At 43.0% G+C, this 144,179-nt stretch overlaps 1 protein-coding gene across 1 annotated transcript; it reads left to right on the top strand.

Moving 5' to 3' along the window:
- Positions 1-41,354: 41,354 nt before the first annotated feature.
- Positions 41,355-131,162, top strand: LOC120933099 (zinc metalloproteinase-disintegrin-like VLAIP-B). The gene is made up of 24 exons (XM_040346098.1): positions 41,355-41,509; positions 63,159-63,241; positions 66,954-67,030; positions 76,756-76,834; positions 85,372-85,448; positions 87,654-87,828; positions 89,358-89,420; positions 90,492-90,563; positions 91,472-91,641; positions 95,663-95,747; positions 99,849-99,979; positions 101,558-101,735; positions 103,230-103,319; positions 104,774-104,969; positions 106,550-106,652; positions 108,767-108,911; positions 111,247-111,327; positions 115,978-116,053; positions 119,621-119,723; positions 121,281-121,371; positions 125,028-125,069; positions 125,504-125,536; positions 125,633-125,929; positions 129,708-131,162. The coding sequence occupies exons 1-24, from the start codon at positions 41,401-41,403 to the stop codon at positions 129,732-129,734; spliced, it is 2,583 nt and encodes an 860-aa protein (XP_040202032.1). The 5' UTR covers positions 41,355-41,400; the 3' UTR covers positions 129,735-131,162.
- Positions 131,163-144,179: the final 13,017 nt, after the last annotated feature.

Below are 144,179 nucleotides of genomic sequence, written 5' to 3'. Positions count from 1 at the left end.
TGCCGATCTCCCTACCTGATCTGTCGGGTCGCCATATCTGATGAAACACCGGCGATGTGTCCATCTACAGCCTTATGATCTCCGGCGCTGTGACATGCAGTCAGTCTAGTCGGCGGCTGTGTAGTGTAACAAAGTCCCGCCTGCTCCTCTACCGTGACGGAACACCGATTCAGTTTCCCAGCAGTGAGTCAATGTTCCGCCTATCATGGACGAGGAGGAGGCGGGGCTTTGTTACACGGCCGTCGGCCGCCAACTAGACTGACTTTACAGCGACGGGAGATCAGGCGCACAAAGCTGCAGATGGACAGCATTTTCAGCACACAAAAATATACTCAAGTATATACGGTAGTTGTTTGACTTTTTTTATAAAAGTTTTACAAATACTAATACAAATATAATGCTGGTGAGAGATATTTTTACCAGCATTATATTTGTATTTGTAAGCTACTTGCTGGGGGGGGGGGGGGGGCAAGGAACAGGAGGGAGGGGCCAGGATCACAGAAGAGGGACCCGAGAGGAGGAGGATCCAGGCTGCTCTGTGCAAATCTACTGCAACAGAGCAGGTAAGTATGACATGTTTGTTATTTTTATAGGGAAAAAAAAAAAAAGCCTTTACAAATCACTTTAACTACTAAGGCCCAAAAAAACAACAGCAGAGCAGAAAAACCATGTGAAAAGAAGCTTGAAACTCCACCTACTTGCTAAAAAAAGGAAAGTTCCAAAATGTCATGCTCAATATTTACTTAGTTAGCCAGACTATAATTTTCTGGTTGAGCAGGAACTGGCCCGAGATTCAAACCATGTTTGGGCAGGCTAAATGTACCAAGTTGATTAATCGATCAACTTGGGAACAACCAGCCTGCCGGATATACTTGCGATTATCGCTAGCGGCTGCTATAGCTGCTAGCAATAATCAATGTTTTCTTCCAGCAGGGACGGCTTCCTGCTGAGACAATTGCCCGGTAGGAGGGATTCCCCTGTCAGCACTGTCTATGTTGATGAGGGAATTGTGCAAACCTGCAAATCCTGCAACATGTGGTGGCAGGAAAGAAATTTAAACTGTCTTTGGCCTGCCTTAAGCTTAGTGCACATGGGCCAAATGTCAGGGTTGCCTCAGCCAGTTCAGTAGAAACTGGCCGACAATCGACCTGTGTGTATGGCAGCCGGCCCAACAGAAATCGGCTGTTGAAGGGTCATGACCGAAAACAGTTTGCTCAGCCAACGGCTGAGAGCACTGAACAGAGTGATCTGGCAGGGGGGTTGTTCCCCTTTCAGAACACAATAGCACAGCTAAGGAGATCATTGTACTAACATCAGATTGTTAGTACAGCAACTCCAACCTGAGCTGTGAGGCCCTGTACACACGACCGAGTTTCTCGGCAAAATTCAGCCAGAAACTCGATCGGAGCTGGATTCTGCCGAGAAACTTGGTCGCGTGTACACTTTTCAGCGAGGAAGCCGACGAGGAACTCGTCGGGCCGAATAGAGAACATGTTCTCTATTTCCTCGTTGTTCAATGAGGAAAGTCGGCCCGCCGAGATCCTCTGCGAATTCAACACTGAACTCGACGAGGAACTCGATGTGTTTGGCACGTCGAGTTCCTCGGACGTGTGTACGGGGCCTGAGGTTTTTTTTTTTTTTACCCACTGGGTTGAATGGAAAAAAAATACTAGGACTGTGTACTAGGCTTTAGACCCCGAGGGGTTAATTTGTGTATAAATTGCATCTTGAGCCATTAAGCCCTGTATGTTACATATTTTCCTAACACTGAACTGCCTCTCCGCCAATCAGGTGCTCGGGTCTGTTACCTATCACCTGATTGGCTGAAACGACAGGCTCTGTAATTGGACGTCTATCAGGCGTCCAATCATAGCAGAGGGTGGGAACAGAGGACGGGAGAAGACATCGAGGAGCATGGAGGACACCGCCGCCATGACCCGCTGCCCCACCGAGACAAGGTAAGTGCCGGGCGAGCGGGTGATGCACACTGGCAGCATTTGATGGGCACAGTGGCGGAAATTGATGGGCACACTGGCAGCAATTGATGAGTACAGTAGCTGCATTTGATGGCACAGTGGCCGCAATTTATGGGTACAGTGGCTGCGTTTGATGGGTACAGTGGCTGCGTTTGATGGCACAGTGGCTGCGTTTCATGGCACAGTGGCGGCAATTGATGGCACAGTGGCTGCGTTTCATGGCACAGTGGCATCAATTGATGGGCACAGTAGCTGCGTTTGATGGGCACAGTGGCTGCAATTGATGTTTTTTTTTTCAGTTTGTTTGCGCCCCCCAAAAGGGGGGCGCAAACAGCACCAGCTGTTCTAACAATAAGCCACTGGTTCTAACTGGTTCTAACATTAAAAATCTTTTAGGTAGATTCACATACATTGGCCTAAATTTAGGGCGGCCTAGCCTAGCCTTTTTAGGCTACACCGCCGTAAATTAGTTATGCTAGTAGTGATTCACAATCTACTTACCTGCTAATCTATGGCGGTGTAGCCTAAAACGAGCGGGCGTAAGGGCGCCTAATTCAAATGACTTGGAGGGGGGCGTGTTGTATGGAAATGAGGCTTGACCTCACGTTTTTTGAAGTTTTTTGACACTGCGCATGCGCCGGGGCGACTACATTTCCCAGTGCGCATTGCGGCTAAGTAGGCCGTACGGGCCTATTGATTTCGACGCGGACGTAAACGACGTAACTCCCGATTCGCGGAAGACTTACGCAAACGACGTAAAAAATTCAAACCTCGCGGCGGGAACGGCGGCCATACTTTAACATTGTTATTCCACCTCATAGGTGGAATAACTTTAGGCCGCCTAAGGCCTTACGGAAACAACGTTAATCGACTGCGGCGGGCTCGCATTCGTTCGGGAATCGTCGTAAAAGCTCATTTACATAATCTACGCCAGCCGCAATGGAAGCGCCACCTAGCGGTCAGCCAAAACATTGCAATCTAAGATAGGACGGCGCAAGCCGTCCTATCTTAGATATGTTTAAGTGTATCTCTGTTAGAGAATACACTTAAACAAACGCCGGCGTAGATTCAGAGTTAGGTCGGCTTATCTACTGATAAGCCGGCCTAACTCTTTGTGAATCTACCTATTTATCTATAAATTTGCATTTTCATGGTACATTAGAATTTCCTCCTCAAAGTCCTGTACAGAATGTCCCCCGAATTGCAACAATCCCCTGTGATAAACATTCAGAATATGGGACCACATGATACACCGTTTATTTACATGAGGGTAAGACATTGGGAATGCAGCAATAACAGTTCCTAATAAAACATCTGAACTAGAAGTTCTTTTCCTTCTAGTGTGGTTAGCTTTTTGACAAAGGAAAAACACCCACACATTTTATATTGTTTATTTTTATATATATTGTGAGGCACTGGCTATCAGAATTGTGGGCGCTGTTTATGTGTCACCTAGGTTTCCCATATGCACATGGTGAGCCACTCCAGAGTTTATGGCTGGTGTAGAGAAAACAAACTTTTTTCTTTTCTCAGAGTCTTAACACCTTGGCGTTGGCCTCATGCAAATATGCGGCCTCTCGGTAGGGCGTACCTTGGCGCCGAGCAGTCGCATATTTGTGTGCATTGGTGCAAATAGCCCTGCACGCTCCTACCATAGTTACCAGCAGCTGACAGAAAGATGTGACCACCAATCACTGCGGTCACATGACCTTAAGCACTGCCCGGCATTCCAAACCCTTTAAAGCCTCGTACACACGATCAGTCCATCCGATGAGAACAGACCGATGGACCATTTTCATCGGTTAACCGATGAAGCTGACTGATGGTCCGTCGCACCTACACACCATCAGTTAAAAAAACGATTGTGTCAGAACGCGGTGACGTAAAACACAACGACGTGCTGAAAAAAAACAAAATTCAATGCTTCCAAGCATGCGTCGACTTGATTCTGAGCATGCGTGGATTTTTAACCAATGGTTGTGCCTACTAACGATCGGTTTTGACCTATCGGTTAGGAATCCATCGGTTAAATTTAAAGCAAGTTGGCTTTTTTTTAACCGATGGTTAAATAACCTATGGGGCCCACACACGATCGGTTTTGACCGATGAAAGCGGTCCATCAGACCGTTGTCCTCTGGTTAACCTATCGTGTGTACGAGGCCTAAGAGGCCAACAGGTGCCAGCTTCAAAGGGTTTATAGGTTCTTTTCTGGGGTCCAAAAATAATGTAGAGCTTTTGGCAGGATAAAGCCTACAATCCTAGGGACACATCTTACATGGTAGTCAGAACTAATTATTGGACCTTTTTATGGGTGGTCTGACTGAGACTCAGGGTCTGTCTTTCTCTCCTTCTATCTGTTATCAGAGTTAGATGCTGTGTGACTGACCAAGTGCTGACAGAACACTGACAAATACAAGCATCACCTGTTATTTTATTAGGGGCACCCATTAGGTGTACACCTTGTTAGACGGGAACTGAGTTTATTTAGTAGCTCTGAAAAGTAGATGCTTTGTTTGTCTTTTGCTATCATGGCATCAGGGAGTGTGGACTTGCCATCACTGGAGGACTACATTCTGGCATATTTGTACATTATGGCAAGTGCTCTTAGGGTTCCAAGGTCCCCACGGCAAATAGGCTGTTCAATTTTGTAATGGAAGTTGCACTTCGCAAGAGAATTTGCGCTAGAGCTTAGTAAAGATGGTGAAGTTTTATTTTGCACAGAATACCCAATCATCTGCAAGGAAAATAAAAAAAAATAGCATTTTGTTTACAAAAGTTAATATATTGTATAAAAAAACAGCTACATATTTAGCCAATATTCAAAACGTGCAGCATAAGGACAATAGAAAATGCTGAACATAGGCAGATATAGGCCAGTACTTGTAACTGAAAGGCAACAAAGATTATTTTACAATACAAACATACCGTATATACTCGAGTATAAGCTGAGCCGAATGTAAGCCGAGCCACCTAATTTTACTACAAAAAAATGGGAAAACGTATTGACTCGAGTATAAGCTTATGGGGCCAAATCCTCAAAAGGGATACGCAGGCGGATCTGCTGTTCCGCCTGCGTATCCCTGTGCCTATCTTTGGAACTGATCCTCAGAAGCAGTTTTCCAAAGATAGGCAGAAGATCCGACATCTGTAAGAGACTTACACTGTCGGATCTTAGGATGCAGTACCGCATCCGCCGCTGGGGGCATTTCGCGCCGAAATGCCGCTTCGCGTATGCAAATGAGGACTTACGGAGATCCACAAAGCTTTTCAGCTTTGTTTTTTCTCCGTAAGTTTACGTTTGCATGCGTAAAATTAGGGCTGCTTTTACAAGGTGTAAACTAGTAACACCTTGTAAAAACAGACCTTTTTTTCTATCGCCGCGATTTTTTTCTTTTAAATTTGATTTTTTTTTTCGCTGTATCTTTTTTTTAACCCGTCGCAACTTTATTGTCCCGTCGCAATCCACAAAGCCCGGCGTAACGTAATTTCGCGCGATGCACGTCGGGAAAATGACGTCACGAGCATGCGCAGTACGGCCGGCGCGGTAGCGCGCCTCATTTAAATTGTCATCGCCCCCTGGATAACAGGACCGCCTTGCGCCGGGAAAATTTAGGTTACACTGCGTGAAATTTCTAGGTAAGTGCTTTGTGGATCGGGCACTTAGGTAGAAATTTCCCGCCAGTGTAACTTAAATGGGAAAAATTAAGTTAGGCTACGATTTTGAGGATTTGGCCCACGGTGTCCATCTGCATGCCTCACTGTGTCCATGTGCATGCCTCACTGTGTCCATGCCTAACTGTGCCCATGCCTCACTGTGCCCATGATTAGACTGTCGTTTAAGGGAGTCTATGGGAGGGGTGCCCGGTTTGAAAAATTGGTGCCCCCCAGACAACAAACTTTGCACACTTGTAGAGGAGAAATAGGGCTACGTGTATGAAAAGAACTGGATCCAGATGATCTACGACCGGCCAGTACCGGGTCCCCAAAAATCACCAGAGAAATTACCATATAACATGGGAGTCTATGGAAGGGCTGTCCGGCTTTGAAAAATCGGTGCTGCACGGCCGCAGGTCCCCCAGACAACAAACTTTGTACACTTGTAAAGACCTATGGCTGTCCGGTACCGGGTCCCCCAAAGTCCAGGAGATCAGGCGCAAAAAGGTGACTCGATTATAAGCCGAGGGGGGCATTTTCAGCACAAAAAATTTGCTGAAAAACTCAGCTTATAGTCAAGTATATATACGGTATATAGAAAAAGAATATAAGTATGGGCACATTTAATGTCATACATGAAGATCATAATAGAGAAACAAACAAGAGTATCTTACATAGCAAATATAGATATCAATACCTAAAATGGCTATAGTTCTTAGTTTGGAGCTGGAAACTAATATAGAAACCAAGGGTCCCATTTAGCATCAGATTTTGCTTCAGAGTCATGTAAAGAATAGAACATTTTCTCCATCAACAGAATACCATCCATTTTACTAACCGACTGGGCAAAGGGAATATCTGGAGACTTCCAGTGGTTGGCAATGACCCAATGCATCGCAACACAATCAGTTGTTCCATTGGTTTAGGAAGACCAGGGATATGAGAGAATAACAAATAATTGAAGGGACATGGACACTAATGTGGAGTGAAAAATGGCTGCTCACCCCGACACTAGCTGCCTAATAACCCCACCTGGGAAAATCCGTTCATCAACAAATAATTTGTTTTACTTGAAGTGATCCGTTTCCCAGCCAGTTGAGAGCATAAGTGAAAAAGAACTTGCAACAATGACAAGGCTATTTTATTTTGCTTTCCCCCAAAAAAATGCAAATAGGAGCCAGATTGGGGCAGCCACAGAAACAGCGGGGTGAGGCCCAAGGATAAATTTTATGAATGGTGCATAATACTTTCTAGTAAACAGCTTAACGTCCATATCTATAATCTTAACCACTTCCTTACTGGGCACTTAAACCCCTTCCTGACCAGAGGACTTTTTGCGATTCGGCACTGCGTCGCTTTAACTGACAATTGCGCGGTCGTGCGACGTGGCTCCCAAACAAAATTAACGTCCTTTTTTCCCCACAAATAGAGCTTTCTTTTGGTGGTATTTGATCACCTCTGCGGTTTTTATTTTTTGTGCTATAAACAAAAATAGAGCGACAATTTTGAAAAAAAAAATACATTTTTTTACTTGTTGCTATAATAAATAGCTCAATTTTTTTTTTACGTTTTTTTTTTTATCCTCAGTCTAGGCCGATACGTATTCTACATATTTTTAGTAAAAAAAAAAAAAAAAAATCGCAATAAGCAACTGGTTTGCGCAAAAGTTATAGCGCCTACAAAATAAGGGACAGAATTATTATTATTATTTTTTTTTTTACTAGTAATCTGTGATTTTTATTGGGACTGCGACGTTATGGCGGACACATCGGACACTTTTGACACATTTTTGGCGCCATTCACATTTATACTGCAATCAGTGCTATAAATATGCACTAATTACTGTATAAATGTGACTGGCAGGGAAGGGGTTAACACTAGGGGGTGAGGAAGGGGTTAAATGTGTACCCTAATTAGTGTTCTAACTGTGGGGGAAGGGGGGTGACTGGGGGGGTGACCGATCTGTGTCTCTATGTACAAGAGACACAGATCCGTCTCCTCTCTCCCCTGACAGCACCGCTGTCTGCGAGAGCCGGGAATGAGAGATGATCTCATATGTAAACATATGAGATCATCTCTCATTGGCCGCACAGATCGCCTAGGAAACGGCCGCTCCGATTGGCCGTTCACGGCGATCTGTGACTGGCGATCTGTGACACAGCCAGCACAGCAGTTCCCCGCTGCGTGCTCGGGAGCGCGCGCGGAGAACGTGCAAAGGGGCGGCCGTAAAAAGACGGCCTGTTAGAGATTGGGAGCCGCGCTGAGGCCGTACAAAGTCGTACGGCCGTCAGCAAGTGGTTAAAAGATTTGGTGCATTTCTTTAGGGTCCGCAAACTGACATTCCAGTCTTGTTCTGGGGACCGTTCCCCAAGATCAGAGTCCCAGTTCATCATATACGAAAGTTTAGTAGGAGCTATCGCATGGGAAAGGCAGGTGTAGATGAATTAAGTTAAATGCTTTCCCCAAGGACATCTCTGACAGATGTCCTCAAAAAAGTATAAGATCTCGTCGGAGAGAGATAGACAGCATTTTTGCATGCACATGATTGGATAATGGAAGTCGGCAGAGCTCCATCTCATTCATTAAGCTCTGTTACAAAGTGCACAGCTTATTTGCCTTTAGAAAATGAAACCCATTGCGTCAAGAAATATCCCTATGTGTAATTCAGAGTTAGTACCAAGTGAAGAAACATGTCAATTTATTATGTATTTGGTGTTGAAAATGTAAACACATGAAGTAGGCTGGGTAACAGTCATTTATTATTAGAGATGAGTGGATTGGATTGTCCAAGCTGGCATTCATTCAGCCCAGATTGGTGAACAGTGTATACCCGGGAATCTGTACCAATCTACCAGATGCACCCTTGAACTGAACTTGTAAAGTGGTCTTCCGGGAGCACAGCTTACCATTCATCACATTGTAAACAGCAAGGACCCATAAATATAGAGTGCTGATGAGTTGGAACCCATGTAAAGTTGTTTGTTGTTATCTGTGTCCCCACTGGGGAATTTACCCTATTTGTCAAGGTAACCATTAAGGGGCAGACTCAATTGACCACTTGGGCTTTTCATGCCATCGCTCTTTTTTCTATGTTACTAGGCATATTTCATTTAGAGTACCTGGCATTCTGAGAACTGGGGTGCTTACACTGAAATAGGGCCTAACATACTGTAGTGTTTGCCATTTGCTGGTACTTTCGACTCAATTTTAAACCCAACAGATGACTTTGCCAACAAGAACATGTTTGATTTTCTAGAACCCTATAGAGTTAGCACTGAGTGGAACAATTTAGACTACAATTTAGTGGTCACACTTAGGTACACAGTAATGTTTCAAGTTTCACATGATGTAATACATGTGGACAAATGGTAAGATGATTGATGAGTGAAGAGCATTTTCCTTTACATCACTAGTTTCTTCATTAAGATACCTTTACTATCTAAGTGGTGTATTGTATGAAAAACACTTGAAACTAAAACATTAATACTTGTCTGCTGTTGTAATGCTATGTATGCACATAGTAACACACAACATATTGATGGGAAATCATTAGGGGACATTCACTCTATTTTCTTTGGCATTGCTACACTTGTTTACTCAGCTGACCGCTGAGATCGTGAATAAAAATAGTTATATTAAAGTGGTATTAAAGGTTTGGCTTTTAAAAAAAAAACATGTGATACTTACCTGGTTACCTTACCTAGTTTTGCACAGAGTAGCCCCGATCCTCCTCACCCTTGACCAGTTCCCCCCAACTGCAAGCTGCTTGCTATGGGGGCAATGGTGCGTGTGCGCTCCCGAGCCCTGCTCTATGTGTGCATAAGACACCTAGAGCCCTCCCACTCTCTCCTCATTGGCTCACTGGCTGTGATTGACAGCAGTGGAAGATGATGGCTCCTGCTCCTGTATTAGCCAATGATGAGAAGGAGTCCCAGGACAGGCTTTCGTACACTTCGCTGAATTGAGAGCGAGCTCAGGTAAGTATTAGGGGGGCTGTGGGGGAGGAGCAGCACGCAAAAGGAAAAAAAAAACGTTATGCCCTGTACACACGATCGGATATCTGATGGAATCTAATCCGATGGATTTTTTCATCGGATATCCGATGAAGCTGACTTTCATTAGTCTTGCCTACACACCATCGGTTAAAAATCCGATCGTGTCCAACGCGGTGACGTAAAACACTACGACATGCTGAGAAAAATTAAGTTCAATGCTTCCGAGCATGCGTCAACTTGATTCTGAGCATGCGTGGATTTTTGACCGAAGGATTTCCCCACAGACGATCGTTTTTTTTTAACCATAAATTTTTTTTAAAACAGGTTCTATTTTTTTTTCACCGATGGATAAAAAAAAACGATGGGGTCCACACACGATCGGTTCGTCCGATGAAAACGGTCCATCGGTCCGTTTTCATCAGACGAACCGATCGTGTGTACAGGGCTTTAGTCTTTACAACCACTTTAAAAAACACAGCACTTACATTAGAATATACACTTTTACAAAATATAAGGTCCCCTAATATTTACTGAAATATCTAACATTTTTGCTCCAGAAAAACAAAGTAATACTTGGTCAAAGCTTCATCAAGGAATGGTCTGAGGTGTTTGTGCTAACCTCCAACAGTTTTGTGATAGCCATAGAAACCCTGGCGATAGCCATTCGAGCCCATCCTGATATACAAGGTGTTACCTGCGGCCCACAGACACATAAATGTGCTCTGTTTGTGGACGATCTATTGTTATTTAACACATCACCTACAACTTCTCTCCCAAACATCTGCAAACTGCTGGATAACTTCACTAGGGCTTCGGGATTACAAGTTAATCTTACTAAATCCCACATTTTGAATGTGACTGCCCCATCCTCGATAGCAGAGAATCTTAAAAACTCCTCCCAATTTGGGTGGAGTGACTCTACGGCCCCGTACACACGACCGAACATGTCTGCTGAAACTGGTCCGCGGACCAGTTTCAGCAGACATGTTTGGCCGTGTGTAGGCACGAGCGGACCATTTTCGGGCAGATCGGACAGGTTTCCAGCGGATAACTGTTTCCTGGACTTGCTTTAAAACAGTCCGCTGGAAACCTGTCCGCCCGGACATGTACGGTCGTCTGTACAGACCTACCGCACATGTCCGGCCGCCCGCCATCCCTCGCATGCTTCGAATGACTTTGACGCATGCGTGGAAGCATTTAAAAGGCAGGCCCGCCCACGTCGCCGCGTCATCACCACATCATCGACGCGGCGACGGCGCGTACACGCCCCGCGTATTGTTTACGCGCGGACTTCTGTTCGATGGTGTGTACAGCCATCGAACAGAAGTCCCCGGGCAGACATGTCCGATGAAAACGGTCCGCGGACCGGTTTCATCGGACATGTCTGCTCGTGAGTACAAAGCCTACCATTCGATATGTAGGAGTTGAACTCCCCCAGAAGGTCGAATAACTCGGTTAATTTCCCCCCAATTTTTTTAAAAAACTTAAAGCGGATCTTAAAGGATGGGCACTTCATGAATTATCTTGACTAGGGAGGTTAAACATGGTTAAAATTACATTACTGCCCAAAGTACTCTTTTTCGCTCCCTTACGATTCCTCTAAGAAAAGACTATCTGCAAACCTTTCAAAGCAAAATAATAAAATTCATTTGGGGTTCCTCAGGACACCGCCTATTGACAAGAGTACTTTACAGACCAAGGAAGCAGGGAGGGTTAGGGGTCCCAAATCTCCTATGGTATTTCCAAGCGGCTAGACTGGCACAATTATCGTCTACACACGTCTGGAAAAACCTGATTGGGTGCAAATAGAGAGGCAAGCGGTTCCGACCTACACATTGAATTTCCTACTCTGGTGCCCTACAAAAGATCGGCCTCCGATTCTGTCTCCCGTGTTATCTACCTCTATCTCTCTTTGGGATGGCCTTAAAGGCTTCCCATCCTTAACCTCAGACATGCAGCCATAAGCGCATATTTTTCATAACCCCAAATTTCTCCTGGGAATGAATATTAAAGTGGTTGTAAATCCTATTTTACAACCTTATGCTACAGGTAAGCCTATATTAAGGCTTACCTGTAGCTAACAAGGATATCTCCTAAATCTGCACAGTTTAGGAGATATTCCCTGTTACCTGCATGTGCCGATGTCATCGGCACATGCACACTGGAGAAAACTGAAGCAATGGCACCTTTGTGCCGTTGCTGCAGTCTCCGTGGCGTTACTGGCGGCTCCTGCGCGCATGCGCGGGAATGACATCATCGCGGCTTCAGCCAATCACAGTGCCGGAGCCGTGATACCCGGAAGTAACTCCGGGATGACATGTTGGTGGCCGGAGAGGGAGACGTGGACCGCTGCAGGGGCTTCATTCTGAGGAAAGTAATACATAATGAGCTAGTATGCTATGCATATTTCATATATCATTATGCCTTTGTCTTGCAGGTTTTTTATTTATTTTTTTAAGAGGCTTTACTTCCTCTTTAAAGCCTTTAGCTGGTGGTTGGATAAATGGTTATACCATTGGACACTACCTGACTACCCTGGGCCCGCTCTCGCTCAGTTATTGTAAAAGCAAGTTGGAGATGCCCGAATCTGAACGGTTTAGATACTTGCAAATTTTCAATTTTTTGAAGAATAGGCCAACACCCCAATATTAACAGTCTATGAACAGTGGTGCAGTCAGGCCACAGAGCAGAAGGGGGGCATCACTAGCCCCTAAGCTACCTTATATTCTGGCCTGGGAAAGTGATACCCAGATCAGCTTCCAAACTTCTTTCGGTCCTACAGAGGCATGTGTAACACAGCCCTTCTTGAAGCAGACCTCAACATGCTAAGCAGATGGTATCTAGTTCCAACAAAGCTGGCATAAATGTCCCCTTTTTCCTCGCTCCTTTGCTTTAGAGCAGGGGTCTTCATACTTTTCAAGCAAAGGGCCAGTTTACGGTCTTTCAGACTTTAGGGGGGCCGGATTATGACCAGTCATGGTAGAAAATGCCCAAGGGCCGAGCATCAGTGAGAATAAACATGGCTCCAGTGTTGGTGGGCAGTAGGAGGAGGAATAGTGCTCCATCATTGCTATTAGTCTAAGAAATGTTGTCCCATTGTTGGTGCCATTGGGAGGAATAGTGTCTCATATTGTTGGGAGCAATACTGCCCCAAGGGCCGGATGAAGGCTAGCAAAGGGCCGCATCTGGCCCTCGGGCCGCAGTTTGGAGACCCCTGCTTTAGAGCATAGGTCTTCAAACTACGGCCCTCCAGTTGTTCAGGAACTGTTCAATTCCCATCATGCCTAGTCATGTCTGTGAATGTCAGTGTGTTACAATGCCTCATGGGATGTGTAGTTCTACAACAGCTGGAGGGCCATAGTTTGAGGATCCCTGCTTTAGAGGTTGTAAAATCCTAGGATCCATGATGCACATTTGGTGGGACAGCCCGAGAATTAGGGGATTCTGGAATAGAATATTTTATATAATATGCAAAGTCACGGGATGTCAAATCCCAAAGGACGCCTCCATAGCATTGCTCAATGCCCAGATAACTGAAACTACTAAAGCCATCCAGTCATTAATTTTCTTTATCCTATTGGGAGCTAAATTGACCATAGCAAGAGTGTGGAAACAATACAATGTTTCCTTTACTGCACCCAGGCGCCTGCAGAGGTGGGGGCGCCGAAGTGCCAGAGTTCTCCCCTCCTTCTGGCAGTGCTCAATCTCTATAGTTTTAGAGGTACTTTTAACCCCCTCTAGCGGCCAACTGAAGGGTTTAAAGCGCCACTGCCAAGGCTCTTTGCAGGCATTGACCATCGATTTCAATGAGCAGGGGCGCATTAGGAGCAATGTATACACACACTAAAGCGCCTCAAAGAAGCTACTTGCAGGAAATGTTTTGACGTCTTGCCAGCGCACCGCTCCAGTGTGAAAGCACTCGGGCTCTCACAGATTGCAGATGAGGCTTTTTTCAGGCACTATTTTTAACGCTAAAGCGCCTGAAAAATGCCTCCAGTGTGGAAGGGGTTTAATGGACAATCTCCTTTACTATTGTCTGCAGTCTCTGACCATCTCCTGTACTATGTCTGCAGTCTCTGACCATCTCCTATATCATGTCTGCAGTCTCTGACCATCTCATTTATCATGTCTGCAGTCCCTGACCATCTCCTATATCATGTATGCAGTCTCTGATCATCTCCTGTACCATGTCTGCAGTCTCTGACCGTCTCCTGTATCATATCTGCAGTCTCTGACCATCTCCTGTATCATGTCTGCAGTCTCTGACCATCTCCTGTATCATGTCTGTAGTATGTCTTGGGGTCTTTCTAACAGACTCTCTAACAGAATCCCTCTCTGTGTCCATCAGAGAGGCCCCCCTCCAGGTCCCAATAAAGTACTTCTCTTCCTGTATTTTGTTTATTATTAAGAGATCATGCAAGGATCCCAGGGTAATGAACACTTCATGGGAATAAAGAAGGGGGCACATGGGGGTAGGGAAAGTGCTGCTCACCCCTAAAACATGTTGTATATGGAAAGACTCCCCAATGGGGTTTTTAGGCAGCAAAAGAAAATAAAGAATGCAACAATTTATGTAAAAAAGTAGAATTTTTTTTAATTAGTAGGGAAATATAAAACAATAAGCTCTGGTATGGTTTACACTAAAATCGTATACACATGGAGTGTTGCACCAACATACATGACATCAATTAACATAAATGGTTAATATTCAAGTCAAATGATTCAGGAATCATTTGACTTGAATATTAACCATTTTTGTTAATTGATGTCATGAACACTTCGTGGGGGAGCATTTCTGTGGTTGAGTCATTGCCATAGAAACATTGGTAAAGGGGAGGAGTTAGTAAAATGACCACGCCCATGTGGGGGGCGCCATAAGTATTTCTGCACCCAGGCGCCTGTGACCCTAGGATCGGCCCTGCGGTAGCCAAAAGAACAATTTTCTGGATAATGTCTCAAGAAAAAATGGTTAGCTCCTTCAAGGACACAGCGGCAAAGTTTGAGTCTATTTGGAAACCTTGGGCGACCTATGTTGTTATCACATGGTAATTCTGCGCAATACTATGGGATAGGGGAGATTCCTGAAGGCTGGCAAACCCTAATGCTGCGTACACACGACCATTTTTAATGGTCTAGAAAAAACAACGTTTTTTTTTAACCCGATTATTGTTAAGCCTGCCTTGCCTACACACGATCGTGAAAAAAAAATGCTAGAGCAAAGCGTGGTGACGTACAAAACACATACGACGGTACTATAAAGGGGAAGTACCATTCAGATGGCGTCACCCTTGGGGCTGCTTTTGCTGATTTCGTGTTAGTAAAAGTTTGGTGAGAGACGATTCGTGCTTTTCAGTCTGTTACAGCGTGATGAATGTACTATCTCCATTACGAACACTAGTTTTACCAGAACGAGCTCTCCCGTCTCATAACTTGCTTCTGAGCATGCGCATTTTTTTCACGTCGTTAAAGCCTGCACACAACCATTTGTTGTGTCAGTCGAGGCAGTGCGTCATCCTGACTTCCAAGTCTGGATCCGCCGGCTGCCCTGATTGATGGCAGTTTCAGCGTCTCAGCGAGCCGCTGAGACAGCCTCTCCCAACCCCTCCACCGCTCAGCACTCCAGTGAGTATAAAGGATCAGAGAGGGGTGATGCTGACTGGCAGTCAGCAGCTTTTCTCCCGAGGATCTGGAAGATCCGAGCCATCGGCGGTGTTCGGTGGCTCGGTTCTCAGTGCAGAGATGTAGCATCGGTCTGATGCTCCATCCACCTAGGGAAGTAACCCATACTTCTCTTTTAACATGTTTGTACAACATTTTATATGCAACATAGATTTCTGTATGTTTCTAACAATAAAAAAAACTTATTGAAAGAGAAATAGAGGACACAGCCCCATAGTAAGTCTATGGATGATGTCACTCCCCATTCATTTCACAGCCATTGATGGCTGTGCACTCTGCAGAGCTTCAGCCGCTGGAGACCGGATAGGATCAAATAAAAAAAAGTAATGTACAATGATTTCCTCTTTACAGGGCTAGATAGGCTAGTGTTAGATTGTTCATGTCTGTAGAGATGCGGGGATTTTATTGTCAGGGTGGATTTCCACTTTAACATTAAAGTCATTGCTCATCTGAGATTTATATATTGAACTCCTGTTCCCAGATTTGCTTATATTTGTTTGGTAAATAATTACATGGTTGTGAAAACCAGTTGTACGCCATTGAAGTGGCTTTGCGTACAGGGTTTTGTTTATAGCAAATGTTTTCAACGTTTTTAAGTGGTCTAGCCCAGGGGCTCTCAACCTCAGTCCTCAAGTACACCCAACAGGCCATGTTTGCAGGTTTTCCTTTATCTTGCACAGGTGCTTGAAATCAGAGTCAATGGCTTGGTATTTTGGACCAGCCATTTTATCCAAGAGACATTCCTAAAACATGGCATGTTGGAAGAATGTGAAAACTGAGGTTTAGAACCACTGGTCTAGTCGTCAAAGCTTTTTTGCTTATTATTTTTAAGAAAGTCGTTAAGTTGTTCAAACAAGTAGTTAAAAGGTGATTTATTATATTCTGTTTTTAAAGTTTCAAAGGACTTTAGTTTCTCTATTGTAAAGGCAAGGTACAGTACGCCAAAAAAAATGTGTTTTGTCATCAATATAAGGGCCCTTTTACGGCTGTCCGTGTGCGGGCTCCGCTTTAGCTCAGCGAGGATCGTTCCATCGTTCCTCGCTGAGCAGGCAGATGGCAGGTCTGTCTCTGCACACTGTGCAGGGACCGACCTGTCAAAGCGCTGCTCTCCCCTATGGGGGATGATGACGGACCGTAGAGCGGGTCGGATGTCAGCGGGCATGTCACTGCTGACATCCGTGGCTCCATAGAGGCGCACGGAGCGCCTGTTCAAGTCCGCCTAAAAAACTGTCACCTGAACGGTCCGCCCGTGTGAAAGGGCCTTAAGGAACAGCCTTATTTTGAAGGCTGGGAGGAAAATCAGTATGGCTTGCTATTGCCGATAGCGTGGGTGTTTTTTAATTGTTATTGGGTAGTTTGAAGGGTCTGTAAATGGGAGGAACTGTAAGGGAAATTGTGTCCATGAACGTTCCGGTTTCATTTGCAAATAATTTTGCCATTCTTTGTACCAGAAACATCATTGTACTATACATTTTATTTGTGAAAAAAAAAGTATACATTTTTTTCATTTGTTAAAATCTTTTTGCCAAAAGATTACAGAGTAAATAAATAGTTATTGCAAAATTATGCTAAAAGAAAGCTTATTGTGTCCCCAAAAAGCAGCATATGTATGACTTTGTTATTTTGTGTAATGACAAAGTTATAGCCTACAGTGGAAATTAAAAAAATTGCTCTAGAGATAAGAAGTATAAAGTGGTTAAAGGATAAAAAAAACGAATACAACATTTCCATAGTATGCAATAAAAGTCCAGTTTCATCGGTCCAAACCGACCGTGTGTACGGCCCATCAGTCTGTTGTCCTTCGGACAAAAATTAGAGAACTTGCTTTAAAATCGAACCGATGGACGGCTGACCATCGGTCAAAACCGATGGTTAGTACACAAAAGCATTGGTTCAAAACCCTCGCATGCTCAGAATCAAGTCGACACATGCTTGGAAGCATTGTACTTCGTTTTTTTTTTTTAGCGCGTCGTGTGTTTTACGTCACCGCGTTCTGACCCGATCGGTTTTTGAACTGATTGGGCCAGATCCACAAAGAACTTACGGCGGCGTATCTATTGATATGCCGCGTAAGTTCTACGATGCGCCGTCGTATCTTTGTTTTGTATCCACAAAACAAGATACGACTGAATGTGGGCTAGATCCGACTGACGTACGTCTTAGTACGCCGTTGGATCTTAGGTGCATATTTACGCTGGCCGCTAGGTGGCGCTTCCGTTGATTTCCGCGTAGAGTATGCAAATTAGCTAGATACGCCAATTCTCAAACGTACGTCCGCCCGGCGCATTTTTTTACGTAGTTTATGTAAGGCTTTTTTCAGCGTAACTTTACCCCTGCCTCTATGAGGAGTACGCAATGTTAGGTATGGACGTCGGGACAGCATCGAATTTTCCGTTGTTTACGTAAATCGTTCGCGAATAGGGCTTTGCGTAAGTTACGTTCACGTCGAAAGCATTGACTATTTGCGACTACTTTGAATTACGCGGGCTTACGCCGGCAGATTTACGTTACGCCGGCCCGCATATGGGAGCAATTTCTTTGTGGATACCCTAGGAGCCACTCTGATTTACGGTGGCGTAGCGCATATGAGATGCGCTACGCCCGCCTAAATATACGCCCGTTTTTGTGAATCTGGCCCATGGTGTGTACGCACATCAGACCATCAGTCTGCTTCAGCGGTGAACCGATGAAAACGGTCCGTCGGACCATTCTCATCGGATGGACTGACCGTGTGTACGCGGCCTAATACAGTCAAAAGTGGTTCTAGTGGAAATGCTATAAGACCCTACTAGCTAATTTAAATGCACATCTTTTTTGACAGTCATATTTGGTTGTATTCTACTTATCAAATTATGTTAGTGTAAGCAATGCTAGAATGCAGATAGTGATTCTATCTTACTGTTGTGCCTTGTGTGTCTTATTGAATACTAAAATGTAAACATTTTCATTGTCCTTTTCTTTGTTCTTGTTCAATATGGATACAGACATTAACATATTGGCTATATTACCTCTGTATTCTAAATGGTGTATTTTGACACTATTTGTCTATCCTAACTGTTGATTCTTCTTGTATAAAATTGTTTCCTTGAATTTATTTTTTTTAAAAAAAAAGTTTCCAAAGCAGACCTGTATCTGATGGTAGATTGTAAAATTTCTTTTGTTCCTTTTTTGTGGGAAGGACAGCAAGGGACATGCTTTGGGTTTGTTTGAAAATTCCTCTCCTGCATTCCAAGCACTGACAAAAGGGGGATTGGTGGAATGCACGAACACTCTATAACTAATTCAGCTTAAACAAATGATACTGCTACTGTAATGTGGGTTATCAGAGATTTACTTTTGATTGGAGTTCACTTTTAAACTCTAGTTTAACCAATTGGCCTTGGGGGTAGACATGTGCACTGCCGAAAAATGAGTTTGTTTTCGTTTAATTCGTTTTGGTTATTTTAGTTTATCAGGCCATTCGTTATGATCACAATTCGTAAATAAAATAAAAAAATTGAAATTCTGAAAAAAAAGAAAATTCAAAAAAGATAACATACAAAATGTAATTCTGAAAAAAAAAAAAAAAATCGGAGATTCGGAAATGTAAAAAAAAGAAAATATGCAAATATGAAATTAACTAACTAATAACTAACTAATAATAACAACTTAACTATTACTAACTATTATAGGAATTGAAATTTCCTTTCAAATTTGGCTGTGAATGTAACGAATATGCATTTATCCGAAGTTACAAATTTTCCAAAATAACGAACGGAACAAATTAATAATAAAAATAATAATAAAACATTTTTATTATCATTATTGTAATTTATTATTTGTTATGTTCCACTCGTTTAGATACAACATTTGTTATTTCAGATAATTCGTAACTTCAGAATACATTTTTTATTCATTACGTTCACTAATGCCCTGTACACACGATTGGTTCGTCCGATGAAAACGGACCGATGGACCGTTTTCATCGGACAAACCGATCGTGTGGGGGCCCCATTATTTTTTTTCCCATCGGTGAAAAAAAATAGAACCGGTTTAAAATGTTTCTTATGGTTAAAAAAAAACGATAGAAAAAAAACGATCGTCTGAGGGGAAATCCATCGGTCAAAAATCCACGCATGCTCAGATTCAAGTCGACGCATGCTCAGAAGCATTGAACTTAATTTTTCTCAGCACGTCGTTGTGTTTTACGTCACCGCGTTGGACACGATCGGATTTTTAACCGATGGTGTGTAGGCAATACTGATGAAAGTCAGCTTCATTGAATATCTGACGAAATAATCCATCGGTCCGTTTTCATCAGACGAACCGATCGTGTGTACAGGACATAACAGTCAAATTTGAAAGGAAATTTTATTATGCTGTTATTTCCTCCATTCTTTTTATTTGGTTAATTTCAGCTACCCACTCTTGAATAGTGGGAGCAACTCTTGTATTCCAATATCTGGGTTTAATTATTTGCATGGCAGATATTAAATTAGGAAACAATTCTTTTGTGACCTCTCTCAGAGCCCCTGGATATATGGAGATTTCTTGAGATTTCTAATAAGATACATCGGTGACACAGGAGCAGATTTGGAATACAGAATCCCCAAATTATTTAATCTGAGGACATGTCCACCAAATATGGATCATTGTACCCACATCTCCTCCACATCGCCAGCATTCCCTAAAATAAATCTCTGAAATTGTATGTAGCCTCGCTGGACATCTATACCATCTAGTTAATATTTTATAATTATTTTCTTGTATAAAAGTCGAAGAGCTCGATTTAAAAGTTAACACAAAATCTTTCTTCCAATGATCTACAGGAATCGAATGGCCCAATTCTCTCTCCCAATCTCTAATGTAATATGGGCTAGTTGGGGTAGCGTATGACATAAGTATATCATATATCGTAGAGATGGTGCTAGAACAACCTGTCGCCCCATTACATAGAGACTCGAACGGTGTCAAGTCCCTATGTAATAGAGTAATTTTAGTGAGATGGCTGTAATAATGTTGAAGCTGAAGATAATGAAACCACTGACCAGCATATCTGCGTTCATTGTTCATTATCATGTTAAGTGGCTGGAGTCTTTTTGATGACAAAGCTTGTATAATCGGAGAGGGAGTCTGCCTTATCCATTTTAGAAACCTATCTGATAACAAAGCAGGTGGAAAGTCTAGGTTACCCATTATTGAGGTTAATGGACCTGGTACTGAGGAAACACCCCACCTTCTTACTGTCCTATCCCAAACTTTCAATAAGGACTGGGTCAGAGGTGGAAGTGTTTGTTCCAGATGATGCAGTTTCGGTAAAGTCCACAAAAGAGAAACCAATGGGAGCTCTATTATTTGCTGTTCTATGGCTACCCATAGTTTTGTACTCCCACAGTGGAACCACTCCAGTATTCTAGCCAGTACTGAAGCTATATAATACATTTTCATCTGCAGTAATCCTGCTCCCCCCTCGGTCTTCCGCTTTACCAAAATATCATATTGAAATCTTGCCGATGAATTCCACCAGGTAGAGGTAGAGAAGTAAACTCGATCTTATGGATCGAAAAAAAGTCAGTGGTAGAGCTATAGGCAGTGTTTGATATAGATATAGGAAGAACTGCAAAATATCCATCTTGTATATTGCCATTCTCCCTAGCCATGAGTGTTTCCTTTTAGCCAAAAGCTGCAACCTATTAATTGTAGAATTAAAGGAACACTAAAGATGTGTTTTTTATTAGATCAATTGATTGCTGTAAGCTAGAGCATTTAAATATCACTTACCTCGTTTTTCCTTTTGACCTCCAAAATACAGTAATCCAGGTTTGAAAATGCCATTTCCTGTCTCTCCTCTTCTTGCTTTCCACCAGCATCTGAGCCTTTTTGCATGGTGGAAAGCAGAATGTGCTCACCCCCTCCCTATGACTACAGCCCTGCGTGAAGATGCTCTCTTAGCCCTCACAGGCATGGAGGCTAAGCCTAATGGGAACTCTAGTTCCCATTAGGCCGTGATGTAGCAAGAATGAATGCGCACTGCAAACCAGGAAGTCAGTGAGAATAACGATTCAGGAGTGCTGGAGGTGAAAAAAACAGCTCGATTTCAACAGGTATCAAACTAGTTATAATGAAAAACATTACTTTTTACTTTATCAGCTACTGTCAGACTTTAATTTAAGAGGAAAATATTTTTGTCTTTACAACCCCTTTAAGTAAAGGGAGATAATTAATCTATTATTTAAGAGCTTGTGATTCCCACTGAAAGGGAAAGTTATTTTCTGCCTTGTTTTATCCATTACTGATAGCGTAATATTGAGACATCGAGATTTTGCGACGTTTACTCTACTATAGAGGCCAAATTGTTTCAAATCATAGAGAATATTCGAAAAGGCTATTATTGGATTAGATACGTATAAAAGTAGATTAAGTTATTGCCCACCTGAACCCTCTGAATTGAACAATTTGATCGAAGAGCAAACGCCAGATGTTCCATGGCCAGGATATACAAATATGGTGATAACTGACAACCCTGGCGAGTCCCATTAGAGATTTCAACAGGTGAGGATAATGTCCCGTTAACCTTTATTCTTGCTGACGGGGCTGTATAAAGGGCCATTATTTTCTGTATATATTCTCCTGGGAATCCTGTTTGTTCCAATGACTCTGCCATAAACTTCCTAAACGATCGAAAGCCTTCTCAGCGTCTAAGGCTAACATACAGAGCTACACTGCTCATTCGAAAGAACAATTCGAGAACACAAAATTACGAGCAGACCAAGAAACTAATTTACGAACACATGAATGAAATATGGACATACGAAATTACGAACAGACAAAGGATTGAAAATACGGAATGCAGGGGGGTGTGGCCTGCGCATGGCTGGGTGAGGGAGTGAGGTGGTGAGCTCCCGTCCTCTTCCGCAGCTCCGGGAGAAACACCTGATGTTACGGGGATGACTAGACTCCGCTGAGTGGGCTTCTTGACTCCCCGGCCCCCGTTGTATGTACTAAGGCGAAAGTATAGCCGGAGACCCTCGCAGCAGTAGCGGTGACGTGTCCAGGGAGGTGGTGTTGGAGCGGGGAGCTGCGAATTCGTAACCCGCCTGGAACGCCGGCGTGCACGTGGAGAGCTCCGGCGTGCACGTGGAGAGAGACGTGTGCGGGGAGTGAGGAGAGCGCGTCTGACTGGCGCTCTGGGGGAACAGGTTACAGGTTACAGTGGTAAACGGAGGTGCACTCTACCTCACGGGTCATTCGGACTTGCCTCTGACTAGGCTATTGTATTATCTCCGAGCCCCCTGACCTGTGTGAGTGAGCGGGGTGACGGAGAGCAGGTGAAGGTGCGTTCAGGACATTTAAAGTGCCACTTACTGTTATTGGGGTGCCGGTGTGAGCCCTGATTGTGGAGGGATAGAGGGTGAGGGATGCACCCAGGCAGACTGAGGGAGAGCTGGACATCCCGCAACGCAGCAGCAGCATCTGCAGTACAAACTCCAACGCCAACTTACATACCTAGACCCGCGGAGCAGCAGGAGATCCAGAGATATTTCCCCGCAAAACAGGGAGGGGGTCGCCTCTCTGAAGGTAAGCGTGGACTGTCGGACGGAAAGATGCAGGTGAGCGGTGGCTCCAATGTGTTATTGCCCCAACAAGGGATGATTGTTAGAACTGATACGGAAGCGTTACAGCCCGCGTTACAACCCGCACCTCAAAGTCCCCGTTTGTCTGCACCTCTGGTAGGAGCCACAGCACCCCTCCCTGTGCGGGAGACTGGAGAGCTAAAAAACGAAATGGACATTTTGAAAACCTTGATTCAGGCTCTCCCCACTAGGGCTGATATTACAGAGCTGATTTCAAAAGTAGAAGAGGCACACGCTAAGGACTTTGAGGGGGTTCGGAATGAAATTCAGAGCTTGGAGACCCGCACATTAGCAGGGGAGAGCGGGTTGAAGGCATTGGAAGAGCGGGTGGGACTACTGGAGAGGGAGAGGAGCATGCAGAGGGACATTTCGGTCTCCTTGCAATTACAGTTGGAGGAACTCCAGGACAGGAACCGCCGCAACAATATACAAATCCGGGGGGTCCCAGAACCGGCAGATCAGGAGGTTGTGCAGGACATTGTTAATCATATTCTGCATGGTCTGATGAAGGAGCCGGCCCCGGTGAACTATGTGATGGATAGAATGCATAGAGCCCTGGGTCCCAAATCAAAAGATATCAGCCGTCCTAGGGACATTATATGTCGATTACATTATTTCTCACAAAGGGAGGCAATTTTACGAAGGGCATGGGAGGTGGGGACCATGGACTTTCACGGGGCAACGGTGAAAATTTTACCTGACTTATCCAATGCTACCCTATATCGAAGGGGGTTACTTCGCCCAGTACTAAAACGGGTAAAGGCCTGGGGGGGGTCGTACAGATGGCGATTCCCCATATCAGTCCTTATTAAGAAGGGACAGTCCTCATTTTGGTTGCGCTCAAGAGATGACCTCACAGGCCTATTTGCGTTTCTGGAGACAGAACCATTTGAGGTACCTGATTGGGTACAGCTGAATCCTAGAACAACGGACCTTAGAAGGAATTAGATCCTGACTGTTTTTTTTTCTCTTCAGGAAGAGTCTGCTTCTGGGGACGTTTTTCTTATTTTTTCTCTTCTTTTTTTGTGGAAACCTTCTTTTTTTTAGGGGGGGGGGGGAGGGGGAATAATAGCGGTTGGAAGGATAGCGGCTAAAGGACAAACAGGGACAAATATGAGTATGGTTTAGAGCCTGAAGGAAGGGACTGGAGAATGTGTAACCTGGCTATGTTTATATATGTGTTGCCTAGCATGAGATTGGTATATACGTGTTTGATTTTTGGGGGGGTTCCCTTTTTTTTTTTTTTTGGGTTGTGATTGGTGTAGGGGTTAGGGAGGGAGGGGGGAGGGTAAAGGGGGTGTATAGAAGGGGGGAGGGGACTGGAATTTTGGGTTATGGGGTTAGTGGGTCCCTCCATGGCTTCTCTCTTTTTGAGGGTACAGGGATATGCTAAAAGATGGTTATGCTACGCTACCCCCGTTACTAAACTTCTTAGGATTAATATATCAGGTAGTATCGTGCGGTCTCTTCCTTTCTCCTTTTTTTTTAAGAGACTAGTGTTACGGTCCTGGTTTTAGGGGGAGGGGGGAAGGGCGGGGTAAGGGGTTAATTTATGGGGTTTTTTTGGGGGGGGTTTATTCCTCTTTTGGGGTGGGGGGGGGAGTGGGGGTTTTTCTTGGGTATTATGGAAGGCACAAGGTAGAAGAAGGGATGTCTAGCACATACACAGTACACAATATATATAGGGGGGAAGGAGAGAGAGGGTTTAGAGTTCCTTCCCTTTTTTTTTTTTCTCTCAAAATTTCCAGTTCAGCTTGTTAAACTGGTCATTAAGTAAATGCACAAGGAGAGCACAAATACTTTTGGGGTTACACTATAGGGGGGAGTAGTCGGGAGGGGTAGGGGGGGTGGGTCCAGGGTGATGACCGGGGGGGGAGGAGGGAGGGACCAGGGAGGGAAGGGAAGAATGGGGAAATGTACTGTATATATTGTATATATTTTATAAATAGATTTAACCCACCTTGAACTTTCCCTCCATAATAACAGTCTGCTTGACCCCTGATCATATTAGCAATATAGTCAGGTAGGAAATATGTTAATGTAGTGTTTACATGTCTGTTGACGACAGATCCTTAGCGTATCAGTTGAAGCTGATAGAGAATGCAGGGCCTGAGCGGGAGGGGGGTAGCAAGCCTTAGGACGGAAGAGGGAGCCAACAAGGGGGGGGGGGGGGGGGGTAGTAATAATTTTCCTTTTTTCTTTTCTTTTTTTTTGGGGGGGGGGAGGGGGTTGGGGGGGGGTTATTCGAGAGATATTGTAGGGCAAGATTGATCTGTGGATATTTTAGGTGATGGGGGGGGGGAGGGGCCGTTGGGCCACCCCTCTTTTTTTTTTGGGGGGGGGAGGGGGTTAGGGGGGGGGGGTTATTCGAGAGATATTGCAGGGCAAAGATTGATCTGTGGATATCTTAGGTGCCGGGGGGGGGGGGAAGGGGCCGTTGGGCCACCCCTCCCTTTTTTTTTTTTAGGGAAGAAAGGGAATGGGAAGGAAAGAATTTTCTTTTTTTTCTTCCCTTTTTTTTTCCCTTTCTCCTTCCTTCAGGACCGCTCCATCTACTTTTTATTTTCTTTTCCCTCCTTTTTTCCCATGGAGCAAGTTTTGATCCCTCGGGGAGCCGAGTCAATTAGTATTTTTTAGTGGTTGGAAGGAGCTGCGGGGGGGGGGGCGAGGGGAGTCCCCTTACTGGGAAATGCGCGGGTGAAGGTCCCCTACTAGGTCAACACTCATAGGGTATAGCGAGTGTAAAGCAGTGGCTTATAGATATCTCCGGAGGAAGGGGGGGGGGGGTTTATGATCTCCTCCCCACCGTTCGTTGATATCAAATAGAGTTGGGAAGGGGTGGTTTTTTTTTTTTTTTTTTTTTTTTTTTTGTTTTGGTTTTTTTTTTTTTTTTTTTTTTTTTTTGTTCGTTTACCTTTTTTTTTCTCTTTTTCCTCTCTTCCCTGTCCCCCTCGATCCCCCCGCGGACCCCTAGGTTGCAACTTGATCCGTTTCCGCGGGTATCTTACTGACTAGGAGATGGATCCCCTGGTAGTGATATCAATAAATGCTAAGGGTTTAAACATACCTGAAAAAAGGAAGATTTTGGTACAAGATTTGAAAAAAAGGAGAAGTAATATCGCTTTGATACAAGAGACCCATTTTAAAACGGGAGGGCCGTTCTGTCTTGCAAGTGGATCATTTCCATGGGTGTATCATGCGACGAATCCAGAGGCCAAAAGAGGAGGAGTTTCTATTTTGATCTCAAAAAACACCCCGTGGTCATTTACAGAATCACTGGTGGACCCAGGGGGGCAGTATTTAGCGTTGAAAGGGACTATAGCAGGCATGGTAACAACCCTGGCCACCTTTTACTCCCCCAATACACAACAAGACAGTTTCTTGAAAAAGTTTTTGGAGGAGCTGGCAGGTTTCCAGGAAGGTCAGTTGTTGTTGGGTGGAGACCTGAATATGCCATTAGACCCAAAGGTAGATACATCAACCGGTGGATCCTCAGTCGCAGGGGGCATTAGGAAAAGAATTCAACATATGTTACAACAGGCGAGATTAATAGATGTATGGAGATTGATGCACCCCGGGGAACGAGACTACTCCTACTATTCTATCCCACATAAGAGTTATTCGCGTATAGATTACTATTTTATTCCACACAACCAGCTACACTCGGTAAAAGAGGTTGGAATAGGGGAGATCACGTGGACAGATCACGCCCCAATTTCTTTGAGGTATGCGTTGGCGGACTCCCGGCCCCCGGGGCCTGGACCATGGAGACTGAATGAAAGTTTACTGCAGGTGGAGTCTATTCTAGAGGAGATACGGAGGGAAATTAAGTGGTATTTTGAGACTAATGAGACTTCGGATTGTAATCCGGGCGTGGTCTGGGAGGCCCACAAGGCGGTAATAAGGGGGGTGCTGATGAAGCATGGGGCAAGGATCAAGAGGGAAAGGGAACTAAAGGTAACCACTTTAATGTCAGAAATCGTAGATTTGGAAACAAGACATAAACAATACCCTACTCCAGAGCTAGAACGGGATCTACGGGCGGCACGTAGACAGATTTCAGAAATACTTTTATACAGAGCTAAAAGGGCAATACAAAGTGGTAGAAGGCAGAACTATGAATTTGGGAATAAGAGTGGAAAACAACTGGCAAGCTTACTAAAGGAACAACAGATTAAGACCTACATTCCAATGATTCAAGGGACAGGTGGAGAGAAAATTATGTTACCTAGGGAAATCGCAGGGAGTTTTGGAGAATATTATAGTTCCCTATACAACCTACAAACTAGTTCACAGGATCAGGTGGGAATGGATAACTACATAACTTCCTCGGGTATCCCGAGTTTAACATCAGAAATGAGCCAACAGATGGAAAAACCTATTACAGTAGAGGAATTACAGGAGGCAGTGAAGAAGGGGAAAGGGGGGAAAGCACCCGGGCCGGATGGATATACCATCCAGTATTATAGAGCCTTTTTACCAGAGCTGGGCCCATATATGATAAAAATGTTCAATGATTTAGGGGAATCAGGCTCTTTCCACCCCGACTCACTGAAAGCGGTAATAGCGGTTATTCCTAAAGAAGGAAAGGATCCCTCCCAAAGGGGGAGTTATAGACCGATCTCCTTGTTGAACGAAGATCTAAAGGTTCTCGCTAAGATCCTAGCAGGGAGGGTCCAACAGAATATACCAGGACTTGTCCATAAAGACCAGGTGGGATTTGTCCAGAAGCGGGAGGCCCGAGATAACACGATTAAGACTATGAACCTGATCCATCTGGTTGGCGTTTCCCGAACCCCATGTGTCTTTGTAGGGACGGATGCAGAAAAAGCATTCGACCGGATAAATTGGCAATTTATGTTTTCAGTGCTGAGACACATGGGGTTCGGTAGAAAGATGTTGCAATGGATTGCAAGTAGCTACACACATCCAGTGGCGCAGGTTAGAGTGAACGGAATTTTGTCGTCACCCTTTAAACTTTCTAACGGGACAAGGCAGGGATGCCCTCTTTCGCCGTTATTGTTTGCTTTGACAGTGGAGCCCCTTTTGAGTAAAATACGGTCGAATACTGGTGTTAAAGGGGTGTCTTTGAGAGGTGCAGAGTACAAATGTTCAGCATACGCAGATGACATGATGTTTAGTTTAACTAGCCCAATGGAATCCCTGCCCAATTTAATACAAGAACTGAGTGAGTATGGAGAGTGGTCAAATTTTAAGATCAACTATGATAAATCGGAGGCAATGGGAGTGGCGGTCTTAGGGAGAGATTTAAAGTTACTGAAATCAAAGTATAGATTCAGATGGTCAGACACCTCCCTTACGTATTTGGGTACATCCATCCCGGCGGATCTAACACAGGTTTTTAAACTTAATTATGTACCTCTATTGTCTAAAATACGGACCCTCCTGGATGGATGGCAGAGGGGGTTCCATTCGTGGTTTGGACGATCTAGTATCGTCAAAATGAGTGTGTTGCCCAAGTATCTGTACCTCTTCCAGACCCTCCCGATCGCAATACCGAAATTCTTTTTTAAGCAAACACAGTCCCTTATTAATAGATTTATCTGGGCGAATAAACGCCCAAGAATTAAGGCTCGGGTAATGTCACTGGCAAAACGGGATGGAGGAATAGCGGTTCCAGATATCTATAGATATTACCAGGCAGCGTTACTATGTCGACTTGTTGATTGGAGCAGACATACAGGAGACAAATTATGGTCAGGGTTGGAGCAAGATCAGTGCGACTGCATACTACAGAGGGCGGCATGGTGCTACCGGGAGCTCCCAAGTGACGTTAAGAAACATCCGTTGATAGGTCCTACTCTCCGGGTGGCTCATAAGCTATTTGCTAGAGGGATACTATCAACGGATGATTCTCCACTATTCCCAATCCTGGGAAACCCACAGTTTAAACCAGGCTGGATGAAAGGACCATTTAGTAAATTAATAGAGCAGGGGTGGTTCCAGGCTTCGCACTTCCTGAAGGAGGGGGCCTGGACTACTCGACAGGAGATGATATCAGGTGAGCTACCCTATCAACTTGATTTTTGGCGGTCTTTACAATTACAACATTATTTCAATACCTTGAAATCCCCAGTTAGTTACGCACAGACTTTGACAAGGTTTGAGAGGTACTGCAGCGGGGGAGGGACCTTACGGCACCCTTTATCGAGAATTAGAGAGTTACTGAACACCCCAACAGAGGAGTTTCAGATACCCTTCTTCCATAAATGGGAGCGTGAACTGGGGAGACCTTTTACAGATGAACAAAAGAACAAAATAATTCGGAATATTTTTGAAACATCTATGTGTGTAAAGACACAAGAGATGAATTACAAAGTCCTGTCACAGTGGTACAGGACACCGGAGGTATTGAACAAGTGCTACCCAGACATGGTAGATAGATGCTGGAGGTGTGGGAAGAAGGGAGGAACCCTAATGCATATTTTCTGGGCCTGCCCTAAGATTTTAAACTATTGGGGTAGGGTCCGGGAAATAACACAGAGATTTAGTGGGACGCAGCTACCAGACGAATGGTCTTTTTATCTGTTGCAAGATACAGAGATGTCAGCGAGACGATATAAGAGAACAATGACCTGCCATCTTTTAAATGCTGCCCGAGCATGTATACCAGGGACTTGGAAGCAGACATCCCCTCCAACTATAAGGATGTGGCTTAATAGAGTCGAAAATCTGAATAGAATGGAGGATTTGGTTTGGACCTCAAGGCAAAAACGGAAGGTATATTTAGAAATATGGGCAGAGTGGAACACATTTAGATATTCGGAGGAGGGAAAGGCCTTGATGGACGCGGATTGAGGGAGGGGTGGACGGGGGGGGACCTGATGGGGGGAGGAATTATGAGCTTTTTCTTCTTTTTGTATTTTTTGTCTCTTTTTTTTTTGTTTTGTGTTTGTTTTGTTCAGTTTGGGGGGGGTTATAGGGGAGGTAAGGCAGGAGGAACAGATTAGGTGCCCCAAGCCCGACGAGATATGGATCTCCCGTCGGACAGGTGGCAAAAGGGAAGGAGGGCAAAATGGTATTAGGGGATTAGTAGATTTGGGGTAGCAGGGAAGGAACAAGTATAGGAAGAGAGATAATGTAACATATTATGAGCCTCTTTTCTTCCCCCAAAAGAGATCCACCTCCCCTTTACTTTTTGTTTTTACTTTTATTATTTGAATTGTTATGAAGATAATACTGTTACTTATGTATCGACTGATTTAAACCAGAGGAATGCCTCCTAGGTTTCTGTATACTCTTGCTTTGCTAAAAAAAAACAATAAAAAAGAAGATTGAAAAAAAAAAAAAAAAAGAAAATACGGAATGCAATAAATTTGTTATAGATGTCATTTTCGTTCTTTTACTGTTTTGGTGTTTCGCATTTTCGTAAGTTTGTCCATTCGTAAATCCGTATTTTCGCATGTTCGCTATTTTGCTAATTCATAATTTCGTAATTTTCGTATTTTGGTTCTTTCAGCTATTCGGATGTTCGAATTGATCCGAATGTACGAATAATAACAAATTCTTCTGAAAATCCATTTTTTTATGAACCGAATCGCACATGTCTAGTAGCCAAAGCCAAAGCAGGAGGTGAGAGAATATCCCTCCAAAGTGAGGGATTCCCTGATTGTCATCAGAACAAGGAACAACCCGAAATGTGGGATTTTATTTTATATTATTTTGGTGATATTGGTAAACAGGACAAATAGAGAGGGCAAATGTCCCTAACGGGGGCACAGACAGCAGTGACACCTTTCTTTTCACTTACAGATAGCCTGCCCACAGCAAACAACTGGTGGCTGCACACAACTGTAGCATGGTCCGAGCAGTGAAATTCACTGGTTGTTTGTTGTGGGCATGCTACCTAAGTGCATCTTATGGTTTGGAATTATTATGAGGCACGTGAACTTATTGCCTCAGTTGACCTGAGCCTTGTTTCCTTCCGTTCAACACTGTGACATTAAAGGCTCTTTGTGTCCATCCAGCCCATTATCGTATATCGACATGAAGGTTTTGAATCTGTGGATTGGTGTATTATTGCTGAATGAAAGACAGTAAACATATTCTGACTGCAACCTCCTAATTTTCTTTTTCCACCACGGCAAAACACATTGGGATCTTCTATTCATCCACAAACAGCTCTCCCTGGATAATTCACACCAGAACCCCGTAGGCTGGCTACTCCTGGTACCATTGGTTATTTGCTTAATTTTACAAGTATTTTCATAAACAGTGGATGAATATTCCCAGAGGGTTTGCAATACAGTTCCACGTTTATTTGTGTTTTATATTGTTTTGAATATATTTTAATGATGTTGGGGTTCTTGGTAACCCATTTATTTATAAATTGTGTTTGGTGGCCTCAAGCTATATTGTAAATGAAGACTATTGGATAGATCCACGTACATCGGTGCATATATAGACCGGTGTAGCGCATCTCATTTCCGCTACGCCGGCTCAACTTAGAGAGGCAAGTACCGTATCCTCAGAATATTTGCGCCCGACGATGCCCCGGCCAACGTAAATTCCGAGGCGTAAGCCGGCGTAATTGAAAGTAGGAAGGAAGTGGGCGTGTTCCATTGAAATGAGCCGTGACCCTATGCAAATGAAGGGCCGAATGGATGGCGCATGCGCAATGACGCTGACTATGTTCATGACTCTCTGCGCATGCTCAGAACTCGGCCCGGCATAATCAGTGAGATACGAACTAGGCCCGACGTAATTAGTGAGATACGCCCAGGGCATAAATATGCCCAGACATGCGCCTGTCCAGTGCAAAAGTACATCCTCTTGTTTCCCCCCCTGAAGCAAGGTACTTTTGTTCTGTTTTGTAGCTTTTTGTTTTAGAGCCATGTCAGCAGCTCGGAAGAAGAGAACGCTTAATTTCTCCCCACAGGCGAGGGCAATCATTATCAGGGCCATGGCCCAGTATGATAGGTATCTCCATGGGGAAGAGAGTGCCAATACCACCCAGGCCAGGAGGATGGAGATCCTGGCGCTGATTGCTGATGATGTGAATGCATTGGGGAGTGAGACCAGGAGCCCCAATGAGATTTTAAAAAAGATCAACGATCTGCGGCGCGTGGTCAAAGGTAACCTGGCCAGGATGACCACTCATACCAGGGGCATTGGAGGGGGACCAGCAACTACAGAGACGCTCACTGCTGAGGAGCGGGCGGTTGCCCAGTGCCTCCACAGGCATCAAGTGGAGGGAGTTCCTGGCTTTGACTCCATTGAGGAGGTCTTGAGGACAGGTAAGTGTGTTTTATTTTCTATCTGGTGTGTAGCATGTGTGGGGGTGGAAGGGAACATGTGACAAGTGTGTGGATCCTCCAACATGTGAATGTTTTGTGTCATCCACAGATGTGCAGGAGGGTGCTGGGCCATCTGGCCAGTCCACACCATCCCCCGACCACCTGGCAACCCCGGAGTCCTCTGTGGAATGGAGTGGCCACACCTCTCCTAATGAGGTGGTTGAGGAGGAGGAGGTCACCAGTGGCAATGAGGTGAGGCTCCATTTGGAGGAGTCTTCCCCTGTTGCTGGCACCAGTCAACCCACCATCAGTGGTAGCCCCTCCCGCTCCTCCCGCAACAGGGCTCCCCCCCCCCAAGGGTCTCCCCTTCTCCTAGGCCCCAAGCCACATCAGGACCCAGGAAGGTGACCAGGAAGACAAGGGGGTGGCAGACGTTCTGCCAGAAAACCTCCGGAGGGACCAGGCCCGCCAGACCTGCCATCTGGGTGAGGTTGTGAGGAGTATGGGCCACATGGCCCAAAGCATGACCTCCATAAAGGAATCTGTGCAGGATGTTGGATGCAATTCCTCAGCTGTGGTCACCTGCATGGCTGATCTGCAGACCACCACAGCAGGCGTGGGTGAAGAGGTCCACGCCCTGACAGAGGCTGTCAGGGTCAACACGGCAGCCATCCAGGCGGGGGTGAGGCTGCAGGAGGACACCAATGTGGTTCTCACCCGCATCGCCCTGGCGTTGGAGGGCAGGCCGCCAGGTGTGCAGAGACCAGGGGATGCTTCTCCTCCTGATTCCCCCCCCCATGAGTCTCCCATGAGGAGCGGGGGCCGGGGCAGTGGCCGCCGCAGGCGTGGGGCACGGCAGCGCCGTTAAGTTTTTTTTTATTTTTTTTATGTTCGACTCAGGTTATGAGTGTTTTATGTTTATTTTTGTATTATACTCAGGTTATGAGTTTTTATATTTTTTTGTAGCCCAAGCACATGGTTAGTAGTGCAGGCTACATTGTGACTGATGTATGAATGTGGGGGTGACATTCCTGCCAGAAAAGGGGTGTCAACCTCGGTTGTTGGGGAGAAGTGATCCCCAGGACCAGGGAGAAGTGATCCCCAGGTCTGTGTGAATGGTGTATGAATGTACAGCAACATAATTGGAGCCTTGTCGTGGCGTTGCTGCTCCCAAGTCCTGATTGGTGGACTTGGGCTAATCCAATTTGATGAGGATGTGGGGTGTGTGCTAGGGACCACAGTGGTGTGCATGCGTGCATTCTGCTTGTGTCATGATGAATGTGTGGGTTTAATGTGCAAAGATGCCTACTGTGAGGCATCTCCTGACTGCTGTTCCCTCAGAAGACGGGGTAGCCTCGGTTGGGGGAGAATGTCTGGTTCGGGGGTCAGGTCCTCATGTAGGTCAATCTCCAGGCCCTTTCTCACGGCGAAGTTGTGCAGCATGCAACATGCCCCGATGATCCGGCACACAAAGTTTGGGGAATACAACAGGGTACCCCCAGACTTATCCAGGCATCGGAAACAGGACTTCAGGAGGCCAAAGGTGCGTTCCACCACTGCACGGGTACGTGCGTGTGCATCATTGTATCTTTGCTCTCCTGGGGTTTCAGGATTCCGGAATGGAGTCATGAGATGGGGTCCAAGTGCATATGCAGAGTCACCTGGAAGGGAAAAGACAGGAGGATGTTAGCCGTGCATGTGCCCCTCGTGATGTCTGCATCATGGAGGCGGACAGTCATGCCTGACTCCCATGTCACTCACCAACCAGCCAGCTGTCCCCATACACGTTCTGTTCGAATTCTGTTGGGATGGGGCTTTGACGGTATATGTAGCTGTCGTGGCTGGACCCTGCGTATCTCGTTTTGTGGATACGGCGCATAGATACGACTGCGCATATTTACACTTACGCCGCGCATCTCGAGATACGCCGGCATAAGTACTTTGTGGATCTGCCCCTATGTTTTAATCTAAATAAAAGTAGTAATGTTTATAAAAAGTCACGCTTTAATGGTGTTGTGGGTTTTTCCAGACTATGATGTATAGTGTCCATTGTCTAGTTTATGCCACACCTCTTGGAATCGAGCTATTTGGATATAGTATTACTTTTAACTTTTACATTACTTGACAACACAGAGATCAGGGTTGTTACCTAGTCTTAGTTTACTGAATTTCAGTGACGATTTGGAACACATGATCACTTTTGCTATGCAGTATACCCCCCAGTGCTTACTAGATTACCATCTATACACTTGACTCCGGGGATTGATAATTCTTGGTTATGAATGTTTCATCACAGCCAATTTAATTCTGTTATATTTAGACAATATTTGTTTATGCTGGAGTTCAGCTTAAAACCTGCTATCTTCAGGCCCAGTGATACCACAGGGGCATGTCTTTAAAAGCCAGGGCTTACAGAAAGTGGTTTGGATGATGTTGAATATTATCCAATCTGGAAAATAAATGGTGCTTGAAGTGGAAGGTCTATAGAGAACATTGTTGTAGATAAGGTGAGCATAGCAGCAAAAGTTGCTTTTTTCATATTACAAGAAGGAAGCTATAAAAAAAAAAAACAAGACTGCCAAGATATAGCTGTCCACCTAAACTGACAGGCCAGGCAAGGAGGCAAGGAGGGCATTAATCAGAGAAGCAGCCAAGAGGCCCAAGATAATTCTGAAGGAGCTGCAGAGGTCTACAGCTCAGGTAAGAGAATCTGGCCACAGGACAACTATTAAGCCCCGTACACACGATCGGTTTGTCTGATGAAAACAGATCGATGGACTGTTTTCATCGGACAAACCGATCGTGTGTGGGCCCCATCGGTTTGTTTTCCATCAGTGAATCAAAATAGAACATGTTTTAAAATTTTCCTATGGATAAAAAAACGATAGAAAAAAACGATCATCTGTGTGGAAGTCCATCGGTCAAAAATACACTCATGCTCAGAATCAAGTCGTCGCATGCTCGGAAGCATTAAACTTAATTTTTCTCAGCATGTCGTAGTGTTTTACGTCACCGCGTTGGCACACGGTCGGATTTTTGACCGATGGTGTGTAGGCAAGACTAATGAAAGTCAGCTTCATCGGATATCCGACGAAAAAAATCCATCGGATTAGATTCCATAAGATATCCGAACGTGTGTACAGGGCTTTAGTTGTGCACTCCACAAATCTGGCCTTTATGGAAGAGTGGCAAGTAGAAAGCAATTGTTGGAAAAAAAAGCCATAAGAAGTCTCGTTTGCAATTTGCGATATGCCATGTGGGGGACACAGCAAATGGAAGAAGATGCTCTGGTCAGATGAGACCAAAATTTTACTTTTTGGCCTAAAAGCAAAATGCTGTGTGTGGTGGAAAACTAACACTGCACATCACCCTGAACACACCACTGTGAAACATGGTGGTGGCAGCATCATGTTTTGGGGATGCTTTTCTTCAGCAGGGACAGGGAAGCTGGTCAGAGTTGATGGGAGGATAGATGGAGCCAAATACAGGGCAATCTTAGAAGAAAACCTGTTCGAGTCTGCAAAAGACTTGAGACTGGGGCGAAGGTTCACCTTCCAGCAGGACAACGACCCTAAACATACAGCCAGATTTGGATGGAATGGTTTCGATCAAAGCATATTCATGTGTTAGAATGGCCCATTCAAAGGCCAGACCTAAATCCAATAGAGAATCTGTGGCAAAACTTGAAAAGTGATGTTTACAGACGCTCTCCATACAATCTGACAGAGCTTGAGCTATTTTGCAAAGAAGAATTGGCAAAAATTTTACTCTCTAGATGTGAAAAGCTGGTAGAGACATCCCTGAAAAGACTTGTAGCTGTAATTGCAGTGAAAGGTGTTTCTACAAATTATTGACTCAGGGGGGGCTGAATACAAATGCACGCCTCACTTTTCACATATTTATTTGTAAACTATTTTGAAAATCATTTATCGTTTTCTATCCACTTCATAATTATGTGCCACTTTGTGTTGGTCTATCACATAAAATCCCAACAAAATACATTTAAGCTTTTGGTTGTAACATGACAAAATGTGAAAAATTTCAAGGGGTATGAATACCTTTTCAAGGCACTGTATTCAAAAATGTTATTGTAATGTGCAAAATGTCAGTTTCTATTGTTTTAGCAGTGGGAATGTAATATTTTCTCTAACATTTGATCCTAAGAGAAAAATAAGAATATTCCACCAGAAGCGTTAAAGTGATTTTAAGGGTAGAAGTTTTTTTTGTTTTTTTACTTTATAGCAATATATACATTAAGGCAGGGCTCGACAAATCCCGGTCGCCAGGTCGACTAGAAATAGGGTCCTGGCGACTTGGCTTAGAAGGGGGGCAAAAAAAAAAAAAATGTTTTTTATTTTTTTTAATCTTTTTTTTTTGTGAGCTGGTGCCATCTGGTGGTGAGCCGTTGGTATTACAAGTTATTACCACCAGATGTGTAAGCTGGCACTATCTGGTGGTGGCTGTTGGTATTACAAGTTAAGCATTACAAGTTAAACAGCAATTCTAATGTAATTTTTCACTATTTTCACTGCCATCTTCTTCCCTCTAATTAGAACCCCCAAACATTATATATATTTTTTATCCTAACACCCTAGAGAATAAAATGGCGATCGTTGCAATACTTTCTGCCATGCCGTATTTGCGCAGCGGTCTTACAAGCGCACCTTTTGGGAAAAAATTACACTTTTTTTAATTAAAAAATAAGACAACAGTAAAGTTATGCCCATTTTTTTTAATATTATAAAAGATAATGTTACGCCGAGTAAATTGATACCCAACATGTCACGCTTCAAAATTGCGTCCGCTCGTGGAATGCCGACAAACTTTTACCCTTTAAAATCTTCATAGGCGACGTTTAAAAAAATCTACAGGTTGCATGTTTTGAGTTACAGAGGGGGTCTAGGGCTAGAATTATTGCTCTCGCTCTACCAATCGTGGTTATACCTCACATGTGTGGTTTGAACACCGTTTACATATGCGGGCGCTGCTCACGTATGTGTTCGCTTCTGCGTGCAAGCTCGGCGGGACAGGGCGCGTTTTCTGGCTCCTAACTTTTTTAGCTGGCTCCTAGATTCCAAGCAAATTTGTCAACCCCTGCATTAAGGTAAAAAAAAATTCTACAACGCATTTCCCAACTTACACCAACCTGAGCCCAATCTCAATCCAGCAATGTGCACAAGATTAGCATCTCTTTTGGCTCCTGCTGCAGTCAAACACAACCAGTGAGGAGGGAGTGGGCTGGGCTGAGCCATGCTCTATATCAGTGGCGGTGCGTCCATAGTGGGCACAGAAGCGTCGCCCCCTCTCACCTTCGTCACTCAACAATATAGATTCATGCATTGCATGAATCTATGTATTGTCGCCGCTGCCACCAACTATTCAGGTGGCCGGCCCCCTGTTGAGCGCCGGCCATCTGAATAACAGCGGTGGGTGTGTTTTGAAAGTGTCTATCAGAGCCAGCGGGTCTGATAGGCTTCCCGATTACAGCTTGTTGGCTCTAATCGGCTTCCAAATGGTTAACCAGAGGGCGCACAGGGTGTGCATCCCCTGGTTAAAACTGACACGCGTCTCAGCCAATCAGGTTCACCGGGTCTGGATACCGGTCACCTGATTGGCTGAAGCAAAATCGAGGGTGGGAGAAGACATCGAGGCAGCGTGGAGGAGGATGGCTGACTCGAGAAAGGTAAGTTGCGAGCGGGGGGGGACTGGCGGTATTTTACGGGACAAACTGGCAACATTTGAGGGGGCAAACTGGCGCCATTTGAGGGGGAAAACTGGCGGCAATTGATGAGCACAGTGGCGACATAATTATGATGTGGAAGCCGGCTCAGAAGCAAACACAAACAAGTGTCCCTATAGCAAGCGGGCACTCAGCAGGAGGGGACCCAAGAAGAGGAATGTCGAGGCTGCTCTCTGCAAAACCATTGCACAGAGCAGGAACAGTAAGTACAACAAAAAAAAGTGATCCTTTACCACTTGCTAACCGGGACATTTTTTCATTTTCAGTTTAATTTTTTAATTTTTACACTGTTCCTTTATTTATTTTATTACTTTTATTCCTATTACAAGGAAAGTAAAAATACATTGTAATAGAAATAAGGATGACAGGGCCTCTCTATTGAGAGATCTGGGGTCAAAAAGACCCCAGATCTCTCATTTACCTTTCAAAGCAAAATAAAATAAAAAACGTTTATAGTTTTACGTAAAGAAAAAAAATAAAATTTGTTTTAACCTTGTTTCAGACGTCGCTCCGGTCCTCCAAGGGCATCTAGATGAGTGGGGGCCATCTTGTCTTCACTCAACTTCCTGCCCAGCAAACGGTTGCATCGGAATGTTCCAGGGCTTTACCAATGGGTCTGGCACCCCTCCCACTGCTTCTAAAAGTGATGCCGTGGCGAATCCACTCGCAGGACCACTTTATCTTACACAGAACTGGCCATAGCTGTTGCCATAACACCAGTATTAAACATCAAAGTAATGATGTATTTATACTATGGACTGGTCGGCAAGTGGTTAGAGAATAAAACGACAATCAATGCATGGTATTTGCGTAGCGTTTTTTAAGCACTTTTTTGGGGAAAAAAATCACTTTAATGAATAAAAAAAGACAATATGTAACCCCAATTATGTATAATATGAAAGATGATGTTACGCCGAGTAAATAGATACCTAACATGTCATGCTTGCGCATGTTTGTGGAATGGTGGCAATTTACGGTACATAAAAATCTCCATAGGCGATGCTTTAAACATTTCTACAGTTTACAGATTTGGACTGATTGAGGAAGTCTAGTGCTAGAATTACTGATCTCTCACTCTGATGTTCCCGCTGATACCTCACATGTGTGGGAAAAGGGAAAAGGAGTCACCGCTCCAGGTGGATTTTTAGCAGACAAATCAAGGAACCTCCCAGGAATCCAAGGTGCTGGCAATGCACTAGGAAAACGTGGAAAAGTGGAAATGGATGGACAGCTGCACTCCAAAGGAACTTGAAGAAGTAGTCTTTATTAATAAAAACTGGACAGTGCCATGACTAAGCACTAACTGTGTGCGAAACACGTCGGCTGTCCCCTTATGTGACTGTATATTTGGATTTGCATGTCCAGTTTTTATTAATAAAGACTACCTCACATGTGTGGTTTGAACATCCATTTACATATGTGGGTGTTACCTATGTATGCATTCACCACTGTGCGTGAGCAGCCATAACCCCGGTATTCCACTGCCAGCCGAGGATTAAGGATGAGCCGAACACCCCCCTGTTCGGTTCGCATCAGAACTTGCGAACACACCAAATGTTCGTGTGAACTTTAGAACCCTGTTAAAGTCTATGGGACTCAAACATTTGAAATCTAAAGTGTTAATTATAAAGGCTAATTTGCAAGTTATTGTCCTAAAAAGTGTTTGAGGACCTGGGTCCTGTCCCAGGGGACATGTATCAATGCAAAAAAAGTTTTAAAAACGGCTGTTTTTTCGGGAGCAGTGAATTTAATAATGCTAAAAGTGAAACAATAAAAGTGTAATATTACTTTAAATTTCGTACCTGGGGGGGTGTAAAGTTAGCATGTGAAAAAGTGCATGTTTCCCGTACATAGAACTGTCCCTGCACAAAGTGTCATTTCTGAAAGAAAAAAAGGCATTTAAAACCGGCTTTGCGGCTATAATGAATTGTCGGCTCTGGCAATTCAGAGATGATCATTCATTTAAAAAAAAAAAGGTCTGATATGGATATTAAGGGGAACCCCACAGTCAATTTAAAAAAAAATGACATGGGGTTCCCCCCAAATATCCATACCAGACCCTTCAGGTCTGGTGTGGATTTTAAGGGGAACTCCACCCCAAATTAAAAAAAAAAATGGTGTGGAGTTCCCCCAAAAATCCATAATTTTTATTTTAAATTGACGGCGGGGTTCCCCTTAATATCCATATCAGACCTGAAGGGCCTGTTAATGGAATTTGGGGGGACCCCCACGCTTTTTTATTTTTTATGAATGAATCATCTCTGAATTGCCAGAGCCGACAATTCATTAGAGCCGCAAAGCCGGTTTTAAATGCCTTTTTTTCTTTCAGAAATTATACTTTGTGCAGGGACAGTTCTATGTACTGGAAACATGTGCTTTTTCACATGCTAACTTTACACCCCCCCAGGTATGAAATTTAAAGGAATATTACACTCTTATTGTTTCACTTTTAGTATTATTAAATTCACTGCTCCTGAAAAAACAGTAGTTTTTACATGTCGCCTGGGGCAGGATCCAGGTCCCCAAACACTTTTTAGGACAATAACTTGCATATTAGCCTTTAAAATTAGCACTTTAGATTTCTCCCATAGACTTTAACAGGGTGTTTCGCGGCTTTTCGAATTTGCCGCGAACACCCCTAATTGTTCGTTGTTCGCCGAATAGGCGAACAGGCAATGTTCGAGTCGAACATGAGTTCGACTCGAACTCGAAGCTCATCCCTACCGAGGATGTTATCTGTCTATGGCCCGTTTGGCAAGTGGTTTAAGAACATTCAACCAATAAAGGAAATAACCTAAGACTATAGGCTTAAAACATTTGATCAGAAGAGATAAAGAGCATTTGACAAAAAGGGAAAATAGTCTTAACACTATAGGTTAAGAACATTTCACAAGATTTTTTTTTTTTTCCTGTACAAAGTGTATGGAGATTCCTGTAGTCATGACCAACATTGTAATGAATGCAGTTAGTGAAGTGCTATACAGAATTGATACATTGTTGCAGTGACACAATTTCCTCTTCTGGTTGAATGTTTTTAGCGCATAGTGTTATTTTCTCTGTTGGGCCGAATGTTCTTAAGGCTTTTTTTTTATTAAGATTAAATGTTAGGGAATGTTACATCTGCCCGTGAAAGTCAACACATAGAAACTGATTTTTCACACATATTATAAACATTATGGTTATAATATGTCATTTATATATATATATATATATATATATATATATATATATATATATATATAGACCCCATAGTGTGTTCTCTGTGACTTTCAATCAATTGACAATATAAACAATCCAACTGAGACATTACAGAGCATACATGTATGCCAATCAAAACAGATCATAAATAGAAGAGGACACCACAAGAGCATACACACAATGAGGAATGGATCAGGGATAAGTGTGCTGAAACTTCCGCCTCCTTGTCTGTAGACTTGTGTAACCTGTTTGCTCATGTGAGTCTCTATAAAGACAGACAGCCCCAGCATGATATACAGAACTCATTTCCTCTCTGCAAGGAGTGAACACAGGAACATAACACAGACCATGCTGGGGGCTGCACTACTCCTCTTGGCACTGCAGTGCCAGGTGCTAGGTGAGTCTGGGGCACTGCCCTATAGGAAGAAATTATTGTATAGTGGAAGCTATTGGAAATTTGTTCTGTTTGCTACTGCAAAAATAGACTGCTGGTTGGTGAAACCTAATTTGTAGTACACTGAATTAATAGTTATTAAACAATAACAATAAAGTAGTTGAATCTATCAGTAGCAAAAGATTTTGATAGCCCTAGACGTAAACTTTTTACAAAGCTTTAATGTGTGAATAGAAGATCACATGGAAATGACTTGCCGGGACATCGTAGTGTAGTCTGGGATGAATTGATATGTGTATTTCCGTGTTTGGTTTGCGTATAGGCTAATTTTAAAGTCTATCTATTGTTTGCAATGAAAGTGCATATAGACTTTGTTTCTCTAGCAGTAGATCAGATTACAGCAATCAATGAGCAGCCTCCAGGCATTGGGATTGTATGTGATAACAAGGTATGCAGGCTCCACTTTTCTGCTTGTCCTCATAACAGGATTTTATGCCTCTGACACACCCAAACCTGGAGAGCCGAGTCTGTCCCTGGAAATATTCCTTGTGCTTGAGATTTTTCAAATATGACATCCAATGTGTGACAGTAGCTATAGCAGCCCATGTGGCTGTTATGGGGCCTGGGGTAGGAGGGGGCCCCATTACAAGAAGCTGCTTCCAGTACAGAAGGGCTGAAACCAGGCGTCAGGTTGCTAGTCATAAGGCCCATACACACGATAGGACTTTTTGACAACAATTGTCCGACGGATGCGTTTGATCAGCCAATCCGGCCGTGTGTACGCTCCATCGGACAAATGTTTTTGTTTTTTTAACGGACAAATGTCCGCTGTGAATGCGCTCAAACTTTCCGGCAACAAATGTCCAATGGAGGATAATCCGATCGTGTGTACTTAAGTCCAAACACGCAGGCTCAGAAATGCTAAAGATCAGACAACAATATCAGAAGTTGCCTAAAGGGTGGTGGTAAAGAGCTGAAAAACCACGTGATTTGGTGAAAGTTGGTTGAAAAAGTCCACGGCCAACGCCCATTTGGACCAAAAGCCACGTAAAGTCAGATGGAAGTCCGATTGTGTATATGAGGCTTTAGATTCACTTCCGAGTAGGGATGAGCTCTGGCGTGTTCGCACAGTCCACGTGCAGAGCCTGCCAGGAAGTCTTACGGCGCTGCGCTAACCACAGGCAGGGAGACATTTCCCGATCTCTGCAGCTGAGCATCGGGACAATGTATCCCTGCCTGTGATTAGCGCAGCGCCGTGCAGACTTCCTGGCAGACTCTGCATGTGTGAACACGCCAGAGCTCATCCCTACTTTTGAGCAGTAAGTAGGGTTGCTACCTCATCCTTTTAAACCCAAATTAATTACACAGGTTCTGTGGCTGATTAAGGTGGTTATTAACCACTTGCCTACTGCCGTATAGTAAAATGACGGGGGCAGGCACCCTCCCTCCAGGTGGACATCATATGACGTACTTGTTTTCCCGGCATCACTGTGTACTTGATGCGTGTGCCTGGCGAGACCCATAGAACACTTCATTAAAGTTTGTTTAAAAAAAAAAAAAAAAATGAACAGTACAATCTGACAATCGCAATGGATTGGCACTGTATTTGTATCCCACCGCATAGCAGCCACCAGCCGCTGCATTGTAACACAACAGCTGGTGATAATGGACCCTTAAAGGCGTTAGGGTTTACATATTTCTGTATTAAGAGTATAGAGTAATCCCCAGACACACTATAAAGAAAATCTTTTTTTTTTTCTGAGGAACTTTCATACGATGTTCTGATAGTGTGTACACAACTTTCGAAAGCCCATTCCGACCTTCCGAATAAAAATTTCCGAAGGGACAAACGCTAAAATTGTTCTTGTACGGGAACTGAACGAACGACTTTAGTTTTAATGTATACAGTTTTCACACAAGAAATATCCGATATGAAAGACTGCGCAGAAAAGACAAAAAAGGATTCCTTTGTCATACGAAAATTTTCGTAAAAAAAAAAAACTCTATCCTCGGTTCCAACTTGCTGTGAAACATAAAACCGATTGTTCGCCCGATTTTCTCATAGTGTGGTATAATATTTTGCATAATCATGATATTAATTATTTTGTCATAAAATTTGATTATATTGATTATTGGTACTGTAATTATAACTTTATTCCAAACATTAACCCCTAATAATGTAAAGCTGTTCAGTTTCCGATGAACCAGTTGACATTTGCTCAGTAGGAGGCTCTGTTGGCCCCCCCATCACTTGACATCTTTTGATTGGGTGGCAAGTTGTCTGACAAACAGCAGCTGCAACCAATCAGACATGGGCTGATCATCAAAATAAAATGGCCGCAGTGGGAGGTTCATCCATGTGTACTATAGCATGGATGGAAGAATTTTTTCCTTTTTTTTTTTTTTTCTGTTTATCCCGCAGGCTGAATAAAAAAACAAATCTATGTGCTTGACCAGCTTTAGGCACACATAGCCTATTTTGACCGTCATCCGCGGGAAACCGCAGCAAAATTGCGCCGCTATTTTGCCACGATTTGCAGCCAGTGGTCAAAATGCTCCTATCCTGACCGAGATTCTTCCGCAATCAGGAGCACCTAAACAATCCTAAAAGCCTATGTGTACATGGACATTTAGGGTTTGATGGAGTTGAGATTAGGAACTTTGGCAAAAAATAAAATAGTAGGCCAGCTTGGCCCAAACAAACTGTTTATAAGTTCACTGAAGCTTGGAGTTCTGCTTTAAGGACTATGCTGACAACTCTTCTGCTGCCTGTCCTCGATTTAGGCACTCTTTATGGTAAGATCAACGGCATGTGTTCAGGGCCGTCTTAATAGGATCATGGGCCCCTGGGCAAAGTAATGCACTGGGGCACCTACCAGCCTGCCCCAAATTTACGCACCTACTCAAGAATTAAAGTATAAATCGTTGATAGAATTAAACATATACATATATTAGTACTTTCAATAAAATTGATTTTAAACAATATGAATTATAGCATGTTTTCTAAGACTAAATCAATACAAAGAGCACAGGGGGAGGCAGAAGGGCATCAGCAGGGCAACATAAAAGTTCTGGAATGCCACTCAGCACAAGGCCATCATCCTGGTAAAACTTAGTTAAATGCATGACTATCCTAGCAGATATAGGACAGCTGGGAAATATGAAATGCAAGACTACCATGGGGCCCCTGGGCAGTGCCCAAGTGTGCCCAGGCATCAAGACAGCCCTGCATGTGTTGTCACAGGTGACGCTGCCAGCTGCTACAGTGAACGTTAGCCTGGTTACACCTATCAAAGGTTTGCATTGGGACTCCATCGCCCCTGCACATCCAATTACATTTTCACAATTTTAATTTAAGTCCCTCTTCTAACTCACACTATGAATCGCAAAGAAATGCGCAGTGTATTCCTGTGCAATTCACATGCGATGTAGTGCAGTGCATTTTGAACTCATTCATTTTGAATAGGCTCAAATTGTATTGCATGCACTACTTTTGGAATCGCGGTGCAACTGGATAACGTGGTGCTTTTGTACTATGCAATCCTGTGCAGGCAAATGCACTGCATTTGGGGTGTCATTATAGTAACACATTGTTTTTCAACTTCAGTTCTCAAGTTCCCCCAACAGGTCAGGTTTTCAGGATTTCCCTCAGATGAAACAGCTGTGGTAATTACTAAGGCAATGAAACTGATCAAATCACCTGTGCAAAATAATGGAAAGCCTGAAAACATGACCTGTTGGGGGTACTTGAGGACTGGCGTTGAGAAACACTGCCTTAACATTGACAACCGCAGCAGATCGCACATTTTGATTACACAGGTTCTGAGGCTAATGTAATTGCCACCTTAATCAGCCACAGAACCTGTGCAATTAATATGTGTTCGGTTTTAAAGGGATGGGGTGGCAACCCTAATAGGTTTGCCTCACCGCATTCTAGGGTGAACCTAGCCTAAGGCTCAATTCAAACTGGTGCGACTTGTCATGCAACTTTGGACATCAAAGTCACAATGCAAGTTGTTCCCCATGTTTTCCAATGATAACCATTCATATATGTGCGATTTAAAGTTGCAGCGACTTCATGCACTACTTTGGTCTACTTTGGTTATGCAACTTGAGGTCTATAGACTTTAATGTTAACCCTCAAAAGTTGCATAAAAGTTATAACTGAATGTTGTACAATGCAACAGTTGTCCATGATCGAATCCAAGTTGCACCCATCCAAAGTTGTGTCCAAGTTGCACTCCAAAGTCGCCTCAGCTTTGGAGTCATACAAGTTTGAATCAAGCCTAAAAGAACAGCACTTAAATTGCAAATCATTTTTTTTAATTAAATATTATAATTGGGTATAGACACCTTCTTGTTCTATAAAATATTGTAAGGCCTCTTTCACACGGAGCGGACCGTTTTTGTGTCCGCTCCGTGTGTGTCCGTCGGCTCAGCGGGGATCCCCGCTGAGCTGTCGGCGGACAGGGCGGTCCCCGCACACAGTGCAGAGACCGCCCTGTCTCTCCTTCGCTCTCCCCTATGGGGAATCGAATGAAGACGGACCGTCTGTCCGTCTGCATTCGATCCGTTCCGCTGGACGGAAGAAAAATAGGGTTTTCTTCCGTCCGCAAAAGCGGATCCTGACGGACGCGGATGGTTGCGGACGTTAGCAGATGCTCCATCCGCTAACGGACGCAATCCCATAGGGATGCATTACAAGTCCGTAAACGGACTTGTAATAAACGGACGGACGGTCCGCTAGTGTGTAAGGGGCCTTAAGCCTTTATTTTAGTTACAGGTAAAAGCAGTCCAAGTCAGCCTCTGGCTTCTTATAAGCTCCGACAGCAGGATCTGTCTGGAATAATCTGCCTCCCTTCCTATCTACCTGGGATTTTTGTCTCTGTTTCCGCCCAGCTCTGCATGTCCCAACACCAAGTCCTGAGTGTTCTTAGGATAAAATGTATTGAAAATCCAGAAAGGAAAGGCAGACCCCCTCATAGCATTCATATCAGACAGATACTGACATTAAATTGCAGAGATCTCCCTAGAAAAAAAGTATAAAAAACTGTCAGAATCCTCCAAAATCTGAAAAGCATATTCAAGATTAGTTGGAATTGCAGTTTAAAGGATTTTTTTTTTTTCCTTTTAACTTTACTTTTTACTAAAAACATTTTATACTTAACTGCTCCTGAGTAAGGATGAGCTCCGGCGTGTTCGCATAGAACACGTGCCGAGCCCGCTAGGAAGTCGGCACCGCGCTGCGCTAATCACAGCCAGGCAGACATTTCCCGATGCTCGGCTGCAGAGGTCGGGAAATGTCTGCCTGGCTGTGATTAGCGCAGTGTGGGTGCCGACTTCCTGGCGGGCTCCGCACATGTTCAATGCGAACACGCCGGAGCTCATCCTTACTCCTGAGCAATGGTATTGCACACAACAAGGGTTGCCACCTTATCCCTTTAAAACTTAACACATATGAATTACACGGGTTCTGTGGATGATTAAGCTGGTAATTAAACTCACTTGGTGCCTAAATTAACCTGCAGAACCTGTGTAAGGCTCCATTCACACTAATGCGTTTTTTGATGTATTTTGCAGAAATGCTGGGAAATTTTTTAACATGGTTTCCTATGGAACATGTCCACATCAATGCTTTTTTGTACCTCTGCGTTTTTGGAAAGGGTCAGGGACTTTTTTCCATCCAAAACACAAGTACCATGCTTTTGCCATGATTTGCATTTTTTTTTTACCTGTTTTATAGCTGGTTGTTGAATGAAATGTCAAAAATAAATACAAAAATAAATAAAAATGAATGAAAAAAAAAAACGCATGTCGAAAAATGCAGCAAGCACCGCAAAAACGCTCAAAAGCAACATTCATAGGTGTGAATCGAGCCTAAAGCCCCATACACACAATCAGTTTTCCTGCAGGTTTTTCTCTTCAGATTTACCAAAACCATCTAATATGAGGTCAAACCTTAAGGCCGGATTCACACTTGTGCAGTGCGAATTTCAGCTCTCTTATCTCTGCAGAGAGATAAGAGAACTGTTCAGCAGATCAGCTCCGTTTTAGATGCAAATTTGGGGACCTGGGAGAGGGTGGAAGTGTATTGAGCTGAATGAGACAAATCCTGAAGAGAAATGAACACATCTGCGAATCAGATGCGTGCCTATAGAAGATAATGGGCCTGAATTCGCACCATAGCTGCACCGCAATGCCTAGAAAGGCACGTTTTTTCGGCAATGCGCATTGCGAATGCATCGCACGTATGTGAACCAGCCTCAATGTATTTTATAATGTTATGCGAATTGGATGTGGTTTAAGCCGCAACCAATTCGCATAGGTGTGAACCCGGCCTAAGAGTTTCAATTTGTATGCAATCAGGCAGGCCCTTGCACTACATGGTTTTGGTAAGCCTGAAGTGAAAAACCTGCAGGAAAATTGATAGTGTATATGGGGCTTAAGGCCTGATTCACACCTATGCATTTTTAGTGCTTTTTGCATTTTGAAGAGTTGCACTACAGCCCATTTAACATTGTTTCCTATGGAACACGTTCTGTAGAGCAAATCTGCAAAGTGCAAAAAGCAATAAAAATGCATTGGTGTGAATCCAGCCTAATTCATATGAGTTTAGGATTAAAGTGATGAGGTGGCAACTCTACACACAACGGTCCAAAACCTCCTCCTCTGGGGACTCCTACTGCTGCTGTCTGCCCCCATAGCAAGCGGTTTGCTATGGGGGCAGATGTGAGGCCTTGCTGCTGAGCTGGCACAGCACAGAGTAAATACACCACATTTATCCCCTTAATCCCCCTAGATGTTAACCCCTTTCCAGCCAGTGTCATTGGTACAGTGACAGTGCATATTTTGATCACTGTGTTAGTGATAAGTCGCTGATTACCACCACTACTAGTAAAAATAAATAAATACAAATTCCAGTAAATATATCATAGATTGTAGACACCAATCCATATATGCTTTTTTTTCCCCAAAAATATGTAGCAAAATAAAAAGTGCCCTAAATTCATGAAGAAGTGTTTTTTTTTTATTATTATTTTTTATTATTGGATATGTTTTATAGCAGAAAGTAATATATATATATATATATATATATATATATATATATATATATATATATATATATATATATATATATATATATATATATATATATATATAATCAAATTTTCTGTTTTTATTTTTTTAAGTTTTATAGCGCAAAAAAAACAAACAAACCTAATGTCATTTGTGGCTAATAGGATTGAGAAGTAAATTGTATGATAGATTTTTTGCAACTTTTGTGTTTTACAAATAGCAATTTCTATTTTTGTTGTGTATTACAATTGCCATATTTGTTCAGTTTGTCACATTACCTAGTGACATTGGAAGTATTGAAGTGTATGCCAAGCCAAATACTTTATTTTTTTTTTTTTTTATATAGTAGAAAATGATTAAAACAGCTTTCGAGTATTTTTTTTTTTTTTTTTTGCCATCTGTACCCAATGGAGAGTCTATCCTTCAAATCTGTTCTGGAGATACAACAGAAAGTGAGAAAATATGTGAGGGAAATTCCCCCTCAGAGTTGTCACAGAAACATTTGTTCCCCCTTGGAAGGTCTCCCCACTCTTCCTGTTCTGGTGACAACTCAAACATTCTGGATTTTAGGGCTTACATTTGCAGTTGGGGTGTGGTAAAAACACTTGGTTAAGCCGTTTTTACCATCCCCCCCCAACCGTTCCCCTTAGGCTGCAAATGCAACCAGATAGGTGTTGTACACATGCCATGACCATGATGCTTTGCCCTGTAGCCACAGCAAAAAATATCCTCCTGTTGGTTCAGCACACAGCAGTACCACTGAATGCAACCCATTCAAGTGAATGGGGCAATGCCGCAACTGCGTGAAATGCATTTATTATTTATTTTGGGCATTTATTTGTTGAGTGACAGATATGAGCTCATCACTGTGCCGATTCTCTCTCTGTTCATTTAGGCTGGGTTCACACTGAGAAATTGAGAGGCTCACAGCAGGGGTCCGATGCGTCTCCATTCACTGGTTCAGGTCCGATTTCCGCCTGAATTTTTGGGACCAGAAGACGCACAGGACTTCTGTGCAATTAGGAGATGTGTGAGAGTCGGTCACGATCTCCTGACATGAGAATTTGATGTGGGGAAAGCTGCACCTTTGTACTGACTCATAGGCTGGACAATCTGGGCTCAGTGGAAGTGGGTTGAATGATATTGATCATCAAACAAAAGATGTGTAGTGGCAGGAAAAGAAGTACTGCAGGGAAATTCCTGCATTAAAATGAATATTACAGCAAAATCTGGCTTTGTTATTTTATATCTAACCGCTTTCCGACCAGCGGTCGTCAATGTACTGCGGCAGGTTGGCTCTCCTACGCAAACCACCGTAGGTGTACATCAGTCTTTCCATCGGAGATAGCGACTGACCATCAATCGCGATGTACAGAGGCAGAACGGCTATCTGCCTATGTAAACAAGATGATACCCTGTTCTTCTGTTCCCAGTGATTGGGAACAGCAATCTGTGTCACCTCCCTGGTAGCCCATCCCCTCTTACAGTTAAAACACACTTAAGCCCTTAATAGCCCCATAGTGTTAACCCCTTCCCTGCCAGTGTCATTTTACATTGATCAGTGCATTTTTATTGCACTGATCATGTAATAATGTCACTGGTCTCAAAAAAGTGTAATTTGGGGTCAGATTTGTTGGCCGCAATATCACAGTCCCGCTAAAAATTACCAATAAAAAAAAATAGAAGTCCCTAAATCTATCCCATAGTTTGTAGATGCAATAACTTTTGCGCAAACCAATCAATATACGCCCATTGCAATTTATTTTACCAAAAATAAGTAGAAGAATATATATTGGCCTAAACTGATGAATAGATTTGTTTATATATATATATATATATATATATATATATATATTTATATAGTTAATTTTTTTTTTTTGGATATGTATTATAGCAGAAAGTAAATTGTCGCTTTTTTTGTTTATAGCTCCAAAAAAAAACAAAAAAAAACGCAGAGGTAATAAAAAGACCAAAAGAAAGTTCTATTTGTGGGGAAAAGGGGACGTCAATTTTGTTTGGGTACAGCGTCACAGGACCGCGCAATTGTCAGTTAAAGTGGCGCACTGCCGTATCGCAAAAAAAGGCCTGATCATTTTAAGGGGGTAAATCCTTCCAGGGCTAAAGTGGTTAAATGGGCTATTTTTTATTTTTTTTGTGTGTGTATGAAGTTTGAAATTAAGGATTATTTGTGAATGGCTGAAGCCTTGTTTACCGGGTTATGTCATATTTTTATTTTTTTATAATTTCTTGGTTGGAGTTCCTTGGTGCTTTCATAAAGATGTACATTTAGATACGTAGGGTCAGCAGCACAGTGTCCCTTAACATTACTGTTCTGAGACTTGTGAGATCCCTTGGGTTAATATAGTGGGATCTATTGAGTAAAGTAAGTTCCTTGGAAGGACATTGCTCAATCGCTGCGCAGTCTGGGCAGTTCCTAAGGAATGTGCTTGTTTTCTTCTCCTCTGGCACCTTTTACCATGTATGGAGCAATATCACCGGGATGAGTGTGCCAGCCACTAAATATGATTCATGCACAGGAATGGGTGACATGACTTGCAGTAATAAAACATTACAATGATTTTGGGTACAGAGCATTGTTACTAACTTCCTTTGTTTCTGTGGGCAGTCTTAGTTTAGAGATTTGCTCCTAGAAATGTTTTTGCATATGGGCGTTCTTTCATTACATAATTAGACAGGTCATAAATGAACTGCAATGTATCCCTAAGCATAGCCAAAAGGTAAGCAGATGTGTGTCCATGGCCGCTGATACGGGGGGACCACCAGCCCTCCTGTAGGGGCCCCCAGCACACAGAGGGGCCCAGACAGCAGGAGGGTTGGTGGAGAACAATGCCCTCCATGTCTCTCACCCAGGTTTCTTCCCTTTTCCCTCCCGCCAGCTTTTAGCAGCTGGGTGAGAAACATGGAGGGATAATGAACCTGGCCAGCTGCTGCTGAGCCTCTTCCCCTGCCCCAAAAGGGGGTTGTGCTAGGAGGAGGGATTTGTGGGAATGCATACTAGGAGAGGGATTGAAGAAAGAAGATTTGTGCTGAGAGGGGAGATGCGGGTGATTGTGTACCAGGAGCTGATGAGGGAATTCGGGGCTAATAGGAGGGATTGGGGTTATTGTGCAGGCGGGGAGATTTGTATTAGGAGGGGGAATTGGGGTGGCATTTGTGTCTATTAATAATGATTTTTCATGTATTTTTTTTGTGAAAATATTGTATAGAATACCGTCAGGTGTGTGTGTGTGTGTGTGGTGGGGGGGCCTGTCAGGTAGGCTGTATGGGGCCCCATGATTCCTAACAGTGGCCCTGTGTGTGTCTGTTTACATCCAGGTATATTCAGCATTGCTGGACTAAATGCAATACGCTTGCATCCTGGTCTACTTACCTGACTGTATGTAGAAAGATATAGGGGAAAGCAAGTCCGTTTACATCCATTCACCCATAGGGTCTGTTTTTCCTAGATTAGTAAAAAAAAAACAGAATGCACACGGATGTCACACATGCAACAATTGTTTCCATTCTGATCCACCTCGATCTAGGATCCCCAGATAGGACATAAAGGAAGGCTCCTATATGAAAGGGGCTGTAGTGATAAACCCTGATTGGTCATTATGATTCAGCTTGGTGTATAACTTTTTCTAGGCAGTTGGCTAGTTCTCGAACTGGGATTTTAAATCCAACATTTGGAGAGATATTGAACAATTTGATTCGGGTAATAGAGTATTTACCCCCTTCGTGCCTAAGGGTAAAACAAATCGAAATGCCTAAGCACAATTTTGCAACTTTGACATGTGTTAGTAAAACCATAAATATCAACTACCGGTACTTTGTGCATCCAGGTGGATTTGTTTTTTTCAGGACAAATTGGGCTTTCATTTGGTGGAAAATGGATATCTCCTGATTATTATTTATCTTTTATATTATCAAAGGGAAACTGGGCCAAAATCGTAAAAAATAAATAAAAAATAAAAATAATAATTTTTTAAAAATGTAGCTGTACATTTCTTTCAACTACCACAACATAACCTACCACCAAAGAACAACGCAAATGAAATTCTCCTGCTCCTGGCGATCGCAGCAATACCACATATGTGTACGTTAGTTGTTACGTTAATTGTTGTTTGTTTTTGGGCTGTACTACGGGAACAATGGTGCACATTTTCCTTCTTTTTTTTTTTTTTTATCCTTCCTTAAAAGAACACTAAAGGCAAACTTTTTTAAATAACAAACATGTTATACTTACCTCCACTGTGCAGCTCGTTTTGCACAGAGTGTCCCCTAACCCTGTCTTCTGGGGTCCCTCGGCGGCTGTCTCGGCTCCTCCTCACAAAAGCTTTCTACCTTCATGCGAGCGAGCTCGCATGGTGGAAAGCTTTTGTGAGCGTGCTCCCGTGATACAGCGGTGGGCATAGCCGGCGACTGTATCACTCGGCCCCGCCGCATCATCTGCTGTGATTGACAGCAGCGCCAGACAATTGCTGCACTGCTATCAATCCGTCCAGCATAGCCAATCAACGGCCAGGCTGGGAACCGAAGAGGATCACGTGGACGCGCACAGGACTTATGAGCGGTCAGGTAAGTAAAACGGGGGGGGGGGGGGGGCAGTACCGTCGGATGTTTTTTCACCTTAATGCATAGGATGTATTAAGGTGAAAAAACTTTTACCTTTACATCCCCTTTAATCACACTGACAAAAATCCTGCAAAAGAAAATAAATACTGATCCTGACCTTTGGCCCGGACCTTGACCCACGAACACTATGGATTTTTTTTTTTTTTCTGCAAGGAAAGAGAGAGAGATACTAAGTATCTCTTTCCTCCATTCACAGAGAAGGAAAACACAGGGATGGGCTTCCCAGTGACTGATCACTGCGATAGCCAATCAGATGCTATTGCAGCAATCAGGTGACCCAGAGGCGGGAGATCCAGGTCCCAATCATTTGTACGGGACTCCCGCTGAGACCCTGATCTCTGTGCTGAGAGCGCTGTATGTGTTGTGCGCTCCCAGCACAAAGAGAGATATGCAAATATACCGCCCCATGGAAAAAAGACCAGTCCAGTGGGGTTACATATTTGTTTACGGTCGGTGTCAATTGGTTAAAGAGGAACTTCAGTGTTTTGTTTTTTTATACTGTAGCTGCTGAGTTTTAAATATCAGGTACTTCCCAGTGCCTGGAGTCTAACGCTGTCTTCCCACAGCCAGTTCTTCTTGCTGCAGGTCTCTGGTACCAAACTACGTGGTTTTTCAGCTCTTTAGCGCCACCCTTTGGGCAACTTCTGCTAATGTTGAGCTATGGTTAGCATTGGTTCGGAGCATGCGTGTTTGTACTTTGGATTTTTTCCGAGGGACTTGTGTACACGCGATCGGATAATCGGATAAGACACATTTGGAAAATTTGAAAGCATGCTATAAAACATTTGTTGTCGGAAATTCCGGTTGTGCGATGGATCGTACAAATGGTCGGATTATCCAACAAAACCCTGCCATCACATTTGTTGTCGAAAAATCTGATTGTGTGCACGAGGCTTAAGTCTTCACACACAGGTGTTCAAGTGAACTACGTGGTAGAAATTAGGTAAAAAAATCTGGATTTTGTTGGACGCAAAAATTTTTTTTCACTGTGAGCATTAATCAATATAATTGCGAAATCCTATTCTACAAATGACATACAGCTTGAGGCAGCTCAAAGTGCACTAGTTATTTCCTGGATTTACATACATATTACTCAGCATTTTACTTAATATACAGAATTATTCATATCCGCCCATGCCTGTGGATGAACTTTTAGGCTGCATTCACACCTGAGCGTTTAAGGTAAAGGCTGAACTCCAGGGAAAAGGCTACATATCTAGTTGGAATACATTAAGGCTGTCCCTACATCAGTAGAATTTCATTCGAAAATGTATGTTTATGGAACGTCCATTCGCTTTTCTAATGGTTAGTGGGCTCAAATCGAAGATTGTTTTCAATTGAAGCCAGGAGAATGTTTTAAAAGAAGGATGGAAAATTTTTCTCAAAAAAAATTCTAACTGTAATGCCGCGTACACACGACCGTTTTTCATGACGAAAAAATATTTTTTTTTTAAATTGGTCGTGAAAAACGGTCGTGTGTAGGCTCCAGAACTTTTTTCTTGATGAGAAAAATGCCCAAATAGTTTTTAGAACCTTCTCTACTTTTCCTCATTTTTTTTCACGTCGTGAAAAACGGTCGTGTGTACGCTTTAACGAGGGGGAAAAAACCGTGCATGCTCAGAAGCAAGTTATGAGACAGGGAAATTAGAAAAAGCAGCCCAAAGGGTGGCGACATTCGAATGGAACTTCCCCTTTGTAGGGCCGTCGTACGTCACCGCGCTTTGCACAAGCATTTTTTTTTCACGAACGTCTGTATGCAAGGCAGGCTTGACAAGAATCACGACAAATCTTGTTGAAAAAAAAATAGTTTTTTTTTCATGACATGAATAACGGTCATGTGTATGCGGCATAAGCCTAAATTCACACTGACAGCGGGATTGAATAGACATCTGTGCAGGAACCCGCACAGATGTCTCTGAAAGTCACCAAAAGTAGTTCAGAAACTAATCGGGAATTTTTTTTTATTCTTTCCTTTTATAATCACTTCAATAACCTTACCTTTGTCAGCATTTTTTTTTTTTTTAACAGAAGTTTTAGTTCCTCTTTAAGGGAGCTGTTTTACTTGCCAAAGCATTTGAGTTTGTGGCCGCCCAGTTCCTAAATTTCAAGTGTATTTCTACTTTCGCAGTCAAATTTGAGAAAAAAACATGTTTGTTATGTTTTTCTTCAAGCATGCACAGGATGCCTAAAAAGGTTTTGTTTTTTGTTTTTATATTTCTTACCTTTTTAGATGCTCCACGGGAGGAGATGAAATGCATGACTGCAACGTTTTTTTTAAACAATGTCCCAAGTTTATCCTCAAACTCCAATGCAAGAAACCCAACTTCTACCCCCCCCCCCCAACTCTTTGTTAGCTTAGGTTCACACTTGTGCAGGTGATTGCCACTGCTGGACTGCATCTGTTAATCTTAATGGCACCTCCACATAGCGTGGTTTCCCCACTGGAAACTGCCCTGCACTTAGTTTCCATGCTGGCTGCGTTTTCAGAAAAGGTGCAGGGACCTTTTCCCTGCATTTTTAGGAGGCAAAGCAGCTCATTCAAATGAATGCCCATGTAAAACACACCCCACAGAGCTGCACAACTGTGAACCTAGCCTTAGGACAGACAGTTTTTAAATCTAGTTACAATTGAAAAAGAAGATCTGCCTGCACAGTACATACAGGTTTATATATGGCAAACGCCACTGCCCAGCCCTCTCATAAACATGGAAAACTAGTAGGATCTTTCCTTGCTGGAGGGTCCAGAATAGCGCATCTAAAAGTCAGGTAAAATCTTTAAAGCGGGGGTTCACCCTATAAACCCAAAAAAAAATTTTTTTTTTCTTCTACCATAAAATCAGGCATTGTAGCGCGAGCTACAGTATGCCTGTCCCGATTTTTTTATCCCCGTACTCACCGTGTACTCGTACATCGAAGATACCGACTCCCCTCGGGGAATGGGCGTGCCTATGGAGACGGAGGATGATTGACGGCCGGCTCTGGCGCGTCACGCTTCTCCGGAAATAGCCGAAATAGGCTTGGCTCTTCACGGCGCCTGCGCATAGCCTGTGCGCAGGCGCCGTGAAGAGCCGAGACCTACTCCGGCTGTCTTCGGGGAGAGTGACGTGCCAGAGCTGGCCGTCAATCATCCTCCCTCTCCATAGGCACGCCCATTCCCCGCGGGAGCCGAAATCTATAATGTACGAGTACACAGTGAGTACGGGGGTAAAAAAATCGGGACAGGCATACTGTAGCTCGCGCTACAATGCCTGTCTCGATGGTAAAATCGTGTCACTGAGGGTGAACCACCGCTTTAAATATTTTTTTTAAGTTTCTACTACAGTACGTGAATAGGGACTAATAGGTAACAAATATAAGATTTTTGATCATAAATAAGCTGTTAATAAACCCACAACAGTAAAATCAGTGTGTATATGTAGTATAGCATGCTTGTTACTCACTGTGGAACCTAAGAGGTTAATCCTGCACATTGTGTAAAAACGCTGTTTAACCCTGTCTTCTGTGATCCTCCTATTCTTCCATTGTCCCCAAACTATCTCCTGATTGAACAGAGCCTTTGGAATCACTCTGCACATGCTCAGTTTGGTGTGTATTGATAGAGTTTTTTTCCCCCTTGGCAGAGTGCATGTGATCAGCACAGGGCTAATCAGTACTCTCCAGACAGAGGGTCAGGGGTCATGCTGCCTCATAAGACAGTCAGAGTAGAATGAAAACTACTCCTACAAGCTTTAACCAGACACTGATAGAAGTCATAGGACTGCTATATACTGCTGATGAGAAAGGGTATTTAGCAGTTTTATATTTACTTAAATAATTACATTTCCATGTTCACATTCCCCTTAGTTATGGTATAGGATGTAAATACTTTAGGAGGATCCTATATACTTTGAACACCATCTGTTCTTTTTGCTCTATATTACTGTCTTAGCATGTGTGCATAAAGCGGGACTATACTTGCCTCTCCTCCAGCAACGCAGCATCTGCCAGCTTCCTTGCTGGCACCGGCAACTTTGCCTGATTTTCTAACAGGTTCTGGATCTTCGGCCATTTTGATTGGCATTGGCATATTTGGATAACAACATCCCCATTCTCCCCAGCCACTTTATTTACATTTAGCTTTTGGCTGGGGAATCTCACAGGAGCGGGGATACAGCACTGTGCAGGAAGTTGTCCCATTCATGACTGGTTCTCAGCACAGACATGCCCTGCTCTGAGTAACGCTGTACCTCTTTATGCCAGTTTAGAGCTGGTCCTAACTATTGCCATTTTCCAAATCCGTGAACTGGCAGGAATTCCAGGCTCCCCCAAAAAATGTAAACGTCAGCAGCTAAAATACTGTGGTTGCTGACTTTTCATATAAGGACACTGACCTGTTCAGGGATCCAGCGATGTCCTCACCCGAACTGATTCTTCAATCCGCTTTGGGTGCAAGTGCCGGCATCTCAAGTAAGGTAACAGGAAGTGAAGCCTTGCAGGTTCACAGCCAGTTTCCTACTGTACATGCACAAGCTGTACTGTGCCTTGTGAATTGTCCTGTAGTCCTCTGGGACCTGTGATGTGTCCCAGAAAACGGAAAGGAGGTGGGGCTAAAGGGAAAATGAGAACCTGCCAAAACCAAGTACCCGCTGCCTTAGGGTCACCACATTTCCAAACTGCCATTCAGGGACACCCCCCTCCTTCACAAATAATTGACAATTTTAAAGGTTTATATGCAAGTAATTGGCCATAATAGGAGTATGGGGGTCCGGGTACGGCCTTGGGGTACATGTATCAATGCAATTTTTTTTTTTTTAAATGATCCATTTTTCAGGAGCAGTGATTATAATTATGCTTAAAGTGCAACAATAAAAATGAACAATTCCTCTAAATATAGTGCCTGGGGGGTCCCCTTAGTCAGCCTGTAAAGTGGCGCATGTGTATCATGAATAGAACATGCTGCTGCAAAAAAGAAATTTATAAAGAAAAAAAGGGCAAATCACACATACATTGACTCACAGTTGCAATTGCTGGCTCCTGGCTATTGAAAAAAAAAGCAAAAAAACTTAGTGCCCCCACCCCCACAGTCCATACCAGACCCCTCAGTCTCTACCCCCCTCCCATCCCAAATCAACTTGTCCCCATCTTACCCTGACCGGTGGTTGTGGTGGCATGCAGGCGGAGTGGTTATCAGAATCTGGAAGCCCCCAATGAATCCAAAGGATCTGGAATGGAGTAGGGGAGGGGGACCCCCACACCATTTTTTATTTATTTTTTATTGGCAGCTTTTTTTTTTTATTCAGCTGTCAGCACGGAAGCCCATTGACAGCTAATGACTCATCAGTTCATAAGGACGCTGGCTTCCCAGCCCCGCTCCTTAACAATCGGCTTTTACTACGCCCTAGTTGGGCGCAGTGCGCAGTGCATTTGGCAGGGCGAACACCCTGGGCTGGGAAACAGACAGTTTCCATCGTCCGGTGACCTTGTCAGTTTAATTCCAGGACATTGTATTCTCCTTCGAATAAAGGTGCCCGGGACTCGGAACAGACCTGCAAAATGCGGGACTGTCCCGGGCAATCCAGAACACGTGTTCAGCCTACGCTGCCTCTCCCCCCAAAAGTACCTAATGTGGCAGTGGAGGGGGGTGCAAACAAACAGAATGCTCACTTTTGGGTGAAGTTCCGGTTCACCCTATCGACGGGAAAAAAAAAAAAAATTTTTTCTTTTACCATCGAGACAGGCATTGTAGCGCGAGCTACAGTATGCCTGTCCCGAATTTTTTACCCCCGTACTCACCTTGTAGTCGTCCATCGAAGATACCGGGGAATGGGCGTGCCTCTGGAGACGGAGGATGATTGACGGCCGGCTCTGGCGCGTCACGCTTCTCCGGAAATAGCCGAAATAGGCTTGGTCTTCACGACGCGTGCGCATAGCCTGTGCGCAGGCGCCGTGAAGAGCCGAGACCTACTCCGGCTGTCTTCGGGGAGAGTGACGTGCCAGGGCCGGCCGTCAATCATCCTCCCTCTCCATAGGCACGCCCATTCCCCGCGGGAGCCGAAATCTACGATGGACGACTACAAGGTGAGTACGGGGTTAAAAAAATCGGGACAGGCATACTGTAGCTCGCGCTACAATGCCTGTCTCGATGGTAACATCATGGGATTGTGGGTGAACTACCGCTTTAAGAATCTGTTACTGCCATTGTGGCAGGTTCCTAAAGTGGTGGCAGATAGCACTACTGAAATTTGTCACCCCTGTTGTTAATGTTGCCAAATATGACACAAATGGTTGTCTGAATTGGGTGCAGATAGGAAACCACTGCAGGAAAGATTGAGGGATTTCCTCTGACTTGTTCTGTCTAAGTCTAGACAGGAATTGGGGAAATTTCCCTTTACGTGTTCTGTCTGACCCTTATCAAAAAGAAAGGAAGTTCATTCGTTGTAAAGCTGAACGAGGGCTTTATCCTTCCCCATTCTATCCAAAACTGTAGTGCAATATAATATGTTTTGTCTAAGATGAACTTCAGCTTTACCTACAGTCTTGCACAGTTGTACAAGCTCCTCTCCTGTAATGAAATCACATATTCTGATTTCACTGCACACTGTGAGAAGCTGGGGAATTATTGGGATCATTTTTATTCTTATTACAAGGAATGTAAACAATCCTTGTAATAGAAAAAACGCATGATATGACCCCTTTAGGCCCCGTACACACGATAGAATCCATCCGCTGAAATTTCCCAATTCCAGCAGATAAAAATTTGTAGACATGTCTACAAATCTATCCGCTTGAATCGATCCCAACGGATTGATCCGCTGGTCTGTACAGACTCACCGGATCAATCCGTCCGAAGGGATCCCCCGCATGCGTCGTAATGATTCGACGCATGCGTGGAATTCCTTATATGACAGCGTCGTGCTCGTCGCCGCGTCATCATCGCGGCGACGGCGCGACACGTCATCACGAGGGGATTTCGGCGCGGATTTCGATCCTATGGTGAGTACACTCCATCGGATCCAAATCCGCTGAAATCCTTGAGAGGATTTATCTGCGGAAACGGTCCGCTGGACCGTATCCGCGGATAAATCCTCTCGTGTGTACTAGGCCTTAATGTGAGATCTGGAGTAAAAAATACCATAACAACAATATTTAACAACAAAGTAGCGATGTATATCCACAGTGGGCGGAATACCAAAGTCACATTCATTGTATTAAAGCGATATTAAATCAAAAATATATATATTGCAGCTTTCCAATCATTAAATATGATGTCTGCATTTTTATTTTTAGGCTTTTTTTCCCCCAGTGATCTGGTCAGTAAGGCCTCTTTCACATTTGAGCGGGAGCCGCGGTGGCGGTATAGCGGTGCTAAAAATAGCGGTGCTATACCGCCGGGATTGCCGTGGGAATCGGCCGCTAGCGGTGCGGTATCAACCCCCGCTAGCGGCCGATAAAGGGTTAATACCTTTATCGACCGCCTCTGCAGAGGCGCATTGCGGGCGGTATTGCCGCGGTTTCCCATTGTTTTAAATGGGAAGGAGCGGTATACACGCCGCTCCTCTCACCGCTCCAAAGATGCTGCTGACAGGAGATTTTTTTTTCTCTCCCGCCAGCGCATCGCCTCAGTGTGAAAGCCCTCGGGCTTTCACATTGAGTAGTCAGTGAAGGAGTTTTTCAGGCGGTATAGCAGCGCTATTTTTAGCGCTGTACCGCCTGAAAAACTCCTCAGTGTGAAAGGGGTCTTACACACCTCCTGCATTAGAGCGCTACACTCTGGATGAATGCGAACAGTAGGCACCTCTGGACAGCAGCATTGTCAGTCTGGGAGTAGGTGGGGATGTAGGGGGCGGAGTGTTAGATGGATTAGCAGATTTAGATAATTAGTTATAATAATAAGATCACTTATAATTATGACCAATTATTTTTTGTGTATTAATTCTATTATGGCCCATGTAACTGGGGGCATGGAAGAGGTGCATCCTTTGCCTTCATACTTTTCTTTTTCTCAGCTCAGAAAGTTGAGAAATATGCAAATAGGTCAAAATATCATCTCATGAGTCTGAGTATTTTTCTTCGTCTCAGTTTTAAGAGAAACAAAATGTTACTCCAGCTCCACTGCCAATATAAGAGTCCACCAACTGTGATCCGGTGCTCTAGCCAGGGCGTTCAGACCTCACAGGTGCGATACTTGAATCAGGAAGGCTGACAACTTGGATGCTCTTGAATAAAAGTACATTATTTGTTACATGGATACACGGTTAAAGGCTATATGCTAACCCATTTTGGCTATGAAGCCTTCATCAATGATTTGTTGAAGGCGTCAAAACCGAAACGTGCCAGTTTTTAGTCTGTACCCGTGTATCCATGTACAGGGCCGCTGATAGGGGGGCACCACCGGTTCTCTTACAGGGGACCCAAGCAAACAGGGAGGGGGATCAGTGATAGACATCAATTGTGTCTCTCTTCTTTCAGCAGCTGAAAGCTGGTCTCTCCCCCTCTCTCTGGTGCCAGCTTTTACCTACTAAGAAAGAGACAGTCGTCCCTCACTAATCCCCCTCCCTGTGTGCCCCCCTTTCAGCGCTGGCTCTAGAATATTGCCCTGCCATTCACAGCATGCAGCACTTTAGCTGCTGACTTTTAAATGGGTGGAACTCTACTTTAACTTTAAATTTAAAAAAAAAAAAAGTTTTTATTTTTTTCTGTAAATTTCTTTGTAAATAAGTATGTTTTCTCTTTCAATTACGGGCACTGATATGGCGGCACTGATGAGATGGCACTGATGGACATCGATGAGGTAGTACTGACGGGCACAGATAAGGTGGCACTGATTGGCGGCGCTGGTATGCGGCACTGATGGGCACACATAGGCGGCACTGATGGGCACACATAGGCGGCACTGATGGGCACATAGGCGGCACTGATGGGCACATAGGCGGCACTGATGGGCACTCATGGGCGGCACTGATGGGCACTCATAGGCAGCACAGATGGGCACTCATGGGTGGCACTTATGGGTGGCACTGATGGATACTTATGGGTGGCACAGATGGGCACTGATAGATGGTCATTGGGCATGGATGGGCACTGTGGGGTGGCACTGATGGACACTGTGGGGTGGCACTGATGGACACTGTGGGGCGGCACTTACTTTTCCTATGTTGCCAGTCTTACCATCTTTTTTTATTTTTTAATGGTTGTGTTTTTTTTTTTTTTAGACTTTTTTTTTTTTTTTTTTTGAGACTTTGTTTTTTGTTGTTGCCCTTCCCTGGTGGTCCAGGGTGGGCTTCCCTGGTGGTCCAGTGTGGCGATCTGAGGGGGGGCTGCGCTGATAAACAATCAGCGCAAACCCCCCCTGTCAGGAGAGCCGCCGATCGGCTATCCTCTACTCGCGTCTGTCAGACGCGAGTGAGGAAGAGCCGTCAACGGCTCTTCTTGTTTACATCGTGATCAGCTGTGGTTGGACACAGCTGATCACGTGGTAAAGAGTCTCCGCGAGAGACTCTTTACCGAGATCGGTGTTGCGGGGTGTCAGACTGACACCCTGCAACAACGATCGCCGCGATGCGCGCCCCCGGGGGCGCGCAGCGGCTCAGAATCCTGAGGACGTCATATGATGTCCGGTCAGGATTCTACAACCACTTTGCCGACGTCAATTTGTCATTGGCGGGCGGCAAGTGGTTAAGGGAGCCTTTTTAGGAAAAAAGTACCATCTTATGCACTCTTTCTTATAAATACCATTGGTAATATTTCCCAATTTTACTGACTTAGCCAGTAAAATTCTGGCCAGGTAGCAACCATACCTACTGAGGCTTTAGGCAACACGCACATGAATAGGACACTTGATAAACCACAAGGTACCTGCATCGGCTGGATAACTATGTACATGGGTCTTGGCTTATACTGACTAATAAAACTTATGGTCAGAAACTAATGTTGTGGGTTTTTTTTTGTTCTTCCTTAGAAATACATGGACTCCCAAGAGGGCAGAAGTATGAAGTTGTCTTTCCAGAGAAAATCCATTCTTGGCACAAGAGGGACACAGATGTAAGTGATACCTACATAATTATGCTATCTGATATCCGATCTGCACCAATCAGTTTCTAGTTACACATTTTACTCTGATCTGTCTTGTGTTAAAGTAGAAATAAATATCTAAATTGAATAGTATATCAACTATGCCACTGATAAGATCAGCTGATTTTGCTTGAAAATCTAGACACAAGATTCACTTCTGGAAACCAAGGCACTGTTACCTTGGTACAGTGGCGGCTGGTGCTCAAAATTTTTGGGGGGGGCGCAAACAAACAAAAAAAAACAATTGCAGCCTCACTGTGCCCATCAATTGTCGCCACTGTGCCCATTTGTTTTACCCTTGGGCACAAAGTGGTTAATCTCCAGCGAAGTCCTAGACTCACTCCTATTAATCTTTGGAACTGAGCTTGATAACAAAAATCAAATATTTGCATTTCATGTCTGATAAGTGATAACCAGTGCCTTGCTTTGATGCTAATGCCCTAGTACAAAAGTGGGGTATGCCTGTATAGCTTTTTAATATATCTGAATTCAATTTTACATTACATTTCAGTAAAACTTAAAGCTAAACTGCAGTTTTACCTGTGTATTCTTGCACAGTTATACAGGCACCTCTCCTGTACTGAAATTACTTATTATGATTTCATTGTACACTGTGAGCTTCTCACTGTATGTACTAGAAACTGTGGCAAGGCAGATAGACCCCACCTCATTTCTTGGATGGGGACATCCAGTATCATCCAGCCTTTTCCTCCAGCCTGACTTCCCCTGGTCTACCCATTTCATTCATTGGATTTTTAGCTCTTTCAATTATAGAGGCTCAACATTACATGTGGATGTCACCTAGGGCAGTCTACATGCAACTGCAGGCTGCCTAGAAATGCCCACTTCTTTAGACTAACATCCACTTATCAAGGCATTTTAATATTAGCATAACTTCTCTTATCCGCCACCCAACTGCTTGCATTAAGGCTAGAGGCTCTTGAAATAGAGTACTGATATAGGGTAGTGTGGTGTTTTCAGGAAGCTGTTTACCGCACCCTACCAGCCGCTCTCACCAGCCATCATTTACCTGCCTCCCTTAGGCCAGCCATACACGATTCGAATCTCAGCTGGTTCAGCAGGTCCTGGCCAAGAATCAAACCGTTAATAGATTGATTGATGAACTTGTGTACAACCAGCCTGCCAGATTTTCTTATGATTATCGCTAACGCCTGCTATAGCTAGCGATAATCACTGTCTTCTTCAAGCAGGGGCGGCTTCCCCCGCTAGCTCCTGCCCCTTTGCCAGGAGCAGACAATGGCTCAGCAGGAGGGTTTCCTCTGCCAACACTGCCTGTGTTGATAGGGGGAATCATGCAAAAAAAATTCCTGCAGCCACGGGTTGCAGGAAAGAAATTCCCACCGTATATGGCCTGCCTTAGAGAAGCACATCGATCCAGCGATGACATTACTGGTCTAATATTTGATACTGCATGTAATGAAAACAGAAAACAAGGTTTTATTTAAAAATGTCAGCAGCATGTTGGTGAGGATGGAAGGAAGGAACCAAGGATGGCAAAAAAGGAAAATATACGGTAATTAAGCTTTAATGCAAAGATTTAGCAGTCACACTGATTATTCTACTGTTGGCATAGCTCCCAACTGTCCATGAGGAACTGTCCCTGATTTGGAACAATGTCCCTCTGTCCCTCCTTACCTCCTCATTTGTCCCTCCATTTTGGTCTCATCTATATAGTTATTTAAAAAATGCACTTTTTATCTTTCAAAAATCATTCATCCAATTTCTAAATTGCTGAGTTTGGAAATATCAAAAGCCAATATAAAGCAATAATGGTGGTAAAAAAAAGCACTTGTGGGTTTAACCAGTCATCTTTTTATTAAATGTTTTTATTTTTGTATATTTCTCCTTTAAGTGTGTGTGGCGGGTGTATGTCCTATGCCTACATGCTTTTGCTAATAGGCGTCCCTCATTCCCATCTCAAAAAGTTGGGAGGTATGCTGTTGGGGAAACTCAGTAGCTGAATCACTGAAATGCAACTGTCACCTTCGTTACTGCTGTTGCTCCGTGTACTGCTCCCCCCCCCCCCCCCCCCAGCTCCTTTGCTCCTGAGACCACTTAAAAAAGAGGCAAAAAAAGGGTTTTATATTGTTTTTTATATTTATGCACATATGTTTTGCCTTTCATTTCTATTTTAAACTGTATGGCCTCGTACACAAGAGCGTTTTCCTCGGTCGTGTGTATGTTTTTCGTCGAGAAAACTGTCATGGATCTCGACGAGAAAAAATAAGAACATGTTCTCTTTTTTTCTCGTCAGGAGTCTCAATTTCCTCGTCGTGTTTCTCGTCGGGCTGGTTTACAACAAGAAACACGTTCGTGTGTATACTTAGAAACCCGCGCATGCTCAGAATAAAGTATGAGACGGGAGTGCACCTTCGGTAAAGGTAGCGTTCGTAATGGAGATGGTACATTCGTCACGCTGTAACAGACTGAAAAGCGCGAATCGTCTCTTACCAAACTTTTACTTAACACGCAGTAACATGAGATTAGCAAAAGCAGCCCCAAGGGTGGCGCCAGTGGAATCGAACTTCCCCTTTACGATCTACGTCACCGCGTTTGAGAACGACGAGATTTTGTCTTGACAGTGTGTATGCAAAGAAAGCTTGACAAGATTCTCGTCAAGCCTGACAAGAACCTCGTCGAGGAAAACGATGTTTCTTTTACGACGAGATTCTCGGTCGCGTGTACGAGGCCTAATGCCGCGTACACGCGATCATTTTTCGGCATGAAAAAAACATTGTTTTTTAAAAATGTCATTTAAAATGATTGTGTGGGCTTCACATCATTTTTTGGGTTCTGAAAAACGACAAAAAAAAAATTTGAACATGCTGCATTTTTTAACGACGTGTGTGGGCTAAAACGACGTTAAAAACCTGTGCATGGTCAGAAGCAAGTTATGAGACGGGAGCGCTCGTTCTGGTAAAACTACTGTTTGTAATGGAGTAAGCACATTCATCATGCTGTAACAGACAAAAAAGCGCGAATCGTCTTTTACTAACACGGAATCAGCTAAAGCAGCCCCAAGGGTGGCGTCATCCGCATGGAACTTCCCCTTTATAGTGCCGTTGTACGTGTTGTACGTCACCGCGCTTTGCTAGAGCATTTTTTTTAAAACGATGGTGTGTGGGCAACGTCGTTTTAATGATGAAGTTGGAAAAACTTAATTTTTTCTACATGCCGAAAAATGACGTTTTTTTTCATGCTGAAAATGATTGTGTGTACGCGGCATAAGGGTTGTCATACAAGGTGATTGTTTAAAATCACTTTAATAGCACAAGCATTGCAAAATCTTGATTGTCCAGAACTACATCTGAAAATACAAAATTAACACACTTGTTTTCTTGGCATGTTGGTAAGGGGAGGAGGAAAGAACAAGAGGAGGGATAATATACAAGTTTAAAATTTAGTTTTAAATTTGACATAAAAATCAAAGGCATGGATGACATTAAAAGCCTGAAAGAAATTCTATCCATTCTCCACACTATTCAAAACTAAAACCATGTTTTGGCTGGAGTTGGGTTTTAAGCTACAGGTGTATTGGACTGCTACTCATCCACCATGTTCTATGCTTAACATGGGCTACGGGAATACTGAGAAATAATACAATTTTATGTCTTTTTTTTTTTTTTTTTATTCATTGTCACTAAACATTTTGTGTCTCCAGAGCACGTATCCAGATCGGACCCAGTACAAGTTTTACATGGAGGGGAATCATGTACATTTACACCTCGAGAAGACAGAGTGAGTGACATCAGTCAGACACCTAAATATTTATTTATTCTTTATATGTGTTTGTATTCACTTAAAACATATTCACACAATACTAAGGATTTGTATCAAACTATTCTTTGTGCTTTGTCCTGCAGTGCACACAACTCTAAAGACCTGTACACACGATCGGTTCGTCTAAAGAAAATGGACGTTTTCATCGGACGAACCGATCGTGTGTGGGCCCCATCGTTTTTTTTCCCCATCGGTGAAAAGAAATAGAACATGTTTTACATTTTTCTTATGGTTAAAAAAACGATAGAAAAAAAAAAATCCACGCATGCTCGGAAGCATTGAACTTTTTCTCAGCACGTCGTTGTGTTTTACGTCACCGCTTTGGACACGATCGGATTTTTAACCGATGGTGTGTAGGCAAGACTGATGAAAGTCAGCTTCATCGGATATCTGATGAAAAAATCCATCGTTCTTCATCAGACGAACCGTTTGTGTGTACAGGGCATCAGTGTAATAAAACTAAGGGGCTCTTTTGTGATCTAACATTTTAACTTTAGGTCTACCCAAATCTGAAATTTTAGTTGGGTGGATGTTGTTTTATATGCTTTTAAAGAGCTATAGTGAAACGTTCTATTGTTTATGTTCCTAACTACAACTACTTGCAATGACATTTGTGGGAGGGATCCCAGATTCCCCACTAGATAGCCCAGTGTTTCTCAACTCCAGTCCTCGGGGCGCACCAACAGGTCATGTTTTCAGGATTTCCCTCAGATCAAACTGATGTGGTAATTACTAAGGCTGGGTTCACACTACTACACTACTTTCATCCTACTTTGCTCTGCTACATTGGTCCTACATTTATCCTACATTGGTCCTACATCCATCCTACTTTCATGAACAGGATACTACTTTGGTCCGACTTCAATGATATTCAATGGGCCTGAAGTAGGATCAATGTAGGACCAAAAGTAGTACAGGGAGCATTTTCAAAGTCGGACTGACTTGTGTAGGATGCTACAAGACGCTCTCATAGGGAAACATTGAACACAGAGCAAAGTAGGATGAAAGTAGTGTAGTAGTGTGAACCCAGCCTAAGGCAGTGAAACTGATAAAATCACCTGTGCACAATAATGGAAAGCCTGAAAACAAGACCTGTTGGTGCGCCCCGAGGACTGGAGTTGAGAAACACTGAGATAGCCTGTTAGATTATGAGCTCTTATGAGCAGGGCCCTCTAAACTCTCTTGTATTTTATTTTATTGTCTGCCTTTAAAGCGGTTGTAAACCCAAAAATAGATTTAAAATAAAAACCTGCAAGACAAAGCCATAATGAGCTAGTATGACTAGCATACTAGCTCATTATGCATTACTTGCCTTAGATCGAAGCCCCTGAAGCCGTCCTCATCTCCCTCTCCGGGCACAGACATCTCTCCGGAAGGTTACTACTGGGTATCGCCGCTCTGTCCCTCTGACTGGCCTGAGCGGTGATGACGTCACTCCGCGCATGCGCAGGAGCCGTGAAAGCCGGCATTATCCATTGATAAAACTGGCATTCTCAGTGCGCCTGTGCCGTTGTCTATGGCCCCCCAAGCAGCTTAGTATGTACACATTCTAAATACTCTAGTCCACTTTACATTAGACTGAGCATCACTTCTAAGTGTAGGATCAATGGTTTGTAGCAGGGTGAAAAATACCTGGGTGCCAGTCACTTTAAGAAGTTACACAGTGTATTTTAGGCAGAATAAAGTCAGGGAGGGGGCAAAAGGGTACCCGAAAACAAGCTAAATTATGCAATCTTCCAACTACATTCAATAAGAAATAAACCTTGAAATCAGGACTAATGATCTGAATTCTTCAGACTATAGATAACTTTAATATAGCACACTTGTTCCTTGGATAAGCTACCAGAACTTCTTGAAGGGCCTGCTGACAATAGATTCCACTAAGCTTACCAGGATGCACTTCTGCAGCAGTGATGCTTCAGTCCAGAAATATCTTCCTACATCTCTACAGTTAAAGAGGAAGTAAACCCTCTTAAAATAATCTGGGGAAAAAAAACACCTGCAAGAGAAAGGCATAATGAGCTAGTATGCTATGCATACTAGCTCATTATGAATTACTTACCTGAGATCGAAGCCCCCAAAGCGGTCCTCCTCCACCGCCCTAATGGGTGAAATGTAAGCAGTTCAAAGCCTTGTTGGCTTTATAGAATAAAGTTTAGCAAATTGTGACATCATTGGTATCCTGCAGTTTGTTCCTTCACAGCTTATGCTTCAGAACCTACATAAGATAAGAGACGGGGATGGAGGAGGGTTAGTCACTGACTCATAGCTTAAAAAACTAACTTGCCATAAACTTGTTTGAGGAGATTAAGGAAATGAAAAATCCAAACCCAACCACCCTGTACACACTTTCCTTTATCCCTATTCTAACGAGCACCAATCTCAGCACAATGTCCTGACTGCTTCCAATATTGTTAATACGACACATTCTTTAGCATGCTCCTGTCCCATGTAAAAAATACTGGGGTCTGGTGATTGGCTAACAGCCCCCAAGGGCTGCATTTTGGAAGCCAGGGGGTACCTCTTACTCTACCATACCTGGTAGTGTTTGTATTTTTACTAAATGGAGGAGTGGATCAAACACCTACTTTATTTGAGGTAGACCGAGACCATGTGATCTTTTCCTAGGCTTTAAGTCACTTAATTTTTCAAAAGCACAGCATTTGATAGTACTGATGTATTTAAATTTAAAAAAAGCATGCATCCCTTTTACACAAATTAAAAAAGTGAATTCTATAAATTATATCATCACAAAAAAAGAAGTTGGGGGAAAAACCTTAATATTAAACCAGCATGGAAAATCATAAAATCCAGTTCAATGTGAAAGCCTCGTACACATGATCCAATTGTTGGCCAACCGAGCGTCTAATTTTTGTCCAAAGGGTGTGTGCCTGGATCTTGTCTTGCATACTAATGGTGCACAATTGTCGGCCAACAGACACGAACATAGTGACGTACTACGAGGAATTTCAGCTCTTGAGCGGCACCCGTTGGGTTCCTTCTGCTAATTTCGTGTTTGGTGAACATTGACTCCAAGCATGTGTGTTTGTACTTTCCACTTTTGTGTGACGGATGAAAATCAGATAACACAACGTTGTCCACCGAAAATGTACTAGCCTGCAATCCCAAATTTGTTGGCCGAAAGTTAGGCCCCGTACACACGACCAGTTTTCTCGGCAGAATTCAGCAAGAAACTCGATGGGACACGTATTCTGCCGAGAAAACCGGTCGTGTGTACACTTTTCGCAGAGGAAACCGACGAGGATCTCGTCGGGCCAAAAAGAGAACATGTTCTCTATTTCCTCGTTGGGCAATGGGAAAATTTGGCTTGTCGAGATCCTCGGCGGCTTCACAAGGAACTCGAAGAGCAAAACGATGTGTTTTGCCCGTCGAGTTTCTCGGCCGTGTGTACGGGGCCTCAGACAACAATTGTCAGAAGGAGCTTACTAATGGTCAGATTTTAGGACAACAGTCTGTCAACAGACAATCCTCTGCCAACAATCAGATCGTGTGTACGAGGCTTTACATTTATGTCTATAAACCCAAGGAGATTTAATAGAAGCACGTCACGTCTCGTATGAGTCTAGCTGAAATCCTGGGTAACCTGTAACAGCTGAGCTGAGATGCAGAATATCTTTCATGGTTGGAGCTTTCTTGAAGCAAATTAGATCTCATTAATCTGAGATCCTACCCTTCTGGTAAGAGGTGTGTGTGTATGTGGAGATATCACCCTTCTAAGCACTAGTGTACACAGTGTCATCTGTTTTGAGCACAGATCAATTATTTGGACATTCGCTTTTACATTGGACTAATTACTTTGGGGCTGAATTTATAAGCTTTCTTTGCTGGTTTATTATTAAGGTTTTTTTATTTCAACTTCTTTTTTGTGATGGTATTTTTTTATAGTATTCACTTTTATTATTGGAGTAAGAGGGATGCGCACTTGCTTTTTTTTACACAAGTAACAGCACCTTTTTAGGTTAGGTATAATTAGGATAAGCGCAGGGTATTTTATAGTTCGGATACCGATGTATCCTCTTGATTTTCAAGAATAGGATTGTGGCATAGACAGCTGATTTTCCTTTTTTCATGATTTGGACATTGCAAACTGATGTAAATGGGTAATAGAAAATGATTTTAATAAAAAGAATGGCTGTGCTAAATTGGGACAATTGGTAACCCCAACAAGCACAGTGGCAGCATTGTTGTCTCTCTATAGATGTAAACCTAGTACAAAGCATTCAGTATGTCAGTGACTTGTCACCGGGAAAATGCCAAAGCTTGTATCTGCTGTGAAGGGATTATTTTAATAAATTGCACAATATACTGTACAGGATAATGACATTTCGGCTTTTTTCTTTACGTCACAGCCACCTACTCTTTCTCTGGTTGTATATTGTACTTCCTCATTCCACACTGTCTATCAAGCTATCAAATCAATATTCTAAAGAGAATTCTGTTTAAAAAAAAAATAATTACCTGCGATATAGTAAATGATGGCTGTGACAGATTATTATTATTATTATTATTATTATTATTATTATTATTATTATCCAGGATTTGTATAGCGCCAACAGTTTGCGCAGTGCTTTACAAAATGAGGGCAGACAGTACAGTTACAATACAAATCAATACAGGAGGGATAAGAGGACCCTGCTCATTAGAGCTTACAATCTAGAAGATGTTACCCGCTGAAAAATGTTCATTCTCCGCTCATGCAACTAGACCCTTAGGCTGGGTTCACACTTGTCCGACAACGGTCCTACATTGGGAGCTCATGTAGCATGACGTATGAAAATCAATGTTTCCCTATGAGAGCTGTCTTAACTGGTCCTACACAAGTTGGTTCGACTTTGAAAATGCTCCCTGTACTACTTTGGTCCTACATTGATCCTACTTCAGCCCATTGAATATCATTGAAGTCGGACCAAAGTAGGACCCTTGTCCTAACCATCTGACTTTGGACATCCGACATGTGATTACAGCAGCAGTAAAAAGAATTTATCTCACTCTGGGATTGTTTTGATTGGTCAAAGAACAAGTCAGACTATCACAAAGTCGGATCAAAGTAGTATCCTGTTCATGAAAGTAGGATGGATGTAGGACCAATGTAGGATCAATGTAGGACTAATGTAGGACCAATGTAGGATCAGTGTAGGACCAATGTAGCAGAGCAAAGTAGGATGAAAGTAGTGTAGTAGTGTGAACCCAGCCTCAGCACTGGTTGTGTGGTGTCTGACATAGGGTTCAGGAGGAGTCATCCACAGGAACACTCTGTCTGCTTTCCAAAAACCCTGTGACTGGCCTTTGAAGGGTGAAGATTTCCATCCAGGGGAAAGGGAGGGAAGAATTCCAAGCAGAGTGAGGAACGAAGATTTGTAGTGTTTAGAGGAGAAAAAGTCCCTTGTTCATCAATTAAAGCCCAAATTAACTTTAATTTTAAATCCACTAAATATTTTATAGTGCAATCTATGGTGCATCAAAACAAAATATGCACAAAAACTTTAATGAGGTATACATGGTCTGAAAATTGTCTGGTTCTCGTCTGGGACTTTCGGTCCCTGTTTACCACTGACTGTACAACAGCCATTCTGATAACCACTTCTGTCAAACGATCATGCTGGAAAACCAGCATTTGACCAGCTCTTGCATCCAATGGCTACAACCCCACCCATCCGTAAACACTAAGGCAGGACATTGATCAGGTAGGTTAGATAACCTTCTCTGATTGATTTTTTCCCTATGAGTTAAACAGAGCAAGTTTCATTTCTCAGTGCCTCTTATCTGTTCCCCTCTAGGATTCTCTTAGCTACATGTTCCTGTCCATATACTCTTCGACCAATTCCATTGCCTAGCTGAAGTGTTTCAAATTTACATCCAACTGTTCTCATAGGATCATAGACAACCTACCTCTTGCTACTCTATCATATCTGTAAATGTTTAGGTCATGAAAATCACAAAACCAATTAATTGAGGGTCAGTAGGAAAAATGCACCAAACATTGGTGGCTAACAGACAGCTAAAAAGATAATTGGTGTCATGCCACTGGCTCTGCCAAGTGGAGTTGGCTCTGGAACTATGCAGGCAACATCAAAGGTCTATTAGCCACAGGTCAAGAAGCCCATAGCAACCTCTGGAGGAAACCTAGGGTTCCACAGAACCCTTACTGAGACAACGGCTGATCCTTTATAAAGCCCAGAAGACAGGGAGCTATACAGTCAGTTTTAGCAATGACCCCTATTCTGCTAATAAATGGAGTAACAGAAAAAAGCTGTTATACTGTATTGTGATATGGCACAAAATATCTAAAAAATGTATTGATAAATCTATGAACTGAGTATGGCATTAAGATATGGATTAAATTGTTTTACAGGTCATGGGACTATTCAGATTCATGTGCTAATGATCAGGGTTGCAAAACATGACAACAGAATTGAATGATAACCACACATGCACAATAGTTATCAAGAGTAATGTTTGACAGATTGGATAAAAATGTGTTTACAAATTAATAATTTATATGTTTGGCTACCTGGAGGTATTATGGGTCTTAGGAAACAAACATTTTCTTTTTCCCCCCTGAATGACACTGTCATAAAAACTAACTACAATTATAACCGTTTACCTTGTGTTTTATACTTAGTGTTAGTGGTGCTGATTGGCATCTCACTGATCTATAAACGTCACTTTCACTCGTATCTCTTGTTAAATATTAACTCTGCTTTCAGGTTTGTCTGCATTCTTGTTAGTATAAATCATTTTTTTTTTACTGCTTATAAATGTGTTTTTGAATGATAAGTACAGCTACATATAATATGATTTTGCTAAGGACTTTGTAAAATGACTTTAAAGTAGGACTATGGCCTTGCACTAAAACATGTCTGTATTGCAGCACTATGCAATGCATGAGGCCCCGTACACACGGCCGAGGAACTCGACGTGCCAAACACATCGAGTTCCTCGGCGAGTTCAGCCCTGAAGCCGCCGAGGAGCTCGGCGGGCCGAGTTATCCCATAGAACAACGAGAAAATAGAGAACATGTTCTCTATTTTCTCGACGAGTTCCTCGGCGGCTCCATCGGGCCGAAAGTGTACACACGACATAGTTTCTCGGCAGAATCCGGCTCTGACCGAGTTTCTCGCTGAATTCTGCCGAGAAACTCTGTCGTGTATACGGGGCCTTACAGTCCGCCTGCAAGGTTCCACAAATACTTATTAGACCTGCTGGTAAAGTCCATCTAATGCATCTTCCTGTGATAATGTGGCAACAATGCTGCAATGCTCCTGAATTGACAGTAGAGTTGCCACTCATGTAGGCTGTGTCTGCTTGCACTACATTAGGATTAGAAGATGTTGCAGGTGTTGGGCATATGGTGCATTATGTGGCCTGTTGATTTGTTGACAAGCCTTGTGTACCCTTGGAATGTCTCTGCCGAGAAGCAGGAGAATATTGACATTTCTGTCAAGAGCTGGCATGCAGTCAGCTATGCCTCTCAAGTTAGAGTTATGAGAGGAAGCTGCAGGAGTAGGGATCTCCTCTGTGTTGGTTAAAATCTGCTGGCACTCGATGGGAGTGGAAAAAAGTATTTCTACACTGCCATCCAGGGGAGCTATTGGAAGACCAGTGGCTTCCCTGTCTAAAATTTCTGTAATGCCAGCATAGATGTGCAGATTATATGTAAGGCATCTCCTGTTATTTTTAACAGGTCTAAAAGTTTTGATCTTGCAAGAGACCTGTTGCAATTACCACCTAGGACAGTATACAGTCTTTTCAGGTTGACCCTTAAGGTATACATGAACTAAGCATATTTTGGCACAAAATTTGTCGGCAGTCCTTCTCCACAGACATCTGTGCATTTAGAAAAAACTGGGGCTTGAGGCAATGTTTGGGCTGTGCTCCTCCTGCCATGCTTTGCCTCGGGAGGATTACCTGTGGAATGAGTGGAACTGTCTTGAAGTAGATGAAGTGCTTGCATGTGATCATCACTGTCACATTCTATGCACTTAACAGTAGCCTTACAGTCTTTAATATGGTGTTCAGTGGAAGCTAAGCATTTGAAATGTATTTATTTTTTTAAAGCTCTTCGCCTACTTGCAACATTTTTTTTGAAGACAATACATTTCCTAAGCAGGTGGCGTTTGTTATATATGGATATTTGGTGATTTAGATGCTCAATTTTCTTGTCTTGATCAGCTTTTCAGGGACTGGAGTACGTTCAGGTAGACTGTCAGTCCTTTTCACAGACCGCTTTGGTCTCCATGTAAAATGTGTGAGCTTGCAAGCCTTGGGGAAGGTGAACCAAGAGGGTTGGACTCCCTAAAGGAGCATCTGCAAATCTCTTAATTTATTCTCAGAAGTAGGAAAGAAAACTTTGTTTTCTTTCTTGTACCTTGATTCAAGTGATGCCCATTTTTCCTGTATACCATAAGGTAACTTGGGGACTATTGGGTTGACCCCTCAAGCTGTATCTAGGTAACCGAGGCTGGGTAGGTAGGTATCAGCTTTGGCGAGTTGAAGCTACAAAAGAAGGTCACTGAGCTCTTGAAAGTTTAGACTGTCTTTGCTAGATATTTTTGGGAATTTTAGCAACCTTTTAAATAAAGCATTCTCAATGGCTTCTGGGCTGCTGAAGCCACACTCAAGTCTGTCCCAAGCAGTGCTAAGAGCTGCGGCAGGTTTGTCAATGTGAACAGCTTCAAGCCATTCGATTTCAGCAGATTGATAAGCAGATCTAGTTCTTCTGTAGTTCTGACAGCCCCCTCGCATGGACGGGAGAGGAGAGAGTGCTGGTCTGCTCATCCTTCTCCCACCCCTCTCCTCATCATTCTGCCCTGCCTACACTCCAATCCCTAGCAGTGCTGTTCCTCCGCAAAGAGGATGTGTGGGCAGTAAGTTTGTTGGCTTTGATCATTTAGCTGTTGGGCTTCAAATAATGCTTGAGCCTCCATCGTGGGTGAGTGGGCTCCCCCTTACATCAGGGTTCCCCTTTACAGTCCACAGCATCCCGCCTTACTTTAGAGCCCCCCCCTAAATCAGGGTTCCCAGAGTCCACAAAGCTCCTTATTTCCATAGGCTTAGATGGTAAGGGGGACTCTGATGTAGGGGGGGATCTACAGACACTAATGCTACAGAAGACTGTCAGACTGTAGACCTACCAGATGAAATTACCTGTGGTGTGTCTGGGGCATGGAGACTTGCTGTAGAAGACAGAGACTTGGAGGATATTACTCAAGATTGCTAGAGATCACTACTAATTTAGCCCCTTTGATATTGAGTGCTTTCACTGCTGGCTGCTGAGGTTGAGACACACAACAATTGTCAAGGAACCACAGGCTGAGCACCAGAGGTGTGGAGCCAGCACTCCTAGCTTTGTGCTAACAGCTCACAAAAGATTGATTTCAGCAAACATGGCCTTTTAACATAACACAGGGAGTGATGGCTCTGTACAGGCATGTTAATTTGCTCTGAAAGGGGACTTGTGGGTGAGAGGTCATTAGTAAAATAAGTAGTTCCTGGTCTCTAATGACCATGAACTACACCTAGGCAGCGCTTCAGAGCAAACACACAGACAACACGTCCTGTCATTAATTTATGCTTGTTCGTTATGTGCCAGTCTTATGAAATGCAAACAGTTACATGTCTATACAATTGTTAATGTTTTTCTTCTTTGCTATCATCTACAGAGGATTGTTAGCAAAAAATTACACAGAGACCACATATCTGGATAATGGGACTCGAGTGACAACCAGCCCAGAGAATCAGGTACGCAGGGAATTATATGTTCTGTATATGTGACTGTTCTATAATGAGATCTAGTGGTTTGTTCATAAATGATTAACCTTCTTGAGGATAGACGTTCACTATAAATCCAATACCCAGTGTCCTTTAAATTATCTCTTTATATATCCTGCAGCTCCCAGACACTGTCAGCATTACGCTACCTATAATAGAAAAAAAAAATGATTCCATTATTCCAGCATACAAACACCTACATTAATGTAGGTGAATGGATCCTTGTACAGTTGCTCTTACAAAATTGGAAATGTACAACAATTTGATTTTATGGATTTGTAGAAAGCTGGAGTATTAGTGGAACAGTTGACCATGGCAGATTTCCTGCTTGATTTTAAAGATAAAATACCAGTTGGTTACTCAGGTATACAGAAATAGATTATGCAAACCAGGCTCCTCCGATTACTAAAGTATCACTTTTGTATGAACCAACATTTTAAAGATGGGGCGGGGTAAATGTGTAGGAAAAACCCAATTGTTTGGTAACCTGCGCATAATGGCTCTGTAGTGTGCCCTTCTCATGCAGTGCCTGTGCTCCTCCTTGTTATTCTGTCTCCACTGTTGACCACTTCTGTTGTTCCTCTGGGTCTGGCCTCCTCTAGGTCTGCCATATCCTATTGGGCAGTCACTGATAATGTACACTTAGCTAAATGTTTGCCATCTTAGGCCCTGTACACACGACCGAACATGTCTGCTGAAACTGGTCCGCGGACCAGTTTCAGCAGACATGTTCGGTCGTGTGTACGTCCGATCGGACAGGATTCCAGCGTACATTTGCCCGCCAGACCGTTTTCGAGCGGACAAATGTTTCTAAACTTGCTTAGAAACATGCCCGCTGGAATCCTGTCCGAGCGGCCGCCATCCCTCGCATGCGTCGAATGACTTCGACGCATGGGTGGAAGCATTGACCTTTCAGCGTCGTGCACGTCGCCGCGTCATAGTCGCGGTGACGGCGCAAACACGTCACCGCGCTGTCTGTCCACGCGGATTGTCTCTCATTTCTGTATGATGGTGTGTACAGCCATCATACAGAAATCTCCGGGCGGGCATGTCCGCTGAAAACGGTACGGTGGACCGTTTTCAGCGGACATGTTTGCCCGTGTGTACAAGGCCTTACAGACTAATCTGCACATGTGTTACAGGCAGTGTATAGAAAGTAAAATGTTGCTAGATGCAAGACGATTATGTTTTTTGTCAGAATAGAAAATGTATTTATCTTCTGCCAAAAAACTACATCCAAACAATTATTTTTAATATTGGGACTTTAGTTTCAGTTGTGTATATTGCACACAAACTGTACTATTGGATTGTAATTTTTGTGGCCAACCTTAAATACAGGGCCAGATTCTCGTAGATCTCCGGCGGGGTAACGTATCTCCTTTACGTTACTCCGCCGCAAGTTTTACGGGCAGGTGGCTGATTCACAAACCACTTACCAGTAAACTTGCGGCGGCGTCGCGTAAAGTCCACCCGCGCAAGCCCTCTTAATTCAAATGATCCTGGTAGGGGGCGTGGATCATTTAAATTAGGCGCGCTCCCGCGCCGACGTGCATTGCGCTAAATGACGTCGCACAGACGTCATTTGTTTTAATGTTAACGTAAATGGCGTCCAGCGCCATTCACAGACGACTTACGCAAACGACGTAAAATTTTAAAATTGAGACGCGGGAACGACGGCCATACTTAACATTGAGTACGCCACCTAGGGGGCATGTTTATCTTTATGCCGCGTATCTCTTACGGAAACGACGTAAAATCACTACGACGGTCAAGCGTACGTTCGTGAATCCGCGTAAATAGTAATTTGCATATTCTACGCTGACCGCAATGAAAACGCCACCTAGCGGTCAGCATAGATATAGCAGCCTAAGATACAACGGCGCTGGCCGTCGTATCTTAGGCATGTTTAAGTGTATCTCAGTTTGAGAATACACTTAAACATATGACGGCCTTAGATTCGGACTTACGTCGGCGTATCTGCTGATATGCCGGCGTAATTCTTTGAGAATATGGCCCAGAGTTTAAAGTAGGCCACATATAGTGCCTGGAAAACTGTGCTACCCTACTACCCAAACCAAAGCAAAAACAAAACTTCCTTTAGAGAGTCACGATATACATTTGGCAATATTTAATTAGGATGACAATCCTTAAAACCTTGTACACATGGGCCAAATATTGGCTGAAATCAGCCATTGCAGTAGAAACGGGACGATTTTTTAGACCATGTGTACAGCTGCTTGTCCAACATAAGTCAATCTCATAACTGGCTCTTGTCAAACGAGCATTCTGGAAAACCAGCAGCTGATCAGCATCAGATCAGTGCTTGCAGCTAATGGGTGCGAGCGCTGACTGGTGTGTTCTTGCGGGAAGCCTGCTTCATTGAACGAAAAAAGGAAACTTTATGCATGTACCAGGCTGGTTCACACTGGGTACGATTTGGAACGATTTGAGATGCGATTTGACATGTCAAATCGCATCTCAAATCGGCGGCAATTGTCGGCAATGGCACTGTCCTAATCAGTGCGACGCCGCATCTGCGATTTCAAAAAGTAGTTCCTGTACTACTTTTTGCGATTTCGGGCCACGATTTACATTAAATTGCGGCCGAAATCGCGGCAAAATCGCAGCCGCGAAATCGCGGTAAAATCGCGCATTTTACCGCAATTTTGAATTCGCAGCAGTGTGAACCTAGGCTCAATCCTACCTATGCTCAGTTGTCTATTATTCTTAAAACACTGTCACCTGAGACACAATTCAGAATGTATGAAATAATATGTAGCATCAAGTCAAGAGTTTACACAAAATTAGTGATGTAGGAGCACAACCTGCCGTTTCTAGCCATTTTTTTCAACATTTTTGTAAATTTACCTGGGCATTCTCTATGTTGGTATACAATTTTTTTTTCTCTGGAAAAGTAGCAACTTTTGGTTAATGAGTTTTTGTGGGGGTAAACTGTAATCGCGTTGTGAATGTGTATATATCTGAGGAGTGAAGAGTTCACCCAACAAACCAGGAATACATATGTTGGGATCCAGGGTAGGGAGGGATGAGCCCGATGTTTGTGTGGAACGTACACTTGAACATCGGGTGTTCGCCTGTTCGCCGAATAGCGAACAATTTTGGGTGTTAGGGGCAAATTCGAAAGCAGTGGAACACCCTTTTAAAAGTCTATGGGAGAAATCAAAAGTGCTCATTTTAAAGGTTAATATGCAAGTTATTGTCATAAAAAGTGTTTGGGGACCTGAATCCTGCCCCAGGGGGGGACATGTATCAATGCAAAAAAAAAGTTTAAAAACTGAAGTTTTTTTTCGGGAGCAGTGATTTTAATAATACTTAAAGTGAAACAATAAAAGTGAAATATTTCTTTAAATATTGTACCTGGGGGGTGTCTATAGTATGCCTGTAAAGTAGCCCATTCTTCCCGTGTTTAGAACAGTCCCTGCACAAATGACATTTCTAAAGGAAAAAAAGTAATTTAAAACTACTCGTGGCTATAATGAATTGTTGGGTCCCATGGAGGCGGAATCGATCGTGGCGGCGTGTATCATCGGGTCGTGGAAGGATTACATCACTGGAATTATTATATTTTTATTAAAGGACTTGTCCCAAGCTGTGCGTGTGTGTCTTTTTTTGCCATTTTTGACACTTTTTTTAATTTATTTTTTTATTTTGTCACAGGGTTCCTCTTAGAGGTCTGGTATAGATTATGAGGGGGGCCCCTATGCCATTTTTTTTATTTTGGTTCGGGGTTCCCCTTAATATTCATACCAGACCCAAAGGGCCTGGTAATGGACTGGGGGGGGGGGACCCATACCGTTTGCTTAGTTGGTTAGTTGCTCCAGAGCTTAGTAAATAAGGTAAATACCCAATCACATGCACGTTAAATAAAAAAAAAATACATTTTAGCTTGAACTCCCTAATTTCCTATGCTCTGTAGCAACTGCACTTGCAAAAGTGCACAGTCTAGTTGCCTTTAGTAAATCAACCCCATTGTGTTAATAGTATTAAGAATATCATTCCAAAATCCGAATAATTTAGGACATCCTTATAGCATATTTATAAGGATGTCTGCATCTCACATTGTGTACATAGAGGACTACTTAATGTCCCCACTGGTGTAATCTCTAAGGAAAATAAGAAGTCCTATGTATGATAAAATGTGGAGTAAGCTTCTGAGTAAGAGAATTAACATTTAAAATAAGACCGTCACAGACCCATATACAAATTTTGTATTGCTCCTGCAGAACATGCCGTAATTGCACATATTGGTAGAATGTTTGTTTTGGTGTCACATGATATACCTCAAAAGGTTTTTTGAAATTCTGTTCCGAAAAAAACATATGATAAACCATGTTTAAATATTGTGATCCTCGCGCTGTGATATATGTGCAAATCCAGTGAATAACCTAAATGGACTGCTGCTGGATATAAGGTGTGTATTCCTATGAAGTATGTTCTATGTGTGCCCAGCGCTGTCTAAATATAGTATCTTTTTATATTAATATAATCCTCAAACAAAATACAATAGTAAATTTCCTTATACAAAGTAATTAAATAAGTTAATAAAATAAAAAAAATAAAGATCAGGGCGGAGCGAAATTGTGGGTGGATACTTCCGGCGACGTCACGTCCGCTCTTTGGAACGCAGATCGCGGCTTTGAGTTCCAGAACAGCATCTTTACATGCCTACATAGAGGAGTCCTGTAAGTGTGCAATTTGCTTTTATACTATTAAAAACTGAATTGCGCTATGGAGATCTCCTGGTTCTGTTTCCCCATACACGTGTGGGGAGCCTTTTAACCCACCTGTTTGAAATCCTAAGAAGGAAAAAAATGCAGCTATCCATTTACCACTGGAGGATTGCAAGCCCTTTTGTTAACACAGGCGCATAACCCACTACAAGTTGGTGAGTGAGGGAACATAAGGAGGGGAGCACGGCACTTTATTGATAGCATTATTACTGGAGAACACTAAGGACGTTAAAGGACTTCTTGATGCACAGAACACAAATTGATTGCATATGATATTTTTTTATTTTTTTTATTTTATTAACTGATTTATTCGATTACTTTGTATAAGGCAATTTACTATTGAATGAATGAATGAATGAAAAATTTATATAGCGCGGCACATGCGAACTGAATCGCCTCTGGGCGCTTGTTGATTAAGTCTCATGCCTTTCAAAAAAGCAGGGTTTTGATCTGCCTTCTGAAAGACAGGTGGTTTTGCTCCAACCGAATGGAGGTTGGTAAAGCATTCCAAAGCCTGGGGCCCTGGAAAGCAAACCTTCTTTCTCCTTTGGACTTGTATTTGGTTATAGGAACCTTGACCAGATTTTGGTCGGTGGAACGCAAAATGCGACTGCAATTGTGCAGTTTGATCTTGTCGCATAGATATCTAGGAGCCTTCCCATGGATGCACTTATGTGTCAGGCAGAGTGCTTTGAATGCAATTCTGTCCTTCACTGGCAGCCAGTGAAGGGATCTCAGTGAAGGTGAGATTGATTCCCAAGATTTTTTCCCAGTCACCAGTCTGGCGGCCGTATTCTGTACGACTTGGAGACGAGCGATTTGGTACTTGGGTAGCCCGAGGTAAAGGGCATTAGCATAGTCCAGTCTGGAATTCACGATTGTTCCCACCACGACTGCTACGTCTTCTTTAGGAATAAATGGAATCAGTCTGCGTAGTAGGCGCATCAAATGGTGCGCCCCGCTGACTACGGACCCTATTTGTGCGTCCATTGTCATGAAGGTGTCAAACGTGACTCCCAGACTTTTGACTTTGGAGCTAGGTGCGATGATTTGTCCCAGAATGGGAGATGGTGTCCAGTTTGTTGTCGGTGGTTTCTTCCGCCTGGCATCAAAGATAAAGAGTTCTGTTTTAGCATTATTGAGTTTGAGATAACTCTTAGACATCCAGTTTTCTATTGAAGAGAGACATTTCTCTAATCTTAGATGATGATCCTTTTTTTGGCAGATGCGAAAATACAACTGCGTGTCGTCTGCATAAGAGTGATAAAGTAGTTCATGGCTACTGATAATATCAAAGAGAGGACGAAGATAGATATTAAACAGCACTGGAGACAAGGGGGATCCTTGGGGGACCCCACATGTCACCGTGCGTTTTTCAGATGTGAAGGATCCCAGTTTCACTGTTTGTGATCGGTTTCCAAGAAACGAGGAGAACCATGGTAAGGCATCTTCTGAGACTCCGGCGACTTCTGTTAGTCGTCTCAGTAGCAATTTGTGGTCTACTGTGTCAAAAGCAGCGCTTAGGTCCAGCAGAACCAGGAGACATGATTCTCCTTCGTCTGCGGCCTCAAGCGCATCGTCCCATATTTTCAGTAAGGCCGTTTCTGTCCCGTGTCCGGGACGGAACCCGGATTGAAATGGATCGAGTAGGTTGTGGGTGTCCAGATGCTGTTGCAGCTGATTTACCACCACTTTCTCCATTATCTTGGACAGAGCATTTAGACCTGTTATGGGACGGCGGTGAGTTGGGTCCATAGGATCCAAATTAGGTTTTTTCAAGATCGGCAGGATTGTGCCCTCTTTCAGCAGGGAAGGCACTATGCCTTCCTTAAATGACTGATTTATAAGCTGCGTGATCGGAGGCGCCAGGATGTCGGCACATTCCTTCAGTAGCTTGGTGGGAATGATGTCATTCGGTGCTGTGCTGTTGCGCAGCAGGCCAATAAATTTTTTTGTTGTATCGATGGAGATGGGTTCCAAAGTGAACTTAGTTGATTGTAGAGGCGTTCGGTCGTTGTTTTGATTGAAGACGGGGCTGAGTGGAGAATTGTTTTGCCGAATACTTACCCGAATTTTCTCGATTTTGTCGATGAAGAAATCCGATAGTTCATTACAGAACTCTTGGGTGTCTGAAGTGGGGACTTCTAGACATCCCGGATTCATGGTCTGGGTGACCATCCTGAAGAGTTCGCGAGGGCGATTCATTGCGCTGTTAATCACCCTGGAGAAGTGAAGTTTTTTGGCTTTGAAAATTTCCTTGTGGTAGCGCGTAGTTACTGCTTTGTAGATGTTGAGATGGTCTTCTGACGGACTTCTTTTCCAGGAGGCTTCCGCTCTCCTGCGTTCTTGCTTCAATAGCGACAGTTGGTTATTGAACCAGCTGGACTTTTTTTCCCGGCTGCGGAGTTTGCGCTTTGGTGCTGCTAAGTCGGCTGACTGTAGCAGAGCTGCATTAATGGCATCCAAAGTATCTGAGGCTGCTAATTGAGGAGGAATAGCCCCAATTCGGTTTCCCAGGGTAGATCTGAAGAGTTCCGAGTGGAGCTTCCTCTGAGATCTAGCCCAGTGTATTGTCACCGGCTTGGGTACTTTCCTGACTAATGGAGTTCTGGGGATTATGAAGCTGATTGCATGGTGGTCTGTCCATGGCAAAGGTTCATTTCCCACAATGTTAATTTTCAGATTTTGTCTGAAAATTAGGTCGAGTGTGTGACCTGAAACATGCGTTGGTCCGTGTATAAGTTGTTGAAGTCCAAATCCTTCCAGGTGGTTGATGCAGGCACCTATTGTATTTAGCTTGAGGATTATATTAATATAAAAGATACATATATTTAGACAGCGCTGGGCACACATATAATATGGTATGAACCATGTTTTTTCCAAAATTCTAACCACTAATATAAGGATTGTTGTCCCGAATTACAGCGTACTTGTGTGTACCCATATACCTCCCTGGTGGTAATCCCGAGTGTGACTCGGGGTTAATTTTCAGTACCAAAAGCGGTAACCCCAAGCCACACTCGGGATTACACCGTAGTAACCCTGTACTGTTACTTACCTTGTCCCTACGATCCCCCAATGTCCTCCCGCTGAACAGATCTTTGTGAACCACCAAACACCATCAATGGCTGTGAATGGAGCTGGACGTCATGCTGTTGGCGTTGTCAACCCAGAACGCCTGACTAGCCATCACTTTATGGACTACATCCCACCAAACGAGAAAAAGTCAGCACATACGAAGAGGTGTGTGGTTTGTTGCTTGATGCGAGATGATAGTGGAAAGAAAATCCGAACGGAAACCATGTTCCATTGTCCCGATTGTGACATTGTTTCAAAAATTTTCATACCCGGGATGTTTACTAAACCAATATGCAGTGACTAGTAATACTGCACCCTTGTTTATACAAATGTCAGTGTTTTTGGTTTGATTACATTATTAAGTAAAATGTATTATTATTAGAATATTTTTTGAATTACTTATTATAATTTATGATTTCGTGTTTCAAACATTATCATACCCAGGATTACTTCTAGACTCTTGTTTGGACAGATTTATATGAGTTATTCCTAAGAAGTACAGGCCTACAGTATAAAACAACAAATTTCCATGCAAAACAATTGTACCGCTTTGACATAAAAAATACTGAAATAATCAGACTGCCAGGGAGGTTCATAGTTTTTGCCTGCCACATATTTATCACATTATGGTTTTCTAAAGACCTTAAATGTCTTATTAAATCTCTTGATCTCTTGCAGGATCACTGCTGCTACCAGGGATTTATAAAGCAGGATGTTGATTCTCGAGCCATTATCTGTACATGTGATGGACTTCGGTAAGATGTTAGAAAACACATAGATAATTCTATCCGGCTTTAATTGGCTTCCATGCTCTGTGCCTCTTACAATTACAAATAATTATCTTTTATTAGAGCAAACATTAGCGTCTCAAGTCTGTTTTCTGTTCTTATATTTTGTTTGGATACAACTGACCGCTGCACATTATAGCGCTTTTATGATTAGTTCCACTTTATTAATGTATTGCACAATAAGTCCAAGAAAAGCGGAAACCAATTAATTTTAAAAGAGCACTGACCTCAAGTATGTCAGGTGTAGAGGATTACAAATGATGACATAGATTAATAATGTTTCTGTGTACTTTATGAGCAAACTCAAGGTATCTACCTACTACCTTTTCTCTTACTGCCTGTGTGGGATGACAATGTTGTCATACTATTCCCCCCCCCCCCCCATAATGTAACACAAATCTATACCTCAAAACCGTACATAATCGGAAATGCCCTTGTACTTTTTTTCTATTTTCTATGTCAGCCACCAACAAATTAGGAAGAGGGAATTTTGATGACCATCATCATGTAGTACATCATCAAGCAACCATTGTAAGCAAACAGTGGGTTTGAGTATAACTGTGGACCTTCAACAGAATGTCTGATATGCCTAACATTCTTTGGGGACTGCCGTCTTAAAGTACCCAACTCTATGGGCCTGACCTCAACTTTATATGTATCGGCTTAGCTAAGTTTCTGTATGTGGATAAGTGGGGGAAAAAGCATTTAGGAGAAACCCTTGAACAGGCAGATTGGAAAACAAATTGGACAGCGACCTTGAAATGCTCACTTCATATGCTGACCCAAGAAAATGCATAATAAGTTGCTTTCTTGCTGGTATATGATACCAGATTCTATAACCAATTTGTTCCTAGCATTTCCCCAACCTGTTTACAAGGTTATAGAGAGCAAGATGCCTTTCTATACATTTGATGGCACTGTCCCAAGGCCACTCGCTTCTGGATATGTGTATACAACATTCTCAGAACTGTCTTGAACATTACTCTTGCTCGTAATCCCTGAAAATACCCTATTACACAGGTCAATCCAGATCTCCCTAAATGTGTGTGGAAGTTGATGGAGTTTGCATTCTTGGCAGTTAGGTAAACACTTGCTTAAGCATGGAAACCACCCACTATAAATTTTTCAGAAGTGAAACACAGAATGATGGGCATTATGGCATGTGATATACATACACACGCTCACCCTTACTCAAGATCTTAACTTTATGACTGGAGTACAATATCCATGTGAACCTCGATCATTCCCTCCTTTATCTGTAGCTGCACTGTACAGCTTATATTTAATTAAATGCCCAGCTGGATCCCATGGATTTCCCCTGTCAATTCCCCCTCATTATCAGCAATTCCCACCTTTTTATATATCCTTCTTTCTTCACCCTTCTTTCTAATTTTTTTTTTCTTTTCTCCTCTCTCCACTGGTATACTGTGCAGTTCTATTAGTCCAATAAAAAAATCCCCTTCCAATTAATACACATTTGTTCCGTGATCCATCCAAGAAGAATCCCTGCATGGGTGTATGTTATTTTTTTTAGTCTACCCCGATAAACTTGAATTGCAATCCTAAGCTGTAATGACCTCTGTTTTATAGTTTCTGTTTGTTTTTTATTTTCCATGCTTTGTACGTCTTAATTTCTTTCGATTTGACAAGTGCACTAAGATCTATACTTTCTTCCATTGTTTAATAATTTTAAAACCCAAAAAACTTTTGTGAAATTGCTGTGGACATTTAAGTAGTGTACATTCATAACTAGCAGTATATGACTTCTGTAGTTGCAGGTTCTGTGCAATGCGTTCACCCTGGAAGCACTGAAGTCTTTGTATGAGCCAACTCGGCTCCCCTGCTCCCTCTTCCTACAGTGACCAAGTATAATTCCACCCTTCTAATCTTTAATCTAAACACAAAGCATATTCCTCAGGAGGGTGGAGCAGGGTAAGCTTTGCTGCTGAGAAAATTAATTACTTCTGTGCTGCTGTGAACTTAGTGGATAAATTGCTACAGAGGAAGCAAATGCCTGTTTTAGAGCTCAGTTACTGCTGGCGAGGAACATAAAAATGCTTGACTACCCAAAGCCTAACCAAGGGGAATAAAACAAAAGAAGGGGGGCAGATAGAAGCATATGGACAGGAATACCTTTTAAAAATAATCAAATTTCTTTTACTATAATTTCAGTGGTGCCATTCATACTCGTAATCGCCGATTTTTAATTGAACCTCTCAATCAGACAGACGATGGAGGACATGTTATATATGAAGAAAAAGAGACCCCCAAAACCTGTGGTGTAACCAATACAACTTGGACAGAGGGACGGGTTTTTAAATCTTCCCGATCGGGTAACAATGCTGAGGTGTGGCATCCTATCATCCTGTAAAATTGAATAGTTTGTAGTAAAGAGCAAAAGCATGCAAAATTAATAAATACCGTCACATACATCTACTATGAGAAGTGACAGCTTACAGAGGAAGGGTTGAGTGAAATTGAGAATTTTTGCTTTGCTGAAATGTTAGCATAAATCTGTACAATTTGACCATTTTTGGCAAAAATGTATTGGGGTCAATTAGGTTGGTGAAATTAAGGTGGTTTTAAAAGGTACACTGGGTATTAAATGGCTCCTGAAGTTCAGGGGAGGTTCTTGCAACTATCCTGGCCATACTCTTAGACCTCGTACACACGACCGAGTTTCTCGGCAAAAACCAGCAAGAAACTTGCTGGGATTTTTTTTTTGCCGAGGAAACCGGTCGTGTGTACATTTTTCGACGAGGAAACTGTCAGGGATCCCGCCGAGCCAAAAAGAGAGCATGTCTTCTTTTTCCTCAACGGGAATGGAGAAACTTGCCTTGTCGAGTTCCTCGACAGCCTAACAAGAAACTCAACGAGGAAAACAATGTGTTTCGCCCGTCGAGTTCCTCGGTCGTGTGTACGAGGCTTTATGCCAAAAAACAGCGCCTTGTTGGCTGGAAAGGGGACATTAGATATCGAGGAGCAGAAACATAACCTTTAATCGAAATGGGTAAGTGATTTATTTTTTAATTTTAAACTAATAATTTTTTTTATTCGACCCTGACTGTTTTAGGAAACGGTTGCTTTCTAGGTGCACATCAAGTACACCTAAAAAGTAAAATTGTGGTAGGTGTAAGTCACATGGCTTCCTTTCTAAACAAAGTTAGGTTTCTGTTTATCAACAAAACCATTCGATCACAATGATCTGACTAGCAGGATCCTGATCACACATCATGTGTGGCTGTTTTTTTTTTTTTTTTCAGATTTTGTCTAAACCAGGGGTGTCCAACTTGTGGCTCACAGGCCGCATGTGCCCCAACACAAAACTGCAAGCTTACTTTAACAATGTTTATTTTTATTTTTTTTGTAAAAATGTGTTTACACTTATTGAACACATGCAGCCAAAGAAAATGTTGACAGTATCTCTTTACTGGACTTTTATACGTTTTTATCTTCCAAAAAAAATATCCCACTCTACACAATCATGCCTTAGTCCCCTTTCACACGTGCGGACCGTATGCCCGCTTTTTCATCCACTCGTTTGCAGATGAAAAAAGGGGAATACATTGGTCCCTATGAGATCGCCGATGTCAGCGGATGAACATCCGATGACACCCGATCTCGTCCGCCTCCGCAATAATCCGATTGTGCAGACGGAAGAAAACCCTATTTGCATTTTTTGTTTTTAGAGTGGAACTCTACTTATTACAAAATATAAAATGTTATTTAAAAAATTCCAGGTCAAAAGGTTGGACAGCCCTGGTCTAAACCATTCAAACTGTGAGGCCTAATGTGAGCTGCTCACATAGTTGTATAAATGTTCCCTTACATTACATTGCGCTATCCTTATATTTTATTTCCTTTCATTCTCTGCAGAAGCAAAAATTCATGAATTCTCAAAAGTATGTCAAGCTATACCTTGTGGCAGATAAAGCAATGGTAAGTATAATGTGCTCCTGCATATGATGGAGTGCCATACAAGGTCATCTACTGTACGTGTAGAACTTCTCCTTGGAGTTTTGAATCGTTTGCATGCATAACACTTATAGGTGAATCTATGAAAACACTTGGGCCCAGTTCGCACTAATGTGATTAAAGAACTTGCATGTGATTCGCACCGCATTGCTGTGTAGTTCACATGCAATGTCTGTGCGATGCAAATTCAGCCATACGAACTGCGAACGTATGGCTGAATTTGCATCACATTCGGACCCCTTTTTTTTTTTTTGGTCCGCACCAGAATCGGATCGCATGCGATCCAATTCTGCAAATTGAGCTGTGTTTTGCAAACTGATTGCTGAGTGTCATTAACATACACTCCGCAATACGTTTTCAATTTAGATGCAGTGCGGATTTGCAGCGAATTCACTGTCTGTGAATATGCACCGCATCTAGTGTGAACTGTGCCTAAAAGTGGAACTTTAGTCAGAAAATGAAGTCCTGCTAGATCACTGGCCCCTTTTTCAGGTATATCTAAAACATTAACAATAAGTGTCTATACTGTTTATACTGTTTAAAATCCAGTAATACACTGTCTATATATATATATATATATATATATATATATATATATATATATATATATATATATATATATATATATAAATAATGTGTGTGTAAAGTGGAACTTTACCCATAAGAACTTGCTAAAGAACCTAATTTTTTTTATCAAGTTGTTATGGGTAAAGAGTTCCACTTTAAATATACACAATTGTAGATGGTAACACATTAGAGAAGCTCAATGTTGGGGTTTACATACACTTTATGAAAAACTAGAGAACTAAAACGAAAAGTGTCTTAACAGTTCAGATTTTATAAATGAATATTTTGAGTAGCATACTGTAAATGCAAGAACACTATTTATTTATTTCCAGTTCAGTCTTTCGATATTTTGGAAATGTCAACGATTTTGCATAATACAGAGATGCCGATTATTCTGTATGTAGTACTTACAAAAGAACAGTAGGGGGCACTAAATGCAAATTTTTTTTGTGTCTTATTTCCCTTTAGTGTGAGAAATATAACAAAAGCAGTGAAGTCATCAAACAAAGATTTTTTCAGATGATGAATTATGTCAATGAGGTAAGTCCACGTTCCTATAGAGTTCTTACAGACTGTAGACATGTTGCAGTCTTTCAATTATAGTGTACTGTACAGAAGTCTGTACTGATGTAGTTAATGAGAACAATCATGCCAGTCAAAATTAAATGTATGTTTATTGCAGCTACAGCTAAAATCAGGGCCAGATTTACCATTAGGGACAACAGGCATGCACCTATATTTATGTGTCACCTCCTCACTGACTGTTTTGACCCCAGTAATGCTGTGCCACAGTGTAGGGTGGGTAAAGCACAGTCACATTCGTCTGAATGGGCCATGTTTGGCTACAGTACTGCCCACTGAACATGATGGAGGGGATCATTTTTGCCACATAGCTTTGCACGGATGGCAGTGTACATATGTCATGGCTGTAGCACGTATAAATGCCCACCCATTGCCTATGTAGCCTAAGATGGGCAATGGGGGGATGGTAAAAATGTAACTTACTCAACGCATGTTTTTACACACACACTTGAAGCGTAAAGGAGCCTTTTAGAGTAGAAATTTGCACACTTTGTGGGGAATACATCAAATGGACACTAATATGGTTTCGTTATTTTGTTGTATCAATTCATGTAAAATTGCACTATGTTTATTTATGTATTTATTTACAGAAATTTGCACTATGTGTTTTGATTGTTTTATGGTTTAGCGCACTTTTTAAAGTTTATTTGCGTAGCTAATCACCAATGCAAAAGAGCATCAGTGTTTACACCAATACAATGTACTTCTTTGTCTGGCACCCACCTGCGGCTGACCATGCATGGGGAAAACACTGAGAGCTGTACACTAGAGGACATTTGTGCCTCTCACTGTCCATGTGTATGAGCCCGTATTGTAAATATGAGTTTAGTACAGGTATAACAAAACTTTTACTCACTCTCTTCTAGGTGTATAAGCCAATGGGAACATTTGTGGCGCTCGTTGGGATAGAATTCTGGAATAAAGCGGATTTGTTTGAAGTCGCAACCTCAGCCTCCATCGATCTTGACCGGTTCTGTACATGGAGAAAGCAAGTTTTGCTCCCAAGACAGTATCATGACAATGCCCAGTTTGTGACGTAAGCACCCCATCATTGTGTACCATACTATAAAAAGTTTTGGATATAGAGAATATTTTAAAGTGACCAACTCGCTTCCAAAAAGTCTTTAAAACAAAGCCCTGAATGTAAAAGAACAACATTAATACTTTTTTACTTTAAAAAAAATATTATTAATTGAGGTTTCATGTGAAAAAAGGGTTACATATACAGCCTCTGGGCATACGTTAATACTTATCTGTCCTGTTGCCCAAGCCACCAACCTTCGCATTGTTGCAGAGCTACTGCAGACTGGAGAAACTCCGGCATCTGATACATCTTCTGAATCTGACATTGCATCCCCCTCTGAGCTCTGTGGTTCTTTCTTCCACCCCTAAAGCCATGCAGGACATAGTGGCCTGCAGAAGGAACCACAGTGTGCAGCAGGTGAGACGGGCATCAAACACGCCTTAAAGTGTGCCAGATGCAGAAATTTCTTTGCCAACGGTAGAAAGTAAACATCAGTGTAGCGCCCCCTTACTTTCAGTATGGGCACTACGCTAAAGTTAGTGAGGAATGGGAGAGTTAAGTTTGCTCCCATTCACGATTTACTAAATTTAGGCTGCTGTCATTCCGGAACTGTCCTATAGGTCAGTCTGCGTTCCAGGGGTGCGATCCCACCCCTGGGCGACAGTTGGCGCTAGAGAGGTTCTGGCAGAGCCACTTTTCCCCAGCAGCCAATTAGAGGAGTTTTTCCCTCGCTGGGCATGCTGGGGAGAGGTATATCTGTGGCAGATGCCATTGATTTGTGTTCTCTTCGTGGGGTCCGAGTTCCAGGTGTGGCATCCACCTTCAGGGTGCGCGCATCCATGGACCCCGCCACCATGGCCTACCTGCCCGGAATTGCGCACCATGCGGAGCTTCATCCTGATGATGAAAGGGGCCCCAGCGACTTGCTGGGTCCCAACTTTTGCTGAGAGGATCCTAAGCTGAGAGCTGTGCGGTGGGGAATCGGATCAGGGAGAACCCAGAGAGAGGTTATCCAGGAGGCCTGAACGAACCATCAGGGATCTGGTCACCATGATACTGACAGGTATATTGCAGCTGTCAACCGGTGACCTTAACTGAAATTTACTGGGAGGATTTGCTCAATCCAATTATTGCACCCTGAATCGCTAGGCCTGTGGCAGAGGTCCAGAGTCAGGCCTGTGGCAGAGGTCTGTTCCCCCCAGCGATTCACAAGTGACACTTCGGCTGCCAGGCTTGTGACAGAAGTCTGTCCGGAGGCACTTTACCCACTCTGGCTAGAGTGGCGACGAACTGATCTCATTGTTACAAAGAGCAGGGCTGCTCTTTTCATATCCAAGGCCTGATACTAAAGTTGCTCTTATGCTTCATCAACCTTTCCTATCTTGTCTTATGTTGATGTTGGCCATGTTGGGCCTTGGAATAAAGCATTGAAAAAATCCAATTGATGACTGGACCTTCGCTCATTGCCTCAACTCACTAGCATCACCCCTAGACACCCTGCAAGGTAACTCAATACGCCGATCCCACAAACAAACCAGCGGCTTCTGCGGGGGTAGCGCTACATCAGCATAGTAGGCAGAAGGACAGGAAAATACTGTTTTTATAGGACAGACTTTATTTAAAGTGGATGTAAACCCTCCATACACCCAGTGAAGTGAACAGCCTCAGGTGATACACAGAGATTAACCAAATCTCCCTACATAGGTTTTATATGTATATCTGCTGTCTTCACATTTATATACTGTTTAGAAAGTTCAGATTTTGTTAGGAGATTTTCTTTTCCTGGTTAACACAGAGTGTGATGTCTGGGCATACAGCCAAGAAAGCTAAAATTGCTGATTGGAGGAAAGGCACACACCCCCTCTCATCATAGGCAGAGACTCTCAGAGCTGTTTTGTAATAGGAGCTGCTCTCTGCTACTCTATTTTAGCAACCTCATTTGACAAAAGATTCAGGCTGCTTTTGTCTAAAAAGTCAAAAAATATGTCCGGAGTTCTCAGGCTGATAACAGAGGAACCGTTCAGAAGAGAGCTATAAGACTTAGCTCATTAAAAAGAGATAACAAAATACTGCAGGATTTATGTGCCCAGCTCAAATTTCATGAATCTGGTTTACATCCACTTTAATGCTTTTCGGAAGCAACAGGGTCCCATTAAATTGGAGCAAAGCTACATCTGACCATTAAAGGATTCACAGCTAGAAGGACGTTTTGTGATAAAGTGTACCTGTTTTGTATAGTTATCAATGCAAAATTTTTAAAAATGCCTTCGTTGTTTTGGTGGAAACAATCATAGTACATCAATTTCGGAAGAAAGTTTTAAGCAATATGTGACCAGGAGTTAGATTTTTTCTTTTACGGCATAAACAGAGCAAAAATGGAAATATAGATATGTCATGGGGAATTCTTTCATTCTTCATACTATAAAGTAACAACCAAGTACAAATGAATGACCAGCTTAAAACTGAACTCCAGGATAGGCAAATATTGTCCAAATACAAGGGCAATGGGGGAGATTTACTAAAACTGTGCATGGTAGCCAATCAGCATCTAACTTCAACTTCTTCAATTAAGCTTTGACAATAAAATCTAGAAGTTTCTATGCACAGCTGCACCAGATTTTGCACACTTCAGTTTTAGTAGATTCCCCCCAATGTGTATTCTTACTTGAATCTTGGATTGTGTATATCTTCAAGATCTGTGCAGTAATCTAGTGTGAAATTTTGTACAGGAGCTTCTTGTTATAAAGACCTTGCACTGCTGCTCTCTCCTTGTGTAGGGTGACTGGTCTTGTCTCCGCCCCTCTTTTCTGCAGGCAGTCTGTAGTGGGTGGGGCCTGCTGGGCCCCCTCCCACAGCTCTGCTGCCTGCACAGTCTATGTACAGCACAGTAATGATATCACTGCTAATTGTACAAGGCATTTTGTGCACACAAAGGGGCAGATCCACGTACCTGCGCGTAATCTTCCGCCGGGCGCAGCGTATCTTATATACACTACGCCGCCGTAACTTATTTTATTTCGAATCCTGAAAGAATTTGCGCTGTAAGTTATGGCGGCGTAGTGTATCTCTGGTGGCGTAAGGGTGCGGAATTCAAATGGATGTAATGGGGGCGTGTTTTATGTAAATACGTTGTGACCCGATGTAAACTACGCATGCGCAGTCTGTGGGGGTATCCCAGTGCGCATGCTCAAAATTAAACCGGAACCAGCCAATGCTTATGACGGTGATGTCATTCTACGCAAATTCCTATTCGCGAACGACTTACGCAAACGACGTAAAAAATTCAAAATTGTACGCGGGAACGACGGCCATACTTAACATTGAGTACGCCTCATAATAGCAGCTTTAACTATACGCCGGAAAAAGCTGAACGCAAACGACGTAAAAAAATGCGCCGGCCGGAAGTACGTTCGTGGATCGCCGTAACTAGCTAATTTGCATACTCGACGCGGACTTCGACAGAAACGCCACCTAGCGGCCGGCGGAAAAAATGCACCTAAGATCCGACGGCGTACTAAGACGTACGCCTGTCGGATCGACCCGAGATGCCGTCGGATCTTGTTTTATAGATTCAAAACAAAGATACGACGTGGGAATTTTTAAATTACGCCGGCGTATCAATAGATACGCCGGCGTAATCCTTTTGTGGATCTGCCCCAAAGTATATATTTATTCTTTGTGGCTACTGAGGAATATATCTGAATGAGTTTATGTGCCCACAGTTCAGCTTTAAAGTAAAAGTCCACTTTCCAGTAGTTCTTTGCATGTTCCACAGGAGAGTTCCTGCATTGCAGAGTGGCACACAGGCTTTCCTAAATCTCAGGCTTCCAGATGTGGATTCCCTCAGGTAGAGAGACAGGAATAGGCAACTTTCCAGAAAAAAATGGTTGGGGATTCTATGGTAGCCTGTATTCTTTGGAAAGCATCATATATAGAGTATTAGACCTTTGTTGAATAGATTAATCTGAATGTGTGAAATTTAAGTATTGTTAAATACATTTCATATTAAAAATTGGCCTGTTTGGGTTTGCAGGAGCACAGATTTTGATGGCGCCACAGTTGGTTTGGCTTTTGTGGGTACTATATGTTCTGAATCCCATTCTTGTGGTGTCATTCAGGTAAGCTGATATTTAAATTGTATTCTTTAAGCTGGATAAAAACGGAATGTGGCCAGTATTTTGGCCTTATACTGGTGGTTTGAGCTCACCACAATATACACTGAGAGCAGTATGGCTTTGATTTACTGCCACACATTAATGATGTGTACCCGGACCATGGCTGCATGTGCTAAAATTATTGGTCCTCATTCACACTGTAATGTCAAACCTGCATTTAGAGGATATTTCTAAATTCATATACTGTAAATGCATGTAATGATTCTTCATTGGTGCCATTTTACATTGTGCGTTTCGTTTAGCTGCATGAAGAGAAAATAGAATTCTGTGAGTCCAGGCTCCAATAACAAATGTGTGTACATGCAGATAAACACATGTACATGTGACTAAATGCAACTAAGCCTAGGTTCACATTGGAGCGATTTGTCATGCGATTTAAGAGATCAAATCGCATGACAAGCTGTATCCTATTGGAGGCAATGGCACTGTTCCAATCGGTGCGACACCGATTTTGCAGCGCCGCATCGATTTGCAAAAGTAGTTCCTGCACTACTTTTTCCGATTTCAGGTGCTAATTTAATAGACATCTGTGTATGAAGCCACACAGATGTCCATTAAGTAGTACCTGAAATCGCGCTGACCTTGCTACTTTGAAATTGCGTTACTTCAAGTCAAGTTCAAAGTAGCATCAATGTGAACCAGAGCTCAATCTGTTTTTAAGTAAGAACATCTAAACACAAGAAAAAGCAATCAGGCAGACATAAGGCCCTGTGCCCACTGTGCTTTTAGCCCCGATACATGGAGCCCTGGGGCCAGATTCTTAAAGGACTTAAGACGGCGTATCTCCACGTACGCCGTCGTAAGTCCGAATGCGAGCCGTCGTATCTATGCACCTGATTCTTAGAATCAGTTACGCATAGATTTGGCCAAGATACGAGCGGCGTAAGTCTCCTACGTCGTCGTATCTTGGGTGCATATTTACGCTGGCCACAAGGGGCGCTTCCCTAGATTTACGCGTTGAATATGTAAATTAGGTAGATACACCGATTCACGAACGTACTTGTGCCCGCTACACCGTTTACGTTAGGCTTACGTCCGGCGTAAAGTTACCCCTGCTATATGAGGCGCAGCTAATGCAAAGTATGGACGTCGGCAAGCGTATCTTTTTACGTTGTTTACATAAGTCGTACGTGAATGGGGCTGTGCGTAGGTTACGTTCACGTCACAGGCATTGGGTCTGGCGTATCTTAGGGCGTAAATTCAACGTGATACTGAGCACGCGCACGCATGCGCCGTACGATCGGCGCGTCATTTACGTGGGGTCACGGCTCATTTTAATAAAACACGCCCACCTCTTCCACATTTGAATTACGTGGGCTTACGCCGGCCGATTTACGCTACGCCGCCGCAACTTACGGAGCAAGTGCTTTGTGAATACTGCACTTGCCTGTCTAAGTTGCGGCGGCGTAGCGTAAATAGGATACGCTACGCCCAAATAAAGATACGCTCTCCTACGCGAATCTGGCCCCTGGTGTTTAGTTGCAGGAGGAGGGCACATGTGCATTGTCTAGCACTGGAGCTGGTAGCGTGTCAAATTCTATGAGATGCTGACAGTTGTTGGGGCTGGACAGTGCATCTAGTAATACGAACATTTAGGACAGTATGAGTTCAGGGACAAATGCCCGCAAAAGACTTCTTGAGACCTTTTGTGTTTCAGGCATTCGTGCCTGGGCACATATTGCCCTAAATGTTCATACTGCTACCTCCACCATCCAGCAACAACAGCTGTCTACCTCTCATGGAGTTTGGCAGGTTGCAGGCAGCAGGGGTGGATGGGGCACCTGCCCATTGCCTGCAGCTAAATGCCACAGCCTCATGCATCGGAGCTAGATTTGCATTTTTATATTGCCCAAGTTACTTTTCTAAACACAGGAGTGCCAGTGTAAATAAGGCCTTAAATTAAATATGTGCCATTGTGTATCGACAATATCAAAAAATATATACTTCGCTCATTCATAAAAAAACATCATGCGGCAACTAAAAATGTTATACAAACACTAAATAAGATGAGGAAAAAGGGAATCCAAAGTGCTAAATAATATCCAAAGTGCAAATTGATCATCAGCATCACTCCTTTCTGGATGCTGTGGATCAATTTGCACTTTGGAGATTATTTATCTTTTTTTTTTTCTTTACATTTATGAACTTTATGGCGGTTCACTATATCACTACATCAACTTTTCATTGACTGGTTTATATATAGCATATAGATTGATATCCATTCACTTTCATTTATACTTTTGTACTTGGGTCCTATGACCCTTATTATATATTGTCCATCGTGCTGGCTCAGCTAGCTCACCACCTATTTTCACTAGCGCAGCTTTTCCTTTTTTCCATTGTGTATTGACAGTTGTAGTCATTGAAAACAGCAGTGGGGTTGAATGACTAAAACTGGAGAGTGCAAAATCTGGTGCAGATTGGCATAGAAACCAATCAGCTTCCATTTTTTTTTTGTCAAAGCTTAATTGAACAAGCTGAAGGCTGGGTTCACACTACTACACTACTTTCATCCTACTTTGCTCTGTGTTCAATGTTCCCCTATGAGAGCGTCTTGTAGCGTCCTACACAAGTCGGTCCGACTTTGAAAATGCTCCCTGTACTACTTTTGGTCCTACATTGATCCTACTTCAGGCCCATTGAATATCATTGAAGTCGGACCAAAGTAGTATCCTGTTCATGAAAGTAGGATGGATGTAGGACCAATGTAGGATAAATGTAGGACCAATGTAGCAGAGCAAAGTAGGATCAAAGTAGTGTAGTAGTGTGAACCCAGCCAAAGTCAGAAGATGATTGGCTACCATACACAGCTGCGCCAGATTTTGCACACTCCAGTTTTAATAAATTAACCCCTATGTGTACGTGACCTAATATTTAAGTCTGCCCTGATTGGTTCAGAAAGCGAAGATAGTGATACTGTCATTCACTGTCCATTAAAGCATATGTGAAAGCAAAAAAAAAAAAAAAATGCAGTACATTTCTACAATACATTTTGTAGGCTGACAACACAGCATTGTGTCAGCTCTGCCCAGTTTTTTTTTTTTTTTTTTTAGCTAAACTATGTAACCATTGTATTCATCTTCAAAACATAGGAATTAATAGATAAGAACTGGGAGGGCTAAATCTCTTTGCAATTGCACAGGCTAGAAACCGCTCTGAATTTCTGACACGTTCAACAGAAAAAACAGATATAACAAAACTCAATCAATGGTAAAAAAAATTAACAAAACAAAAGGGAGCAAATAAAAAAAAGTTGATTATTAGAGCCGGTTCACACAGGTGTGACTCGTCAGGTGACTTAGCCGGAGCCGCCTGACAAGTCGCGCTCCGTTCTGCACAATAGAACCATTCTAATAGGAGCGACTCAAGTCGCTCCAACTTAGAAAAAAGGTTCCTGTACTATTTTGGGACGACTTCAGGGCGACTTGCATTGACTTCAATACAGAAGTCATTTTGCAAGTCGCCTCTGAAGTCGTGGGCAGATCGCCTTGCAGTGTCGCTCAGCAATTCGTGCTGCCCCAGTGTGAACCGGCTCTAAGGCCGCATACACACGGTCGGACAAAACCATGAGAATGGACTGAGGTTCAGTTTCATCGGTCCAGACCATGTGTATAGCCCATCGGTGTATTGTCCTTCGGTCCAAAATGTTAAAACTTGCTTTAAAATCGACCCGATGGACCGCTGCCCGATCGGTCCAAACCGCTGGTTAGTACAGAAAGCATCGGTTCAAAACCTGCACATGCTCAGAATCAAGTCGACGCATGCTTGGAAGCCTTGAACTTCGTTTTATTCAGCACGTCGTGTGTTTGACGTCACCGCGTTCTGACCCGATCGGTTTTTGGAACGATGGTGTGTACGCACATCAGACCATCAGGCCACTTCAGCTGTGAACCGATGGAAATGGCCCGTCGGACCATTCTCATCGGTTTGGAACGACCGTGTGTACGCGGTCTAAGGGTTTGCATAGACTTTAAGATTGTCCCAAGTTCCATCTTCTTACTCTTCTTAAATGTTTCCTGTTTTTATTCTCTCATTTGCTTCCAGGATCACAGCAACGCCGCCATATCTGTCGGTGCCACAATTGCCCATGAAATGGGACACAACCTGGGGATGAATCATGACACCCGCACCTGTGATTGTTCTGCTGATTCCTGTATCATGTCGCCCGTTCTGAGGTGGGTTCATGTACTCCATGCAGTATTTCTTACAAACTCATCAATCTCTTCCAGAAGCACAAAATCTAATTTTCATCTATCCATTTTTTTTTTCTATAACGATCAGGAAACAAATGTGCAAATTTGATTGTTTGCTAAGGATAATATTTCAACATCACTCACTGTGCCACTTAAAGGGGTTGTAAACCATCATGTTTTTTCACATTAACTTGTAAAGGCTTGTTTTTTTATTTCCTAAATTGGTTCCTTTAAGCTAGTGTATTTCTGGTTCACTTACCTTTTCCTTTGATTTCCCTTCTAAATGTTTTTTTTCTTTGTCTGAATTTCTCATTTCCTGTTCCTCAGTAAGCTTGTCCCATCATCCGAGCCGTTCTGGCTGGGGGATAGTCAGCGTGCTTGCCTCCTCCCTTTGGACTACATCCCTGTGCGGAGACGCTGTGAACCCAAGGGAGGGGGCGAGCACGCTGACTAGCCCCCAGCCAGAACGGCTCGGATGATGTGGGCAAGCTTACTGAGGAGGAACAGGATGTGAGAAATTCAGACAAAGAAAAAAACGTTTAGAATGGAAATCGAAGGAAAATGTAAGTGAACCAACAATGCACCAGCTTAAAGGAACCTATTTAGCGCGCTTCTCACAAGGGGTTTACCGATGGGAGGAGGAGCGCGGGGGACCCCAGAAGATGGGGGGTTAGGGCCATACTTTGCAAAAACGAACTGCACAGTAGAGGTAAGTATGATATGTTTGTTGTTTAAAAAAAAAAAAACATAGGTTTACGATCACTTTAAAGCTGAAACCCAAGCCAATATAAACTCCAGCGATAAAAGCACCTGTGTACTTTAAGGAAAGCAGTTAAAGTGCCTGAATACAACTTGGTGTCAGACTTTTCTAATCCACTATACAGCAAAGCTTTAATTGGTAGAGGGAGAGGAAACCAAAAGGGCCAATCCGTTGTATGCTGATTGGAGGAGAGATCACAATGACAGATAGATGAGCTCATTAGCTTCTCTTTTCATTGTCCAGTCACACACTGGGGAAAGGACAAGACCTGCAAGAGCTATTTAAAGGAGAAGTTTGGCTAAAGCTCTTCATTGTGTTGATGGGGGGAATGCCTCCCACAGCGATTTTGTGTTCTGCCAGTGGGGGGCGTCCAGGCCGGTGGAGCACAATGATTGCTTCTAACGGCTATAACCGCCGGCAGTAATCAAATGCAAGAGAATTTGACTGTCGATCAATGGATTTTAAGGCTTCTGAGGTGCATTTTGAAGTGTGGGACATCAACCACTAGTGTTAGTGTTACCTAAAGGAAGGCTTTAGAATCCCTGTTCAGAACTACCTTGTTGTATACTTCACTTAGTTGCAAGGGAGCCAGGGAATATGTTTTTTATGTTCTTGTGTAAGTACCATTGTACATTTTGGAGGACACACTCTCCTGTTTGCATGGTGGCAGAATGAGCGCTTATTTTTCTTAGTGTTGGGGGTAACACTAATTTTGGGGAATGCCCATCTTTAAATCAAGCATCACCCATGACAGCAAATTACTAAAGGGACCTGATTGTCATCATTTTCTCTCCATACAGCTATAACACCCCCTATCTCTTCAGTTCCTGCAGTCTTACAAACTTCCGGGAGTTCATTTATGACCAGATGCCTGCGTGTATGCAAACTGAGCCATTAAAAGAGTTTATTAAGTCCCCTTCTTTTTGTGGCAACAAATTCACAGAGCTGGGCGAGGACTGCGACTGCGGCAATGAAAAGGTAATTATCTGGTAGAATATCTGGTTGGTATTAAATGTGATTCTCTTTTTTTGTATATCGTAAACTTGCAAAAATACCTTTTATTGGTGAGATGTACTCAAGTTGAAAAGTAAATTCTTGTAAAAAAAGAGTTTAAAATGTGTTTTATCAAGAAATTCACTAATGGCTACAGGATACATAGTATAATACAGAATATAAAATTGTGTAAAAAGGTTCATTTACATAGTTGAGATAAGGTTTCCTTGTTAAGTATACATATGTGTATTTGTGTATGGGTCCTTCTTAATGTGTGCTGCAAAATCCTTTGTCTCCAAAAAATCCAGCTATATGCCCCTTCCTTCTAATGAACAGGCTGACTAAGGCCTCGTACAGACGAGAGGATATCCGTTGGAAACGGTCCGCCGGACCGTTTCCAGCGGACATTTCTGCTCCCGATTTTGATCTGATGGTCTGTACACACCATCAGATCAAAATCCCAGCGGAAAACATATGCGGTGACGTGCCGCGCCGTCGCCGCGACGATGACGCGGCGACGTGCGCGACCCTGGAAGGTAAATACTTCTACGCATGCGTCGAATCACTTCGACGCATGCGAGGGATGGGGATCGCTTGGACTTATCCGGTAAGTCTGTACAGACGACCGGATCAGTCCAACGGACAGGTTTCCAGCGGATAGATTTCTTAGCATGCTGGAGAAATCTCCGCCGAAAAATGTCCGCTAGGCCGTACACACGACCGGATTTGTCTGCTGGAACTGATCCGCGGATAAATCCCAACGGACAGATCCGGTCGTGTGTACGAGGCCTAAAAGAGGAACTGCAGTCTGCTCACATAATTTGTAATAAAAACATCTTTGCCATTCTGAAGCTTCCCTCCAACCACTTTGCATATTGTTTTATATATATATATATATATATATATATATATACTGTGATTCTGTACTTGCCAATTATGCTGCAGAAATCTCCCTCCACTGAGTCTGGCTGCAACTATTATAACTGTGGGTAGGAAGCTGCTGTCTGTTCACTTCCTGGATTTACACAGACACACAGAGGCACACCTCCAGCTCTGCAGCTCTAATTGGCCCTCTTATGACTCATCCCCCCTCCCTTCCTGGCAAACTATCACCAGAGTGAGAGAGAGAGAGCTGCACATGATATCATAAGCCTAGGCTAATGCCCAGAAAAGAACGAGGAAGTGGGCTGTATAAGGGATTTACTTGCAGAAAAACATTGTTTTACTATCCAAAAGGGCAGAAGATTTAATAAGATTTAAAAAAAATTACTGAAGGTAATATGATTAAAGTTACATGGCACAAAAGTAGTAGGCGTGGGTGCATCCATGATTAGGGTAGAGAGCTCCATAATTTTTGGTTAACATGGATCTGTCTGGCCTGTGTGTGACTGCCCATGGGTCTGCTAATACTTTTATAGCTAGAAGGAACAGTTGGTGTTTAGCTTTGGTCATATCTATATATTGCTGATTGTTTTGCAGGAATGTACCAATCCTTGCTGTGATGCTGCTACCTGCAAATTCAAAAATAAAGCCAAATGTGCAGATGGAGAATGTTGTGAGAATTGCAAGGTAAGTGGAATATAGAGAATAGGAAAATGTAAGCTATTACATCTTTCCATTCACATTCTAAAGTTGGCATAGAGGGAACAATCCCAGCATCTTTACTACTGCACCTCCCAGCACTAGACACTGCCCTATTCTGCCAGCAATCCTGCCAGTGCATACTTCATCCCTGCTTCCCCTTGTCACCTTTGTCAGGGATGTGGATAGGGGACAAGAGGCTGAAACCTCAATTACTGGGGTCTCTACCCACTTCCTCCTCCCTCTGATAACATTGTCTCCTCCCAGTACCGCCTGTAGGGACCAGTCCAGTATTTCCATTTTCCTGGCCTATGGGGGTGCTTTTGTTTGAGAAGCCATTTAACTTCCTATTGCAGCGCAATAAACCAAGGCAAATATTGAGAGGCAAGTTTCAGGGTGCTATAAAAGCTTCATGAATCGGATGCATCCATATTGGTATTTGGGCTGCCCAGCTCTATATTTTTCAAATAGAGCTGGGTACTTTCCAAGCTATAATGAAGTAAGAGAGGGTTACACAATGGTGAAAGTTTCTCCTTTTGAATATTTTATTCTTAAAGGGTTAGTAAAGGTAAAGGTTTTTTTTTTTCAAAAAAACATGTCATACTTGCCTTCACTGTGCAGTTCGTTTTGCACAGAGTGGCCCCGATCCTCGTCGTCTGGGGTCCCTCGGCGGCTATCTTGGCTCCTCCCCACAAGAGCTAACCCCAGTTCTAGAAAGCGCTCTTCCAAGGGGGTTAGCTTGCGTGTGCGCTCCCGTAATAGTCGGTGGCCAAATGACTCAGCCCCTCCCCCTGGTGCGCCACGTCATTGATTTGATTGACTGCAGTGGGAGCCAATGGCTGCGCTGCTATCAATCATCCAATGAATGAGCCGAGAAGCCTGGCCGAGAAGCCAGCGCGTTCACGACGCAGGACTTTTGACGGCTCAGGTAAGTAAACGGGGGGCTGGGGGGCTTGTAAGCATCGGATGTTTTTTCACCTTAATGCACAGGATGTATTAAGGTGAAAAAAACACGAAGCTTTACAACCCCTTTAAACGTGGGAAGTTAAAGTTTGTGAAACATTTGTTCAAAAATTATTAAAGGAGGCAATCGTAGTTGTCTTTACCAACACCTCTATGCCCAGCAGATCAATGATTAAAATTGTTGTCCTCTTTCTAAGGCTGGGATCATGCTATTACGAATTGGATACAGATTTCCTTCACATTCACTTGGCATGTCAGGAGATTGTGACAGTCTCTCTATGGAGCCGGTTCACACCGCTCCCGGGCGAATTGCATCTTCTGGTCCTTTTCTGGTTCAAATTCAGATAAAAATTTGGATTGAAATCGGACCTGAAACAGTGAACAGGGATGCACTGGACCCCTGCTGTGAGCTGCTCCACACAGCAATGTGAACCCAACATTAATCGGGCTTTCTACTGACATTTCTTGTCTCCTTGCAGATCAAGAAAGCAGGCACTGTGTGCCGACCTGTAAAGGATGAGTGTGACCTTGCAGATATGTGTGATGGGAAGACTCCAGATTGTCCATCTGATCGTTTCATCTTTAATGGACATCCCTGCAATGATGGCCAGGGCTTCTGTTACAATGGGACGTGTCCAAGTTTGGTAGGCCAGTGCGTGGGCCTATGGGGAGCAGGCAAGTAAACCTTAACAACTTTTTGAACTAGGATAGATTTATATAGATAAATAGATAGATAGATAGATAGATAGATAGATAGATAGATAGCTGCATAGTTAATCTGGTTGAAAAAAGACACAAGCCCATATAGTTCAACCAATAAATATGTATTTATAAAGAGAGAAAGCGCACATATTGGGTTATTGCAGTTATCGTTGACTGTATGTTGATTACAGGGCTTGTCAAATTCAGAGAGATTTTTGGGAGGAAGTATTTAGTGAACATAGATTTGTCAATTGATCAGTTGACAATGATGTATAACTTGGAGCCAGTAAATATTATTAGCCAGATTCATAGAGAGTTTCGCCGGCGTATCAGTAGATACGCTGTCGTAACTCTGAATCTGCGCTGTCGTAAATTTAAGCGTATTCTGGAAACCAGATACGATTAAATTAGGCTAAGATACGAGCGGCGTAAGTCTCCTATGCCGTCGTATCTTAGGGTGCAATTTTTCCGCGTGCCGCTAGGTGGCGCTTCCATTGAGTTCGGCGTAGAATATGTAAATGACTAGATACGCCGATTCACGAATGTACGTGCGCCCGGCGCATTTTTTTTACGTATGGCTTTTTCCGCCGTAAAGTTAGTCGAACAAATAGCTGGCCTAGTCAATGTTAAGTATGGCCGTCGTTCCCGCGTCGAAATTTGAAATTTTTACCTTGTTTGCGTAAGTTGTCCGTAAATGGGGCTGGACGTAATATACGTTCACGTCCAAACCAATACGTCCTTGCGGCGTACTTTGGAGCAATGCACACTGGGATATGTACACGGACGGCGCGTGCGTCAATCACGTTGGGTCACCACCCATTTACATAAAACACGCCCCCTCATCCTCATTTGAATTAGGCGCGCTTACGCCGGCCCCATTTACGCTACGCCGCCGTAACTTAGGAGGCAAGTGCTTTGTGAATACAGCACTTGCCTCTCTGACTTACGGCGGCGTAGCGTAAATACCATACGCTACGCTACGCCACCGCAAAGATACACACAGGTACCTGAATCTAGCTATATGTTCTTTAATGTGACAGCAGCTGTCATCAAATCTTTATCAAATGCACTTGCTATAAAAGAAAAAAATAACTCTTTGGAGTCTGTTCAGAAAATATTATTTGTATGAAGGATTGGACCAAATGTCCCCATATTTTCTGTAATAGAGTAATTTAAATTACTGTATCCTCTTCGCCATCTAGTGGCCAAAATTCAGAATAGTTTCCTACTATTTCTACTAATAGTAATCCCTACAGAGAAAATATACTGCAATTCTGCCACTAGATGGAGCTAACAATATATGAATGAATCTATTACAAAATATACAGTATAGGCAAAAGTCATCCAGGCTGCATAAATACTTCTGATGAAAACGAAGAGGTGCCTTTGTGTTGCTCAAATGAAATAATAAAAGGATGTTTCATTTTAAAGCTGGAAGGAAAACGTATTATATCAGCACTGAGTTCTTTGAGATCTGTATCTACAGCTGTTTTTCTTATGATTTAAAAGGTCTAAAAATCAGTCATTGATGAACAGTTTACTTCTTTCCACAGGTGCTTCAATAGGACAGGACTTTTGTTTTAAATACAATCAGAGAGGCACCAACTATGGATACTGCCAGAACATTGACAATAAATATGTGCCATGTGGGGAAAAGTGAGTATTCTATTGCCGCTTTCATAGCCTGTGAGAAATCTGGAGGCTCTTGTGGCTGTCTTGACCTCCTTTTGAAAATGCTAGCTGTCTGGTTGTCAAACTTTCAGAGCAACATTGCAGCAAATAAAGTCAGAATCCCGATCTACATAATTCTTCCTGTTAATGACCCAACGTTGTGAAGCTAGAGCAGGGGTGTCAAACTCAATTTCATTGTGGGGCGCATCAGCATTATGATTGCCCTCAAAAGGGCTGGTTGTATCTGTAGGATTAGATGTCCAGCGCATTCCCTCCCCATATATTAGATGTTAAGAGCCACCCCACCATCAGAAGTTGCGTCCCCCACTCTCCCTTACATCACAGTGCACCCCCCTTTCCTTATGCTGCTGCTGGGAAGAAACTGGATACATTGCTTGAAAGCAGAAAGTAAGGGTCTGGAGAAGGACCAGAGGTGGGCTGAAGCTCTCCTGCAGGAGAGGTGCAAGGGCCACATGAAATGGCCTGGAGGGCCGGATTCGGCCCACGGGCCTTGTGTTTGCCACCTATGAGCTAGAGCAGGGTTTCTCAACTCCAGTCCTCAAGGCGCCCCAACAGGTCATGTTTTCAGGCTTTCCATTATTTTGCACAGGTGATTTAATCAGTTTCACTGCCTTTTAATTACCACAGCTGTTTCATCTGAGGGAAATCCTGAAAACATGACCTGTTGGGGCGCCTTGAGGACTGGAGTTGAGAAACACTGAGCTAGAGGATCAAATTTACAGAACTTTTAGAAGCCATGAAGGTCACTCGTTTCACTCCAATTTTAAATTTTAACCCTTCAACTAATATTATGGTAATATGATGTTATATCCATCAGCCCCTACAGGGAATCAGAGCATATATATGTAAATACAAAAAACTGGTGGGGAGTGGAGGCAAGGTGTCTTAATGGCCTTCTAATGCCGCGTACACACGATCGGATTTTCCGTCTGAAAAACCTTGGATGTTTTTTCCGACGGAATTCCGCTCAAGCTTGGCTTGCATACACACGGTCACACAAGTTCTCTGAACTTTCGACCATCAAGAACAAGGTGACGTACAACACTACGACGAGCCGAGAAAATTAAGTTCAATGCTTCAAATTGTTTCCGAGCATGCATCAAATTGTTTCCGAGCATGCGTCGGAATTTTGCACATCGGAATTGCTACAGACGATCAGATATTTCGATAGGATTTTTTCCGTCTGAAAATTTGAGAACCAGCTCTCAATCTTTTGTTGGCGGAAATTCCGACAGCAAAAGTCCGATGGAGCATACACACGGTCGGAATTTCCGTTCAAAAGCTCACATCAGACTTTTGCTGTCGGAATTTCCGATCGTGTGTAGGGGGCATAACCCTTTGCAATCAACATTAGGTTCCCTCGACTTGTGTGGCCATTGGTGTCTCTCTAGTCTAGTGTGAAATGACTTGCTGACCTTCAGTAAAATTTTCTTCTGTCCCCAGTTTGCAAAATTGTATTGAATTTAGCTGACTTATTTTCTTCTGCTATTACCAATATTTCACAAGTGTGAAAACTGCAGCATGCTATAATTCTAGGGCATGCACAGACAAGTTCCTCTGTGTCTGTAGTTGGCAAGTTATTTAGGTGAACAATGCCTGCAGTCCACATTTCTGTTAGTGCCTTAGGGGTCAATTTATATATCCCCCATCTCTCCGTTATACTCTGTGTAGATGATGTTGTACTGTAAGGTAAAATGTTTTTTTTTTTCTTTTGTTTTGTTTTTTTAAGCACGTGATTAGAGCCAGAGGCACTGCGCTCCGAGCCCATCCAGTTGTGTGACAGTAGTGAATGAATATTCGCTATTGCCATACTGATCCTCCTATCGGCCAATTAGGAAGCATGTCTTAAGTCCCATCACCCGATTGGCTGAAAGGACAGGCGATCCTATTGGACGCCAAGGAAGAGGAGGGAGAGGACACAGAGCCGCTGCCCGTAGCCCGGGGGTGGTTTGCGGCCCCCACCCAAATAAAAAAAAGGAAACACCAGCCGCCACTGTGTATAACCATTCTTGCATGCAATGTTTTTTAGATCCTAATTCAAATTTTTAAATTTTTTTACATGGTTTATCTTTTTACAGAGATGTAAAGTGTGGAGTGCTGTACTGCTCCGGAGGAAGCAAAGATCCCAAAATAAATGCGGCTGTTGCTACAATTTCCACCTGTAAGGGGGTTTTACATTCGGAGGGAATGGTGAAGAATGGAGTAATGTGTGGAGAAGGAATGGTAAGAACAGAGAAAAGTTAAATATATATAATATGTGTGTGTGTGTGTGTGTGTGTATATACATACGCACACACACACACTATATTGGCAAAAGCATTGGGACACCTGCCTTTACACAGACATGAACTGTAATGGCATTTCAGTCTTAGTCCTTAGGGTTCAATATTGATTTGGCCCACAATTGCAGCTTCAACTCTTCTGGGAAGGCTGTCCACAAGGTTTAGGAGTGTGTCTATGGGAATGTTTGACCATTCTTTCAGAAGCGCATTTGTTAGATCAGGCACTGATGTGGACGAGGAGGTCTGGCTTGCAGTCTGAACTCTAGTTGATCCTAAAGGTGTTCTATCAGGTTGAGGTCAGGACTCTGTGCAGGCCATTCAAGTTCCTCCACCTCATCCATGTGTTTATGGACCTTGCTTTGTGCACTGGTGTGCAGTCATGTTGGAACAGGAAGGGGCCATCCCCAAAGTTGGGAGAATGAAATTGTCCAAAACGTCTTGGTATGCTGATGCCTTAAGAGTTCCCTTCACTGAAACTAAGGGGCCAAGCCCAACCCCTGAGAAATAACCCCACACCATAATCTCCCCGTCTCAAAATTATTTGAAGGGGTGGCCCAATACTTTTGGCAATATAGTGTGGATGAGCGAGTTTGGGGTGAAGAAGCTTGACTGGCCTGCACAGAGTTCTGACCTTAACCCGATAGAACACCTTTGCAATGAATTAGAGGAGACTGCAAGCCAGGCCTCCTTTTCCACATCAGCGCCTGACCTCACAAATGCGCTTCTGGAAGAATGGTCAAACATTCCCATAGACACACTCCTAAACCTTGTGGACAGCCTTCCCAGAAAAGTTGAAGCTGTTATAGCTGCAAAGGGTAGTTGATGATGACAGTAAATGGCTTCAAACATGCTTGGGATAAACATGGTTCTATAGTCAGACAACAAGGCTAATAAAGAGAAACAAAAAACCCCACAAAAAACAAAAACTAAATAAACAAATAAAATGGGCAGACTCGATAGACTACTCAGTCTTTTTCTGCCATAGCTTTTTCCACTTTTCTATGTTTCTAATTCAATAGCCCTACGGACTGGGACGTCATGTGTATGTAAAGGCAGGCGTCACAATACTTTTGGCAATATAGTATGTGTGTGTGTGTGTATATGTATGTGTGTATATATATATATATATATATATATATATATATATATATATATATATATATATATATATATATATACACAGTATCTCACAAAAGTGAGTACACCCCTAATTTTTTTAAATATTTTAACACTGTAAATCTGGTGTACCGTGTGTGTGTATGTGTATATATATATATATAATTATATATAAACATTTTGGTTATAAACTTTTAATACTGTATATGACAAAGGAAATCCCAGAGCACTATGGAAGAGAGAGACTTTTTTATAATACACAATGCAAGATGTCAACAGCTGTGTAGATCTTTCTTCATTGTTTGTATTCTCCGTATGCAACATTTCTGTCTATCTCTGGAAAAACATCTGAGATTTGATCATCTTGAAGTACTTGATGGTAGACTCACTGGGCCAGATCCACAGCCAGCCGCCGTAACTTAAATATTCCCATTTAAGTTACACCGCCGCAAAATTTCTACCTAAGTGCCCGATCCACAAAGCACTTACCTATACATTTTCGGCTGTGTAACTTAAATCCGTCCGGCGCAAGGTGTTCCTATTCAAATGGGGCGAGTCCCATTTAAATTAGGCACACTCCCGCCGCGCGTACTGCGCATGCTCACGACGTCATTTTCCTGACGTGCTTTGCGCGGTTTTACGTTGCGCCGGGTTTTGAGAATCGCGACGGGCGTAAAAAAAAAATACGAGTTGCGGCGGGAAAAAAAAATTTGAAAAAAAAAAGACGGCGACGCGGGATAGAAGGGTCTACTTTTACAAGGCCTAAACAGTTTAGGCCTTGTAAAAGCAGCCCTAATTTTGCGTTTGCAAACTAATACTTACGGAGAAAAAACGAAGCGTAAAAGCTTTGTGGATCTCCCCAAGTGCTAATTTGCATACTCGAAGCGGCATTTCGGCGAGAAATGCCCCCAGCTGCGGCCGAGGTACTGCATCCTAAGATCCGACAGTGTAAGTCCCTTACACATGTCGGATCTTCTGCCTATCTATTGGAAACTGATTCTGTGGATCGGTTCCAAAGATAGAAACAGGGATACGACGGCGTATCAGTAGATACGCCGTCGTATCCCTTTTGTGGATCTGGCCCACTATTACCACAACAAATAGTTCTGAAATAGTCCTGTGCCTCATAAATATAATAATTATATACACTTTTCTTGTAGGTTTGTTACAATGGGAAATGTGCCAGTGTAAACGGTGCCTTCCGCTCAACAAACTGTTCTGCCAGCTGCCCAGGACATGGGGTAAGATCTTACTATGCAGTACCACTACCATGTTGGGTGGTGTAAATCAAAAGGAAACTTGTGTTGAGATAAATATGGGCTGCCATTGTTGACCTCTGTTTCTGAAAATGCCATTTACCTGTCTATCACACTGATTCCATGGCTTCAATACATTCTGGGTCATTGATTTAAACGATGTCTATAGTTACTTTTTATTTATTACGAACTATTGGTGTACATACTTGTTCCAAATCAGTGACTAAAAAAATAATCAAGCCCAAACCCAGGAAATTGTAACAGTATCCCTGGCATTGGGGTTGGACTCACACTGCAAGAGTTAACTGCTTGTTTAGTCTGGGGTTGAGGAGAAGCACTTTAACCTACCCGATCCTCTGCTCCTCTGAGAGATGGCTCTCCCCTATGCTCCAGTGGTGAACTGCCCCTAGGTATCCTCACATCCAGTGCAGGGCTATGAACCCTGCATTGGTATTGATGATGTCAGGACCTTAGGGCCAGATCCACAAAAGAGATACTCCAACTTAACTGCTGTTCAGTCTGTGTGTAACTTTGGAAACGATCCTCAAAAGGCTTTTTCCAAAGTTAGGCAGAAGATCCGGCATGTGTAATTGAATTACACTGCCGAATCTTAGGATGCAGTACCGCATCCGCCGCTGGGGGCATTTCGAGTCGAAATGCCGTTTCTAGTATGCAAATTAGCACTTAAGGCGATCCACAAAGCTTTCCAGCTTCGTTTTTGCGCCGTAAGTGTTATTTTGCAAGTGTAAAATTAGGGCTGGTTCTACAAAGTGTAAACTAGTCACACCTTGTAAAAGCCCATTCCAGCGACGGCATTTGGTATGCATTCCCGAGGGAGAACTCCACGGCAATTTGTAAAAACAAAACCGGCATGGGTTCCCCCCCAGGAGCATACCAGGCCCTTAGGTCTGGTATGGGTTGTAAGGGGACCCCCCCTACGCCGAAAAATCGACGTAGAGGGTCCCCCTACAATCCATACCAGACCCGTATCCAAAGCACGCTACCCGGCCGGTCAGGAATGGGAGTGGGGACGAGCGAGCGCCCCCCCCCCCCTCCTGAGCCGTGCCAGGCCGCATGCCATCAACATGGGGACAGGGTGCTCTGGGGTGGGGGGGCCCGCAGTGCGCCCCCCTGCCCCAGAGCACCCAACCCCCCCATGTTGATGAGGACAGGACCTCTTCCCGACAACCCTTGCCATTGGTTGTCGGGGTCTGCGGGCGGGGGCTTATCGGAATCTGGGAGTCCCCTCAAATAAGGGGGCCCCCAGATACCGGCCCCCCACCCTAAGTGAATGGATATGGGGTACATCGTACCCCTATCCATTCACCTGTAGGCAAAAAGTTAGTTAGTAAACACACAACACAAGGCTTTTTAAAATATTTTATTATTCTGCTCCAGATGCCCCCCCTGTCTTCGTTATTAGCTCAATTAGCAGGGGGGGCTTCTTCTTCCGCTCTCCGGGGGTCTTCCACTCTCCGGGGGTCTTCTCCGCTCTCCGGGGGGGCTTCTCCGGACTCCGGGGGGCTTCTTCCATCTTCTCCCCTCTTCCGCTGTTGACTCGGCGAACCCCGGTTCTTCTGGAGATGTCCGGTGCCTTCTTCTTCAGCGCTGGCTGCCTGCTATCTTTGTGTGTTAGCTCAATTTCTAACAGGCAGCCAGCGCGGTCTTCTGTGACGTCATCTTCTTCTCCCCTCTTCCGATGTTGCCTCGTCGCCTGTTGTCGCTGTAATGATGGAAGCGCGCCTTGCATCCCATTTATATAGGCATCACCGTCCCATCATGCTCCGGCAGGTACCCACGTGGTGGGTGCCTACCCACGTGCACCCACCACGTGGGTACCTACCGGAGCATGATGGGAGAGCGGAAGAAGAAGCCCCCACTGCTAATTGAGCTAATAACGAAGACAGGGGGGGCATCCGGAGCAGAATAATAAAATATTTTAAAAAGCCTTGTGTTGTGTGTTTACTAACTAACTTTTTGCCTACAGGTGAATGGATAGGGGTACGATGTACCCCATATCCATTCACTTAGGGTGGGGGGCCGGTATCTGGGGGCCCCCTTATTTGAGGGGACTCCCAGATTCCGATAAGCCCCCGCCCGCAGACCCCGACAACCAATGGCAAGGGTTGTCGGGAAGAGGTCCTGTCCTCATCAACATGGGGACAGGGTGCTCTGAGGTGGGGGGGCCCGCAGTGCGCCCCCCTGCCCCAGAGCACCCAACCCCCCCATGTTGAGGGCATGCGGCCTGGCACGGCTCAGGAGGGGGGGGGGGGCGCTCGCTCGTCCCCACTCCCATTCCTGACCGGCCGGGTAGCGTGCTTTGGATACGGGTCTGGTATGGATTGTAGGGGGACCCCCTACGTCGATTTTTCGGCGTAGGGGGGGTCCCCTTACAACCCATACCAGACCTAAGGGCCTGGTATGCTCCTGGGGGGTGAACCCATGCCGGTTTTTTCTTTGAAAATTGGCATGGAGTTCTCCCTCTCAGGAATGCATGCCGAGCGACGCTGTCATTTATTTTTTTTTTTTCCCGACGCAACTTTTTTAAGCCGTCGCGATCCTCAAAACTCGGCGTAACGTAACTTCGCGCATGCGCAGTACGGCCGGCGCGGGAGCGCGCCTCATTTAAATGGGACTCGCCCCATTTGAATAGGAACGCCTTGCGCCGGCGGAATTTTAGTTACACAGCCTGAAATTTCTAGATAAGTGCTTTGTGGATCAGGCACTTAGGTAGAAACTTTAAGGCAGTGTAACTTAAATGGGATTTTTTAAGTTACGCCAGGTTTTTGTGGATCTGGCCCTTAGACTGCTGAAGCATAAGGGGAAAAGATGGAGTGAATGATTGGGTAAGTAAATCTTCTTTAAAACATCCCATAATTCTATTAAAGTGGTTGTAAAGCCTTAGGACTTGTTACCTGTTCTGCATGTGTCCTCCCTCACCCCTATTTACTTGAGCCCAACCCTGATCCAGCACAGCGGCTCTCCCAGCTATGTCCCACTTCACTGCACAGATTGATAGCAGTAGGAGCCATTGACTCTTGTTGCTGTCATTAGATTTCTGTGATGAGGGAGAAGGAAGTGGGGGCAGGCCACCCGGTCTGTGTCAATGGACGCAGAAATGGTGGCTCGGGAGCAAGCCTGCACAAGTGCCCCCATGGAAAGTAGCTTCCTATGGAGACACTCGCTGAAGAGGAGCAGACCAGAGGGGTAGTGTATGTGACGCAGGATTTTTTGGGGGCTGGCCCATGACCTACCTGACCTACATACACTGACCTATAAACACTGACCTACATACATTGACGGTAGTGACCTACATACACTGACATACACTGACCTACATACACTGACGGTAGTGACCTACATACACTGACATACATTGACATACATACACTGACGGTAGTGACCTACATACACTGACATACACTGACCTACATACACTGATGGTAGTGACCTACATACACTGACCTACATACACTGACCTACATACACTGACATACCTGACATACACTGACCTACATACACTGACCTACCTGACATACACTGACCTACCTACACTGACGGTAGTGAACTACATACACTGACATTTACATACACATTACACTGTCTGACCTACCTCAGCTCAGCGGTGTCACAGCACAGCAGGCAATCAGTCATTCCATCAGAGGAAGAGAGCCGAGGAGGGGAGGAGAGCCTGGAGAGGAGAGCTGAGGGGGGGGGGAAGGAGAGCTGCCGCCCGAGTGCCAATCGGGGATGTGGAGCGGCGGCCGCATTGTAATTCCCACCTTCTGGAGCCTGCCTCGCCTATGATGGACGTCACGCGTTCTGCAGTCGCGGCATTGGACCAGTGGGACGTCAATCATAGGCGTTGCGCAGGCTCCAGAAGGCGGGACCTGCTATGGCACTCGACAGCACTCGGCCGCATTCGGCCACACTTGGCGGCACTCGGGATCAGATCGGTCCTGGCACCCGCCGCTCACTTGGGGCTAACATTGGAGACCTGCCATAGTGAGACTCAAGGTTTTTCGGGGTCACATTCGGGGCTTTAGCCCCCCTAGCCACGCCCTCTCGATGCCCCTGATCTATACTGAGATTAAATTACACACAGGTGGACTCTATGTACTATTTAGGGGACTTCTGAAGGCAATTGGTTTCACTGGACTTTAGTTAGGGGTATCAGAGTAAAGGGGGCTGAATACAAATGCACGCCACACTTTTCAGATATTTTATTTGTAAAAAAGATTCAAAAACCATTTATCATTTTCCTTCCACTTCACATTTATGTGCCACTTTGTGTTGGTCTATCACATAAAATCCCAACAGAAAACATTTAAGTTTTTTGGTGGTAACATGACAAAATTTGGAACATTTTCAAGGTGTATGAATACATTTTCAAGGCACTGTATCTGAACATATTCCTCTGTGTTTTTATACTTGTCTTCCTTTTTATAACTTATTAGGAGAAACCTGCACAAACCAATCAAAGATCCTAATTGGCTATCTTAAGCACATTCTGATTTCTGCTTGGTTTCTATAGGATACAGTATCCCATTGCCCATTGCTTTTTTTATGGAATACATATTAAAGATGTTTGCTTGTGAAATAGTATTGCAATCTGTCTTGCTTTATTTCATTCAGGTTTGTGACCATGAGCTGCAGTGTCGGTGCCAGGAAGGTTGGGCACCCCCTTTCTGTGACTCCACCTCTGATACCAGTACGTATATTGTATCGTTGACCATTAAATCTGAACTGGTGGGCTAATCACCTGTTAGCTTTCTCAAAGTCTCCATTTGTTTTATACAAAGGTTTTTTTTTCCTTTACAAATGTTTTTTTTTTAATCATTCTGAAAAGAGTAAGAAAACGGAAAATTGTATCATACTTACCAGTAATTTTCCTTTCCTGGTGCCTACCCATGGCAGCATACCTGTGATAGAGCTCCGCCTCGACTCCTCCTTCAGGACTAATGAATAGCATAAATTAAAGGCATATTCCCTCCCCCAACATTCTCCGTAATATAGAATACCGAGGGTGGGAGCGTATGCTGCCATAGATAGGCACCAGGAAAGGAAAATTACTTGTAAGTATGATACAATTTCCAGTTTTCCTGGTGCCTCCATGGCAGCATACCTGTGATAAATAACTAGCTGACATGGGTGGGATAACGCTTAACAATAAATGTTTAATTAGAAGAGGACATAGCAGCCAGAACTGCCCTTCTTCCGAACTCAACAGTCGTGAGAGCTCCTGGATCAATATGGTATGAGGAAAAAAAGGAGAATGTTGGGGGAGGGGCTATGCCATTAATTTATGCTATTCACTAGTCCCGAAGGAGGAGTCGAGGCGGAGCTCTATCACAGGTATGCTGCCATGGAGGCACTAGAAAAGGGTGATAACCCCCGTCAGATATTTATTTTACATCTGTGTCCCATTGGGGAGATTTCCCTTCACTTCCTGTTACATAATCAAATTAGGAAGTGAGAGGAAACTCTTCCCAAATGGTTGAATCCCTGGTTGTCACCATTGGAAGACTTCCTCTTTATTTCTCTTCAAATTTTCATTCACTTACACTCATGGAGATAAAAGTAAAGAAGACAAATAGAGAGGGCAGCAATGAAACCTGACAGGTGTTCTAATCTCCCTCCACTTTATTGCCTTTAGTTATACATTAAAGGAAACCCGTACAGACAGAAACAACTTAGGCTACCATTGCTAGAGTTCTTCGTCTAACAAATGCTACTTATTTGAGTATGTACACACTCTAAAGGCAATTGTCTGTAGACATTTGACCATCACACATACTATACCTATATGGTCAATTGTATGTGGACATCCCTGTGAATTAGGTCAGTATTTCCAGTGTTAATAATAATAATAATAATAATAATGTTTACACTTATATAGCGCCAATTACAGCGTTGCCGCTGTGTCTAAGCGCTGATAATGGTTGTCATTATTACCCAACTCAATGGTACTCATTTTAACGACCTTGGAAGTATAAAAGGCTGAGTGGACCCCGCCGAGATCGAACCTGCAACCCTTGGGACACAGGCAATCACAGACTGCTGCAAAGGAGCATTAGCCCCCTGCGCTATCTTACCAATTGTATGCCGGGTACACACGAGAGGATTTATCCGTGGATACGGTCCTCCGCTGGATTGTACTCACCATCGGATTGAAATCCGCGCCGAATTCACACCGCGGTGACGTGTCGCGCCGTCGCCCCGATGATGACGCGGCGACGTGCGCGACGCTGTCATATAAGGATATCCACGCATGCGTCGAATCATTACGACGCATGCGAGGGATGGGTTCGGACAGATCGATCCGGTGAGTCTGTACAGACCACCGGATCGATCCGCTGGAGCCGATTCCAGCGGATAGATTTCTTAGCATGCTAAGAAATTTTTATCCGCTGAAAATCGGTCGGCCCGAAATATATCCCCGGATAAATATCCGCTGGATCGTACACACCAGCGGATCTATCCGCTGAAACCGATCCGCGGATCAATTTCAGCGGATCGATCCTCTCGTGTGTACGGGGCCTAATGCTACAACTTACAAAGACATTTTAGACAATTGTGCGCCTGTAACAACAGTTTGAGGAAAGACATTTTCTGTTACATCTTTGCTGTGCCCCTGTGTACAAAGCCAGCTCCATAAGTAAATGGGGTTGATTTACTAAAGGCAAGTAGACTGTTCACCTTGCAAAGGAATTTTTAGTGAATGAGGTAAACCTGGGCTGACTTCCATCATCCAATCATGTGCGATCAAAAATGCTGTGTTTTCTTTAAAAAAAATTACACACAGTTGGGTATTCTTTGCAAATGAAATTTCTCCACGTACGTTCCCTTGCAAAGTCTAACATCCCTTGTAAAGTGACCAGCTTATTTCCCTTTAGAAAATCACCCCCTTGGTTTTATGAGTTTGGAGAGGAGGAACTTGAGCGACCTGCACATGGCACTGACATCAACCCTATTGAACACCTTTGAGATGAAATGACATGCCAATTGCTATCCAGATATTCTTATCCAACGTTAGTACTTGAGCTCGTGAATGCTCTTTTGGCTAAATAGGCACAACTCGCCAAAGACAGACAAAGTATTGCGGGAAGCCTTTCCAGAAGAATGGAGGCTGCTAAAACTCCATATTAGTTCCTGTGGTTTTGGAAGGCGATGTTGACCAAGCTGATAAAAGTGTGATGTTCAGGTGTCCACAAACTTTTGATCTTATAGTGAGTCCTTTGATCCAATGGCTTCAATATTTTCTCAGCCATGAACCTGTAACAAATATGGAATGTTCTGACCTCCCCATCTGCTAATTTATGTCAGATCACTGACTCAAACTTATTAATCCCACATGACCATTACAAACAGGCAACTAGCATTTTTAAGGAAGAATAAAGACCACATACATTTTTTCCCTACTTTTTAAATTTACCTTTTTAAAGTAAACGAAAAATGTCATGGCCACCTTTGTAGGGGGGGGGGGGGGGGAGATCTCAAATGAGGAGGTGGGGTGGTGTGTACTTCACCAAGGTCTTGCAAAGTTTAAGAAGTCTATGTGTGAGGATTTTTTTTTTTACCAGGACTGAGTGTTGTGGCATTATATTTCACCTATGCTGCGACTTGGCAAAGCAGGAACAAAAATTGTTTTTGGACAGCCGCACTCTGAACAAGTTGTAGAATTTATTCAAAGCAGGACAGCACTACATGTCACAGCAACATAAAATAAAACCCGACCCCATGACGCGTTTCGCACTGAAACTAGTGCTTAGTCATAAGCTATGACTAAGCACTAGTTTCAGTGCGAAACGCGTCAGTGGTCGGGTTTTATTTTATGTTGCTGTGACTTGTAGTGCTGTCCTTCTTTCAATAAAGGCTACAACTTGTTCAGAGTGCGGCTGTCCAGAAACAATTTTGTTCCTGCTTTGCCAAGTGCATTGCCTGCACCTGAGTTGTCTGCAACGGAGGATATTCATCTGGGTTCCCACCTGGAGCGGCTTTTCCCTATGCTGCCACTTGCAGGTAACATTTGGTATGATAGCATGACTATTTCAAAGAATGGTGAATTATGAGTACTATTATTACTTTAGGATCAGTATTCAGCCCTCAACATCAACAAAACAGGGTCCTGCTATCGCTTCCAGAGGTGTGGGTAGTGGGGTATAAACATGGGCAAATTAATGAAGCCCATTTTTGGGTATACAATAAAATGTTACAGTAACTGCAGTGTAATACAGAATAACATTGTTTTTAATTTATTCTTTCTTTGTCTTTCCAGATATTGTACTCATCGTTGTTGTGGTCTTGATCGCCGCGGCTCTGATAGTTGGACTGGTGTTATTGTTGGTGTTCCGCAAGAAATTTAAGCAGTGTGGACAAAAGTACGAACAGCTGTAATGAAAACATAGAATAAAAGATAGTTCTAGTGGATGCTAAACCACAAATTTGGCCTGCGTAGGTGGGAAAACTGAGCTGGATAGGTTTCCTGGAGCAATATGAATCCCTCCTTTTTTATTTATTTTTTAAACATCCTTTAATCTGCCACCCCCTCTCCCAAAAAATATTGGTGGAAAGTGATCAGATATTCCTCATATAGTTAAATAATCTCTATATTGGCACATACGCTACATTACATTTTTGTGTGGTTAAAGATGAATTTTGGGCTAAAGAAAAATTGTCTAATCAAAAGAGCTTTATGTATTACTTAAAGTGGATGTAAACCCGAATTGTTTTTTTTTTTTCTTATGTCACAATGTACAGTATACGATTTCCTATCATCTGTGCCCAGTCTTGCCACACAGAGTTAATCCAGATCTGAGCAATCCTCTTTTATTGTTCAGTGAAATAAAACGGACTTACAGAGAAAAACCTTGGTCCGTTCCGCCCCCTTGCTCTGAGTGACAGGTTATTTACATATCTCATGCACTAGCCTGGAGACAGGCCTTATTTTTTAATTCCCACCCCCACTCCTTTTCTGAAGTCATGTGGTTGTTTTCTGGATTTTGACTAGATGTTAGAGATCGTAGCAGAATTTAGTGTTGTGTTTAGTGCATGTTGACAAGGGGAGTGTAGAGGAGGATGGGGAGTCTACTGACAACAGGACTCCACCAACAGAGCTCCAGACAACAGATCCACCCACAGAATCTGCAGTTTTTCAGTTCTTATAACAGACAGAGGGGAGACATTTGACAGGTAAGGATACATGCAGGAGGCTTGTATATCCTTATAGATCAGCACTATGGCAGTAGTTTAGAAAGGATGAGAGTGGGTTTACATCCACTTTAAATCTTGGGGGTCTATGTATAAAAAGAGTCACCAAGTGGATGTCTTAAGCATTCACATAGGAACAACAAATGGTTCCCTCATTACCTTAAAAAATTATTATCTTCTACGATCATCTGCTCCATCTAGCGCCAATGATGCTTTTTTTTTTTTTTTATTGAGGTATTTAGGAAAATATTGTATTATGGCACTAGATGGAGCTGATAATCAGAGGAGATGATCATATTCCAAAAAATTAGGGGATCCTTCTTGCGTGAATGCTAAAGACATGCACATGGAAATCTTTTTTTATACGTAGTCCCTCACGGTGTGCTTTGTTTATTTATTTCCAATCTGTTCATTAATCCAGCATGAAACAATTCCCGTACCGAGCTCTGCTATAGTAGGGATTATGTCACGGCTACATTTAGAAGGGAAAGGCATTTGGTTCACACGAAAAGTGGATTGATATCTTTGCTGGCTATTGAGGAGTAACTTTAAATGAAGGTCTTTTTTGCCCCTGAGTTTAGATTTAACTCTATCAGATGTGACCACATCCATAGCCAGCAGACTTGTTGCAGTCCCAGTGGGATGGTGCTATCACCAGAGTGTTTTTCCATGCTGTAAAGAATAAGAACTGTTGGATACGTTGTTGACAGTAGCTGTGTCTTTGACAGATCTACATCCGGAATATCAGGTGCTACAAATCCAGCATACATCGACCAAAAGGCACAGAAAAAGGCTCGCTCTAATCAATCCCCACCACAGGTAAGGCTTTATCAAGAATTATTTCTATTAACAGGTGACTAACATATGATGTAACTGCACACCTTGCAAAGGTACAGCCTTGTTGTCCAACTCAGGAGTGCAAAGGAAAGGATGACAACACAGTGGGGGTTATTTACGAAAGGAAAGTCTACTTGAAAGTGCAGTCGCTGTAAAGGGGAGATCTGAAATGAGGGGAAGGTCTGCTGTCTTTATCATCCAGGCCACAATCAGTATGGCGTTCTCATTGGATTGAATGGTGCTAGGGTGCATGGGCAATACAAATCCATACAGACTACCTAAAATGCTAGTTGCTTTACTGCCACATGATGATGCATTGGCTTCAATACATTTTGATTTAGAAACCTGCAGCAAACTAATTAAAGTGGGTCTTATATTACAAGCAAGGTGTGCTTATTTACTTATAGCCCCTTCTCCATGCCACACTGCAGTACAGTTAAAAAAAAATCTGTGGGGGGGGGGAGTTAATTAATTTACTCAACCACTTAAGCCCCGGACCTTTAGGCAGCTAAAGGACCCAGCCAGTTTTTGCGATTCGGCACTGCGTCGCTTTAACTGACAATTGCGCGGTCGTGCGACGTGGCTCCCAAACAAAATTGGTGTCCTTTTTTTCCCACAAATAGAGCTTTCTTTTGGTGGTATTTGATCACCTCTGCGGTTTTAATTTTTTGCGCTATAAACAAAAATAGAGCGACAATTTTGAAAAAAATTCAATATTTTTTACTTTTTTGCTATAATAAATATCCCCCAAAAATATATATAAAAAAAATAGTTTTCCTCAGTTTAGGCCGATACGTATTCTTCTACCTATTTTTGGTAAAAAAAAATCGCAATAAGCGTTTATCGACTGGTTTGCGCAAAATAGGGGATAGTTTTATTGCATTTTTATTATTTTTTTTTTTTTACTACTAATGGCGGCGATCAGCGTTTTTTTTCATGACTGCGACATTATGGCAGACACTTCGGACAATTTTGACACATTTTTGGGACCATTGTAATTTTCACAGCAAAAAATGCATTTAAAATGCTTTGTTTACTGTGAAAATGACAATTGCAGTTTCGGAGTTAACCACAAAGGGGCGCTGATGGGGTTATGTGTGACCTCATGTCTGTTTCTAACTGTAGGGGTGTGTGGCTGTAGGTGTGACATCATGGATTGTGATTCCCTATATAAGGGAACACACGATCGATCACAGCGCCACAGTGAAGAATGGGGAAGCTGTGTTTACACACAGCTCTCCCCGTTCTTCAGCTCCGGGGACCGATCGCGAGACTCCAGCGGCGATCGGGTCCGCGAGTCCAGCGGCCGTGGTCACGGAGCTTCGGACCAGGTTGCGTGCACGCACCCGCGACCCCACGGCTGGGCTTAAAGGGCAACGTACATATACGTTGATGTGCCGAGCCGTGCCATTCTGCCAACGTAAATCGGTGTGAAGGGGTCCTTAAGTGGGTAAGAAACTTACTAAACCTGCAGCTTATATGTGCTCCATCCACAATGTAGTCTGGTTCCCTCTGCTCCCTGTCAGCTGTCTTTCCTTGCCATTGCTGCTGCCACCCGCCTCACATAAGCCTCTCGATCTTGGCTACTGAGTAGGGACCTGACCAGGGTAGACAATGGGCAGCCGCAGCGGCAGGCACCTGGTACTTTAGCACAGCAGCCAGCAACATGCAGAGCTTGCGCGTAGTGCACATGCGCCCAATTTTTTTTTAAAAAGTCCCTTGACGGCTCCGCCTCCACCATCCCGACATCAGAGAGGGGACCAGGAAATAGGAGTATACAACATCATCCCCTAAGCTAGTAGGAGCGGATAAGCAGGGTGTAGGTGTAATTTAGAAAGCCCCCTTTTTTTTCTGCACTGTCTGCGAAGCTGTTCCCCCTGCTGAGCTGATGACGCCGGTTGCCGGGCCCAGAACAATAGGGCCGGTTGTACTGGCCTATCAGCGGCCCTGGGAGGCTGCGCAGTAAAAATCTCTGGGTTGGGCTTTAAGCTTATGTGTTTCTCTATCTCTGCTTCTACTGACTATAAGGCTACCTTCACACTTTCAGGTGCTTTAGCGCTAAAAATAGCACCTGAAAACCGCCTCATCTGCAGCCCCAGTGTGAAAGCCTGAGTGCTTCCACACTGGGGCGGTGCGCTTGCAGGACGAGAAAAAAAGTCCTGCAAGCGCATCATTTGGGCGATGCGCTTCTAAACTGCCTTGCCTATTGAAATCGATGGGCAGTGCTGGTGAAGCGCCTGCAAAGCGCCTCGGCAGGAATGCTTTGCATTCGCTTTTAACTCCCCAACGCCTTAGTGTGAAAGGGCCCTAAGCACAACCAAGTCGAAAAGTTAATGAGGCTCTGTTGTTATTAAATATTCACATGCATAATCAGATCTTTAGAAATGATCTAAAAGAATGCACTAAACATGGTTTTTGTTGCAAAAGTATATTTCTAATAGAAACTATACAAAAATAAAAAAATGTAAACAAAAATTACAGTAATAAAATTACTTTCTTAAAAATTATAAAAATATATTTTATAATATAATAAAAAATAATAGTAATAATACCAATAGATGCATTTTATTATAATTATAATATTATAATAAAATAATGCATAAAATAGAAACACATTTAAAATTAAACAAAATGTACAGAAAATTTTAACTTTATGAACCAATCTGGTACTATTTTTTTTTTTTTAAAGCTTAAAATAAAATCTTGTGATTCAAAAAGTTTCAAGTGGCGTCAAAGCTTTCTAAAAACCTGATGAAGCCAGTCAGTAAAGTGACAGCCAGCACTGCCATTATGATCTACAGTAGGTTTAACATCTCCAAAGAACTAAAGGGCTGCTTTAAAGAGTTTTAAAAAAAAAAGTGTTTGGAGCTGTCTTTGTAAAAGATGTCTGCACATACTATGTTATTGTAAATTGAAGTTTGTGTGTACAAGGCAAAAGACTGGCCATGCACTCTAATGCTGTGTACACACGATCGGTTCGTCTGATGAAAGCGGTCTGACGTTTTCATCAGAAGAACCGATCGTGTTTGGGCCCCATCAGTTTTTTTTCCCATCGGTGAAAAAACTTAGAAGCTGTTTTAAAATTATCTGATGGTTAAAAAAACGATAGAAAAAAACGATCGTCTGTGGGGAAATCCATTGGTTAAAAATCAACGCATGCTCAGAATCAAGTCGACGCATGCTCAGAAGCATTGAACTTAATTTTTCTCAGCACGTCGTCGTGTTTTACGTCACCGCGTTCTGACACGATCGGTTATTTAACTGATGGTGTGTAGGCAAGACTGATGAAAGTCAGCTTCATCGGATATCTGATGAAAAAATCCATCAGACCGTTTTCATGTGTACAGGGCATTAGATTTCACTTGTTTCTCTATTGATGTAGTCATTAACTCTAAAACAACATGGATGGAGGAATCTTCCCTGCCAGCTATTCTGACAGCCGACACAACTGTCAGAATACCTTAACACTGACTGTAGAAATGGATGTACTCACTGTTTGGCTGACAATTTTCAGCTGCAGGTCCTCAGGTACAGCTTTCTTTCCAACAAGGAGCACAGCGAGCAGCACAGTAGTGACATCACCACATTCTATTAGAATATCAACTTATGTTTTATTTTTTTTCTTATTTCCCTCACAGCCACAGAGCAAAGATGGATATTGGGCCCCACAGTATGCTGTGGTAAGTACACACCTACTTTACACCGATCAGTTAAAACTTTAGGCATGCAAGCAAAAATACCCCCCCCCCCCTTTCTCTCAGGAGACATGCATTACTCCCCTCAATACTTCGGGACATTTTACTACACTTCCCATTTCAGGGATTCAACAGGAAACAAGAGGAAATCTCCTCAAAGTAAGGAAAATAGACTTTTTAAGGCTCCCATTGTAACATGTACCTTTACTGGGAGATTTCTCTTCATGTCCTATTCTGGCAACAAACGTTTATACATTACTATTAGCTTTCCCCTCCATTTTCTTTGCTGGCAGTCATTAGGGTAGAACGTTTTTTTTTATTTAATTCATCACTCAGTACTTTTTAAAACTATATATTTTAAACAAACTTTATTATATGAAAATATATATATATAATAATCTATTTTCTTTTTTCAACAGACTACATCAGTAGAAATAGGTAAAAATTCCCCGGTAAGTCATACCAATAGCTTAAGACATTTTAGTAAAAAAGTCATTAAATTGTTTGAATTATAAATATGTGATATTAATGTGAGTGTCATATTTTAGGCACTACAGAGGCCAACCACAGCTCCACCACCTGTACCAGCCATGGCACCACCACCTGTCGCCAAACCAGCTACAGCTCCACCACCAGTACCTGCTGCCAAACCAGTACCAGCTACAGCTCCACCACCAGTACCTGCTGCCAAACCAGTACCAGCTACAGCTCCACCACCCGCACCTGCTGCCAAACCAGTACCAGCCCTGGTTCTACCACCTGTACCTGCCACCAAACCGGTACCAGCCACAGCTCCACCACCGGTACCTGCTGCCAAACCAGTTCTTCCCACTCCCCCAACAAAGGTACATTCAATTAAACTGCTGCATCCAGTTGTCTGCTACAATCTACACTATTTATAGTCGTCCTAAAAATGTTTGTTTTTTTAGAAAACCTTTCAGGACCCTTATTATTTAGAGTGAAACTTTTATAATAGAATGATGGAAAAGGAAAACTTTTAGGAAATAAAACAAGATACAGTAATTTGGTGTTTTACTGTTAAAAATTGCAACTAATGCACTTGGCAGATTTTCCTTTTTAATTATTAGAAAAAATGGTGTATATCGCGCTGACACACAAGAATATGTCCAACAGACAGCACAACACTTGAACAAGTGTAAACAAAAATAATGTAAAAAATAAATATCTGTGCAGCGCATACAAATTTGTACTGATACAAATTAATGTGTATAGAATCCACTATACATTGTGAAATGACCACAACAATAAAGAGAAATAATGAAAACAGTGGAAAGTGATATGAAGACCACACCAAAAATATAAGTCCATATGCTATCTTATATAGATTAATAAATTATGAATAGAACAGTCTGTGAATAGACAGTGAAAAAAGGCACTCCACATGCCGTCAGGGTTGAAATGGAAGCACAACAATGAATCCACCACCTGTTGTGTGAAGGCTTACCGGAGTGTAGGGACTCAAATGGGTGTATGCTCATTTGTCCCATATACTGGTGTAAACACCAGTATATAGGACCCCTATGTCTGTACTCAAGATTAGGATTGAAGATGGTCCAGTTATTTAGGTGATAACTCAGAGAAGCAGTCCTCAGAAGCAGCCAACATATCAGACCTTTAAGTCCTTTCATGTGTTCAAATTGAAACAACAGTAAGTCTTCCTGGTCAGCTCCTCCACCACCTAAGGCTTCAGCCTCAGGACCCTTATTATTTAAAGTGTAAACTGTTATAATAGAATCATGGAATAGGGAAACTTTTAGGAAGAAAAACAAGAAAAATACATTTAGATGTTTTAGGCCTTGTACACACGACCGGATCTGCCCGATGAAAACGGTCCGCGGACCGTTTTCATTGGACATGTCCGCTGGGATCATTTGGTCTATAGGCTGTACACACCATCAGACCAAATTTCCTGCGGACAGGATATGCGGTGACGTGGCCACGTCGATGACGTGCGCGACCCTGGAAGGTCAATGCTTCCACGCATGCGTCAAATCACTTCGACGCATGCAAGGGCTTTCGGCCGAGCGGACATGTCCGGTGAGTCGTACAGACGACCGAACATGTCCGACGGACAGGCTTCCAGCGGACATGTTTTTTAGCATGCTAAGAAACATTTGTCCGCTGGAAACCTGTCCGCTAGGCCGTACAGACGACCAAACATGTCCGCGGAAACTGGTCCGCAGACAAGTTTCAGCAGACATGTTCGGTCGTGTGTACGAAGCCTTACTGTTACAAATTGTTACTAATGCTCTTGTATAATGCACTTGGCAGATTTTTTAATGATTAAATAAACATCATAAAATAGTAATTACAATGATGGACCCACCACAACCATTGTTTTAAATGTATCAAGGAGATTACTACAGCAATGTAATCCATTTTATATCATGTTTTCTGTATGCTCACATACAGGTGATAGTCCTAATGACAACCCAGTATGAGCCATTTAAGTGTGTAGATCAGTGGTTGTCAACAGGAAGCTTAGGGGGCCTCAAATGCACCCTTAACCATTATGTTTAGTATATGTAATGCTAGAGAGCACTTTCAGACTGCAGACATACTAGAGGAAATGATGTTCAGATACTGCAGACAGGTTTGGTTAAAGGCTGGAGACATGCTGCAGAAGACAGCAAGAGATTGGGAACATGTTACACACGGCTACTGGAGACTACTGCTATTACCCCTTTACAAATTAATGCTTCCAATCCCACTACTGACTGCTAGAGTCCAAGGGCTGCACAATAAATATCAAAGGGCTGCATGTGGCCTTCAAGCCACAGGTTGGGCACCATGTGTGTAAGTACACTCATTCAGTCCTACAAATAAAGTCAAGTGCTGAAATCATACCAGGGCCAAGGACAAAAAAATGTTTCAACACTATGACCAAGCAGCTGTGGGATTCTGGGTTTAGTTTCCACTAGGGCCACTATCTGTAAAAAAATTGTATGGATTTCTTTCGAGTGATTAGAAGCCCAAAAATATACCTGTAGGTAATTTATTCCCACTTAAATTGATCCTAGGGCATATACATGACTAATAGGAGTATTATGTTCTGGAGCAGAAACTGATTGGAATGTACTATTGTATAATATACTTGTGTTAGGTAAATTAACTAAATCTTAAAGTTACATGGTACAGTCTTTCATAGTAAAAAACATTCTATATATATATATATATATATATATATATATATATATATATATATATATATATATATATATATATATATATATATATATATATATATATATATATATATATATATATATATATATATATATATATATATATATATATATATATATATATATATATATATATATATAAAAAATTAATTTTTTTTACCTGTAATTTGTTGTTGGGTTAATTTCAGTTCTAAAGTTTTTATCACAATTATTACCTGCACAACTTAATTGTACATAGGTAAATGTTCTTTATTCGTACTCATTCATCATTCATACATCTAACCTAACTTTATCTATCCCAAAACTAAATCTCAACATATTCCTTAACTTCAACTTTGCGCCTAAACTTTTATCTCAAACTAACAATGAACTTCATATAAATGCCTAACCCTGACTATAAACCTAGCCACATCACCAGTCCACATTAACCTAACCCTAAAGTGGACCTGTCCTTTACCTATGAAAGGTAAAACATTCACTATACTTAAAGCAGACTTTCAGTCTTCCCTTCAACTTTAGTTAAAGGGGTTGTAAAGGAAAACAATTTTTTTTAATAATAAGCATCCTTTACCTGCAGACATTCCTCTTTTCACTTCCTCATTGTTCGTTTTTGCTCAGAAGTTGCTCTATTTCTTCTCTGTTCTGTTCACTTCCTGCTTGTCTGATTTTACTGACCACCGTGATGGGAGGGTTTACTGCGGTGGTCAGTAACGTGCTCACCCCCTCCTGGGAACTACATCTGTGTGGCAGGACGCTCTCTACGTGTTAGAGACTTCAAGGAGGTGTGAATTACTGGGCGTGCCGCAATTCATACTGGGAAATGTAGTTCTTACATGAACGAGCGATGAAAACCAGGAAGTGAATGAGAGAACAGAAACTAGAATGCCGGAGGTGATATAGATGAAGGAATTTAATATTTTTTTCTTCGTTTTTTAACAGAATCATTACACTATTCTGTCTGTCTACCTTGCAGACATTAATTTTAGGCAGAAAATGTTTTTCCTTTACAACTCCTTTAACTTTAGTTCTACTTGAGCCTGGGTTCACACTATTGCGAAAACAGACATCACATGTTATTTGCACCCGCACTGCTGTGTCAATCACATGCAATGTCTCTGCAATGTGAGTTCAGCCATACAGATGTATTGCTGAACTCGCATTGGATTTGTATAAAAAAGGTGCAGGGACTACTTTTTTACCCGCACTGGAATTGGTTTGCATAGCTGTTTTTTGGCCAATTTGGCACACCACAATGCATGGTGCATTGTGGTGCTCAGAAGGACAGGTGTGTTACATTAAACTTTAAGTATGTTAAGTACCATTCAGGTACATATCGTGCGTGTTGAATAAATGCGCATCACTGCGCCTGTAACTTGCACACATGAATATAAAATTCTTAATTATTTTTTCTTTACAGGCACTGAAGCCCCCGGTAAAAAAATAACAAGGACAATAAAGGAGCTTATTTGAAATGCTCTTTAATGTTTATGACTTGAATAGCCCTGTGTGGACGGACAGCCAAACTACAAGTCAAGGAAAAGCTCAAGTGCAGTACACATTTCTGAGGGTTGCATTAATGGACTCTGTAAAAACGTTTTTTTTTTCCCTGGCAATTTTTTTTTCATATATCGAAGCATATTTTTTTACTGTTTTTAAAAACAAACAAAAAAGCTTTTTAATATAGGATCAAACATGTTTATTTACACTGTGCAAAAAAAAAATCTATGTTTATGAGTCATGTGATTGAGGTTAAATACAAAAAGTGTACATACTGCTTTTAACGAATGTATGAAAGGTTATATATATATTTTTTTTTTACAGGGATAGGCTCTTTAAATTGACCCTGCCGCCAGACCATTCATTTCAAAAACAATTATCCTGTAAAGATTATCCTATGCATTTAATGTATTTTATGCATGTTATGTACCTGTAAAAGCCTCCCTTGGATAGACATCCAAAAGCCTGTAGACTACAGCTTGATGCCACCATCTTGGATGTGATGTCAGCAGCCCTAGCAGACTCAGAACGGTCTTGGGAGTCTCCTTAAAGTGGCAATAAATACTCTCCTGCTGCTTACACCACTCCATTGAAGAGAAATCCCTGGCTGAAGTTTATTTGAAAAATAAAACTTCCAGCATTGTTGGTCTTCTGCCCCCCTTCCATGTTCAGTGGATCTTCCTGCTGACCCCAATGTCCTACAGGACACAGCACTGACTTTGGGTAGGCAGGAGAAATTACCAAGTGCTAAGTTTTCTTTTCAATGGGGCAAAATTGAGTTACTAGGACAGCAGGAGAGGCAAGTATTTGCTTTTCCTTTCTGGGACAGTATTTGTTGTCATGTTAAATTAGACAACATGCTCTACTTAAACGGTCTATGGAAAAGGGGACTATGTCCCACAACTGAAAATGTAATTTTATATAAGAGAGCTAGCTGCTCATAAGCAATCACAGGTGTGCGTATAAAGATGTAGCCACCTCTATTATGTCTTTTACCCAAAACCAATTCATAAAAACAATGCTTTTTATTTGAAGGGCCCTTTACATTAAAAATAAGCCCCTACGTCTTCTTTTACAGACTGTTTAACATGAGTTGCTTTTTTATTTCATTTGTAAATACTGTCAGTAGCTGGCTTCACGGAGGACAAATATGTCTTGCGATGAATTATGTTATTCCAGGGTTTATGTTCTACAGCCTGTTACATTCCTTCAAATTGTGGTGCAATAGGCACTACTGTCTTCAGAACTTTTTGATAAGAATTTATTGTTACGGGATCCTAGGTCTCTGTAGTAAGAGGCCACAATTTTTACTTTGTTTATTGAAATGTTTATATTTATGCGTCACTTGTAAATAATAAAACTATATTTAAATATCTGTCACAAAATACTTTAGAATCAATGGGCTTTGGCCCGAGATTGAGAGGATGGGTAAGAGCTTTATATAATAGACCGACAGCGAGAGTCAAAGTTAATGGGTGTTTATCAGAGCTATTCGAAATGAAAAACGGCACCCGACAGGGATGTCCTTTATCACCCATGTTATTCACGTTAGCATTAGAACCCCTCCTAAGAACAATAAGACAAAATTCGGATATCGCGGGGTTAATATCTGGGGGGGAGGAACATAAGATTGCTGCCTATGCAGATGACATATTATTTTATGTTATGAACCCCAGGACCACGCTACCTAAACTGATGGAAACAATGAACGAGTATGGTAAATTATCTAATTTCAAAATTAACCCCGCGAAATCCGAAATTTTGAGTATTAACATTCAAAAAAAAGATAGAAGTGCCTTACAAGAAGATTTTAAGTTTGCTTGGAAAGAGGAATTAACATACCTGGGAATTAAGCTAGCAATCTCTATAGAGAGTTTATATAAAATTAATTTTATGACGTTATTAAATGAGGTTAAAACAGAGTTAAATAGAATTGCTCCGGGGCAATTGTCCTGGACTGGAAGAATAAACATATATAAAATGACAATCTTGCCAAAGATACTTTACAAATTACAGATGCTTCCGATACCAATTCCCCAAACCTATTTTAAAAAATTACAATCACTCCTTGTAAGATTTATTTGGAGGGGGAAAAAACCACGGGTTAAAATGAATATACTGATTAAAGATAAATCACAGGGAGGGTTAGGGGTACCGGACATTAAAAAATATCACCAAGCAATTGTAATAACACGCCTCATGGAATGGGCTAGAAATAATACAGAAAAAAGGTGGGTACATTTAGAAATCACGACGAGTAAATTACCACTGGGAAAACTAATCTGGGTACCGGCACAGTATAGAGGAATCAATTTAGAAACGCACTATATCACGAGATATGCTTTAACTATATGGGATCAAATTCACAAAAAAAATAAATGGGAATATAACTCACCCTTACTCCCTTTAACGGATACAAAGTATTTCTTACCAGGAGAAAAAAATAGGTTTGGAAAATGGATATTACAAGAAAATATAAAATTAAAAGATGTTATGAGGTCTAACAGGCTTTTAACACTTCAGGAACTAAAAAATAAACAGGATATGATCCTTATTAATGAATGGCGCTATATACAACTAAAACATTTTTTTGATAGTCTTCCCCAACCAGTCAGAGCAGAAACAAATTTACTCCCTCTCGAAAATTTATGTGAAGAAAAAACTGAGAAGGGCATCATTTCTAAAATATATCAGATATTAAATGAAACAAAATCACAGAATGTTCTACCATTTATCGCAAAGTGGGAGGAAGAGCTGGGATCCCGGGTAAATGATTTTGAGATCAATCAAATAATAACTAGGGTCCATGAAACCTCAATAAATAATGATACCAGAGAACTAAACTATAAATGTTTGGTTCAATGGTATCTTACACCAGATAAATTACATAAATTTTCAAAATCTACCTCACAACAATGTTGGAGAGGGTGTGGTGAAGTTGGCTCAATGGCGCATGTTTGGTGGAAATGCACCAAAATTAAAACATATTGGAGGGAAATAAGGAAAAAGATCCAGGAAATTACAAATAATGACCTCCCAGATGACCCTTGGGTATGCGTATTACATGGATCACGAATTCCCACAAAACAATACTTGAAAACTTTGGTTCCACAACTCTTGAACGCAGCAAAACACCAGATAGCGCGTAATTGGAAGAAAAAAGAGAGCCCCTCACTGAACGGGTGGTGTAACAGAGTGGAGGAAATTTATAATTTAGAACATCTAAGATTTAGAGATGAGGTGAACTGGGAAGAATTTGTAGAAAAATGGGAAAAATGGAAAAAAATTTAAATACACAACAGGTTTCGCTGATGCTATGGATATCCAGTGAACTAGGGGGAGACAGGTATGTTTTTTGTTTTTTGTTTGTTTTTTTTTTTTTTTTTTTTTTTTTTTTTTTTTTTTGGACACGACTTAGATAGGCATGTACTGATAGGATTGATGTGGGAGAGACCATCCGGGCCCAAGAGATTCCGGGAGGCCTCTCGCACACATACAAGCAAGAATCAGGGCGCAAGGGACAGTGATATAATTAAGAAAGGGGAGCTTGGGTATAATATTGGCTCCGAAACTATCAAATTAACAAATAGATACTGGCAGGGAAGGATGAGGGAGGGGGGAGGGGGGGGGGGTTAGGATGGGTAGTTTTTCCCCATACAGATCTCGAGAAGGATTTAGTTTCCCTGAAAATTAAAGTGGAAATAGAAATGGAGGGAAGGTAATTGTTCCTTTTTGAAATATTTAAAGAAAAAAAAAAAAGAGAAAATAAATATATAATATAAAATAGAAAAGAAAAGAAGAAAGGAAAAAAAAAAAAAAAAAAAAAAAAAAAAAAAGGAAAATACATATATATATATATATATATATATATCAAATAAAAAATTACTATCCACTTATGATGCGATACCATAGAGGAGATGACATCGGCATGTGAAGTATGGGCCAGGAGTCTGGTCCCCTCCTCGCCTAAAAGATCCTTTTTTGGAGTCTGAAGTGGAAAAAAAAAAAAAAAAAAAAAAAAAAAAAAAAAAAAAAAAAAAAAAAAAAAAAAGAAACACTAGGGGACCTACTTATAAGAGAACTACGACCAACGCGTCATAGCCATACTTCTCCTGCATTTAGATCTGCTCTCCCAGAATCAGGCCTACATCACAGAGTAGCTCCAGACTTTGGAGGGATCCCAACAATAATGTTGAGATCCACCCAGGTGCCTTACAGGCAGCTGGCTCAGCCTCTCAGCCAGCCACTCCCGCCCTCTCCACAGCCCGGTGCTCCAGTGATCACTGGAGGGGCAGAGCACAGAGTAGTGTCTGACAGTCATCGCTCTTTGCTCAGAGCAGACCCGAGAACTGAGCGATCATCAGTCACATGATCAATCGGTTCTAGGGTTTAGAGTCAGCAGGGGACAGCTTGCACTATCGGATCGATTCTGCAGCAGGTAGTTAAATATGTGTGTTTGTTTTTTAAAATACCCGGACTTCTCCTTTCAAGCACATCTAAACCAAAAACTAAATGTTGACATATTGCAGTTTATCAATCCTTAGATGAGGTGGCTGCATTTATTCCTGCAAATAGCACACTTCCTGTCACTTCCTGTCTCCACTCAAACATATCTTCCTCTCTTCATCTCTCTTACATTAAGGGTCTCATTAGTTTCCTGTGTGCATTGACATCTAAGGACTTGGCAACTAGATCATTATTACTAGGGAACCCTACAAAAAAGGCAGCCATAGTTTACAATTTGTAACAAGAAATGTAAATTAAAATTTTATTTTTTACTTTCAGGGTACTTTATTTGAAATACAACACCACTATTTATCTCTCCTCCTTCCTAAACGATTGAATCCTCTATATCACATATATCAAACACAAGGTCCGCAGGCCGTATTGGGCCCTCCAGGCCTTGTCATGTGGCCCGTGTACCCAGTTTTGCAGCTGGAACATGGTGGACTCCATTCCCCCAACTCCGGCACACCCTCCGCTCAGGATTTCCTCTGTCACTTGTAAACACAGCTTTGCTCTCAGTGGCTCCTGGATCTAACAGAACCCTGCACGCGTTCACGACGGGGACACATCTCTTGAATCTGAGGGACAGAACGTTCCCCCTGCAAGCCGAGGCAGAGCCACCTACACAGGGAGGCACTATAGCTGGACCAGGTGGGGAGGGGTTGGGGGTTGAGGTTGCACTTTGTACATAGCATACCCCTAAACCCCGCATTCTGTACATAAAACACCCCTGATCCCTGCACTCTGTACATAAGGCACTCCTGAACCCTGCACTCTGTATATAGCACACACCACTGGCCCTTTGAGGGGAACCATAGTGCTGATGTGGCTCACAATGAAATTTATGTGCTCTATATTATTATTTAAAAAATGCAATCTCTATGTCAGGCTAAAACTAAAGGTGTACCTAAAACTCCATTTTACTTCCTAATTCTTCTTTTACAAAAAGAATAGGATAGGAAGTTTAATATCCTTAAAGTTTGCCTGCTGGATCATCTCTGCTTTCCAGATTGGCTGGAATTGTTCTTTTCTGCTGGCTTAAAGCACCATTCTTTCTCAAATCCACTGCCAGACCATCTACAAATACTGTGCACCTTTAGGCTGGGTTCACAATATTGCAAATTGGATGTGTTTTCCCCACATCCAATTCGCAATAGCAGGAGATTTTGACTGGCTCTCTATGAAGCGTTTTCAGGTCCGAATTGAGCCCAATATTCGGGCTGAAATCAGACCTAAAACGGTAAATGGGGATGCACCGGACCCCTGCTGTGAGCCGCATGCGAAGATAGTGTGAACCCAGCCTTACACAAAGTAAAAGCTTACAAAGGGTCCTCTTGCCCTCATGTGTCAGTGCTCAAGCACTGATTGGCTGCTCAGGCCTCGCAGAGATTGGCTACTCAGGCACCAAACACTAACTTATGAGAGGCAGGTGAAAGTCACATGTACCTCCATATCCAGAAATGCAGGGATTTTTAACCAACAGCAGATCAATAGGCTGGGAAGCACTAGCACAGTACAATCATGCACCTTATAGAATGCTACACATTCAGTTCACCATAAGTGGATGGATACACATTATCTCTAGACACTGTCAGTAGAAAGCTTTAATAGTAAGAAGAGCCGGCAAGACTGTAATCCTTGAAGTGTCGATATTGGTACATCAGGAGTGACAATAAAACAATAATGCTGACGTGTTTCGCCAATGGCCTTGGCCTTAGTCATAGCAGTAGAAAGCTTTGGCTTGGAGCACTGTACAGGTAATGGGGAATGCCGCCCTGAATCCCGGGCTTGCAGCAACCTGGAGGTGGACTGAGCTGTCATCTAGCAAGGACCACTGGCCCCATCTTCCTCTGCATGGTAGGGTACAAAGCGCCCTTACCTATGTTAGGATATGAGTGCAATACCATGTTTGGTTTTAATATTAAAATGTGTTTAATTATGCCAGATCTGTGCATGTTCTTCTCTCTGTTTTTCATTGAAGTTTCATATGCACTCTTGTGCTGTGCTATCCAAAAGAGCTGCAAATTGATCTGGGATCGAAGGAGGACTATGAGATTATTAGTGATGGATTTTGCTAAGGAGTGTGTTCAACGCCTATTGATAATTTTTTTTTTGTCAATTTTTCCTCACATGTTTTAAAAACCTGCTATACAAAAATACCTGTTACCATCTGATTGGTTACATCTGCACATTTTATTTTATGCACTTTTGGAAATCAGCCTTATGTTGTGTTAGAGTTTGATTGTATGCTAAGAATATAATTTGTCTCCTTTTCAACCATTCCTAAGATTCTATTGCCATGCTATAGGGCTTATGCACACATGGGTACATTCCTTCCTACAGTGTAAACAGGCGGGTGTATTTTTGTACCTGGGAGCCCTTTTTGCTGCATACATAATTGTCTCATATCTGTAAAGTCACGTATTCTGCAGAGTGCCTTTGCTATAGTTTATCACGCAGATTTGTTTTTTTAGTTGGACACCTATGGTGAAATCAAATAAAATAATATAATTTTAAGTGCCTTCATGTGGTGTTTTCTTTTCTTAATAGCAATTCTGCTGCCAGCAAGATTTTATGGGAGGAGTCAGGGCTTTTTTTCAGGGGGAACTCAGTTCCACTACCTCTGGCTCAGACCCTTGGTGTGCCTGCTCACCACAATCACTTGTAAACACAGAAGTCTGGTTTCTGTGTTTACAAGTGACAGCTTTGTAACCCCCTGAACTCTGCACTCTGTATGTAATGCAATTCTGGTATTTAATGCCCCTTTAAGACCCTTCTACTGTTTGTGAAATCTGAACGGGTCGTGGTTGAGTTCCTGCACCTATTTTCTGAGAAAAAAAGCTCTGGGGGGAGCTATAAAGTAATGGAGAGCATTCACATTGCAAAATACATGTTCATCTTATATAAAATCCTTTTTACAAGGAAACATTTAATATAGAATACTGATATTTTCCTGCTTTCTAAGGTAAGAAGAGGGAGCAGTTTGCTTTCAGACTATCAGACAAACAATAAAATCAAGCGCTCACCAAATGAGATGTGGAGGATAAAAATACACGCATAGAAAAAGGGGGTCATATGATAGCTGTAAAATGGATATGGGGAGCAGGGAAGGGGGTATCAGTTAGTTCACTGACTCATTGACTTTGATTTAGGCCCCTTTCACACTGGGGGGGCAGGAGGTGTGGTGGCGATAAAGCAACGCTATTTTTGGCGGCGCTTTAGACCCACTTCACACTGGAGCTGTCTGCAGGCACTATTGCGCTAAAAATAGCGCCTGCAAACCGACCCAGAGGGTTTTCACACTGGAGCGGTGCACTAGCAGGGCGGGAAACAAACTCCTGCTATCCGCATCTTTGGAGCAGTGTGTGTACCGCTCCTTCACTGCTCCCGCCCATTGAAATCAATGGGACAGTGCGGCTATACCGCCGGCAATGCGCCTCTGCAGAGGCGTATTGTATGCGGTTTTAACCCTTTCTCGGCCGCTAGCGGGCGGTTTTACCAAATAGCGCCGCAAAATTAGCGGTAAATCGCTGCTAAAAATATCGGCGCTTTACCGCCACTGCACCTCCCGGCCCAGTGTGAAAGGGGCCTTACCACCCTCAGGCTTTCACACTGGAGAAACAGCAGCTATTTAGGGTCGGTTTGCAGGCGCTATTTTTAGAGCAATAGCGCCTGCAAACCGCTCCTTACTAAAAAAGTACAGAATGTTCACTTTGAGAAAAATATTAATTTAGTGAATATGGTAAAGCTATGGTTACTTATAATACCACATTACAAGGGTTTTTGCTTGTACATGTCTGGATGATTGACTTTTCCTACATTAAACAATGCACAATGGCTCTGCCATGTTGAAGATATTATATTAATGGAAGCCCTAACTAGCTCCCTAAAAAGGACCAACTCTAATTTCCGGGTCATGTGGTTCTACTGGGTAGACTTCTTCATCGAAGAATACAAATGGCTCTTTGCCAGTCCCATGCAATCTAGTCCTGATCTCGGCCCTCCCAACTACACACCAACTAACAGTACTAAACCACAGCTCCATCTGTCTCTATCTTAACACTCTTAGGCCCCGTACACACGTCCGAGGAACTCGACGGGCAAAACTCATCGTTTTGCTCGTCGAGTTCTGTGTGAAGCCGCCGAGGATCTCGGCGAGCCAACTTTCCTCATTGAACAACGAGGAAATAGAGAACATGTTCTTTATTTGGCTCGACGAGGAACTCGTCGGCTTCCTCGGCCGAAAGTGTACACACGGCGGGGTTTCTCGGCAGAATTCAGCTCCGATCGAGTTTCTGGCTGAATTCTGCCGAGAAACTCGGTCGTGTGTACGGGGCCTTACTCTCCCTCTGCTCCCTCTCATCCTACCATAATTCTTTCCTTCTTCCCCTTTACATTGTTTGGGGAACACATGCCTGCACTTTCTAGACTTTCACCTATGCCCACAGCCTCCTGGGATACTCATGTCCGCATCCCAAGGAGGTCTCTGGGTACTTCACAGCAAATGTGCTGCAGTGTGGAATCAGGGGGCTGTCTGTCTCTTCCTGGCTCTTACAGCCAACTCCTGAGGATTTTAGAAAAGAAGATGGTGGCATGAGACTTGATGAGCAGCAGCAAAGCGGCACACCCATTAGAGAATGCAGCTGGATTTTCTGGGCATATAAGTATGTGTTGTGGTTTTTTTTTAATAGATAACCTGGGAAAAGAGTAAGAGAGGGGTAGTAAAGTTCCTCTTTAATTGCATGTCTACCAGTGCTGTTTATAAATGGTGTCTGAAAGACAGGGATTTTAAATTTGTAGCATGAGATAAGGTACTGTCCCCACCATGTAACTGTCCCATCTATGGACTCGGGTCTGATAGGCGATGTCAGACCGTGGAGCAGAGGGAGACTGGCCACACACCTATGGCTTATTTATCTATAGCGGATAGCTGTAACAAATCTTTTCCTGCCCTCTGAATGGAAATGTTCTGACATTACTTGTGACTTGTCACTACACTTCTGATGTAAACAGAATTTTCCTTTTTTAACAACACACGCCTATGGAGCGCTATGTACAAGCAGTGGAACCAGCCCCACGGCTTAGGCCCCGTACACACGACCGAGTTTCTCGGCAGAATTCAGCCAGAAACTCGATGGGAGCCGTATTCTGCCGAGAAACCCGGTCGTGTGTACACTTTTGGCCGAGGAAGCCAACGAGGAACTCGTCGAGCCAAATAGAGAACATGTTCTCTATTTCCTCGTTAGTCAATGAGGAAACTTGGCTCGCCGAGATCCTCGGCGGCTTCACAAGGAACTCGACGAGCAAAATGATGTGTTTTGCCCCTCGAGTTCCTCGGACGTGTGTACGGGGCCTCAGTGTTGGATGCTAGCCTTCACAGACCAGGACCACCAGGGCCGCTGAGACCATATGCTGCTTTAAAATGACAATGGGACCAATAGTGGTTAAAAAAGCAAAAGCACTGCAGAAAGAAAATCTGTAAATGCAAACAAAATATAATCATAAAGGTAACAGAAATTCTAGCATCAAACAAATAACAGTGCTAGCTAGGTGACTTCTTGGTTTATGAGTAACGTGGTTAACAAGCATTTTGAATAACAAGCAACTTTTAAAAAAAAATCTGACTCGGTTTGCGAGTGTTTTGTATCGCAAAACGAGCAGAATTCAAGCTAATGGGGCGTACAGTACCGTATTTGGCTAGAGGTGCGGGGGTGCCGGAGCCGAGCAGAACCACTCGGAAATACTCCGTTCCCAAGCCTTTCCTAGGTTTTCCGAGTTCATCTGAGCCATCCCCGAGCCTTTCTGTGTATTTCCGGCGCCCCCCACCTCTGGCCACATACGGTTTTGCATGCCATATAAGTCAATGCGGAATGAATTCTCTTTGTTTCCATTGACTTCTATGGGGAAACTTGCTTTGATATGCGAGTGCTTTGGATTACAAGCATTTTCCTGGAACGAATTATGCTCGTAATCCAAGGTTCCACTATATAAGCAACATGCAGGGGGGATGGGGGCAAACTAATTAAAGAAAAAAAATAAAACATAGTTGTTCTTTAGACTAGGTTCACATCGCACATTTCCCAGCCTGCAGAGAAACCCTCTTCCCATTAATGCATCTGCTAACACTTTTGTGCAGTTTGGTACGGTGTGATTTTTTTTTAAAACGGGCCAGGAACTTTTTTCCCCGTTTCTTGTGTGTAGGGCATAGAAATGAATAGACTGCTCTACACGCGATGTGTGCGAATAAAAAATGGGCGAGCAATAATTTGCCTCGTACACCAATGGGAGCGTGACGGTTATAAAAAAATGTTTAAGCCCATAGCAACAGGCAGTCTTTAAATGTTTCAATGTAATTGGTTCAGGAGGTCACCTGGTTGCAACTGCCATGGCACAAGCTAATAGAAGTTATTTAATATAAAAAAAATCTGCGCAACAGTTTTCACAGTCAGCGCTCAGCAGGAGAGAAAAAAGCTTCCCACCCTCCCTCTCTTGTCGCGGTCCTTTTTGTGTGGCATGCATCCCTTTATGCAAAATGAAAGAGGACAGTTTTTTTGCCTAAATAGTTTATAACTCGAGCTGTAATGGCTGAGTTATCAGATATGGTTTTAAGATGTGTGTAAATTATATAATAATATTTTTCTGGTTTGGTGTGAAAATATTTGGGGATAAGACTGTAATGTGTATTATGAAATCGGATTAAAGATCAAATAATTTATTGCCAATAATAAAGGGGCGTGGCCAATTTCAATCCATTAAAAGTCTGTCTAGTGTTTTTATTTATTTTTTATTGTCATTGATTTATATTATTGAGGGGTATTATATTGATTAATTAACCACTTAAAGGGGTTGTAAAGGTAAAAAAAAAAAAAAAATCCCTAAATAGCTTCCTTTACCTTAGTGCAGTCCTCCTTCACTTATCTCATCCTTCCATTTTGCTTTTATTTTACTTTATTTTGACACTTTTTAACAATAAAAAATTTTTTGGGGTCACTTTTATTCCTATTACAAGGAATGTAAACATCCCTTGTAATAGAAAAAAGCATGACAGGTCCTCTTAAATATGAGATCTGGGGTCAAAAAGATCTCAGATCTCATATTTAGACTAAAATGCAATAAAAAAAAAAAAAAGAAAAATTCATTTGTCATTCTAAAAAAAAAAAAAAAGTCCCTTTTAAGAGCATTGGGTGGAAGTGAGGTTTTGACGTCACTTCCGCCCTGCAGTGATATGGAGACGGGTGGTGGCCATCTTCCCCTCACTCGTCTCCATACACAGGCATGGACAGGATCCGATTGCTTTTAAATGTCCTTTATTTCTTCTGAGAAATCCTCACTTCCTGTTCTTCTGTCTGTAACTACACACTCACACATTCACTCGTCTCCATACACAGGCAGGGACAGGATTCGATCGCCTCCACCGCTGCCGACGGCTCCGGTAAGCGGCGGAGGGCAGCGGGAGAGGGGCCCCTCTCCCGCCACCGATAAAACTGATCATGCGGCGGTGTATCTGCCGCAGGGACCACTTTTATTTTGTAGTAGCCCGCTCACTGAAGAAGAGGATACAGGGGTTATGATAGCTAGCCGCTACCATAACAACAGTATTCCTCTTCAAACAGCCAACGTATTCCTGCGGCGGGCGGTCCGTAAGTGGTTAAGTACTGTCTATGATCCAATGCTGTAAACCTAGCCTACAGGCCTGATTTACACAATGCAGAGGACTAGAGACAATAGAAGCAAAGAGGCGTGCAGGTGTTCACGTATAGCCACCTGAACAAACCAATGACAAGCTATCACTGTACGCTGTAGCCGCAAATCCGCGCAGTTACATACATGCAAGTGGTGCACTGTGCACATCCATCCCTATACGCATGTAAATAATCAAATGTGTGGTTACCAGCGTATATCCACAGGCTGTCATTGATTTGTACAGGCTGTTTGCAAAACATATACTTCCAGGTGTGGAAACATATGGTTCTTTCCACATGTGTGTAGTGTTGCCAACCTCCAGCTGCACTTTTTACTGATAAAACATGTAGGCCCAGATTCACAAAGGAGATACGACGGCGTATCTCCAGATACGCCGTCGTATCTCTGAGTTGTGCCGTCGTATCTATGCGCCTGATTCTTAGAATTTGAGATTTTCCTAGCTTGTGACGGAAAATATTGATTATATGATGACAGGAGGCGAGTATCTTGTGCATTAATCTTCCTTTATTAATGCTCACAGCAGAATACATTTCTAATAACTTAATGTAAAAAACTTTTTTAAAACAGACTACCCCTTCAGTAGTCCATATAATCCTCTAACCACGCCCCTGATAGTGACCCCATAAAAGGGGCTGTCTGTGAGTGTTCCTCCTCTTTCTTGATGCGATAATCTTCATATAAGAATGGTACCAGAAAGAAGGATCGAAGCGCGTCCTTGGAGTGAAGACCGGCCGGTCGACCTCTGAATGACTTCCAACGGGAAGTGCACCACCAACCATGACCCAACAGGGGTTCCAGGAACAATGAATCCAAAACGAGGATTTTCAAGCGAGCTGCATTCCAACGAGAAGGCAGGGTTCAATCATTCTCCAAACCGGATTACCCGTCTGTATGTCCCAGATCGGCATTCAGTAACCTGCGAAAAGTGAAAACAATCGTAATAGGGAGGGTCGGGAGGGAAGATACTCGCCTCCTGTCATCATATAATCAATATTTTCCGTCACAAGCTAGAAAAATCTCAAATTATATATCAGACAGGAGGCTCATATCTTGTGCAAGTTCAAAGCTCAAATTTTACACATACAGATATGATTAAACACAAAGTCATAAATCTAAGGAAGGACCGATAGGGAGATATGGTCCTGAGGTCTGAAATAAAATTGACGGAATGTGGTCTCGGAAGACCAATCCGCCGCTCTCAAGAGATCAGAGAGAGAGCCTCCTGAAATGACTACTTTAGTAGCCATGGCGCCCCTGGTGGAATGAGCTCCGAACAGGGTAACGTCAATCCCCGCCATCTCCATGGCGGTTCTCACCCATCGTGCCAGGGAGGCAGACGAGACAGGAAGGTGGGGAGCGACATAGGATATAAGAAGTTGAGAAGAACCCGCAGGGCGTAGATTAGCCGTGAGGGATTCGTATGTCTGAAGACACCGAACGACACAGAGGAGGGGGTGAGCAGGAAAAGAAGGATAGAAGACTGAGTAAATACCGGTCTTGGTCCTGCGCACGATGGAAAATTCAACGCCGTGTGGCGAAAATTGTCTTCTGGAGATGTCAAGAGCTCTAACATCTGACACCCTCTTAATGGAAATTAGACAAAGAAGGACCGTCAATTTCATGGATAAAAGCCTCAGGGATAGGTCCGAATTGTCCCCCCAACTGGCGAACATATCAAGTACCTTGGAAACATCCCAGGTCACTTGGTATCTAGGCCTAGGGGGACGTTGAAATTTTATGCCTCGTAACAGCCGGCATACCAAAGGATGTCTGCCAACCGGTAAAGAATCCACGGGGCAATGATAGGCTGAAATAGCTGAGCGATAGATGTTAATAGAACTGTATGCCTTTCCGGATTCAAAAGACTCCGCCAGGTAATTAGCTACTAGCGAAACAGGGGCCTGTATGGGATCAACCTGTCGTTGATCACACCAACGAACCCAGAGTCCCCAGGCTGATCGATATGCCGATCTAGTCCCGGGGGCCCAGGCCAGGGTGAGGAGATTCCGAGCCGAGACTGAAAGGCCTCTATCTGTGGTCGGGATCCCGAGACTAGCCACGCCAGAAGTGGCAGGTTGTTCTCCAGAACCATGGGGTGAGAGCAGAGGAAACCATGGTTGGGTCGGCCACCATGGTGTAATTAGGACCACTGTCGCTCCCAGGTTGGTAATCCGTAGGAGAA

Source organism: Rana temporaria, chromosome 3 (assembly GCF_905171775.1).
Source record: "Rana temporaria chromosome 3, aRanTem1.1, whole genome shotgun sequence".
NCBI classification, from domain to species: domain Eukaryota; kingdom Metazoa; phylum Chordata; class Amphibia; order Anura; family Ranidae; genus Rana; species Rana temporaria.
This window is presented reverse-complemented; position numbering and strand designations above follow the sequence as displayed.

What these genes read in the sequence shown, in the direction of transcription:
- LOC120933099 (XM_040346098.1), top strand. Translation starts at nt 41,401, where the DNA reads ATGATATACAGAACTCATTTCCTCTCTGCAAGGAGTGAACACAGGAAC. An exon ending in CAACCAGCCCAGAGAATCAG is followed by an intron (nt 76,835 to 85,371) that starts GTACGCAGGGAA and finishes GATCTCTTGCAG; the next exon opens with GATCACTGCTGCTACCAGGG. An exon ending in GCGACTGCGGCAATGAAAAG is followed by an intron (nt 101,736 to 103,229) that starts GTAATTATCTGG and finishes ATTGTTTTGCAG; the next exon opens with GAATGTACCAATCCTTGCTG.